The 144,179-nt window shown below is 44.6% G+C and overlaps 1 protein-coding gene across 1 annotated transcript; it reads right to left on the bottom strand.

Annotated features, from left to right (window-relative positions):
• Positions 1-29,739: 29,739 nt before the first annotated feature.
• On the bottom strand, positions 29,740-97,215 carry LOC146190301 (guanylate cyclase soluble subunit beta-1-like). Its single transcript, XM_084600745.1, has 12 exons — positions 97,146-97,215; positions 81,980-82,083; positions 78,557-78,785; positions 73,990-74,143; positions 71,835-72,014; positions 68,259-68,459; positions 56,254-56,544; positions 54,626-54,892; positions 46,901-47,047; positions 35,300-35,454; positions 33,949-34,213; positions 29,740-31,149 (listed from the first exon to the last, which is right to left on the bottom strand). The coding sequence occupies exons 1-12, from the start codon at positions 97,187-97,189 to the stop codon at positions 29,896-29,898; spliced, it is 3,291 nt and encodes a 1,096-aa protein (XP_084456871.1). The 5' UTR covers positions 97,190-97,215; the 3' UTR covers positions 29,740-29,895.
• Positions 97,216-144,179: the final 46,964 nt, after the last annotated feature.

Here is a 144,179-nt window from a genome sequence, read left to right as displayed (position 1 = left end):
CATGTCTGCATTGCAAAATGTCTTCTTCGAACACCTCCTGGCGAGGCATTTACGCATGCTGGCCAAAACAGGTCACTATCGAGATCAATGCGAAAAATATTCCCGGCAGATTAACGGTAGCTGTAGAAGACGATAGCGGGCGAACAGGATTTGTTCAGAAACTACTCACGAAGCTGTTCTTCTCTAGTATCTTTATTTTTTTTTCGAAGCTTTGTATTTGCACCTTCGCGCCTGTCTGCTGTTGAAGTATACATTATTTGCTTTCTCTCGTGGTCCAAAAAGGCATGGGGCACTAGTGCGTCCTCCAGGTAGCTCCAGTTGCAGAAGATCTGTTTGCTGATACACGTTTGGGGCCAGAATGCGAAATGCGTAAGCTCATATGAAGCAGAACAAAGCAGCCTAAACAATCCGTGAGAGAGCGTGCTTGAGCATTCTGTGGCATGTATATGGGCTGGAAAATTACTGCCATTTGTGATTAGCATGTTAAGGTTTTGTCTTTTTGACGCGAAAACATTTTTTTCCTCATACGGTGTGTCATCAGAGCGTGTCAGCGCGAGCTGTGGGCAATATGTGGGCAGAGAGCGTGTCCACATGCTACTGTCAATCATTAATTAAAAAAAAGCTGCATTAGTGCCAGCACCCGAACCACCACCTTTCTATGTGCCATTTAACTTCGCTAACCACTACTCTAAGCCGACGTTTCGTTTTAATTTTGACATTTATTCCACAAAAAATATGCTGTATTTGCATGAGCTATTTCCAGAAGCATTTTAAAACGCAACGAGAGACACATAAAAATACAGAATAAATGAGCTCTCGATAGAAGGTAATGCAGCGAACTTCATCAAGATAGAGCTCCACAGGAGCTCAAAGTTGCTGTGTTCATTGTACTGGCCTCAGTTGACCAACCATTTGATATGTGAGAAATGATAGTGCGTGGGCGTTTTCACGGAAATAAATAAAAGATAAGTCGGATAATCGAAGTAAGGTACACAGGTAAAATATAAGAGAGAAAACCAGAAAAATAAAAAATGAAAAACACAAACACTGACATCAAACACACATGAAAAATAAACACCAGGAAGAATAAAAAATAATGTAAATGCCGAATAAGAGAGTTCAAATACGTTAAGTAAAAGTAAACGTGCATACGTTCTCAGAAAGGCAAAGAAACTCAGGAGCCCATAATGACCCTAGGCATGAAACTCGCGGAGCTTTCGCATTTCCGCACTTTTGGAAACTTATGTGTACCCCTGTAAATTTTTCGATAGGCAAATGCTGAGAAGGACAAATTCTGCATGGCGAAGCAGATTCGAAACTTAATGAATGAGTTTGACAGGTGTATACCATGTTTCGTACCTCTTCGGGTCCGATGGCAATTAAAGCCATCTTTATATCAAGCTGCCACTATATCAGACGCTCATTAAGGAGAAGTACATCGCCGAGATAAACAACAAACCAACAAAACATCGTCTCACTCAGCAACGCGGCGATTGCGCGTCTAATTTGGATATTCTTCATGAAAATCGTATGCTGCATTTCAAATGCTACGTACTACGTTAGAGGCGGGTGTGAAAAATATCGCTTCCTGTGTGCACCTGCAGAAAACGAAGTTTTCCCCCAACAGCACTGAACTGCACCACTAATGAATACCGGCGTTATTTTAGTCATTAACCAAGAATGACAAAGCAAGTACGCTGGCTGCGTCACAAGCTGCAGCATAACCTCCCTTCGTAAAAGTCGTCACGATTGTTGGCATTTTATTCCTCAAAAACAGTCGGTAGATCTCTCACGTACAGAGCGAGTCAATTACTGCAACCGAAGAGACTACACCCTAGCCTTCATTGGCCAGTACGACAGCCGGCGAGGATTCGTAGCATCCATAAAAGACTGTGCCATACAACAATCATCCCGTAAGAGATGATTTTCTGTCGCTAATCTTGCTGCGGACCAATAAGTTTCTGACTGACATGGGCAAGGATATCTTGGGCATATGCTGGATAGCGGTGGTGATCACACTGTCAAGACACAGCGGAGTCTGGACATGTATACCGCGGGGACATGACACGAGGAAACGACACGAACGGAAATGCCGCTTTCTCGCTGATCATCGAAGCACGTAATAATCCTGGGGGCCACCTGCGCTTTTCGCACGCCTCCTGAACAAAAGCAAATAATCGGCGCTCCAACGGCTACAGTCAGCACGAAAGCTGAAGGCATAACGTATAGTCTGCTCTTGGGGATCTGAAGAAGGTCGACGCGAGCTTTCGCAAAGACAGTGGCATTGATGGCGTTCAGCGCGAGGCGCTATGATGACGCCTGTATATGTTTCGCTCTCTTCCTCACTCGTTGCTGCTGTTCGGTACAGTTGTGCTGAAACTTCAATAATTTCCTCAGGGCACTCGTCTAGACTTAAATATTTATAAGCATTTGTGCCTACAGCGATGCTGCGGTGTTAGGTTTCAAATGCGTGTCAATATTTCAACAACTAACATGTGAATGGTACTGAAATGGAGACCTACCGCACTGAATTAACGCAAGGAAAGACTCACCATTACCCGGCAACAAGAGAATTGCGTGCAGAAGCATTTCAGTGAAAGGAAAGCGTTAAATGAGAATCCCTAACTTTCCATTTCCAGGACGACCCCCCCCCCCCTCCCCCCCCCCACCTCCCTTCCTTACAAATATTTTTAGAAGGTCAGTCTGATTCACTAACAGGACAAATCGTCCAGTGTATAAATGTCATTACAGGAGGTTTTATATTGCAAGGAGTCGCACTGACGAAACGAAATGGCATCTAATAATGTGTGGACATGGACAACGGTTACAAATAGTATGACATTTCTGCAGTTATTTCCCAGCTCTGTCGTCAACACTACTCAGAACAGAAATATGCACTCAGAGAGCATTTTGATTATATTTATATCATAAGAGGGGCGGCGAAAAAGGAAGTGTTATGCGTCCAAGGAATATTTATCGGCAGCTGAGTGATTAACTGGGAAGGACATTTGAATCGTTAGCATTCCAAGGTAATAGACATACCACATAGACAAGGCAGATAAAGAGAGCAAGTGGAAGTGGTCATGGCTTTTGATGCTGATGCCTCATGCGACAAGTCTGCTTTGCAGGCTGCCAGTCAAGAGGCCGGCGGTGCCGATGCCGGCGACAAAGGCGGCGGCGGCGCCCAGACGGTTGCAGGAAAAATATTGTCAGGAAAGTTTTACCGTAACGAATCGCCCCCTGGTATGGTGTAGGTACGAAAGCAATGTGCCCAACGCCTGCACGTAAACTCTGCAATATAGCACACTTCCCCAGTTGTAAAGTTTCCATTGTAGTTCAGAGTGAGGAATTCAACAAAAATAAACAAAATCACAACACACGCACGTAGACACATGCGCACACATATCATCGCAAGTAGATCAGTGATTTGTAAACCAATGCATCTCTGCTGTAAGCTAATGTTAGTAGTTAAAACATACAGATCTTGCTGGATGTCGAAATATGCAAGAATGAGATGGGGTTAAATACGTACTCCGAATATTATGAGCTTCTTGGGAAGGCTGCACGTTTGCAGATTTTCATATTTTACTGCTAAACATTGTACACGTTGTAAATGCAAAAATGCAACGTTGCAAAATGCGATCATTCGAGGAATACTTGAAATTTGTTCATATTTACGGCATATGTTACTATAGAAAGCCCCGTGTGTGGGGAACAGATTGTTGATTTAGGGCGACTTTTTTTTAAAATACACGTTAGTCAAATTTTTCTTTTCGGGACAAATTTTAAACTTTTTCTCAAATGCTAAATGTGCGAAGTTCGATCCCCAATGTCTCTTGTATCTACAAGCTGTTCTCCTCACTCGGTGCTCGACTTAAACGAAATGGAGAGGTTAGCAAATAAGTTTTTAGCGCCCATCATGAATTAAAAAAATGAAGTACGCCTTGTAGCATGGGCCTCCTTGACCGAAGTCACTATATAAGGTTATTTAGGTCGGGACACTGCACAGGTGACGCGCTAGACGTAAATGAACAGACAAAGTACAGCTAGAAGCAACATGAGAGGGCACACGGGAGTGCGTAGCCTTCTCATTTCGCAAAGTGTTCCAACCAAAAGAAGACGAGAATGGGTGGCACAAGGGATATGCATGGGAAAGAGCAGTCGACCAGGTTTAGGTTGCATGTGCCTTCAGTACTGGTTCTTATAACGTGTCGACGGCAGTGCTTGGCAACGCTACCATGCTCCCTGTCATATTGCTAGCTGTACCAGCCAAGTTCCTCCGAATTGGGCCGCTGATCGCACCGTCAGCGTCGACGAAGCGGTGAAACTTCGCTGTAAGAAAGAAATACATGAACAGTGCCGTTGCGATAGCAAACAGCACATATCGCACAGCGCGTTTCTATCCCGAAAGCCATTCGTTTGGTCTGAACTATTTATCTACTGTCTTCAGCAGCGACACCGTAGTCGAAAAATTAAGCTGGCAAGGATTTTGTGCCAGAGGCGCGGTATTCAACGGTAAACTGCAGCCATAGGTAGCAAGCATTTTGTTGAAAACCACAGCAGTGGTTGTGCAACATTCTTGCTTTTGATAATGCGAATGAGAGGAAGTATTAAAACAAATAAACACCGGGGGCTTTTTAACTAGTTCTTTCATGAAGAAAACGCGACATAGCCCTTTAGCGCTTATACAGCACCATGTTCTGCCATAAACAAGTTTAAGTTAGGTTTCCCCGTCATTTCTCCCACTGTCTTTTTGGAAAAATCTTCAATGACTTCTTAGACAGGTCATTACTAAAGAAAGCTTATCACTCAAGTACCTTGAAATAACTTTTACTTACACGTCATGGTCTAAACACATTGGGTTAATCCTCGCGAAGCCTTGAGAAAGCTTGGATATCTACGTAATACATTGTCTCAGATCCCTTCATAAACAAACGTTCTCATGTGTAAATTTGTAGTTCGCACTCTTCATGAAAATGCGTCCGTGGTCTGGAGCCCGAACTTGACAAAAATAATTGAGTTGTGGCTGCCAACAGCCAAGCAGTTCGTCTCATCTTTCGGCAATATGGCCTTAATATTTCTCCCTCTTTCGCAGTTGCACCCGTAAGTTTGCCTCCTCCTTCAGAATATCGCCACACTCATTGTTTAAAGTTCGTACACTGCGATATTAATTTTGTGAGGATTTCCACTCTCATCACTCTCGTTTAGCCGAGAAATGGCGACTTGCCCTCCATAAATGCACTATGCCTTTACAATGCAATTCTACTGTACTTTCCGGTAAAAGCCCCGCTGATCAGAAACAAACATAAAAAAGACTGCTAAATGCTTGTTCGTCTTGGCGGTTTTTGTGAGAAAATAAATGGAATAACATTTTCGGTAATTCGCGCCCCACTATGACGGGAAAGGACACAGGGTTTTTAAATTTGCCCTTTGAAAGTCATCGTATTTGAAATACATTTTCCTGAATAATTGAAATTGAAAAAAAAAATCATCAAATTTTGGAGAATAGGCTTTTAGATAAAAAAGGGAAATTTTCGCGCCCCACTGCTTATTGGAGGTATAGGCAAAATAAACATTAAGACAACCAATGCGAAAATTTTGGTATAAATTGTACGCTGATTCAGAAACTATCTTTGAAAATTATGAACACGACGCCTTGTCGCGCTGGCGGCTCTAATGGCGAGTGACCACTGCATACGACTGTTCATCTCCGCAAACAAGGCCACGAGCACAACCTTTTTGGTAAATGAGTGTTGCATTGAAATCGAGTGCGAGCGAATATAGATGAGGGCAGAGAAAGAGGTTGCGCGGTCAACATATCTCTCTCGGTGTTTTCGTCTTTCTGTGCTGATGTCGGAAAGCAGGCGTCCAGTTTCATTCCAAATGCCTAACTTTGCTTTAACTCTATATTTGTATGACAGAGGACACAACACGCACTCTCGTCGGCCCTTGCTTGTTAGCATGCATAGGGGCACAAAAAAAAATTTGCCACTTGAGAAGACGGCCTTGCGACTAGTTTTATCTCGATTGCTTTTGCGCCTTTCAGTCATTGGGTTTTTTCGCCTTTGAAACCGAAGTAGACAAGACACATATTTTTTTTTTTTTGCCTCCGTAGCCGCAATGTCTCAGGCATCGTCTGGCATCCGGTACGGAGATGCCGAATGCCTCCTATAAAGAAAATATAGAAGAATCAAATTGAATTACTTTATTTTTAATTTCAAGTGAGATGCAGCTACAAGCCGAAACCTTTCAGTAAAGGAAGCCTTATTTGGTAAGTGTTTGGGGATGGGTTCAACTAACCGAAAACTTTTTCATACACCTTCATTACAATCTGCAGTGCAGACGGCGGGAAATTTCAATTTCTTTAAGAGCTGAAATGTACAGTCTTTGTCAAAAATATATATCCCAAGGGCCTGCTTCTAAGCACTGTAATGGGGTTTGCAGCGCACCTATAGAATATCACAGCGGGGGAGCGGGGGGGGGGGGGGGTACAGAAATGTCACCCTCTCCCTTCTCGAGTTCAAGTATATACCAGGAGGGCTCAGAAGAGGCCCGTTACAGGACTTTGAAGCAATTCACTTGGTTTGTATATTTTTGACAAGGACTGTACATGTGGCGCTTGCCTTTAATTGTCCACCAATCCGATTATCTGAGCACGCCAGTGGGGCTGCCGACGTACCTGCCTAGAAAACCTTTTGTTTCTTTTTGCAACGCTTGTACTGCTGTCACTAAGACCACAATGAAGGTAAACTGAAGCTGCAGCTATCAAAACTAGAAATTTTGGGGTCCATATATAACTAAATAGTTCGTAAAATTTTCACTTTTTGAAGGCTATCTGGCTCTTTTACTAATATCTCAACTCTTGAAATTAAATATTTCGCTGTTGAAATCGTTGAATTTCTGCTTTCCTGTATGAGACTTTTGTTTGTTTTTTTACGGAACCAGCTATGAATGAAAGCTCTTTTCTATTATAAGGTAATGAACATATTTGATTTATAGCTCTGGGTGAGAATGTCAGGAAGAATCGAACCACGCCTTTTCTTTGAGGCCATTTTTCTATAAATATAAGCAACATATTAAAGGTGTTGTTATACCGTCACATTGTTCGGCTTCAAGAGTCATAATTGCGGATATTGCTTCGTATTTGGAAAAGTGCAGGACCTTGGTGCTGTTTTATTTGCGCCAAACAATACTACCACTTCATGAAACGTGTAACAAGAGAAAACATTCATTACGCACCTGTGGCAGACGTGCAATACCTTACCCATAACAGTGTTTTCTTATCTTTGTAGAATGTGCCAGTGCAGCAAAATATGTCTCCAAAGATATTGGTAAACAAAAACGATCCCATGTTGCCACTGTACAGTGGTTATGAAAATTCTAGCTGTGAGCGCCACTGCAGTAAACTGTTACTCAGTATAATACGTTGTTTAGCTAGTTGGAGCATATCATGAAGAAAGGGTTAACCACATTTTGGCTCGTTATCCTTTCTTTATAAAACTGGGCCTACATACTGAATAGTGCCAGGCCATCTCACCACACATACACAGCGGCTCTATAAACGGAGCTGCACAACACAAATAGAAAATGCAGAAATCTGCCTTGAGCACAGATCGGGACTTTTCAACTTCCGCGCTTTTTCAACGTGCCATGGCGAACTTATCTTTAAACCAGACGAGGGCGTGGAGCACACTTCGCGGTTCACCTCAAGTAATGCGCGCACTCTAGCAGCGAAAACACGTTTCACAACAATGGCTAATTCATACGGCAGGTGGTTTCAGGTTACAGCCTTCTGGTTCGTTAAACAAGCACTGCGGTAGTGGTAGAGGCCTTAGGTTTCCCTGTGCTGCACAGTGCGGCCTCACGTGCACAGAATCGTAAGAGGCTTTGCGGTAACGCAATTAGTGCGTGCAGCGATGCCGAGCAGTTGCTGTCTAAACAGATGACTAAACTTCCTCGCCTCTAAGGCCTAAGCTCATTATATTAGCGCCTTCCGTTTATATCCTGATTCGTAGCACTGGGTGACGTAAAAAAACGACGAAGCTGGCCAAGACATCTTCGCCATTGAACAAGCTCTTGAAGACTGGTGCAATGTAACTGCGTATTTGCTTCCTGTCGGATTTTCAGAAATAAATGCGGCCTTTTGTTACCCGTACTTAATGGACCTACACACAACGGGGTTCAAGAGAAAACTTTCTTGTGTTTAGATCTTCATCTTTAACACCTGATCTCAATCAATTAGCTATCTCATTCCTGCTGTTTACCTCCAATATTGAACAAGTAAATTGAGATAATCAGTGTAAAGAGCGTGCATGTTTTCAAGTTTTGTAAGGCTTTCGACATAGAGGATACGCTTTCTATCCTTGAGACGACAGTCTTGGAATCTCTGTAAAACTCGCGCCGCATTAGGTCGGAACGCCGAGAGGCTCCAACTTAACAGCGCTATTTCTTGAGTTTCTGTTTTTAGTGGAGGATATTTAAGAATATTACTGGCTCATTCCAAGAAGTTTTCTATATATAAAGCATTCTCCTACCGGCAAGACGATATATTACAGTCGGACTGAAAACAGTTTCCCGAAACTATACTTCTCAGCGAACAAAGTTCATCTGGTCTCCCGTCGTGGTTCGCTCCCGCTTGTCCGGTAGGAAAAGACGAATTAATTGGCAAGACGTATGAATTTTTATTCCTTTCTACCGGTTAACTCATATTATACTGTAAGAGACAATTTCCCACTGTCAGCGGCGCAGCGTAATCACTTGAGTTGACACCTGAAAATCATTGCCAACACACACCTGTTATTTCCGGCATCGCTCAAGGAAGACGATATCTGTACTTGTTTTAACGTTACAGCCATCAAAATTGCACTCATAGGTGAACTGTGTCCTTCTTGTGATTAAAAAGCTTACCGTGTTGAACAAGGACAAGATTAATCTGTCCCAGCATCCCCAGAAACATAATAAACGGAAAAACGTAGAGCAAAAGCATTTGCTGCGGGTGACTGAGCGTTCTTCTTCGTCTTCCATGGTGCCATGGTACCACGCCGACGGCTTAAAAACTTAGCAAAGTGTAGCTTTCGCTACAAAACCGTAAGCTAATAAATTGAAAGATATGTCCTCGACTTAACTTTTTCACACCAATAGTCATAGCCAACTTCATAGGATTCATCCAAAACTAGCCCATGCGGGGGATGGGGTGGCTGGTTCTGGCCCTAAGTGCCTGGGAATGGTAGGCACCCGCCGTTTGTGGCACTCTAATGGCGGCTGTTGCGACGCGTGTCTTTCTCTTTCCCTCTTCTTCTTTTTCTTTTCTCTATTTTCTCCTTTGTCTGCACGAGGTAGTGGAAGTGGCTCAGCTAAACCTTTGGCTACAGCCAGGCCCGTGCTTTTTTCTTTCCTCTTTTTGCAGTGGCAACAACAGCAACTAGCTGACGCGTATTTTTTTAATAATAATAATGTTTATTTGCATCAAGTAGATCGCCCCCCTTCCCCCACAAGATTTTTCTCTATCTTTTCGTGATCCGTTTCATTTTTCGCATGTCGGAAGCAACTGTTCGTCTCCACGGGTCAAGGGCGTGTGCCAACAGTGACCGCTGCGCTACGAGAGGGAGGACGCGCACCTTAAAAGTGCAGAAACGTCAAGCAAAGGCCATTTAAAAAAATTGGACATGCAGCAAATTCTGCTGCGGAGCAGCGGCGGGAAAAAAGATATGCGAGTGGGAGAGCAGGAATGAGATTAGCATGGCCAGAATGTGCTTCTTGGGCACAGCCATATATTGCACGCAGTGGCTGCTAGAGCTTAGGATGAGTAATCTTTGCGATAGCGTCCTTTGGTGGCACTTTTTGCCATCTTCCCGCCGCTTTTCCTTTCTTTCGTTTTGTCTCGTGACCAGTGCTGACTGTTTCACATAAGCGGATGTCAAGCGACACTCGATGAAGATTTCGAAAGAAAGTTACATTCCCACTTCTACCGTCAAAAAAAGTGAGAGGGGGGTGGAGTGGTGAAAAGGTTGTTTGGGGACAAACATTGAATATACCTTGTTTAGCGTTAGTCCTTGAGCATGAAACTTATAATGTGGCGCGTACAAGATGTTCTGTAATGTTATTGTCTTTTTTAAGTCGTACTAGAGGGAACTATAGCCTGCGACATATCGTGAGGAATTCTGATTAAAAACATCGTTTCCCGCTCATGCTCTAAACAAAATGCTAATGGCCGTTCTCACATTCTTCGTTTCACCCTATGACCCTATACATTTCCTAAGTTTTTAACTAATGCTGTAAGTGCTTTCCTCCAATTATACAGTGGTGATCTAACGGAAACGTAGAAGTGAAAATTACTAATGAAGCAAGATATTTAATTTGCGATTTTTAACTGATAAGTGCACACCTGGTCAGAGTAATTTCACCTGAGATATAAAATAACACGTGAAAACCGCTATGACGCCAGCAGCAGGTATTTTCGGCATATTTGTTTCTTCAGCCGAAGCACTATAAAGCATTCTATCAGACATTGATACCGCGATCTCGAGAACGCATCCATCTCGGTCAGGCGAAAAACATGATCGAAGGCTAGGCGATGATTGAGCAGTACTGGCCCCGCTTTTATGAGAGAATACACAGTGCACTATAGAGGTGCATACCGCGTGTTCACTTATTATATAAGCCTTTGGCGATGCAGGCGGCGACGCGTTGCAAAATTGATCCGCATGCCACATCAATAAATTCTCTACTGAGAGCGTTGATACATAGGAATAGAATACCTTATATACGAAAGGAATTAATAGATATCTTCGTTTCCGGTCTATAGCCACCAATTAAATCCTGCCATAATCTAATTCATCTGTTGCCCAAGTAAATTTTCTTTACTAGCAGTAGAGCTCTTATTTTATTTACCGAGTTCGCTGTTGCCAGTCTGGTTCTTGAATGAAAGGGTTTGTTGGTAGACAGTATGTGAGGCTAAATATGAAACACTTCATGGCCGCATGTTGTTTTCAACCCGTGCAGTGCGATCACTTGAGCTTCGCTGAGCCTGCATTGACGCTAAGCCACCGCCGCCGTGGAAAACCCAACCTGTTTAATTTACCAGTCTCTCGAGCTGTCCTTTCTATATCGTCTTCTTCATATTTCTGATCTTCATATGTTTGCTCTTCATATGTTTTTTAATAATGCATGTATAACACAACGCCACCGCATTGCCCTCTTAAGGTGCGTTAAGCGGCCTAAATATTTATCGTGCGCTACCACTATCGCCACCGCTCCCCGATTTTACTGATCTTTTTCAGACACCTGTTAGAAGATGACAATTTAGCCTGAATCCGGAAAGCTAAACCGAAGAAAAACCATGTATGCTGCCACACCTATATTGCATTTGCACTAACCACGCTCAATCGTCCGCGGTTTTATGCTGAACTTAAATTTCTTTACATCTCTTTTAAACTCTGCCGTGATAGAAACAATTTAGTCGCTCTTTCTTTCTGCTCAAACTACACAAATGGGCCTTTTATTGTCGTAATCGAGACAAAAATGCCAATCAGTAAAAGGATTGGAGTACCTATGGTTGTAAGTTCGGGAATTCCTGAATGGTACGGGACCATAGGATCAGCGGCAAAAGCAGTCCGTGGTCGGCTAGGTGAAGCACTGAGCACAAGCCGCGGCAGCAATGCCACTGAAAAGATTCATCAGAATATTCACCTTCGTCTCTAAGCTTACCTCAGGGAGGAGAGTAGGGACACTGCAAGCTTACGGCAGAGTTCTAGTATGGGGGGTGCGACAGACAGGAGCAGTTTTGCATCCGCGCATGCAGAGATCAGGAGACAGCATCAAACATTTGATAGGTAATAAACAGCAGAGGCGCTCTGTAGGCGACAGTATGGGCCATGGTACTTGGGAGGGGATTTAGTGGACAGTTCCAGTAAATTTGGTGGAGACGAGAACCCATAATTGTATCAGCAGCAAAGTGTGTTATCCGGGGGGGGGGGGCTTTAACGAGATTTTTGGCGGGCTTGGCTTCACTTGCGAATGAGGGAGTCAGTTGGCGAATCTTCTTGGCGTTTGCTGCTTCAGGAATGTAGTCAGATGTGACAGGCTGGAAAAAAGAGATCGTATCAATTCTGGTATTATGCAGCAGAATAATGAACGTCGTAAGGAAAAGATAGTAGCCGGTAGTGGACTTCGTGTCGGCATTATAAAGTTTACATAGGGATGGAGGAGATCCAAATTTTAGGGGTAGGATAACATGCACATAGAAAGTTCTGCTAAGTTAATGCAGTTAGTCTGCGGGTGAGAGGTGTGTTGCTCTTAGTGTTCCAGGTTTTTACAAGCCAGATAAGAAGAAACGTGCTCCATCACTGAGAAGTTTAATTGTGCGCCGTGCTAAAGAACTCATGGCTGCAAAATGTCGGAGACTACCAGGTGCGACCATAAAGATTTGCTATTTGAGTATATCTGGCAATGTTCCCTCGTCACGCTTTGTTTAGCTCGTCTAATTTGTGCCAATAAATGTGTAAATTTCTAGTTTTCTGATTTTATTGCCTTAGCTAGAGGCCTCAATCTAACGAAATCCGCTATCGACAGCATTGTGAGCGAAAAGTCAAGGTCATGGCTCCACACACACAGCCTGCAGGTGGTAGTTAGTGGGTGACTAAGACAATTTGACCAAGGGACGTAACTAGGCCACGTGGTATAACAGAGTCAAGAGCAGCGGCCAAATCGGGTTTCTAATTTTAGGCGGACAGATGAGAGAGCAACCAACCTTCCAGCGCCCCTGGATATAGTCTGGCATGCTACTTCTCGGTCCCTTGGGCACATTCATACGGCTTGGTTGAAGCGAGATTTTGCATCGACATAGAGTGGTCGCTTACAACTGGTAGTTAGATAACGTGGTAGTTTAGGACTGTATGCTAATAACAATGTTTGAGATATTAGCGATATAAATTAAGGGATTCATTATTAAGCGTGCAGAACCTGCAGATTAACGAAAGAGGATTCGAAAGGGTTGCCTAAGACGGGAGCCATTGAAGCTATCAAGTAATATTCTTAAAGGCGGAGATTAGGTCCCCCGAAAATTTCCTTTCGTGGTCTATATCAGCCACATGAAAATGGCGTCCTCTGACTATTTTAATGTTCAGTAGCGGAGCTTGTTGAAGTTTTTAGTTATAAAAATTGAGTATGAAAATTTGCAGTAGAATGATGAACGTGCATGACAGTAGGTCCTTGATACGGTAGCTCATTAGACCAAAAAGATAAAATTGCCATGTCCATTCAGAATGAGAATGGTCAGAATAGCTTATCACTTGAGCCAATTGGGATTTTTTTTTTTTTTTTTTACAGGATAAAGCCTCTTCGTGAAGGATCGCCAAACTAAACTGGTAAATTTTGCATAAAGATTTAACATTTCCTTTTTTTAAGTTTTCAGGATCATCATACGTTTTTTGATATTGTAAATGTGTCCGTCCGATGGGCGCCATGAAACCCCTATAAGCAAGTTCGAGGCCACTGCGTCCATGCATGTAGATAGATTATGCGCCTCTACATATGCGATTCAGAATATTTTTCTCGGAGCCGTGAAATAAAACGACAATCTGTTCATAGGATGCATTCTGTATTCTGATCTCCGAAAAAATTAGACCCCAAAGCATGGGGAAGGAAGTGAAGGTGCCAGTTTCCGGGTGCAAAAGACACCCTGCGTATTTACTACTATCATCGTCATCTGTTTAACTGCACGCATTATATAGCACAAGCATCTGCCATATCCCCTATCTGCTTATCCGCTCACACAACTCGGTCATGTGCCAGCTGCATCCACTTGGTGCCTGCAAGCTACCCAATCTCATTCGCGTGACTTTCTGCTCCCTCTGTCATGCTTGCCCTCTCTTGAAACCCAGACAGATGCCTTTAGAGACCTTCGGTTTTCCTGCCATCACATTACATGTCATGCCTATGCTCATTCAAAGTCATTGATTTCGACTAGAATATTGCTAACTCACACTTGATCCCTGAACAACTTTGCAGGCTTAGTTTTAGCGTTCCGTCTATCGTTTTCCGTTCCAGTTCTATCCGTAGTTTTCAACTTTATTTCAACCATTTTGTAGGCCTCCGCGTTCCTGCCCCATAGGCAAATGCTGTAAAATAACTCAGCTTTTATATGAATTTCTCCTGAGAGATATTGGTACGCTTATATTTATGATCGAGAGTACTTGTCAAAATAACCATCAGAATATTGTTCTTCTAGTTATTGAAGCGAAAGCTTCACCACACCATGTAAAGCTACATTCGCCGTGCAGAGTCGGAGCCGCGCCGAGCAACAGGTGCGCCGCGCATTACGTCACAGTTGCGCCGCCGCCGCCGACTCCGCAGCCTCGCTGTGGCAACCAAAAGGCGCACCACGTGTGACGTCAGAGTTGCACCATCGTCGCTGCCGCTGCCGACCCCACAGCCTCACTGCGCGCGTTGAGCATGCGCAGTAGCAACAGATGCTGCGCACGTAACGCGAGTTTAGCCACCGCCGACTCGGCAGGCTTGCTGCGTGCGTCGAGCATGCGCAGTAGCTACAGATGACGTTAATACTCGGTAACTTATAGGCGATTTTAATTTCGATGCCTGGGCGTCACCCTTTTCATTTTATGGTGGCGCCCCGTTTAACCTAAACAAGAAAAGTCCGCACTGATTGCACTCGACGCCGCGCGCGCTGTTCATGTTGCGATAGAGCCAGTGTGCAACGCCTACTGCGCGCTGCTCCTGGAAGCTGTCCAGCATCGTGGGGCTTTTTTGTGTTTTGTTTGAGCGTGCCATCAAACCATATCCGCCCATTTTGGATGGAGGATGCTGTTGTCACCTGCAGTATAGCGGCCAGGGCGACTATGAAGAACTGCGCTCCGCTTCCGCAGGCCGAACTGAGACAAACTCAGCGATCTGATGGCCAAGAGGCCTTCCAAACAGATTTCGTAGTTTTTCCTTGCAAACATCCCAAGAAGGAATATCTGCTTCGTGTGTTTCGAACCATACGCGTGTCGTGCCAGTGAGGTAGAAGATAACATTGGACAGCATCAGCATGGCGTCCCGCCTGTTTTGCTGGCTCATAAAGCGAGAGCCATTCCTCGACCTCCACCTCATCGGTACCGCAGAATGAGCCAGGGTCCCGGGGGTGGGCCACGGCGACAGTAGGAGTTGCAGAGCTGGGTGGAGCCACGTCGGTTGTCATCGTGATGGTTCCGAGGTGACGGCCGCTGCGGAGATCCAACATGAGATCGTGCGGAACCCGCGGCCTCCACCAAGATGTTACGGAGATGTATTTTATGTAACTTGCGCTGCGATGGGCGAAACTCAGCGCAAAGTCTTCATGGGCCGTGCAGCATCCACACTCTCAGCGTCGTCTTCTAGAACACTTCGTTGTCTTCGTTTGTGAACGCACCACTTTATCAGTCACGCGTTTCCTGGTAACAATATTATGTCACACATATGATATTTCATATTAACACTTATTATAGGAATATCTTTTCAAGCTTAATGCTTTGAACAAGGAGCATCGCACATTTCACTATTGTATCTACACTGTAAATAAAAATTTATAGCAACAACGATAGTGGCCAAACACGAATGTGCTATCAAGAGTTAAAGGGTTTTTGCGAAGTGCATCAGATGTCATCAACTGGTTTATTCTAAATGCTAAATCTTGATGTGAAAGGAAAAGAAATGTGACAGATAGAAGACGAACATGGTCCACAAGTAAAAAGTCTTCCCATACCATCGAATAGGGGACCAAAGTGCCACAAAATAGAATTCCGCTGCTCTATCTTTTCTCTCACAATAATGAAGCCAAAGAAAAAGCTCCGAGCGCCGCCAGAGACCATCTCGTTTGGTCATGGTGACAGAGTGAGCGTCTTCGCTTGGGCGGAGACACGTCTCCAATCCAAAAAGATCCCCTACGTGGCCTTCCGTGACAACGGCGACGATCAGTTATTCACTGCAAGCAATAAAAAAAACGAAGGATGCAAATGGGTAAAAGTAGTTCACCACAGCGATTTCATCGAGCCCGGAGGCACATTATCCTCCAGTACTTACGACGCAACTGCACTATCTCTGAAAGAAACCACGTGATGCCTTCTAAGAAAAAGCGCCCTCGCTTTCAAGATGCCCCGTTTATTATTTTCGTTCTTGCTTTGTAACCTTCAATTTCTCTAGTATAAGAAAGTACTCTTTGCTTCTTTCTTACCTTAACTTCACCTGTGTAAATAATTTTTGTTGAAAAATACAGAAATTTTCTGTTCTGCTATGCGTTCTGTTTTTAAAATTTCTCTGATTTTACAGTTTTTTGTGTTGGCAGCCAGTTTCATCAATGAACACCATTTTTTTTTTTGGCAAAAGGCTTGCTAACTCCACCTCGCGAATATCTCTCGGCGTTGGCAATGCTCGATGGCACCTATAAACTTGGCCGCACAACAGCCATTGTCCGGCTACCGAAAAGAGACAAGTGGAAAAATGCATAATAGGTATCACTGATGCAGGGAGCCAACCAACGTACCTCAATGTGCCCCCTTAGTTACCTTCTTTCGAATAAAAATTGCTATACGCCGATCGTCGCAGAGCGCCTTTGGTTTTGTCATACCATTTCGCTTTCTTTCAGCATTTGCCTACTATTTAGGTAAAAATCAGTTTCCGAAATAGAATAGACGGCAAAAATATATCGAATTATTTGCCTTCTAATCAAGCTGTCGGCTGGAAAACAGAAAATTACTGTTTTTTTTTTTCGTGAACGTATTTCGGTCAATGAAGTATAGCAAATATTCCCTGTACAGGGACAGAAAGTTTCTCTAATAATAGCTGTAATTTCACACACATTATTTACAGTGAGCCATTTGCGACCGTGGTTTTAACAGTGACCGCGCAATGATTGGATACGCCTGCATAGGTCATTCTGAACTGGCGAAAAACTATACGTCGAACGAAACACACCACAAGAAAGAAGATGAGACACAGGCGCTTGTCTGTCAGTGCTTGTGCCTCGTCTTCTTCCCTGTGGTCTGCTTCGTTCGGTACCAGTTCAAGTATGAACCAACTATCCCAAGAAACGGTGTTATATGTCAATTTATTTTTATTCTTTCCTTAAATCCTAGAAACAGTGTTTACATTTCTCACGACATACCCCGCGCTCAGACAATTATTAACTACATTTTCTCTCCATTTGCAGAAATAGAAATGGAATACTGATATACAAGGTTTCCAAGCGTTGTCACGGGCGCTATTTTTCAGAGTACAATTTTAGCAGTGAAAGCCGAAACAAATAACGATAAGCTGATTAGTTTGTCTTGCAGCCTTTCGCCACGCTTCGTGCACCACAATATTACTGCCACTGGGGCGTAGATGTACCCTCCCTATACTGCCACAGCGCATTCATTTTAGACCCTCTATAGCACACTAAATGGCAAATTATTTTTCAGCTCAGACGACGATAGTAAGTGACGTAGCACCGAAAAAGTGGCACGCCGATGTGAACAAACGAGGTATATTCCCGATTCGAGGAAAATGGTGGGGAACTTTGATGCCCGACCCATGTTTATTTTCAGCGTTGCATAAGAGAAAAAAACCTTAAAGTAAGTGTACGCTTAAGTGACGCAAACAAACGCTTTCTTCAAAAATCACGACAAACACGCCTATCGAAATGTCTTACCTGAGACAGCCCAACGTGCTTGACTTCAATAACAGCAAAATTATTCCAAAGAGATTTCGTATCGAATATCAAGCGCAAGGCATTACATTCATTCAAATAATACGAGGAGTGTTACGTTTCTCCACCGACAAGTGGGACAGCTGACGCGGCCACCGCATAGCAACAGGCAGAACCGCGAGCGGATCGGCCATTTCGACGCCGTTCATCGGCCGCGCAACGCTTCCTCCCGCTCCCGCGGACAAGTCTCGGCGTGATCCTGCCACGCGCCAAATGTGTGTGCGTGCGTGTGTGTGCAAACGCCGGCCAAGCCTGGAGCTCGTGAGAGAGTTCGCCGCCCTCGCCCGTCTGCAGGAGGTGGAGGAGATGAGGTCGGACCACCTGCGATTGAGTCATTCCGACGTGTACAAACGTGTTTGGCTCTCCCTTTCCTGTGAGAGTTTACCCTTTCCTTGTGAACTGGAAAACCTATAAAAAGCAGCGGCCGACTCCGCTGAGATAGAGACTACTTTGACGCGCCGTTGGCACGACGCTAGACACCAGCTATGTGAGAGTGTCAGTAATCTTTCCCGGTCAGCTTCACTGCCCGTTTCTTCATGATGTTGCAGTAAAGGTTGTTTCGTTAGAAGACGCCTCGTCTTTGCTGGAACCGTTGATGCCGTCCGCAGTCCACGGAGCCTCCAGGCCAAGGCTACCGAGGGGCCGCACGTAATAACTGCTGGCAGCGGTACGCTACCCAGGCGCACGCGACCCAAACCTAACAGGAGCTTAAATAATAGAGGGAAATTTAAGCTCAGCCGTTAAGGGTATGGCTGAGCTTACAGCGGTGAGACGACGACGACCAAGCCGTGACCGTGGTTGGAGGGACGAGCCAGGCGATACCGTCGTCCAACAACTGGTGAACAGCGGAGGGACGAGGACGACCAAGCAGTGACCGTGGTCGGTGAAACAAGCCAGGCCTGACCAAGGTGCAACCTCTGGTGGGAAGAGCGGAGATGTCCGAGGCGTGACTCGTGAATCAAAGCAGCTCAGCGGAAAGTCGGGAGCAGTGCAACGAGCCCTGTGTGATGACTGGTTGCCTGCAGCGGAACGACTGCTTTGGATTCTTGGCTGTGAGGTTTGGTGAGTGCGGGACTTTCTTCTACTGAGTTTTGCCAGGCATTTGTTAAGTAGAGAACAGAGCTGTTAATGTGTTGTCGTTGTTGCTGGGTTAAGTGCAGCAAGACATTAGTGGGTAGTAGAGAAGGCAGCACTCGGAACAGCCATGGGTTTGGATTTGAAGTCGTTGCGCAAACCGAAATTGCTGGAGCTTGCGAAGGAGTTGGGTCTGGATTTGTCAGACAAACTCAGAAAACCAGAAGTGTTAAAGGCTATTCTTGCGTTGGAAGCTGAAGATTACGAGCTTTTGGAATGCCTTGAGATCATTGACGAACGTCACGAGAAAGAGGAACGTGAACGTAGAGAACGTCACGAGAAAGAGGATGCCCGCGTAAGGAAACGATGCAGCTGGAGATTTCAGCACATAGAATGAGCGTGGAAAAGCTTAAGGCTTTCAACGCCCTTCAGTGTAACGGCTCGATACCGCGAGACGGTACGCCACCGTTCCTCATCGCCGAGGATATGGCAGATTATTTGGCAGACTTCGAGAGTGTCTGTAGAAGTAAACGCTTCGAGCGAGATAGTTGGGCGCAGAAGTTGATAGCTCTTCTCTCCGCTGAAGCGTCGGAAGAAATCAAGCGCTTGGTTGGCGACCGCTTGAAAAATTACGATGAACTAAAAGAGTCATTGCTGATACGATATCAGATAACGCCTCATGATCTTCGGAAGAGGTATGAGAGCGAGAAACATTGTGACGAGTCGTACTTTGATTTGGCGTATCAGTTGAAAGCCGCTGTAAGCGAATGGCTAGATAGTGCGGAAGTTCCGGAGCAAATCGAACTTGCACCAGGGTGTGAGACACAGCTTGGGGAAACGGCTGAGCAATGTGACCGCAGTAGCGAGCCGACCGAGCCTCGAACAGAAGAGTATCCTGTTACCTTGGTCGAGTCACTAGCTGAGATTGTTAGCACAGGCTTAATCGGTGAGAAGTCCGAAGTGACGCCGTTAAGCGAGGTGAACTGCACGCCAACCCAAGTAGCTGTAGGAGATACAGTTCCATCAAATGAGAGTGGGGAACGGGCAATAACTGAACCGCCTCTCGAGTCGAAAGCAGAAGCTTGTGTAGAGCGCGACGGAGCTGGAAATGAGCTAGGAGAGGAGAAACTTTCAGTTTCCGAAATCAGCTGTGTCGTAGAGCAGGGTACGCAGCCGATCAGGGAAACTGCGCAGCCCGCGAGTTGTGATCAGCTAGGGCAGACCGACGAGGAGTGCGCGTCCGCTGTAGAGAGCGAGACTTGCGAAGGCGACAGCGTACGTCTAGAGCCGAGTCAAAATCGTTCGTGCCGCAATACCATGCTAGGTTGTATTCGCGAAAGCAACCCCAGTGAGAACGCGTACGTGGTACATATGACCCTCGCGCAATCCGAAGCGCCCCAGCTGTCGAAGGAGCTTGATCGTGCCCCGGTTAGCTCTGAGCGAGGCGACGCACTGAGTGGCGAGCCGTCAGAGCAAATGCCTAGAAGGCGGATTGACGCGACTGGCGTGAGCAGTTGTTGTTCGAACTTGTCTGAAAGTGAGTCCTGCGATGCTGGCCGCAATGCAGACGCGGCGCCGCACTTCTACGACACCCGTGCTCTACTTGCTCCGGTTACCGCTAGATCATTGACCGCTAGCTTGTCAGAGATGGCTCAGAAAGAAAGCAGAAGGCTAGTATTCCAGTGCTGCCGACGAAAAACGCGGAAGGGCAGGCGCGAGAAAGAATGCTGCCATCGTAAGGAGAGCAAACTCAAACGATTGCAGAAAGAAAGCAGAAAGCCTGTGTTCCAGTGTTGCCGCAGAAAAAAAGCGGAAAGGCAGGCGCGAGAAACAATGGAGCAAATTGAAGCTATCGCGAAAAGGAAAGCGACTATCCCAAAGGCACAAATGCGCCCGTGTCGAGAAATCGCGTGACTGGTGCGCCACACGTAAGGAGAGGGATAGGTTGTTCGGAAAAGTGAGTAATTATGCTCATGTGTTTCTTTGCACAGAAACAGGAAGGTACGGTTGTTCCGGGAAACGGACAGCCGAAGCTTTACTGAAAAGGGTGATCTCAACGGTAACGCCGATGGCTTAAGTCGGAGCCCATAACGTGAGAAGAAGCCTCAGTTTTCACTCCTTGGTGCTTTTTTTCCTGCCATAGGATTTTGAACATATTGTATTGCATTATTTTTGTTTGAAGGGACGTTTTTGAAAGCGCAATTTTCAAATTTGTGGACGCGTTCCAAGTGCTGCTAAGCTGCCCTTTAATATAGATGGGGGCATAAGAGGGAAATAGTCTGGCATGACTTAGTGAACATTGTGCCGTGCTTGCTGGCTGAACGGTTGAGTTTTTAGCGTGGTTGTGATGTTGTAGGTTGTCAGAAATCTCTTCTGAAGACAAGTTGCAGGGTGCCTTGGAAACCGGACTTGCCAAGGACTTCTTCAGGCTGACTGACTCAAGAGAAGCAGTCGGACGACCCCGGCTAGCAGCAATATCCCGATCCCTCCGGACAGCGGATGCAGTCCCCTGCCCTTCGGGATCTCCCTTCCCCGGCGGGGCAGTCTGTTACGTTTCTCCACCGACAAGTGGGACAGCTGACACGGCCACCGCATAGCAACAGGCAGAACCGCGAGCGGATCGGCCATTTCGACGCCGTTCATCGGCCGCGCAACGCTTCCTCCCGCTCCCGCGGACAAGTCTCAGCGTGATCCTGCCACGCACCAAATGTGTGTGCGTGCGTGTGTGTGCAAACGCCGGCCAAGCCTGGAGCTCGTGAGAGAGTGCGCCGCCCTCGCCCGTCTGCAGGAGGTGGAGGAGATGAGGTCGGACCACCTGCGATTGAGTCATCCCGACGTGTACGAACGTGTTTGGCTCTCCCTTTCCTGTGAGGGTTTACCCTTTCCCTGTGAACTGGAAAACCTATAAAAAGCAGCGGCCGACTCCGCTGAGATAGAGACTACTTTGACGCGCCGTTGGCACGACGCTAGACACCAGCTGTGTGAGAGTGTCAGTAATCTTTCCGGGTCAGCTTCACTGCCCGTTTCTTCATGATGTTGCAGTAAAGGTTGTTTCGTTAGAAGACGCCTCGTCTTTGCTGGAACCGTTGATGCCGTCCACGGAGCCGCCAGGCCAACGCTACCGAGGAGCCGCACGTAATAACTGCTGGCAGCGGTACGCTACCCAGGCGCACGCGACCCAAACCTAACAGGAGCTTAAATAATAGAGAGAAATTTAAGCTCAGCCGTTAAGGGTATGGCTCATAGTGTTTCACAAAAATGAACGAGGTTTGGTCTGGTTTGGTTCTATGGCTTTAAAGTCCGAAAGTGACTGAAGCTATGATAGACGCCATAGTGGAGGGATCAAAAAATTTCAACCCGTGGGAGTTCTTTGGCGTGCAATAACATCGCACAGCACATGGGTGCCTAGCTTTCCGCCTCCTTCAAAAAATGAACGCCGCGGTTAGATTCCATCCCGCATCATTGGGTCTTGCATTTCATCCCGCTCCAAGCTATCCCTTCATAACAAAGCACTTTGTGAACATGTTTGCTCTGCATTGAAGTTCGTCCATGAGAATTTTACCATTACTATTTACATTCTCTCAGAACCCGCGCAGGTTATAAGACGAGGCGATTGTAATTGCAGATGACGGCTGTGCACCATAATGGAGCATGCGCAAACTACGGACAAGTCACCACATTTGTGGCAGACGGGTCAGCATCTATTGAGGTCGAGCAAAATGTTGAAATTCAAATTAATTCCATGTTTAGTGGCGGCACAATAATCACGACAAAGAGCAGCTATCAAAAGCTGAGATTATACATTGATAACAAGCTTGCTGTTCATGCAGGTGCGCTATAAAGGAGACTCGCGGTCTCGAACGTGCTCGAGGCAGTGACGTCTTTTCTCCAAGCTTTAAATTCCGGAGAAGCCGACCAACAGGCCAGGGTAATAAAACTTGTACCTATTGTAGCAGCGGTGGGTAAGTGGTCGCACAAGGAATAGGGAGACGCTCCTCTTGCGTAAGATAGTGATGTTCACGCCATTAGGCTAGCGCTGCTCCGGACAATCTGCTTTCATTCGATCAGTGATCTCCTAATTAAAACGGTGGAACGCGAAACGCAGACAGCACTTGCTAAAATAATTTGATAGGCTCAGGTTTACAATCCAAACTTCAAAAATTTAGAATGCCCCGAACTTAATAGACAAAGCATTTTTTTTTTCAACAAGGGCTAGTAAGGTCACCTCGCATGGTTCTTCAGAAATGTACGTTCCGATCCAGCAAACTAATTGGTCCATGTACCTTCTGAGGCCGATCATAAATCATTAAGCTCGTCGAAGATGAAAAATACTTGCGGTAATTTTGCCTGAAATGATGTAGTGCTGCTGTCTAAAAGTAAAAAAATTGCTTCATATCTGAAATATTTTTGCCACGACAACCTTCTATGTGCAAAGTACCGAAGCGCACTCGTCAGCTTGACAGTCTCCTACAACCTGATATGATAGCTGGCTGAAGCATCACTAATTATCAAACAACTATATCGCATCCGCAGGGACGTTCTTTCGGCGCAAATGCACGAATGTTAGTGCTGGATAAAATGAAATGGTTCTGAGAATAGGATAATAAAAGGAAAAATATATGCCTAAGCACCACTGTATTTACACAGAAAATCTGCAATTCACAAATGTGGCAGCGGCATCTGGGTGCGCGGAAAAAACGTGTACAAAAAGACACCTATACGCACCATCGCAACTACAAAAAGGTAGCCTCATCATTTGACTGCAACGCCGAACTCCTCACGTGAAGAATATATGAAGAAAAATAGAAGATTTTCTCTTACGCCTCTCCAGCAGAGTAATCGGCCAGATGCTTCGGTCGCCGTAAATACGTTGCTACCTTCGCTGGCTCCTAAACCTCCCGTGTCACTTTTTTATATAAAAAGAGTCAACCTAATGGATCTGCATCAGAAAAAAAAAAAACACAAATAATGAGGGGCTCATGGGCGGCTTTTTTCGCGGCTTTTTACGTGAGCCCTGAACCGTAGTGCTCCGCGGCTATGTCTGAGCGTACACCGCATCTTTTCCAATGTTATGGGAAGATTTAGGAGCTGTTCTCGGTGCCATCGGCTACTAATATAAACGGGTCAAGGCAAGCCGGCTTTCTTCACGTGTATGAGGCAAAGAGATGCCGCGCACATTCCTCTTTCGATGCAAATATATGCTCTTCTTCCGTTAGCCAAATACGAGACAGGCCCGAACGGTTGCTGCCACATGGCTTTCAGAATTTCTCCTGTGAGCCCTACGAGTTCGAAAAAGCAAGTCCCGAATAATTATTTTGTTTATTATTGAGGATACTGTAAATTTATTTATTCAACCACAACGACCCCCTTTTCCTTTTCTTAATCCTCTAAGTTTTGGCCAAAGTATAATTTTTTTCTTTTATTCCTGTGGTACCTTCGCAGGACGTGGACTAATATGGGCCTTTTGTTAGAACCTTTCCCGTATGTGTTCATTTTAGCTCAAAATTTAGTATTTTCCTGTTAAGCTTTCCATTACTTTTTGAAGACTGATGTCGTAAAATTTGTGCCTGCCGCTGTGTTAAGTGCTGATTTTTTCAGCGAACTCACAGATGTGGTATTACTATAAAATAATAATCACTGTAATTTCTGTGGCGCTAAATGCGCATAGTTCTTATCCCCTGCGCCCTAAAGAAACATCTCTGCATTCCATGGCTTTGTCAGGAAATGTATATGTTGGGACTAGAGAGTGACGTTGCAGTGACGCTATTAGGCATTGAAAGCTGACTATTAGGAAACACTAGACGACCAAGAACACCTTTCATATTTGCGCCGTAAAAAAAAAAAAAAAAAATTGTAGTTACGGAGAAAACATATGCATTGACTCACATGGTTGCTATATATTAACCGTGTTGCTATATGTTAGATAGGAACCTTGCACATATAAAAACTGGACCGGCTTTTACGTAATACAATGGGAACTTATTAAATCTTAGAATGCGGATGACCCTCTCACTTGGTCGATGATCATTGCATTCCCCTTTCCTTTCTGAAATTCATTTTGGTCATTATCATCTCTGAGCGAACCCATGCCTCGCTTTTGCAGTCCGATCGTATCATGCCAGGTGAGGTAAATGATGACAGCACTAGGATAAAAAATTTGAAGCCTAGAAAGTTTCGAAGAGGGTCTTTTTTGGTCGTCGCATGTCAATTTGTGCATTCGTAAGCTTCAGAGTTTTCATCTCACATAACTTCTTTTTTATGGCTGTTCGCGTGAGCTCTCTTGCTGCAAAGCGCAAATATTTTGCGGGACTGTTCTAAGAAAGCTAATATTATAATTGCCCTAAAAAGGTAAACATTATATGCGCAAGTGTCATCTTCTAACTTTGTATGCATATAAGACAAACGCTTAGATTATGGAGGGGTACGCACTTCTGCAGCAATCTGGAGCTGTATCATTGTTTCGATCGCTACTCCAAAATCACGCCGACTGAGCTCACCCCTTAGATCGTATACAGCCGCGCACCGCGCGTTCACCCAGTTAGAGAAGTTATTTACCAAAGGAGCACGGCGCATTATGCCCGCATCAATAACCATGGTAATCGCTGTGTATCTCCAGGCTTCCGTCTGATATCCGCCGAAGGTGTGAGTCCAGGCTGTACGGTCATGGCTTCAATTTACCAGACGCAGCATGGTATTTGCGATGTCGTACTGAGTGGAGCGTGCTGCCTTCTAGAACTGGACTAACTGGATCTCCCTCCCAAACGTGCCCCGGACGAGTTCTGCGTAAACTGCGGCCAAACTGACACGCAAACAAGTGTACTGGGCGCGCGTCTCATAGCATACGCTTTTAATCTATTTAAGATACTTTTGATGCGCCTTTTCTTTTAAGGTGTAAGGTAAGCGGAGACTACGGGAATTATTTGAGCGTATTTTAGGCCGATCTATTGACCTTGCACGGTGGCTAAGCTAGAACGCGGCCTTTTACCCTCGGTGGTCTCATCCTGCACTTCGCATCTGATAACACATCTCTGCTCTTTGGTGATGCCTCTTAGACAGTAGTCTTTTCAACCTCGCCAAATAGCGTTCCCTTCTGAGGAAGCCATGACGTCACATTCGCGTTTATAATGTAAACTGATGCTTCTGGCTTACCTGTTGTCAATAGACCCCGCTCAGTTTCCGCCATCCTCCCAGGCCGATCCTTCATATACTTCTTACCAGCGTGCATTGTTCCAACGGGTCGGTGCTTTTTTATGCTTATTTGTCTGTTTTATTCAAAGCATGATTCCACTCTCTGATGACGTAAACACTATGAACAACTGATGAACCAGTCCAGATATATTAGGCGGCCGGCGTTACCGAAGGGCGATGTGGGATGCCTATACCATGCCTTTCTTAAAGAAGATGACTTCCTTAGTGCGCGTGTTACTTTCATCATTGTTTAAATCATCAGCGCAATGTTGAGTTAGGAGATTAATGTAGCAAAAGCGATATACTCCTGCCCTTCACAGTTCACAATACATGACCACAATGCTTTCAGTGGAAATAGCAGGTACCAATGTAGTAGCGGCGGCTTTATGATTATATGTAATCAATAATTTTTTTGAGTTCTTTGTTGCAGTCGCTGCGGCAACACACTCATTTTTTTTATTTGTCAGGGAGCGCGGGTGTATCTGTGGGAATCTGTTGAGGCAGCAATCTCTTGGACAGATGAGATCAAAGTTAAGTGCCTTTTTATTCAATATCTTCTTTTGCATCGTATTATTTCGAATTAACTCTGGCTGCAAGGTGGCAACAACAGAGGCCCACATTTTTCTTGGGGCTGCGAACGGATGGATGGAAAGAAAGAAAGGTAAATATATGACCGACGAATGCACCCACGCTTTAGAAGATGCTTAGAACGGTTCACTACAATGTGACCACTGCAGCTGTGACCCTACAAGCAAAATTCGGCAGCCTAGTGGCTGCCGAATTTTGCAGCCGCAGCCGTACCGCAAGTTTTCGCCGAACTTCTTTTCAAAGCTGAGAACCAGCAGGAATATATAAATCACTTTTTCATCTTTCCGCTCGAAGCATATAGACATATTCATCACGATATTGGGGAAATGCAAATAAAGAGTGGTACTTCTAGTTTGGCGTTCGTACCTAGCTAACCGTTATGAAACCCATTTTTTTTTTGTAATCATGGAGCGATTAGTATTAAACGCTAGCAGAAAACTCTTGGAAGTCATTTTCTTTAGATACACCCTACCGTACCAGCCTTCTGTCTTTCCTTGTCAGTATAGTTTTCCGGTGAAACGCGTTCAGACAGTTACAAACCTCGGTAATCATGATAATTGATTTAAATACATCTTACACGTCAAACAATCTGTGAATCTCTAGTTCAGTATGTATGGTGTACGAAGGCCAAATCAGTCGTGGTTGTAATAGCACAATGCGACGGTTTATTTGACGGTGGGGGAGGAAATGCACAAAACAGCTGAAGCATCCGTAAAGGCTTCAGTTCTGTTTCTAATTCTCTTACCTTGTGGCATTTCGCGCTCAGGAGAGACACATTAATATAAGGGATTTTGTACTGCGGAGCTTCGATATAATTTAAACCATTTCGGGTTGTTAAACTCTCCCTGAGAAAACGGACAGCAGAATGACGTCTTTTCTTCCGCCACCCTTTAATTATAGCTGCCGCGGCCGGGATCGCCCTTGTGTTCTTGGGCTCAGCAGACCAGCAGTGTAACCACTGAGCCACCGAAGCACAGTCAAGGAAAATGGTAGTTGATCGCAGACAAACAGATATAATACATCCCTAGTCCTCGAACCTTATTATTACGTTCGTTTCGACAATCGTTCATAGTAGTGATTAAAATATGTTGGCTTTGTTGTGACATAGATTCACCTAAGGAATGCGTAATTCAAAAAGCGCAATTGCGTATATAGGTTTTTTATGTTATATAATCAATGTTTGATTTTAATTTGGTTTATACTGGTTAACCTAGAGTTGCAATGCAGATAGGAGGGATGGCATTGTGGACGGCACCGGAAAATTTGACCACCTGGAGTAACGTGCGCTGACGTCTCCCAGTAGGCGCCTTTGCATTTAGCCTCCTTTAAAAAGCAGCCGTGGTATCCGGAATCGAATCCGCCTGTTCAATGCCCACAACCTCTTTGGACCGACGGAGGTTAAAAGAAATTATAATCGACTGATGAACGTTACCTTGTACACGTGCGATCATCACGTTTATACGCTGTGTTAGAATACATTCAACTGCACATATTTTCGCATTTTTCACTGCATAACCGTGCATCTACTGATTACCGGGAGGTAACCACATACGTATACAATACTTTAATGTGTCAAAACAGTGTTGTGTAAACCAGTGCATTAAGATATTTTCCACCAAAATCAAAAATTATATACTCACGGGCACATTTCTTCTCTCAAGCAGGAAATATACTTAGTTGTCCACCTCCAGGACCAGAACTACAAAAATGACAAGGCCGTTAAGCAACAAAATCCAAATCAACCTCTTTTATTATTATTTAGCCAAGATTTATTTTCATGTACGATGGTCCTCATCTTTGGCAAAGTATAGGATTTTGCAAGAGAAAAGCATAGGAATATTCTCGATGATATGTTCACTTCCACCACGCACTTGAAATGTTCTAGCCGGTGAGAAAGACACAATCCTGACACCATACGAGGACTTTCTGCGCTTGTACTGGACCCTCGCAGTCTCGACTTAGAGCTGCACAGAATGCAACATTTATGGACAAGGTAACTTCATACACAGGCATTTCACTAGTCAGAACGCGTCTTCTCAAATACTATTCTCCACAGTCACGACAAGTAATACCTTCATGAAAAACCAAGAAATTTTTCTCCTGCAAAATAAAATGTTTTAAATATATTGAGTCATAAGAAGATGCTTAGAATACAGGCCGTATATAGCTGTAGCCAACTGGCACAGATGTTCATTTTCGCGAGCGTTGCTATTTTTGCTAATCAGCCTTTTCTTTGAATACAACTTATTTATACTGATATGTAAATTTCGCATTTATGATTTTTTTTCTAATTCCCAAAGTGTGATTTGCTTATCCACAAAAAAAAAAAAAAAAAAAAAAAAACGAATGGCATATTCAGGTTAGGAAAAAAAAAAACAGCGTAATAAACGCCAATTATCTTTAAGGATGTGTCTATCGGTGTTACAGCCGCTGCGTTGGAGCCTTACGCCTGGAGTACAAATCTAATGCGGCGTTGCTATTTCGCAGTTCACCCACCATGCGGTAAGCTTCTGTTTAAAAAGCGCGCGTTTCTGCAAAAAGCATATAAAGCTATTTGATCCCGCTCTCTATATTCGATGCAGTCGCAGCTGGTGCTATAATTCCCTCTTACACGCATCCAAAGCTTGCTTTCTTTGTTCAGAAACACCACTGGCTTCAAGAACGCACATCTTTTAGGTTGGATTCTGTAGGAGATCGGATCTGTCGTGTGTGTGTCGTTTCTTGCTTTCAGAGACGTCATAAAAGCTTCTATGCAACTTTATTGGCGAGCTTGGCACTGGGCAAGTTGGAACATCTTCTCATAAAAGCGCAGCATTTATGAGAAGTTTATTGATGACTTCTGGGTTTGCACTTACTTTACTGTAGTATATTTGGAAAATATTACTTTGTTTCGAGCCCACGAAAACCTGCCACGGTGCGCATGTCTCCACACTCGGCGAGAACCAAATAGCTTTAACTCTAAACTGCATTCTACATTCACTGTGCGAGCTGGAAAAGGATGTCCCAGATTTGTACCCGGATAAAGCTTTTCAGGATATCTCCCAACTCTTTCATAATGTTCTCAAAGCATAGGATGTATCTACTAATGCGATGAGAAGAATGCAGCAATTCTTTAAATAGAAAAATCTGAGAGCTGCTGCTTACAGCGCGTATCCGGGGCTGTGACTAGCTTCGAACATCTCTAAGCTTCACGATTTGATACAAAGGATCGAGACATGAAACAAAAGGAAGCGCATCACGTGTACTGCATGTAGACCAACCTGTACACATATCTACAAACGTGCTGGAACAAGCACTAAACAAAAATAAAAGCCTTTCAAGGAGTTCTACCTCGATGAAGGGAAAATCGCGCCGCTGAAAAGGCTTCCTTTCGTCATTCGTTGCTTCAGTCTTGGAAAGTGCCAGTTAATTTGTGGGAGGTTAAACCGGCCCGCACCGGCCTGCTTGTCCTTCTCGACGGCACTCAGCTCAGCGTCCTCGAGATTCCGGAACGAGTAACAGCTCTGAGTCCTTTTTCCGGGAGGTAGCTGTAGCGTATCTTCTTTTTCCGCGCCGCCATAGTTCACCGTCATTACCTGAGAGAACATGCGCCTCATCGGACAGGCCCCCTTAGAGTCGCCGTCATCGCCGTCCGAGACAGCTAGCCTGTCTGCCGCTGCGTATTCTGGTGACTCTGGAGGGCGCAGTGGATTCCCACCTGTCATGCGACCACTGGCCGACCTGTGGTGGGATTTTTTCTCTCCCCTGCGGAGCATGCTGCGTAGTCCAGGAAAAAAACCGTGCGCCCCCTTGGCTGCCTTCACCACCATGGTAGGCACCACACACGTTTTCAAGGGGTCACGTAGATCGTTTAAGGAAAAACGAGCCAACTGCGAAAGGCCGCCGAGTGTTTCACCACCCCTGGAAGGGGTTGTTTGACGACTCTCGACTTCGTCTTCGTCTCCTCCCAGTCGAAAGGGACACCTTGGCTTGAACTTGGTTGCACTCGGTTCATCGTTTTCCAGGTTCTCGTTGTGGTCCTGGTTTTTCGAACCGAATGGGCAACATTTCAGCGCCGTGCGTTTAGCCGCCTTGCCTGACTTAGAAATATCGGAGAGAGCATTGTTTTCCTCAGGCCGTTGCGAACTAGCAGCGGTGTCATGTTGGCTACCTTCGGAGCGCTCTTCTGAGACCAAAAAAGGACCCTTGAATAAGGGGTGATCTATTTCCACGTCTTCTAGTGAAGACCCCGTCCCTGGGCCCGGCGACGTGCTTGTGGAGACGGCACCTTTGGGCACTGCCCTACGCTCTACGCAGGGCGATGCTCCTTGAGACGAAAGCGTGTCGCTACTGAGAGACGGCTCGTGACTGCTGGCGTACTCTACGTTAATAACGCACACAACATCCTCAAAAGGGTCATCCACGTCGATGCTGGAGCTGTTTTGTCGAAATGGCTCGGCGTCGTCGAAGCTCTGCAGAAATTTTATATCCGACCCGCTGTCGGGTGTCGAGTCTTGACGGCTGGTGGCCACCAGGGGAAACTCGAACACTTGGCCTCGTAGTTTCCTCTTCATTGGTGGCGTAAATTGGCCCGGGTATTCCTGTCAGAAGGAGAAATGTGTAACATTATGGTGCCTGTGAGCATAAGGTGCGTCATCAGGGGAAACCCGTCTCACAGAATAGTTCGTGAGGGTGACTTTATTTATTAATATCGCTCAGAATATAGTAACACTTTATAATTCTGTGCAGCTGTTCACGAAGTAAATAAATACGCAGCGACCGTTTCTAATGCATTAGCATCCTTATCCTACGAATTGAGTGCAGTAAAGTCGCAAACTTCGCAGTAATCATTGGGCGAGTTCTTCAAATTCTTTATTTAGGGTAACTGGATATCAAAATAAATATTGAGGAACATATTTTTCAGACGTCACCCGCAGTGGTCTCTATTTCTGAGATGCTGTATCGATAATTCCTCGTATATAAGACATGTCTTGTTAAGTAGGTTATTTTTTCAATAGGAACAACAGCTAGCCAATATACGCGATCGGTTCAAATTTAACTTTGGCGTTTCATTATACGCTGTAAAAAGGAGCGGCGTTCAGAGAACCATTCTTTCTGGTCCTTCATTCTCGCATGAACCGGTTTTGATACCAGCAAACAAGTAATTTACAATGAACAAGGGAGCTCTACTTTCCCTCTCTGCTTTAGCTCGAGTTTTGTTTATTTTTATTGCCTTAGGACTCTTACGAGAGATACTAGTTTAGGTCACTTAAGAGTGTGCTTGAATTTCACCTCAACCCCGGATTCTCCGTGCAGTGGGCACGACCACATTCTGAGAAAAGTGTTTATTCCTTGCGAGCCTTCGATGTAGGCTGAACGGAAAGTGGAGGTTCTAAGATTTTTCTAAGACAATTTGTCTAGCGTGGTGACGTAGCCAATCGCTCCGAAAAGGTTCCTCAAGTTCTTCGCTTGACAAAGAATTTTTGTTTTTCAGCATGCAATGTTTAGCGTGAAAATTAAAGGATTGAGCAATTCATTCTCTAGGAATGCTGTAGAAGCTGTACCAATAGTTCTGGTTTTATTTTTCGACAATTGATGCGTTCGCTTTAAATTATTTGTGCATTCTAGCACTGGCAAGCGCAGTTGATAATGGCGACGGGATACAGAGGCGCAAGAGTAACTCGTTCTAGGGACTGCCATGCCACAACGTTTTTTTTTTTTTTACTCAAAAGAGATTAGGCCAAGGACTTGTTCTTGAAGGATCCATATCATTTGTGGGTACCCAGTGGTAGTGGTGTTCGAACCAGCAGTTCAAGGTGCTCAGACATTCAGGTCACTGCTGTCGTCTTTTTATAAGCGTGTGCGCCAGTGACTGAATCCCATAGAAAGCGTCCATTACATAATTTAGGCCACCCATTGTGTCACAATGCTACAAACCCATTCAGTACAACAGTGTCCATTTTCCCGCCAGATAAAGAGATCTGGTTACTGAGGAAGCGACAATAGCAAAAAGACGTGTCGTCCTCCAGTAACAAGTAAGAGCACTTAACCCGTGACTATTAATACAGTGTCACTTTTCGGCACATTGTGTATTTATGGTAACCTTACCAGACATTTTTTTTTTTATCTTCTTGCCCGCAAACTTCGCCCTCGGAAAGGCGCTCGCGTTACAACCGAAGGAAAACACTAAGCGAACAGTTCTTGTTTTACCGTCATAACGATATATCGGTGAAGCCTTTCTGCGTCGGCAGTTCGCCCAGTTGCAATGTTCATAACATCATGCCAAACTACCTACACTCCTATGTATAAGACCACCGCTTTGAAAACAAAATTGCTACCAAAAATGGCTTCACTGAGCTGTAAGCTGTACGCGTCCCCTGCAGGTTGTGTCTTCATCGGAGTGCAAAGAGCCTTCTCTTGCAAACCTTTTGTTTTTGATTATTGTTTCATGTCTTTCGCCAAGACAACTTGTATTAAGCGCGTTCATAATTGCGCCCTCCACTTGACGCTTGGTGGCGGACGTCTTCCCAAAGAGCGGTATATTGAGCGAGAGGAAAGCACGACGTTGAAACAATAATTCTCTTTACCATCAGGGCCAACTTATTTGCGAATTCTTAAACTACAGCGTGGTTTGCTGTTCGGGTTGCCACTAATATGTTTATTATTCAGCCTTTCTAACATGATCTTTAATGGTTAATTGAAACCTTCAATCAGTCGGCAATAATGACTTCATTTCTGCGGTAGTGGAATTCTCAAGTTTGTATATTCTCGTTTCCATCGTGATTTCATGGCGCGTTCAGGTCAGTATCCGGTTTCTTTACCACCTTCCACTATAAAAGACAATGACACATACGATTTAAAAGCTTCATGTTTGGTTCCAGGGTGTATAGTGACGACGCGAAGACGGTCATCAAGCAAAAGACACATCGGAAAACCTGCGTGCGCTTTTTAAATGTGTTCTGCTGAGATTTTGTTTCAGGATCTTAATATTTCAATCACTTTAAACCAAAGTTTTCCAGAACATTCAGTAAAAGTAACATCTTCAGAGATAGTGCCGTCCAGATAACTGGCGCAATCATATGGCAAGAACATTAAGGCGTGTTTAAAAAACGATACTGTAAGTATCCGATTACATGTAGAAAGGTACACAATGTACCAGGGTAGCATATAGGAAGCGTATTTTCTTTCCACTGACTCTGTAAATGTAATAATGGCGTCTGTAAGCATCTCGAGCTTGAAGGGAAAAACTTCGTTTTTGCGTAGCAGAGCGCATAGTGACATGAGTGCCTTATATTCATGAGCGTTTCTTCCCTTCTTCAATAAATTCACCGAATAATAAACCTTAAAAACACTGCAGAGCTTGTTTCGAAGCCACTGAGCCAGAGCGGATTTTCACGCACCGATGTCTTGACGGTGTCGATACCGGTGAGTGGGGATCCCCCCGGCGATGGCGTGGAAGAGCTCCGAGAGCCAGTGTTCCTATCCGAGTGTACTGGTGAACCCGTGGGCGACCGGAAATGACCACCGCCGCCGTACAGCGCTGGGCCGAGAGATGCCGGGTCCGGGGCAACTGCATCGCCCGGACGCGAGACGCTGTAGCAGCGAACCGACAGCTCGGGAGAAGGCTTGGTCTCCAGGAACAGGTAGCCATCTTTCACAAGGTGCCTGGGAGCAAACAAGAAATGGGAAAGAAGGTATGGCAGAATAAATCACCTCAGTCAAGGAGATAAATATAATACAAAATCGCTTGAGCTCCAACTTTCTAAATGTATTTCATATGCGCTGTGTTTCACTAGATGAATCCTGTCTAAAGAAAAAAAGTGGTGTTTTCACCTTTATTAAGATCTGCAGCTCCAACCTAATGGAGCACAATTAGTTTAGTCTACTAATGATCAGTTGACAATGAACTCTTTCTTTTTTTAGTTATCCCCCAGTTCTTCAATATGCAGCAACAGCCAACAGTGCATTATTATACGAAGTGTGGGGCCTGCCAGCAAGACAGGAATTATTTTTGTTTTTCATAAAGAACTTCACCCAAAAGCAGTCTACGACATCAACATGCCAGTTGGCGCCAGTAAGCACGCATAAACCCAATCAGCTGATAGATGGCGATGTAATCACGGTGAATATAAGCTGTATAATAAGAAGCTGTATAGAAATGGAGAGACCGGGACTATCGCACTGCTGCTGTAAAGGTATATTTTGATAGGTGATTTAAATGTTAAAATATACAGCACATATTGTGGTAGATGGTGCATTACGAAAAACAGAATTAAAATTATTCATATGCACAGTGCTAATACAACGCAACTAAAGCTATATATTTAAGTACATTATTAGAGCTTCATAAATAGAGGTATAGTTGTCGTCAGCAGAAAGCGCCGAACATACACAATATTTGCCGAAAGTGCACACAACAATATAGAATTCCTTCTTATGCGGGAGATTGATTTGCACGGGGTTGGTGTTGCAATGGCTTGAAGGGGTGGTTAAGAGCCTCAGAAACCAAAACCTTGTAATATTGTTTTTCTCCGTATTTAGGACGCACAAAAACCAGTTGCCATGACAATTGCTTGCTAGCACAGATGCTTTTGAACAGGCCATTCTTTGGATGGCATATATTTTATTTTTTTTATTCTGTTTTGTGACCTTGCGGACATTTTCTGGGCTTGCAGCATAACAAATAATAGGCGACATAATATACATGCTATTGGAGATCTATCTGATACATTGGTATTTGATGGCGCTCACCGCTTGGTTTCCTCGCTGATGGTGACCTGCTTGGGCAGACCGTGGCTCTCCACTTTGTTGGCCAGGGTGACCGTGTGCCCGAAGAGGCAATAGCGAGGCATTTGCGTGCCGACTACTCCGGCCATGGCTGGGCCCGAATGAATACCAATGCGTATCTGTATAGGGCAACATAATAAGAGGCCATGGCGGTACGCAATCCAAAAAGAATCTAAAGAGAACAGCTAAGTTTCGCCTCATCTCAGTGAACCACCTAGACAGATCGGATGGTAAGCATTCTCGCTGTCTCGCCCCCAAGAACGGTACCGAATCTATAAATGGGGAGAGGTTATTATTGAATAGCCTACAGCTTGATTTGTTTTTTAGGGAAAAGCATTTTCAGCCTACTCGAAAATTGCTTTGGAAGACCATACACAAGGATGAGAATTTAACAGAAAATAAAGAGTATCCAAAATATATGTGCTCTATCTAGCTTATAGAAATATCATTGATTGAGACACCAGACCTTATTATACTGCAAACGCCAAAAGTGCGAGTGCTTAAAAGATATTAGAAAAATAAACTAACAATGATTAAACAAAGCTCAGGCATTTTGAATTTTTTGGATGCGTTGGACATATTGGTTAAGCTTTTCTTCAGGGAGCGAAAGCAGCAATTTAGCCTATAGTTTCGTTCTACAAAATAGTCTTAAGTTCAAGGCTTTGTATTTATTGAATGTTTCCACGCAAACTGGATGCAGCCCGTTTTCTGGAAGCAGGGATAATTGAGTTCGTAGAGTCGTAGTTACACAGAGGGCAGCTGATCTGGAGCGTTGCGTGAGCGGAATAATAAAGCGGCAATAAAGGCATCCGCTTCCGTCGAAATAATGGCACTGCTTTCCCTCTATTTTCGCCATGGGGCCGTTTTTTATCGCAGCACGTTTTCGATTCGTCCCCTGTCATTAATTTCAGCGAGACCATCGCATGCTTCAAACTCTTCATGGACAACATAGGCCAAGCTTGGCTTGAACGGGAATGACTATGGGTCAAGCGTACTTTCAAAGAATGGCGGAGATGAGAGACGTTTTATAGCACTGTCTAGCTCAAGTTATTTATATGTTTTTAGCACACCATTGTGCGCCCCCTTCTTTTTAAATGTTTATGTTTTTCTTCTCAGCACAAAGAGAGCCATTGGTAAAAAAAGAAGCTTAGTGCCATAGGACACGCTCAGAGTTTGCTGGAAGTACACAGACGAAACAATGCTCCCTTGAGCTGAATGTCTATTTTAACTTTATGAGTTCAAACTTCTGTGGTAGATTGCAGAATTTCTAGAAATGGGGGATGCAGCTCACCTCTTTGTGTCACCAGAGCTCCTAGTTAGGTCGAGTTGTCTTTCGACCTTGAAACATCAGCCCAACATGGGGCTTTTTGTCCTCAACGGGCCAGCCGAATATTTCTTTGTTTAATGAAGGAACGAGATCATGATCCTGCATTTTGAAGTTATATTGCCTACTATTAGGCGTACTTTCTTGAGAGCGGCATTACAGTTTGAAAGGCTCATTTTAGGAGATAGGTAGCGCAGATTACATCGAGTCCGCCACGAACACAGATCCTTTCCCAGTAGTTCCTGAAAATTGTAATAAACTAAAATGACCACGCACTAAAGTTTCTTGCTGAGAATTCAGTTTTCGACCATTACATTCCAATGCTATCTTTCTGCCTACTGAGTTTTCAAAACGTTAGTGACCTCGCGCGAAAAAGGTAAGAGCTGTGCAACAGCTAATCTCACATACAATGCCGCTCTCATGTGGGGCATGATTTTACAAAACCAGAGCCTTTTATACCAGTTCTCTGCTAACCTTTCCAGGTGATGCCATAACTGAATTCTGATCAACGCTCGAGTTCGTCACGCTCTAGAAGATACAATGGTAAAATAGAATATACATGGATGTCCAACGCTCAACGTCTTGATCAGAGAAAAGCAGTGCGAGCCTGTCTAATGTTCAGTTGAAGTCAGAAACCGGTCACAAATGCTCTCACCAATTTGACACAGTTAGAATGCGATTGTGCCGAGCTGCTAATCTGCTTTGAGACTGACGACGCTCCGATGACGCATTCCAGTATCTCTGGTCCGCAAGCCATCCTATTACATGACAAGGCCCCCTAATTCGGGTCCCGCAATAGGGACACTACCATCACGTATACCTCGCTACACGGGTAAAGCCACAATATTTGCTTTTAAAATTGGCTTCATCTTCCGCTATTAGAGGGAGGCCTTGGCACAAATTACGAATCTTCAAGAGGCCGCTCGGAAGAATGTCATCCAGATGCCTGCTTAGCAAACGCATATACACCTTTCTGGAAGTTCATTTGCCCTACATTAAGTCCAACGTACGTGCTCAGAAGTCTATTTATTCCCATATTCGTACACACAGACAAGTCTGCTCTAGAATAAACATTTATCATGTGTGTCCGATAGCCACTAGCTAAATCTTCTGCGAGCCCGATGAGCTCAAGCAGTACAAACAACACTAGAACATAATTAATTAGCAGTTTCATATTTTCTTATGCAGGTTCCAAGCAAAAGAAATAAATGGAGGGGGCGACAGAGGAGGTTATTTCGAGACTGAGCCAAATGGTAAAGATATCAGCTGCATTCATGCATGATCAATGTCTGCCGATTTAACGTGAACATCGCTTATTTGTCGTCCATTACGTCGTCTCTGCTCGGCGCGCACCTTGGATATACAGCCATGCTGGGCAAAAAGACCCAACCACTCGAACACATCGAAAAGATAGAATGAATTTCTCATCAAGGCGAGGATTAAATAGAGCACCATAACACAGCTGTAGACGCCAACGAAAGCTCCAGGACCGCTTCATTTCCCAACAATGGCACACATACGCACAAAACAGAGCCGCGACCATGATGCAGTGATTACAGGAAAGATTGACTATTACTGAGATGGACGCAGTTATGTTGAGTTAAATGGTTCAACTTAAAGGTCATGAACATAAATATTGCTTTTTTCTAAGCGTTCATTGCATTACGCCTATTGTTCTGTGAGGCACGTCGTCTGATTCCCCACAGAAGTGGCAACATGAGAGATCCGACCTTTCTAGCGAGCAATCAGGCAAAATGGAAGGCCGAACTGGTTTTGACGCTGACTTTTCTTCACAACGTAATATAAATCCAAGGTAACCGGAGCGGGTGGGGGCCACAACTGTGAGTGCGTCGTTGCCATGACAACCTGCTGCGCCGAGCCGCAGGTTAAAGTCACTGGAACTCTGAAAGTATTGCAGCTGTTTTCTCTTTACCGCGGTGCCACCCATTGGCCAGCTGCGATCACGTGCTCGAGCCCCGCCATAAATGGTCCGCTCGAGCAGACGACGCGCAGTCATCACAGGGCTTCGGCGGTTCGCGGGTAGCGTGTTTTACGATTAAGTTCATCCGATATTGCTCTGTGTGCATAAAACACTCATAACATGGTCGCTCTGGGTCGCCAAGGATTTCTGGGTATTGCGCCTTCGGACGTAGCAACGAAAATGAGGCAAAGCGCTGTTTACTGTTCCGAGCGGAACGTTTGATAATCAAAGAACGGTGTGCTGATGGTGGTGGGGGAAAACGTTTAATGATTCAAAAGGGGTGGAGGTGTGCATGAGCCGGACCTTTGAAGATCCGGCCCTCACAAATGCCACATTACTGTATGACTGCATCGCATTTGCACGACACATTTGTCCCAACCAAGGGTGCCCCGGTTTTGCGAGTTAAGTATTTTGTGAACTCGTCAGCTGTTACCGGAGTCACAAAGCGTTCATCCTGAGATTTACTAGTTAGTTTGACGCCTCTAGCGAATCTCCATTGCATGTTTCGCTGTAGATTTTTTGCCCGTGATAGCTAGGTTTTCAGAGACGTTTCGCGCGCTTTGTTTTTTCTGGAGGTCATTCATATTGGCTAATGAGTAAAAGTCCCGCAACAATATCTTTGCTTTTCTAATATATGTTGCCCATTTGAATGGTTTTCCCTTAAGTACAAAACAATTGCCAAAACTATACGGACCCTGAAGGGTGCCGAACCGTGAGGGTTCCGTGTTAAACTAAATAACCTTGAGTTCATTAATGTGCGCTAAAATCAGGAGCCGACATCATGGAATGGTCATGAGAGGAGGGGCAGTACACTACTTTTTGAGTAGATGGCTTGAGCGGTACAAATGAGCGTTGGGTTTCGCGGATAGCTCGCTGTGCGACAAAAGCCTTGCACACATGCTGGCAAGCATGGGTTGCGCACTGGTCTCTTCAGTCATTTTGAAATCACATCATATCTTCGCGGTTACTGGAGTCTTTCGTTAGCTTTTCGTCTTCATTCGCACAGCTTGTCTACACGGCAAGGCTTACCCAAATCAGCTCCTTGGTTTGGCGCTTTCTTTGTTACTTAGCGGCACCTTTCCCCATTTCCTCCACCCCTTGTAAGTAGTCGCGAAAAGGTTTCATTGGGCGGCCATCTAGCCGCGAATTCAGAGCGTTGGCCTCGCATTCCAGCGTTGTTGGAGCCGTATAACATGTCACTCCGACTAGCGCGCGACAAGAAGAAGGGAAGTACGACGGAAATGAGAACGGGAATGAGACAGCAAGCGCTAAGAGAATAACTTTCTATGCACATCACATTTCAGGCGAGCTCTCACATGAATGCGGCGTATATGACTGCCATAAACAGTTTGCCTGGTCTCAAAAACATGCGTGTTTGCGAGCCTTTTAGAATTACTCGTTTCGGCTGTATAAATCAGAATAACCTGCGCTGCAACAAACGAAGCGCTATAGAACAAGCTTAAGCTTGCATCTTGCGGTGCGCGCACACCCGAGGAGTGAAGTACACGATCGTGGCTGCGCAGCAGTCGTGCGACGCTTTAAATGCTTTCGTAAACCCTCGTCCCATGTAAGATTTCATTCTTTAATACTACCATTCGTTATTTTCCGCGCAAAATCAATCAACGACGCCTTTGCAGGGAATACACAACCAGCTATAGCGGAGCTTTGCTCGTCTAGCAGACGACACGTTCTGCGCGCTGGACCATTCCTGACAACAACAACCCAATGTCGCCCACGTGCGGCCCGCTAATTGCGGTACTTTCAGAGTTCCACCGCAGGTGTGCGCCGCGCGCCGCCGCCGCAGCTCCTCCCGCGTCGCAGCGCGTAACATCACGGCCGCTGCGCACCTGACTGCGCATGCGCCGTGCTCTTCCCGATGCGGAGGAAACTGGCGACGCCTGCGCTCGTTTGTGATATGCGCAATGGATGAACTGGCGGAATGCAATCGTACGTAACCACTACAGCGTCACCAATGGCTACAAAAAGCTACGTCGACGGATCCCGAATTTGTAGCCTGGTAAAGGCAGGCCGAGAACGCGAGAATGAAGAGAGGAAGGCAGATCATGTGGCTGAGACGCTCGAACGATGCGAAGTATGCCTCGCGAAACGACGACAGCAACGAGCCGCAAGCGAAATCACCGCCTCGACGTGCCACCAACGTGTCTTCGTGCAATAGCCAAAGACCCAACCGATATGTAAATAAAAAACTTTATCACGTGTAACCGTGAGAAATGAAGCTTTCGCTCCCACGCTACAAAATGCTGTTGTTGTTCCAGTGCATAAAAGCAGTTCGAAAACGTCTGTTGTTAATTTCCGACCCATTTCTCTGACTAGCGTACGTTGTAAAATATTGGAACATATAATTTACAGCGCAGTCGTGAAACACCTTGACTCTCATGATTTCTTTACGCCAGTTCAGCATGGCTTTAGAATGGGTTTTTCCTGCATCACAAGTTACTTGAGTTCAGTAATGATCTGTTCTCCTCTTTTGACCATAAATATCATATTGATTGTGTATTTCTGGATTTAAAAAAAAAAAGCCTTTGATTCTGTACCTCATGTGCCATTATTACACAAGTTTCGTTGTCTTGGTCTGCATGCCAATATCAACGACTGCCTTCATTCATATCTCCAGGACCGCATGCAACGTGTCGTAATTAATGGTTGTCACTCCGATTCCGTAAACGTCTCCTCAGGTGTGCCCCAGGGGTCTATCATTGGACCCCTTCTTTTTCTCATTTTTATTAATGATATTGTTCTTGACCTCACCTGCCAAGTTCGGCTATATGCTGACGACTGCGTGCTTTACCATGTTGTGGAAAGTTCTTCTGACGCATTAAAACTTCAGCGAGACTTAAATTTTATCCAGTACTGGTGCTAAAAATGGCAAATGTCATTGAACATTTCAAAATGAAAACTTGTCTCGTTCACTCGTAAGCGTTCCCCTCTACAGACCTGTTACTCATTAAATAACGTTCCCCTTCAAAAAGTTTCTGAATATAAGTATATCGACGTATATTTCACATCTAACCTTACGTGGACGAGACAAGTTGAGCATATTACATCGAAAGCCTGCAGAATTATTAATTTTTTAAAGCGTAATTTCAACAAAGAGCAGTCAAATGTCTAGCAGCTCCTGTATTTCGCTTACATAAGGCTTATTCTTGAATATGCATGCCCTGTTTGGGATCCCTAGTTTATTTACTTATCTGACACGCTCGAACGCGTCCAATATGATGCTGCCAGATTTGTGTCTAGCAATTACAACTTTTCATCTACTGTCACGTCTATTAAACACCATCTTGGTTGGGAATCTTTAGCTCACCGCAGAAAACATTTCAGATTGCAGATCATTTATCGCATTTATTTTGGAAAGTTCAGCAAGATCTGAGAAATAAAATGCCGGACAGATGCATATGAAACCTCGTTCTTCTGGCAGTCTGTTCCACTCATGGAACAGACTGCCAGCTGGCATCACTGAGTGCGGCACGGAAAATTTATTTCGAGCTTTTTTTATCAGATGTGTGACGTGGCGCGCAGTTTTCTTGCACACGTTTTCTTCATCACTTTGTTGTTGATTGTTTTCATCACTTTATTCGTCGCGCAGTTGCCTCATTTCCATGCATGTTTTTCATTCCGAATTATCACTTGTGTCGTGTTATTTTCATCATTTGTATGTATTTTTATTGTCCTTCTGGCCTTTCTAGCAATGTTATTTGTCATCTCCCCCCCCCCCCCCTCATGCAATAATGCCTTCGGGTGCTGCAGTACTCTCTAATAAATAAATAATAAATAAATACTTAATTAGGCTAAACAATAAGCGTTTTTGTTTTGCTACTTGCTCGACGGCATCAAGACGAATTGAGACATGACATGCCGTTCCACAGGTTATCAACAACTGAAGACCTGGTTGTTTCAGCAAGTGGGCCTTAATTGCCGGTTTCCAGCCAATGCCGCTAGGCGGTGAGCAACAATCTGAAATTGCAATATTAAAGGCTAAGCAACCGAAATTGCAGTTATAGGTTCTCTTAGCGTGTTCCCGGAAGGCCGAAAAGAAGCCTGAAGCACAGTCGCGCGATAAAGATATTATTATTGGTAACTACAGTGGTACAGCAAGTGCGTCAAGACAAGCAAGCACCGGTACCAACGGCAACACAGAATATCACTTGAGTGAACAGCTTCAAACGTAAAGTTACTCTTCGGTGGCGCTGATGGAGGAAAGAAGTCGAGGCCGAAATTTATCCTCTCGCTCGGAAGTTGGGGACAAGGCAGGAACCATCTGGCCGAACGCCAGTTTTTTCAATTGCAAAGCACGCGGGGAACTTGGAAGTATACGAAATTTTTGCATCGCTCATTTCAGAGGTACGTCATAATGAACGTTTTCGCCGGTGGGTCATAAAAATGCGGGAGCATATAGCGGTCGTATTCACCGAGACGAAACCTGCCGAAAAAAATTTCTAGAACTTAACTATTTCAGCTGTAATCTAGATGTCTGAATTCATTTTCATCATTATCTGTGCTGTAAACCCCTTTAAGAGCTATAACAAGCACGCTTACAGGCATCAAAGACCCTCGAGGATCCTTTGCCTGATCGGGTTGAGAGGGAAGTTGAGCCCCTGAGTATAGTTACAAAACAGCCGAGCCACTTGTCATAACCAACTTATGTTCAAAAGGCACAGAACAGAGCGGCCCTGTTTTCTATTGCAGCATCAATGCAATCTGCCGCCTAAAATGAATACGCTTGCCTTTCTTTTTACTCTGACGTCAACTGCTAGTACCTGGGTGCGTGATTATTCACTATTAAATGAAATATATAAAATGAACACTTTCTGGTCATGCCAGTAGGCTTGTTGCCTTCTTAAACGTCGTTTTTATTTTTCTCTTCGCTTGCGTTCTTATCACAATAAAAGGCAGTTCAGTGAAGCGAATAGATTGTGATGCAATGTTGAGAAGCATATTTCGTCGGTTTAAAAACCACCATGGTCGATTTTCAGAGCTTCAGCTTTGAGCGCTGTTTGGCAGCGATGAATCTGTGCTTCTCGCTAGTACTTAAAACAATGGTCTGTTTCATCCTTTCTTATTTCCGTATCTACCTAAAATACGCCGACAAAGGTGAGCCTGGGATGTCTTTCTTCATTGTATGCAGATTTTATTCACTGGCAGGGAAAGGGTAGACTGCCATTTAGATTCTATGAAAGCTACCTCATTGTCCTTTCTCCTTTTTTCTCTTTGCATGCTGCCTTACATCATTCTTTTGTTTTCTTCAGACTGCCGATATTTTCCAGTAGCCTGATTCCTTCCCTAGTAAGAAAGCTGTCATGCAACACTCTTGAAAGAGGTCAATTACATAGGTATCGGTAACACAGGCCACGCCGTCTAGGATCGACCGTAGTTCTTCTGCGAGGAAGTTGGCAAGAAGGGGCATCTTTCAGAGGTTTCATTTTGATGGCTTCATTCCACTTTCCTCCACATTTCCTGATCCCTAGCGCCCCAAATATTTGCGTGGCGCGTAATCTACCATTGGCCTCACGCCAAAGTGATCGACCGAAGGATGGGTGAAGGGCCTGGTTTCAACCGGTCTCCTTTTGTGAGGCCCATTTTTCAGGGCTTTCTCAGATTCAACTGTTCAGAGAAGGCGCTGCGCATTTTCTTCTTGCGTAGGGAAAAGTTTCGGACTCCGTCCCGGTCGCGCTTTTCAGCTGTCCTCATTGCCGTGGTTGTGTTCACTATGCGAGTATGTTTGGCCTGGGAATGGATCGACGCCACTTTTGCAGTCACTGTTTTCGGCGAAACCAGCTAGCCAGCGTCCTGTTTGCATACGCAATTTGGGTACGGGACGCCGGGCCACGCTGGCCAATCCCTCGGGAGTGTAAGTCGGAAAGTCTCCAAAACAGTTGGGTCCAAAAGCTGCTAGAAAGTTCTTCCTCGTTTTATTACCTTGGGTTCTCTTCACTCGGATGTTTCACCTTAAATTTTGAGGTGAAATTTGTTCGTATCATTCTCGTTTTCACAGCTGGAAGCAGATAAAAAAAGTGAGATGCGCATAAGAGACTACCCTGTACATTCGGGCTCCTGTGGGGATGTCACTATAGGCCGAGGCGTGAATAAGATAGTGAATAGAAAGATGAAAACCTGGAGTGGGTGCCTGGCTTGACAGGGCTTTCTTAGTAAAAAGCGCGGGATCAGACAACCCATTATGCTACGGCCCTCCGTGGTAAGAATCCATAGGTACCCAAAACGTGGGGCTGTAAACTAGATAGAGAAGCAAACGAATGTTCCTTGTTACGGCTGAAGCCATGATGTATAGCGCAGCCGTGAATTCCACCTAAGGCCGTGACGGAGGTGGCATGAAATGAAGGTAAAAGGCCGGAGATGGGCGATGATGGGAGAAAGAAGATATGTAGTAGAGAAGAAACTGAAATGGTTTTGTCTTAACAGAGGAATAAAACGGAGAAAAAGAACAAAACAAAACACTCTAAAACCGCGGCTTTACTCCTTAGTGCTCTTGTCTGTCGCTATCGGTGCATCATGGGGCCAAAGAGTGAGCGTATTGCTGGCACGAGCGCCGCAAAATGTTCATTCTCCTTGGACCAAGTAACCGCGTCAGTTTGCCTCTATCATCCAGGTGAGGCGCTGCAAATGGAAGTGACGAGATTTTGTCTTCAGGCGGCCGTAGAAACAAAACAACAAACCGATAACCAAGCGCCCGTGCATTTCAAAGTAGCTGATCACATCTAATCACAATGATACCTTGCGGACTACTCCTGGACGCCGCGCCTGGAAGTGAGAACATTGGCGTAGACAAGATCAATTTGTTTTAGTCACAAAGCGAGAAGCCGAGCGAACGAGAGCACCGCCGGTCACAAGGCATAGGGGGCGCATCTTCAACTTTTGGAGCTGGCGTCCCTGAAGTGTTTGTTAGGAACGACTGCACTGGAGCGATTGCGTAGGTAGCGTACCACCCACTGGCTAACGCAAAAGGTCTAAGTAGGCAGTTTCTTAGCACAGTAAATTGTTTTCCTTAATGAAGATTGCGTGCTGGCAACGCCTTATTTGCAGCGTAATATATTTCAAACTGCGCGGCTTTACCAGTTTAATTTCCGCACACCAAAATAGATTACCTACAGCTAATGGCTGCGGTAATACTAAAAGCAGAATATGTATCACGCAAGTTACGGGAAAAAATAACCTTTGTTGGCACTGTAGAGCACATCAATATTACTTGGATGAAGATTTTAAGGAGTCATTCACATTCGTGCAGAAGGCGGCAGAGCTGAGTAGAGAAATGAGTTTACGAAGTTTTTTTCTGACAGGGCACCAGTATAGTTAGCGCCGTTACACAGGCCCTACAAATTTGGTGGTGGCTTGTGAGCGAAACGGCCCGGCATGGTGATGACTTAGTCGGAATTGCTAATGGTGTTCTTTCCTCGAGCGTTCGCGCCGATGCTGGTACCATCTGGAACTTCGAACGCTTCGCCGCCGCGCTTGTGGATAAATCAGCACCGTTAAAGGAATTTTAAAAATGATCGGTTGCAATTATTTCGGGAGCCATTAGCAAGGGCCCTTTATTTTATATCCAACAATTAATATCTGTCTTCGTAGGCGCTTGAAGCTTTGTCACCATTGCGTCTAAATTAGTTTTATTGTGCGTTCAATACCAGAAAATAGTGCATGACTCACGTTTTACCATCCACCGCTCCTTAGTAATATCCACGCTTCCCAACGCTCTCTGATATATCCAGTAACAACAAGGCTTTGCGTGTAAGCCAGAAAGCAGCATTTATTAAAAGCACAAAGTCCTACTTGTTTGGGTCAAGTGGCAGCAAACGTGACTGCAGTGGTTTTACATTTCCAATGCCGCAAAGCTTAAGACAGAGGCGTGAGTTCCCATTTTCACCCATCCAATGCTTATGAAAGCATGACGAGCTGGAAACAACGAAATTATTGTCGTTCATACATGCACGTGCAGCTACGGAGAATCATCTGCCTTTCTACTCACCTGTCGTTCTTTCTCTTTTCTCCGTGGCTGGGAGAAATATCGGTGTGCGTGCACTGATCATAAGCGAACCCGTTCCATGCACTATGCATTTATGATGAAGGACACACAGTATGGTGGCATTATACTGCCTCCTACGTGTAGCATTAAAAACCAATTTCGGTCTTTGTTCTTCAAACTCCCGAAACAAACACATCTGACGTCACGTCAGTCCATTTCTTACAAATGGCTGATGTCCTCGACGTGGTCCGGAGACTACCGTACCTCAATAGTGTGTCCCTCGACGGGTGAGTGGACGGTTCTGGTCACAGCCTGCATGGCCAAGCCCATAGAGACTAGCCGATCGGCATGGTCCTCAGTGAACTCGGGCACCCCCGACACAACCAGGTACGCATCGCCGATGGTCTCCACCTGTGCAAGTCGATATGTAAGGGCACTCGTAGATCTTGCTGTAGCATTTTCTAGGCGCTCCCCTTGGTCTCCGAGTTAGGCGGGGCAGTTGGTGGGGCGCCCTAAAGCTCTGTAAAGCCGACACCTATGTACTACAAATTATGTTGGACTCTTCATTTTCAGTGATCACTTAAATAGAGAAAGCAAAATAAACAGGGCCTGAGAGGATGTCTCTGTCCGCAAGCCGCCGTTACAAGTGGATCTGTCTCCTCCAATAGGAACATTGATTACCGCTCTGAGGCCAACCTTCAGCCCTTGTTAATTTTTTTTTTCTGGTATCCAAGAATTCTACCTTGCGGCCCTTCCCTGCTTTGTTATACAACAAGTTATATGTGTTTTACGGAATCTAGTGCGACTCCCCCCCCCCTTTCTTCTCGTCTATCTTCGTCTGCGAGATACTTATGTAATGACACCTAACCTTAGCGTGAAGAGGCTCATGGTTCCTTGTTTGACAACGAGCGTTTCTTTTAGAAGACCAGAAAGTAGGTCGAGATGGTTGAGATGCATGGCTGAAGAAATCGTGAAAGAGCCACACGGACAAGGAATAGAATAGGGATAAGCACCACGGTAGCAATTTATCGCCTGTTCCCTGTCTCTTTTAAACCTATTAATCTTTTTCTTATTTCGCCATGTCGGAGAGTGCGAGATCAGGAAAAAGAGTACTTTAATATTTTAGGACAAACGTCACCTATCATTACATTTAGACTCTGTATGACAGGTCAAATGCTTTAAGTTAGCGTTTTAATGTTCGGAATGCTGACATTATTTTATGGCAAATAAAGGCTTTCAAGAACTACTCAATGATCACCATGATATTCACTGTTTCTAAATTACATATTAAGGTAGTGGCTGAACTAATTTAATCATATTGCAGTCAAGGATAGGTTCAGGCTGCTTTTAGGACGTCCTACTGAAGCATATGACGTTTTCGCACCATCATTTAGGAGATAGACAATAGTGCGAAATATTGCCAAGCTTTCTTATAGCCTGCGTAGATGGCTTTCAAATATGAGAGGAAAGAATTGGAGTAATTATAAAAACAAACCTAAATTATTAAAGGGTCCCCGAAATGCTGCTCGCGGTAACACTGTAATGAAAGAAGTCCATAGAGGTAGTTGGTCTCTGGGAGTACCCGAGTCAAATTTGAAAGCTTTGGGTGAAGCCTGCAATCTATAAAAAATCTTAAAACATGTTTGCTGGTAATTGTTCACGACCAATTAAGGCGACACCTCTCTGCGCACACCGTGAGCAAACTATCCCTACGAAGTCACTGGCGCTTGACGGGCGCTTCCATTCATTCGACGCCCCCAATTTACGCGGCTGAGATGGGGTGTGGTGGGGAGCCGTAGTGACTTGTGTAGTCGACACAGTCGTATCGAATATGAGGTTTCTAAAACTTTCCTATTTATTTGAACAAAAACAACAGAACAGATCCATTGTCCCTCAGTTTCGTGAATACTCGATCGAACGGCGTAAAAAAAAAAAAAATACACACACTTCCCCTTGGTCCCTCTTGGTCCCTCTTATCACCCCCTCTCTCAGCAATATCCGAGACCGGAGTAGAGTCCGAGGCGGGAGCACGGAAAGTATCTGTGCGCCTTCCATCCGTGCGCCGAAAGTGCGTGGCGTCTCTGTTGACAACATTCGGCCATCCTTTTCTCTTCAACCACCCGCGGTTGGAATGAGAACACTGAGGTCTCGCGTTTTCTCCGTTTTTTCTTATTCGTAGGCTGCCCGCCATCATCGCTTGTGGGGTCTGAAGACGAATCGCCACTGGCCACGGTTCCTAGTGGGTCCGCCGCCACCACACCTTCGTAGAAAAGCAAAGTCCAATGTAGCTCGGAGAAGTCTTGCCCATCCTTCATTGGGAAAGGGCCCCTGTACTTTGGACGCAACTTACGCGACTACCCCGTTGCAACTGGCTCCCTCTCGATCAACACCATGACGCCTGGTTGATAGTTCAGCACGGTGGCTCGCCGCTTGTTGAAACGCCTCTGCTTCTCGTGGTCCCGTGGCTCCAGTGCGGTGGCGTCATCAACTGGGTCTCCCTTCATTATCCATGGGCGAAAGGTGAAAAGCAAACCGAATGACGTCGCCCTCGTAGCTCCGTTTACTATATTGTTGATTCCCCATTGCGTCATCGTTAGAGTCATTTCGTTCTGCTAGACTGGCAATGGCGGGCGTTCTTATTTTATACCTCTCCACCTGCCTTTCCGTGTCTGCTTAGCGGTATGGGCGGTACGCTACCGGATTTTGCGTGGTTACCGCAATCCTCATATCAGTTGCACGTGTGAAATAGATTTCCGACAGGCACGTTGCGAAGCAGTCGCGATGCTCGTTAGTCAATGCGACGGGTGCCTCCTTTTGCGTGCCAGAATCTGATGGGCCAACTGTTACATCATCTCCCAAGATTGCCTTTATCGGCTTTCTTTCGTTGCAGCTTACGAGAATGAAGGGTTCGGAATAATCCTCTTCCATACAAAACGTTCTCCTTGCGATCTTCTGGTTTTGCGCGATGATCAGCGGAGACTGTGAGACGTTCCGTTTAGGTATGTATCGCTCACCGTGCCCTTCGCTCTTCCACTAGCGCACGCCTGGCACGTATTGACCGCTTGGTACGTGCAGCTTGCCGCGGATGAAAATGTTACCGTGAGCAGTGTTGTCGCTGCCCAGGGCAATAAACAACAGCCTCCTTCTCCCACAAGTTCGCTCAGCGCAGTGGTAGGGCCGGTAACGCTAGGTAGGCCAGAGTTCTGTCCTCATCCTCTGACTCGTCACGCTCCTTAAAAATGCGCACTGTATCGTTGTTCGCTTGAGTAAGGATTGCTCTTTTCGTCTGGTCGTTGTTTGTCGAGCCTTTCCTCGAATAGCAATCTTTTGTCTCGTGGCCTTATTTTTGCAATTTGCGCACCACGCTTTATTTTGAGGTTTTGGGCATGTTACCGAAAAATGTCCGAACTGAGAGCAATTAAAGTCAAATGGCTCGCCTTTTTCCTTGTACTTCCTTGGGGGCGAACTTTCCGATTTGTTATCACCTCCGGTGCGAGGTGGAATTTGAGCAGTTGCCGGTGCGTAGTTGCCGTCTCGGTCGGAATGTGAACGCGCAGCATCCAGTGGCTTATACAGTGTCTTCTATCTGCATGATGCCAGTTGGAATGCGCATTCGGGTCAGGTCTGCTTCATTGTGTGCGTTCGATCGTAGAGCCGTTTTACGCAATGGAACAACTCATCTGGACTTGCGTAGTCTCGACCGCTGAAGGTCCGCACCAGACGTTTGTCGTCGAGTCCAGTCATGATGTACTCGATGCATGCCGCTTCATCGATATTGCAGCGGCTTGCTTTGGTCAACTTGTCGTAGAAATAAGCTTCGATGCTTTCTTGATACTCCTTTTTACGTGGTTTTATGTCCTGGAATGTGCTTTGAAAACTGGGCGCCGAAATAAGCCCATTCCTAATTTTTGTTTTTCAGTCGGCCCAAGTTCGTTGGACATCTGTGAGACCATCATAGCACGCTTTCGCGACGCCCTGGAACTTCTTTAGGGCAAAACAAGTGGTCTGCTGGTTGCTCCAACTGTAGGCTGCAGCCAGATTGTCCACTTCGTTAAGCCACGTCTCGACTGTTGGCTGATCGTGCGAAAATGGGTCCAATATAGACGCCAGTTGTGCGCTAGCGGCGGTCAGTCGTCCATCCGCGAAGCCCGATGCACCTGCCGACGAGTGGTGTAGTGGCGATTGGGCCTATTGCATAAGCTGAGCTGCTCCCTGCAATGCCTCTCACACCGCCGTCTGGATCGCAGCCTGCATCAGCGCCTAGAAGTCGGAGGCGCTGGGAACGGGCACTGCTTTTCTGAGGCTGTCCAAGTCGTGGCTTCTTTCGTTGCAGTGTTCCTGAATACCCTTTCGACGCTGGGCTGCGTATCGTCTTCGTTTTGTATTATGTCGTGCTTGTCGAGTAAGCCGGTCGTGGTACTGCCTCATCCTCGGATCCTCCATTTGTTGTCGTCTAACTTAGCATCATCGTAGCTTTTCGGTGTCAAAGCACACTCGTTGAGGATGGTTGCTGGTTGCAATCCCACTTGTGAGAATTTTACTGCAGTCAACACTCGTTGAGGATGGTTGCTGATTGCAATCCCACTTGTGAGAATTTTACTGCAGTCAACACAGTCGTGAAACAAAAACAACTGAGGAGATTTATTGTCACTTAGCTTCGTCAACACTCTCTCGAATGGCGTACAAAACACGCACTGTCCCAAAGGGTCCGGATCGGCGGCAGCATAGTTCATTCGGTCCCTCTCATCATCCCCACCAGTTGTCCAATATCGGAGCGGCCGAGTAACTTGAGAGCGGCGCCGCAGCGGAGCAGAGCCCCCCTGTAAGATCCGAGGCAGGAGCCCAGAGAGGGTCTGCGTCACTGTCGACAACACCTGTTTTCTGCTTTTTCCTAGGGCGTCTCCGAGGGTTGAGTTGACGGGTTAGAAAAAGAGCCCCACTTTCAATCGCCTATGTGTTCGGGGCTAATGAAGGTAACATATATATTTTTCAGCTAACGAGATGATAAATGGGATATTCGTGCGCATTTCCTTGCTTTAGGAAACAGCTTTTCAAGGATGCTTTAGGATCTTATGGTCAAAATCTATGACAAAAGATGAGCCTGGACATAATATCTGATACGAAGAAAAGAACCGATTATTTCCTAAAATAAAACGGAGAGCATTCCGAGAGCAGGCAACAAGAACAGAGAGCGCAGTGAATCAGATAGGCTGAAAACATTAGAAAGTTTGCAATGACACGCCTGGGAGTAAGGGGGGGGGGGGGGGGAGGAGCTCGGCTGGAATAGAAAAGTTTGGAATACCTAGCGCGAAAAACAGGGACAACAGAAAATAAAAGACAAACACAGCGCTGTGTTCGTATGTTATTCTCTGATGTTCCAGCTGTTTGTGTTTTTGTTAGTTTTTTTTCCTAATATCGCATTCCAACTAGCCTAGTTCGATGTGCTCTTTGGAAAAGAAAAAGGCTTGCTGTAAAGATAGGCGAAATGGCTCTGTCCTGCAGTGGGCATACGTGAGCTAGACATTTAGGTGCGGAATCGATGTAAAATTATACATGAAGTTTCGAGTTCCTCATACATTGTTATGAAGGGCAAAGGTTCCAAAGCCTTCGAAACACATGTCGCTATTTTTTAAATGAATTGCTTGTGTTTATTTTTAGGCTAACTGGGGCAGAAGATAGCACTGACTGTTGATGAATTGAGAGCATGTCTGTCTAATGGAGCCAACGAGAACAGTGTCTCGTTTTTGTTAGTTGCGTATTTTTTTTTTTCTTTATACTGAAGTGAGTTTCTGCTTGAAAGAGTCCAGTCGTTTTAAGAACTGTTCGCTTGCCGGAATAAGGGCAGTACACCTCCACTGGGTAAATTACCGCAGGCAGTCCTACTGTTATTTTTCTTTATATAGGTTAATCTCGCACACAGTGGAAGGATCCCAGAAGACCGCCTCTCCGGAAATAAGTATTATCATCACCACTTTGCTTTCTTGTTCTGGTTCGGAGTTCGTATAGCCTTAATTTGGAATTTCGATAAATTTCAACATAATGCAGAGATCAGTGCACAAGTCTATGTTTTTTTTATAGAGAGACCGTAATTAATTAATTATTATTTTTTATTTATATATTTATTGATTCACCCTTATGACAGCGGATATGCATCAGCACTGCTTTTTGAGATTCACAAGTCGTGGTTATTTCTGTTTATGTCAGTCAGTGAACTCGAGGCTGACCGCTCCCTTAAGCCACTTTAGATTATGAGCTTAGATTTGATTATGAGACGTACAAATAGCTGCTTGCGTCAGACATTACCTCGATATGACAGCTTGTCATTCACTGTAGTTCTCACTGCAGAGCATGAATAAGAAACTTTCAAGCTTCTTTGATCAAGCTGTTGAGAAGAACGTCAGCCATTACCCAGAAACATTACAATGCGAAATTACTTTGAATACAGAAGACATAAAAGTTAGTTCTCACATTTAGTCTGAATAAACCAGCTCGTTTTAAAGTCAGCACAGTGCTCGTCCAAACACCAGGTGCGAATCTTTTCTGTGCTCTTGTATGTTTGCGACTATTTTCTCCGGCCATCGGGATTAAGTTTTTATCTTATTCCCACATGGCAGCAGTGTGTTTCGCAAAGCTCTAATCTGCAGAACTACAGCTGAGACACCTCTGCTCGTTTCCTGAAAATCTTTAACTCTCTTTGAAACATCCGATCGCGCAACTATGACTGATATCACCCCCATGTTCTTCAAGCTGTTTGAGAATTTATATAACGCTGCCCACCTAGGTTACCTCTCCGTATATGTTCATATAACCTTCACAGAGCAGGTAATTTTTCTACCCTATATTTATCAAGTCAGTTTTTCACTTACTCAAAGAAATCGGTACTATCTATTCTCTCTGTTATGCCTTTTTTTTTTTTTGTCTGGTGCTACCCGTTTCTCTTTGCATGAGGATCTCCCAGCGATCCGTGAATTCTAATTATCTTTTATTTAGGAACACAATAGGCTCCAGTCTTCGTCAGTTTCATGAATGTGTAAACAAAATTTATTTTCATGCGGCTGTTTAACTGTTTTGTTTGGGCATTTTCTTGCTGTTACGAAACTGTTTCTCCCAATAAATTCAATCCTTTTTCAAGACTATACCTGTTGCGCGCCTGTCCGCCTCTCATAACTGCTATTTCCGCTGCAGTTGAAAAACAAATATGGCTTCACGGCAGTCAGTGAGCATTTGTGTTTCAGCGCCATGCAGAAAATTCAATAAAAAAGAATAAAATTGTAACGAACCATTGTTAGGTATATTTAGTGATCACATTAACAGAAATATTTTCGCGTAGCAGTTTAAGGGATTCCCTCAAACTGAGAGGGCGTTATCTGCGTCAGAAACAAAATATTTTCAGGCATGGTAGGCTTGAAAACACTGTCTCAAATCATTTCATAAAATATTGGTTCATAAAGCTGGTTTGTAAAGACAATAAAGTAGTTTTTGTACTGTTTCTCTGCAGGTGCTCTCAGGAATGCCATTCGTTATAAAAGGTTTTGAATACGCAGAATACTTGGTTCGATTAAGCAGCTACACACAGATTTCTAAGCATTTCATCCGCAGAGGCAATCGCTGAAGTCTTAAAACAAGCTTCAATTAAGGTAGTGACGAGTTGCTCCTGTCTGCAAATTCATTTGTAGGTTGCACTATTAGGCGACTGCGCTCGCAACTACCTTCATATTTTAGGCTCATTGCAAGTCTCAGTACGTCACGTTTTACTTCTATTCTGAGCAGGACTGCGCCGAAACGCAGGCCAATGCAAGCAATTGGAGAAACTATGGCCCTATCGACGACACAAACGCTGTTTCTGCTTGCCCAGTCGTTTTGTAACTCCCAGCATATATATAAAAACAAGCCAAACTACTTAACCGTCAAATCCCGCTTTTGGGCACCAGGTTGCACCTTATAGAGGCATGCTTTAAAATTAAGTGAACCAAGTGGTGTTGTGCTGACCTTGTAAACGCCGTGTAGCCCAGTGAGCGAGTCGAACTGGACGTAGAGGCGGTTCAGCAGGCGAACTATGTCCATGGGTTGAACGCTTTCGTTACCACACAATGCTGTGAAGCCTACGATATCTGAGAACAGGCATGACACCAGCTCGAACTTCTCTGCTTCCACGGGAAGGTCTAGGCACAGGTTGCGAGCCACTTTGGCCGGGAAGATGGAACACAAAAGATCCTCCGTGCGACGCTTGTCTTCACGAAGCTTCGAGTCCAGGATCTGCGTTGCCATTCACGGCACCCTTTTTAGATTGGTAGTCTGTCAAAGCATCATGTCACTAAAGACGGTTAGAGCTGTATGTGAGCCCCACTTTAGCGGAAATGGTTTTCGTTCCCGGGGCTACAACACGTATACAGGCATTAAAATCAATTTATGCTTGACGAAATCTTTAGCAAGCCTACTGACCAGGTTTATAACGTTTTTTTTTTTAGCTCTCTAGTTTGCTGTTCACTATCCGACTGCGTTTCGATGGATGCAAAACGAAGAGGCATCCGGGTCCTACCCAATTTTCGTGCACCTTAAAAATTATCAGATGGTCCAAATTACTCCGTAACTATCCACTACGGCTCCCATTTCTCGCTTTCTCCTTCCATTCCCACATCCCACATTCCCACAAAGTGTGTGACGGACACAGCGCTTTCCCTTTCTTGCAGACTAATTTATTATCATTATTCTGCCGCGGTGATGCAACGGTTAAGACGCTAAACTTTGGTACCCAAGAATGAGGAATCGGGATCATGACTGCGGCAGCCGCTTTCTGACGGAGGCGAAAAGCAAGGTGCCTGTGTGCTGTGCGATGTCAGTGCATGTTAAAGAACCCAAGATGTTCGAAATTTTCTGAGCCCTCATCTGTGGCGCCTCTCATAGCCTGAGCCGCTTGGGACGTTTAACCTCTTAAACTAAAACCAAACCTTACTGTTTAGGGCTTACGTTACACGTATCGTCCGTTAAAGAACAGTAATGGTTTCCGTAGTACTATACGACAATTATTAAATTGATTTCACTCTCCCCTTTTTATTTAGTCACTGTATCCGAGCGCTTTTCCTTGTTTTAGGAGCCAAACGCGCAAGAGCAGCCAGTATGGACTCAATGATTAATTGCAACTGATAACAATACGCTTTGGTACCCTAACAACTTTCTACATTCGTAACGACGACTGCCTTGCACCGACTACCTTAACACCTTAGCAAAGGGCTGTGCCCTCGTTGTATATGATCGTGCTGTACGGAAGCTTCAAATATGCTATGGGGGACACTTAAGGTAACCACCCGACATATAAAGCCCGCTTTTAACGAAGCCGTATGAACGTGCCTGCGTGGCCTAGGGGTAACGTGAATAGATCCTGACAGGCTGATTCCGATATCACCCTCCGATATGAAAGAAAAAGCCCGAATTTGCAGCTCCTACCAAACGTAACATTACGCAACCCTACGTCCTGTCAGTGCGCGGTCATTTCAGCTGCGAGCGCCATGCATGCACTTTTTCGCTCACAATAACGACACCGGCTTTTTTGATGAACGGCGGCTTTAAGGCTATGGCGTTAGAACAAAGCTATTGGGAAGGAGTGCTGATGGAGAGACCTTGAGATGGTTGGAAGCCTCGTCCAGTTTCTCGACGAGCTCCCGCTCCCTTCGACGCTGATGCGAAATGAGTATGAGGTCTCGTACGGGGTCGTGCAACGCCAGGTCGCTGAAGAAAAGTCCGACCCGGTGCATGTCCTCCAAGCTCTTGACCCTCGGCGAGCACAAGAATAGCAGGCAGTCGGCCTCCGGCAGCGACACCATCTGCCCTTTTAGCCGCAGCACGCCGTCAGGGGGCGGCTCCACGGTGCTGTTTAAACGGCGCAATAGTTTGCGTCGGCTACTCGCTGGCTGCGCACAAAGAGAGAAGGAGAAGCACCCTTATACATCGAACTGCTTGGCATCCGACTGCTAAAGGCACACTAAGAGGCTTAGAAGAGGTAAGGGCTTAGAACGTTGAGAAAAACGATCATGGCTTGTGTGTCTGTCTTGTCTGTGTGTATGTCTTCCAGTCTCTTCGTGTGTCTAGAGCTGTTTTAAAATAAGAACGTGGCTTGTTCGTTCTTTGGAACGTAAATTTAGCCTTCTTTATTGGCCTTCCTACAGAGCTTATCTCTGCTTTCCTGTCGCCCTCGTCTGGTTTCTATTCTTGTAGGGTAAAGAGATATCTACGTCCTCTGCATCTGACGAAAACGATTTTGACAACCAAGCTCTAGGACACAATTTCTTCTGAAAATCACCCGAATATTTGCCGCCCCTTTGGTGACTGACCAAAATTCAATACTCTCGTAACGTGCGTCACTTATTGAACCTCTGCACCTTAATTACGCCGACAGAATGCATGGACGTGAGAGTAATCACCTTTGATTAAGGAACATGAAAATCGCCATACGCCAGCAACAAAAAAAGGAGATTTGCCGTTTAAATATGTAGAGTTCTGTATTTGCAATCTGGGGTCAGAATGCAATAACATGCAAATTTGAAGTCCCTTCAACCTAACTCTCATTTTCCACTGCGGCTGCTGGCCGCATACACTGAGCCTGCGAAGTTGCTGATACTTCATCTTCAGAGTCATACTTCCATGGTAACCCTTTCCGCCTGCAGAAACTTTCCACGACAGTGGAGAAATAGTCATAATAAGGATATGATTGAGCTCAGCGACTCCTCGTTAACTTTTCTTCGCAGTGAGAGGAAAGCTACGAGAGCAGAGCATGTGTAAATGTCTCCCTGCGCCGCGCAGTTTGATCGGCCGGCCTCTGCGGAATTAAGGTCTCAATGCAGTTTCGGTTTTCTTTCCGTGGCCACCAAAAGGCGCTTGCGACGGCCTAGTTGTCGTAATTTAAGATATCTTTTTTTTTTACTAAGGCTCACGCGGGCTTTGTAGCCGTAGCTACTGACGACGAGGTAAATAAAAAACAATAAAGCACAAAATGGTCCCGAAGCGCTCTTCGATTCACGGCCCACAGTGGTTAAAAAGAAAGAAACAACATAGACCCACACATACATCTACCATCCAGGCGCTGAGCGAAAGTGAAAGTGATCGCAGCGTACGTGGGATGATGCACCTCGACAGTTTTCATTGCGATCACTTGGCATGACAAAGTCGACAGCGCCAGACACTCAGCTTACGTATGACCGCATTACTTCGTTTACTACGCGTCTGCCACTCCAGATACATGCGAACTGCTGCCTACACTACACTGCGCTATTCATTATATGTCTTAGGGTAGAGCGAGAGAAAGAGGGGGCTACACAGTATGAAAGAGCATTGAACAAATATTGAAGAGGGGCCTCAGTTCGCGAGCAGAGCCAACGTTTCAACGAGTGGCGGCCCAGACGAAGACACTTCCACTAGTTGAATCTCTGGCTCATCTTGCGAACTCAGATTTTCACTCAACCCTTGTTCAGTGCTCTTATCATTCTAAAGTTGTTTAATAATACTCTCCTATTTCATCCTTGCGTTCTCATATCATGCATGCAGTAACATCTCCCAAAATATGTGCTAAAAATTGAAGTTGCTTCGGCCGTTGTCGCATTTCCTGAATCGTCCGGCGGTATACTGTCGCCACCACACGACCATGTCGCTTCTCTCCAGAAGTTACGCTTCAGGATCGCAAACCTGATATCATTTAGGATCCTCTGCAACTTAGGGAATCATGTTCGATATATCCATCAAGGTAGACGATTCAGCAACTTGCTAAGTATTCATTTTGAGAAAATGAAAACAGCTACAAATATGGACACAAGGGAGGACACAGCTCTATTCATGCATGTCCCTGCCTGGGCATTTACTATGTCGTTCCTAGTTTTGCTGCAGTCGGCAAATCGTCACGCATATGATACGGAAACACTTTACAAATCATAGCAGCGAGAGAGCAGGTGTCGTACCTTTGAAGCCACGTCTTCCCGTTTTTCATTTATCTTTAACAGAGGCTCAGATGACGACTTCACCGTACTGTGCTTTGGAGATTTCAGGCCACGCGAGAGACGGCACCCTCATTTACTCCGGTGAGCTCGCTAACGTTGCGGCACGGGAATCAAATTTAAAGCTGCCGCCGACAGCTTCCTTACGCCAGAGCACATATTTAACACCATCTCCTTTGCTTGCTTTGAAAACCATCGGTTCTTCAATATCAGTTCACCTTTGGCGAAGGCAGAGGTATGATTTCGGAAGGACACGATGGGCAGCAAAGAGCAGACGCCCTCTTCTTTTAGAGTAATGAATGCTTAAAGACGCGAGATGGACGTGAACCCAGAAAGCCCGAAAAATAAAAGCGCTTCACAGACGCGTTTCATGCTGTAATAATTGCAGTTAATTTAGGAGTGTGGTCAAAATAACAAGCTTTATGATTTTCGTATGTTTTCAGGCGCAGCTACAAATGTTAACCAGGTACCATTCCAAACTGATTCCCGGAATTGTGTGGATACATCTGCACGTAACCAAGCGCGTTGCTAACATGGGTCCAGATGAACACCATGCTTGGCCATATCACGTAACTAGCGCAACTGCCTCCTGCCAATTGCCTCTGCACATGCCTGTTCGGAAATATTACGTCGTCGCATGACACGTACACCTTTTGGACTAATGCTGGGTGGTGGTGGTGGTGGTGGCAAACATTTACTTAGTCTTGTACAAGAAGGTGCTTACCCTATTGGCTTAGGTCTTCACATATCTAGGAGGAGATCCTATCCCGGAACCCCAATGGCGTCTAAAGCCGCACGAGCCATGGCGACCAAGGTCCGCTGAGACTGTAGATCATGAAAGCTGAGCAGCGCCGAAGCGGCGCTGCTTCTTAGAAGTCATTCTTAGAAGGTAGGAAAATGAGGGATTGGAAACGGTGGGGATTGGATCTACAGGCCCAGACTATGGGGAAAATATCTGAGAAGGTCACTCCACACAGGTTGTAGCCTCCATCAAAGTCTGTATTGAATGTTTGAAGCCGGCCAGGTATAGCATTGTATTTGTAGAAATTTTAAGAAAAAGCCTGCCTTTCGTCCTCTCTCTGTAGACACTTACAGGGTTCCGGAAAGCGGCAGTGGCTGTCCTTATAATATATCCTAATTTATTTTAATGTGATCAGAAATTGGGTGGGGTCAGAGTAGACTTCCCAATAAAGTTTCAGCGCCCGCGGAGAGAGCTCGCGGGTCGCCTGAATGGCTAACGCATTGCCCAGGAGTCTCTAATGGACGGGAGCCCAGATGAGATAAAAATTTGGAGGGTCGCTTGACTGACAACAATTTTGTAGGATGCGCTTGGCGAGAGGAGGTCTCCAACCCAACTCATAATTTCTACAGGCCCCCTTGCAGTCGGTAATGATGTGTTTCCCTTGTGAGAGGAAGAGGGCAATCGCAATCGTGATTTCCTGCTCGTGTTGTAGGCGTGGAACGTGAGTCCTGCCACTCTGTTGGTGTTGTGGACCACTGCCGCAGCGAACCTTCTCCCCTGTTAGGGACCGGCAATGTTGCGACCATAATGTCGCTCCTTGCTTCCGCAAGCGCCTGGTGACTACCATTATTGTCAGAGTGTGACATGTTGCGGGGAACGAGTCACCCTGAGGGCGCGTCTGCTAGGTTCTGGCGTTCGCACAGTTCCTAAACGAAGGTGGTGCATTGGATGAGTAGTAGGTCAAGAATCCGGCGACCGGATGGCGTTTGTGATAGGCGCGTGTATTGGCAGAAAAGATGGGCCTCTCGGAGTTCCGGATAAGTATTGTCGCGTCTTTTCATGATGTCGCAACGTGACGAGTGAGGAAGCCCGATTTCTGATCCAGTGTAGCTTCTACGCGATTACATATTAATCCACTTTTAGATCTATCGCAATGCTTAAATCAAATCCTTTGCATGTCGAGCGGAGCAATTCACCTTCAGCAAAACTCAAGGGCATATCTTCAAACTAAAACTAAAGTAACATCAGCTTTGACCCATGACTTTGACCTTTTAGTTTGAGTGACAGCATCTAGAGAAATGCCCCTCCATACCCGCGCGATTCATGACGTCATGACAACGCACGATCACTTGTGCAATAAGGCTGCTAAGCCTCGGCCTCGACCATCATTGATCAGACGCCGGGTACGTCAGATAGTAAAGCTCGGAATGTTGCTAAACATGAGCTTCGCCAACTAATCGCAGAATGGGATAACGAGCGAATAAATTTAGTCGAGGTTATGACACTGTGAGGCAATGACAGCGAATGAATGCTAATAGATAGTAAACGTCTAGATCAAAGAGCAGAACGACTTGTAGCTAACCGCAGCGTACCCATGAACAATAGTACGTTGCAGAAGCCATCGTTCAAACCTTCGCCGTAACATGAACGAAAACCCTGTAATGCAAACACGGGGGCCAGTTGGTTGATCATTCTGTGGAATACTGCGCTACTTGATATACAGAGACAAATGGAAGACGACACGTGTCGTCTTCCATTTGTCTCTGTATATCAAGTAGCGCAGTATTCCACAGAAGGAAAACCCTATAGCATAACCCCAAAGTGTTACCCTCTGACCGAGCTTAGGCCTGTCCCAGTTAAACCAATGCCACTTTTTATTTCATTATTTTTCCTAGTGTAGTGTGGTAATCTTCATCGATATAACCACTGACATGCGTCGCGTGCTGCCGCTCTCAAGGACGAAGAAGTTGTTCGCTGCCTTGCTCTTTCGCCACGCCTGACGCTTCGCTGCGAGTCTCCCCTGAGCGGCTGGAATCATCTGGGTTCACCGAATAAACACACCCCTACAATTGGTGCAGGTGCTGCTGGGTACGTTCCCGTCCACCCTGGAACTAAGAAGCCGCACGTTACCCTCTGCTTCCAGCATGCCGGACGACACTGCCACGACATCGTCGCCCCTCCCAACCACCGTGCTGTGTTCTGGAGCTCTACGGCAGCGTGATCCGTGCTTCTTCAGTGGCACAGCCGACCAGGACGTCGACGATTGGTTGGCGGCATATGAGCGCGTCAGTAGCTACAACAGATGGGACGACGCTATCAAGCTAAGCAATGTAATCTTTTATCTGACTGACGTGGCGAACCTCTGGTTTCGCAACCATGAGGCAGACCTGCCATCTTGGTCTGCATTTAAAAAGAATTTTGCAGAAGTGTTCGGCCGCCCTGCAGTTCGCAAGCTCCGGGCAGAACAACGCTTGCGTGAGCGCACTCAGCAAGTCGATGAGTCGTTCACTAGTTATATAGAGGACATCGTGGACCTATGCAAGCGTGTCGATCCGCTAATGACTGAAGCGGATAAGATCGAGAACATCATGAAAGGCATCTCTGACGACGCGTGCCAAATGCTCTGGGTAAAAAATCCTGCCACGGTGAGTGACGTGATCAAGCTTTGCCAGAGCTACGACGTGCTTCGTAAGAAGCGCGCTTCTACCCGGCGGTCCGGTGTTAGAGACGACGCCATCTCTACACTTGCGCTGGGCGGTTCTACCCCATCAGAGGACAGCCCTTTACTTCAGCAAATCAAAGCCTTCGTTCGAGAAGAGGTCGCCCGCCAGCTATCGCTGGTCCCTCAGTTACAGGATAGTGGCCGCCTTGTTCCTGACATGGCTCCGTCTTTGGCCCCTACCATACGGCGTGCCGTTCAAGATCACATCGCTGACGTCCTTCCTCCCAGCTCCATGCTCCCGCCCAGCCCTGTGCTGCCGCCCAGCCCCGTGCCAGCGCAAGTAACGGCACCACTGACTTACGCCCAAGTTGCGGCCAGGCCGCTCATGCCATCAGCATCTCTTTCCTACCAGGCCGCTCCTTCCAACCTTCCTTCGCCTTTGCCTGGGTCTGCATTCCATGTCCCTATTCCAAGGGTACGCCAACGCCCTACGAACCCTTGGCGTACCGCGGACAACCGACCAATCTGCTACTCTTGCGGGCTGCCGGGCCATGTCGCACGCCTTTGCCGCCAACGCCTTCCACCTTCTCGACCTGAACTATGGAACTACTCCTACAATACAGACCAGCCCTCGCCGAGAAATCCGCCCAGTTCCGAATTTGTATCTCGTGACAATCAAACGTACACAACTCGCCGATCACCTTCCCCTCGTCGCCGTTCCCCGTCCCCACTCCGACGTTCTACCGGCACCGTTGAGGGAAACTAACAGTCGCAGTTCCCGGGGCAAGAACTGCGCTTGGTTCGAACTCTTCAAGTCCTCGGTGTTCTCCCACTAACGTAATTCAAGTGTTTGTCGACGGCGTCGCAGTACTCGCTCTAGTCGACACGGGCGCTGCCGTATCAGTCATCAGTGAAGCTCTTTGCCGTCGTCTTCGTAAGGTGACCACCGCACTTTCCGACTTTTCGCTTCGCACCGCCTCATCACAGCGCATTCATCCCTCAGCGGCGTGCACGGCCCGTGTTCTCATCGAAGACGTCTTATACACCATCGAGTTTATTGTACTGTCTCGCTGCTCACACGACATCATCCTGGGCTACGATTTCCTTTCCACTCATCATGCCGTTATTGACTGCGCCCGCGCGGAAGTTTCCTTTTTACCTCTTTGTGATACCGTCTTGTGTGACGTCCCTACCCGGCCTGCAAAACTCCTCGTCGCCAGTGACACAGACATTCCTCCATTTTCTGCTGCCCTCGTTCCACTCTCCTGTGAAAGCGTTATTAGTTCGACTGTCTTCTTCACACCTTCCGACGCCGCTTCACGCCATCCCTGCCTCCTGCTTCCATTTGCGGTCCTCAAGTTCGAAGATGGCCTTAGTGCAATGTACGTCTCAAATCCATTTTCGTGCCCGTCCGTCCTGCTACGCGGCGAGTGTCTCGGTCGTATTGAAGAACTTGATCCCGCGCTTGTAAATACTCTTCCTGCAACGCCTACTTCATTAGACGTTAATGTGCTCAGCTCTTGCGATACAGCGACCGCTTCGACACCACCCGATGTTCTTCAACAAGCTATTGACGCAGATCTCCCAACCGCACAACGCGATCAACTCGCTGCTCTTCTACAGAACTTCACTTCTGCCTTCGACCTTCCTCACACTGCTCTGGGTCGCACGTCTGTCGTTACGCACGCAATCGACACTGGTACAAACGCACCTTTACGACAGCGTCCTTATCGCGTGTCGGCCTCTGAGCGCCAAGTCATTGCTGACAACGTGGACGACATGCTTCGCCGGGGCGTCATACAGCCATCTAACAGTCCATGGGCTTCTCCGGTTGTTTTGGTCACCAAGAAAGATGGTTCCATCCGGTTTTGCGTCGATTACCGTAGGCTTAACAAAATCACGCGCAAAGATGTCTATCCTTTGCCGCGAATCGACGACGCCTTGGACTGTTTACAGGGAGCCGAGTATTTCTCCTCTTTGGATTTGCGCTCCGGCTACTGGCAGGTACCGATGGCTGATAATGACCGCTCGAAAACTGCCTTTATAACACCGGATGGATTATACGAGTTCAACGTTATGCCCTTTGGCCTCTGCAATGCCCCGGCTACTTTCGAGCGCCTGATGGACACTGTTCTTCGTGGACTCAAGTGGCAGACCTGTCTTTGTTATCTGGACGACATCGTAGTTTTTTCTGCCGACTTTTCTTCTCACCTTCTCCGCCTAAAGGATGTCCTCACGTGTCTCGCCGGCGCTGGGCTTCAGTTGAATTTGAAGAAGTGCCACTTTGCCGCTCGAAAACTCACAATTTTAGGCCACGTAGTTTCTAAGGACGGCATTCTTCCCGACCCCACCAAACTTCGCGCAGTTGCAGAGTTCCCGAAGCCAACCTCCCTGAAGCAGCTTCGGAGCTTTATCGGCCTCTGCTCCTACTTTCGACGTTTCATCTTGAACTTCGCCTCTATCATCGCTCCTCTGACCCAGCTCCTTGCCGGCAGCTCCGACCTTTCCGCCTGGACTCCAGCCTGCGATAAAGCCTTCGACACTTTACGCCGCCTTTTGGTTTCGCCGCCCATTCTACGCCACTTTGATCCGGCTGCGCCTACGGAGATCCACACTGATGCCAGCGGTATTGGGCTTGGTGCCGTCCTTACCCAACGTAAGCCTGGTTACAGCGAGTATGTTGTGGCATACGCCAGCCGAACATTGACAAAGGCAGAATCTAATTATTCAGTCACAGAAAGGGAATGTTTGGCCATTATTTGGGCTATCGGAAAATTTCGTCCTTATGTGTATGGTCGACCGTTTTACGTTGTGACCGATCACCACGCTTTGTGCTGGCTTGCCTCTCTGAAAGACCCATCCGGTCGCCTTGCTCGCTGGGCTCTTCGTCTCCAGGAGTTTGACATTCATGTCATTTATCGATCAGGCCTGAAGCATACGGACGCGGATGCTCTTTCCCGCTCGCCATTGCCTAGAGATAATTCGTCTGACCACGTCTGTGCCTATGATTTGTCGACTCTTACAACTATCGACATGGCTACCGAGCAGCGGAATGACCCCTGGATCAATGCACTTTTGAATTTTCTCTCAAGTCCTACTCCCGGTCATTCATCCAAAGCGCTCGTCCGCCAAGCCCACCACTTCTCCATTCGTGACGGTCTTCTCTATCGCCGCAATTATTTGCTTGATGGACGGAAGTGGCTTCTAGTCATCCCGCGTCATCTCCGCGCCGACATTTGTGCTGCGTACCATGGTGACCCACAATGTGCTCACGGTGGCGTATTGAAAACCTACACGCGCCTACGTCTGCGATTTTACTGGCGTGGAATGTAGCGCTTCGTAAGACATTTCGTGCGCGCTTGCGAATCTTGTCAACGCCGAAAAACTCCTCAGAAGTCCTCTGTTTCGTTGCAGCCGTTACCCTGCCCTGCTCGTCCGTTTGACCGCGTTGGCATAGATCTCTATGGCCCTCTTCCGACTACTCCTGCTGGAAACCGGTGGATTATTGTGGCAGTAGACCATCTGACTCGCTACACTGAAACATCACCGTTACCCTCTGCCTCTGCAAGAGACGTTGCTTTGTTCATTCTCAACAACTTGATTCTTCGCCACGGGACTCCGAAGGAACTGCTCAGTGACCGCGGACGCGTTTTCTTGTGCGACGCTCTCGAGGCCCTACTGAAAGAATGTCGCATCATTCATCGCACCGCTACTTCTTACCACCCTCAGACGAATGGCCTGACAGAACGCTTCAACCGTACTCTGAGTGACATGCTGGCCATGTACGTCAACGACGCTCATTCCAACTGGGACCACGTTCTTCCCTTCGTAACCTACGCGTACAACACTGCGATACAGACCACCACTGGATTCTCTCCCTTTTTTCTTCTTTACGGGCGCGAGCCAACCTGCACAATGGACGCGCTTTTTCCCTACCGCCCTGATGTTTCTGAATCGACGCCACTCTCGGACGCCGCCCAGTATGCAGAAGAATGCCGTCAGCTCGCTCGTTCACTCACAAAGGAAAATCAGTGGCAACAAAAACACCATCGTGACACTGGTGAGGCGCCTTCATATGCGCCCAACTCCCTGGTGTGGCTCTGGGTTCCTGCCACAACCGCCGGCCTGTCAAAGAAGCTTCTTGCTCGGTATCACGGTCCATACCGAGTCCTTCAAAAAACATCTCCTGTGAACTACGTAGTTGAGCCCGTTATGCCATCTGCGGACTTGCGTCGCCGTGGACGCGAAATAGTTCATGTGGACCGAATCAAGCCCTACTACGATCCGTCTGTCCTTTCGGCACCATGAGTCGCCAGGATGGCTCCTTCTCTGCCCGGGGGGAAACTGTAGTGTGGTAATCTTCATCGATATAACCACTGACATGCGTCGCGTGCTGCCGCTCTCAAGGACGAAGAAGTTGTTCGCTGCCTTGCTCTTTCGCCACGCCTGACGCTTCGCTGCGAGTCTCCCCTGAGCGGCTGGAATCATCTGGGTTCACCGAATAAACACACCCCTACACTAGCAATAATCCTTGAATTCTCATTGGCTATCTTTTATGCTCTTGCGTAGAGAAGCAAGAATCATTGCATTCATTAAAGGTGGGCGCAAGGCTAACCATTCTACAGTTGCCCGTCTTTTTTCCTTAATATCTGCATCAAGCTCGTAGTTCTTTTTATTATTGGGTTTTTTTTTCTTTTTTTTTAAGTCAAAGTCAAAGTTTATTTCCCATCTAAAACTACAGATGGAGGAATCGTAGAACAAAGCTGCCCTTGGGCAGCTTGACGAGTCTACAATCCTAATTATTGGCAGGGAGGCAACACAAGAGTTTATACAGTTTTAAAATCAAGCTCATCAAGAAACACCAGAAAATACACGAAACAGCAATATGTATACATAATGAAACTTAAACCATGTTATTCAAAAACAAATTATGTAGTTCACGACGTGGAAAAGAAAACAAATCGAGGTTAATGTGGATATACCTATTTAGAAGAGATGGAAGAGTGTACTGAAGGCATTCCTTACCAAGATTTAATCGAGCTGTTGGCACTGTCCATTCTTCGCCACGTCTTGCTGGATAGACTGATTCTTTTTTCCTTAGCTCTGCTAAATTCTCCAGATTCGTTACATTATTCCTGATTTCTGTTTTAAAAGTAACACTGAGGCGATATTTATAAAGATTATGTGCTTTAATAACTCTGGAATGACAAAAGAGAGCTGCACTTGGATGTCGGAACGGTAAATTATATGTATTTCGGAGATATCTTTTTTGCATTAAATGAATACGTTCAAGGTTAGTGAATGTTGTAGTGCCCCACACTAACTGGCAATAGTTTAAATGCGAGTTGAATATTGAATTGTATACCAGCATCTTAGTTTTTGTGGGAAGTATGTATTTTAGACGGCCTATAATACCAGTGATTTGAGCTATTTTTTTCAAGATATGATTAACATAATAATCCCACGACATACTGGCAGAAAATATAACCCCGAGGCATTTAAACTGCTCAACTATTTCTACAGCCCGCGAGTTTAATATAATATTATCGTGCGGTGGGATAACTTTGTTTTTCGGCCTAAATATGACAGCTTTAATACCATCACGTATTAATACCATCACTACTACTTGTCTACCTAAATCACATCCAAGCTTTGAAGCTTATATTATTATTAGTGTAACTTGTCCACTCGTGTGTTCTCCGTGTACAACGATATCGCTTGCATTCCCGACCATCAATAACGAGGGTAGAGGAACGTTTGCTTTTTAGCAAGCGACCACCGCTCTATCTACCTTACGTATCATCACCGTCGCTCGCTCCCTTCACCCGTCGTCACAACACAGAAGTTGCCATTCGCAGGTTTATCCTGCCCCTACAATCTAGGGCGTTCCCATCTCGACATCCGATGGGTGCCACAATTTTTAGACTCTCGCTCGTAGTCCATAAACGTAGAAGCTCGAAACTTCGTCCCCTTTAGAAAACAATCTTGGTAGTACGACAGCATTATATTACTAAGATTGAACCTGCGACATTAAGAACATTAACTTTAGGTCTCCGTATTGTGGTTAAATGAAATGTAATATTAGGCGGCGTTGATCACAGTCTTGGAGGCATGAAGGAAGAAAGATAGTATGGCTATGTTTGTGTATAATGTGTAGCTCACTGGTAATGCTAAGACATCTGCTTATATTACGCCTTAGGCACCGCAGCCGACAGATTCGCGGCATTCGCTGCTCACCGAGGGGGCAGGCTTTGGTTGGGGAAACTTGCGGTCTCTCTCGAGCACGCCGTCCTTGGCTGTCACCACGTAGACTTGGTTGAGGAAGCCTAGGATGCTCTCGAAGGTACACTCGATCACTGGCCGGCATATGGTGAACATGTCGGTGAACCGAAGGGGCTGTCCGCGCTGCCACATGGATCGGGTTAACCGAACCAGGCCCTGCATTACGCAACTGGCACTCATTTTACGCGCGTAACAGGGCGATATTTCGCTTTGTTTGCTCCGTTGCGTTCAAAGTGTTAGCGGCCTGGTTTTGCATCCTATGAAAAGACGCCAAACATAAAGAAGCCTGGTGCACTGGCCTTGCTCACTCATGCTCAGAAGTTTAGTTTTGTACTTTTTGCAGATATTGAGAGTAAAAATCTACGAGACAGTGACTATGATACCCGAAGTCAACTGTATTGATTTCTTGAAGTTATCTTACACACTTGTTACGGAGTCCGTATATTGAGTGTCCTCCAGGGCATGACATGGTTTTAACGTCATTATATTCAATGCATTCGATACATCTGGACTGAAGCTTCTTTAATGCTACCGCATTTTTTTGTGCACGCAAGTTGTGTGTGGTCTGCATTACATCCTGAAAGCAAGAGTTTTTCATTCCTTCACTCATATCTACTGCTCCAGCATAACCAATGCGGATAAGCTGAAGAACTAAGAGGAGGCCGAAACGCTTTCGATTCCTTATCTTCGCTGTTGTCATGGTAAAAGTGTTCGTTGCTAATGACGAATACAGTCGCTGTCTTTACGCAGGGGCGACGTTAGTCTTGCAATGATAGGCTTTCGAAAATAGAAAGTGTTTTTACTTCGCTTACATCCACAGAGAACTGAACGACTGGGTGCCAGCGAAAGCAATATTTGTAAAGTGTGCTGCAGTCACTGGTGAACCGTAGCACTACTGTCCTCAGCAACATCCATATTAAGCGAATCAATAACTTCCGAGACAAAGCTCTGCGAGAACCTGGAACAGTCGGCCACAACTTGGAAGTGGCTGCGCAGAGCTGCAAGCATTCCGGTTAAATAGACTACCATTTCTTGTCTCATTGTAGTAAGGCCACCTGCTGGCGTTTTGATCTTAAGAAAATAACAATACATAGCTTTGCCCATCATGAACATCATCAAAATTTCATAATATGTCTTGCCGAGCAGCTTAATATGTATACTCTAGGCTTCGCCAGTAAGACTTCATGCCTTTAGACAGAAGCAAAGTAGTGCTCACGGACGCCCGCCACACATTTGGCGAGTTTTTTAATCTACAAATACGAGAAAATATTTGCTTCCGACGGAACGTCCCGGTAAAAATTGCGTAATTGTAAAAGAAGACCTACAGTAAAACAGCGAAACGTTTTACAGAAATTCATAGAACACTTCAGTTTATGATTTTACTGTACTTTATAGAATCTGCATTTTGGGAAACGTAGCGCGAAGAAGACAAGGACAAAATGAGGGATGTCTACTTTCGCTACGTTTCCTAAAATGCAAATGCACCAACTCGCCCAATTCAGCATTCTAGTGCTTTATAGAATCCTTCGCTGTCTATGAACCGAGGAAACATCTATTATTTTCCTTTTTGGCGTTATGCAGATATGCCACAGCTTTTGCAACGGCAACACCAAGAGTCGTTTGTACAACAATATATGAGCCAATGAGAACCTATTTTAGCCATTGCAATTAGTATAAAGGCCCACAAATGAGCTGCTAAAATGCCAAAATAACCGGCACAATGTCCAAAGCTAGCAATTTTAATTATACATCTAACTACAAAGAACAGGATATTTCTTTTTCTTTTCCCTACACTTTTCCCTATAGATGAAGCTATGTGATGTTAAGAAGATAGTGAGAGACCGGAAAGCGTGGCGTGACATGGTCCATAGGGTCACGAAGAGTCGGACACGACTGAACGCCTGAACTGAACTGAATACTGATTATTAGAAAATCTGGAACCACTTCAGTTTGTAACACTGAAAGGACTAATAGCAGACAAACTCCAAAATTTGTTTCATACGAATGAAACAATGTACTCGCGACCATTTAATGTTGCTCAGAGAACCCGCAACCCCATCATTCTGTTTTATTTATTTATTTATGTTTCATACGAATGAAACAATACACTCGGGACCATTTAATGTTGCTCAGAGAACCCGCAACCCCATCATTCTGTTAGTCAGCCTTTTGACTACAATAAGCCTACACGCTATATTTCAAGTCAATAGCCTATTTTCTTCGAAACTGGAGGAAATAGGTATCTCGGCGAATGCATAACGGTTACATACAGGGAAATTGTGAGATGTGGGCCGGAATTTTTGGCATCCTTCCTGCGTTTCCAACGTCGCTTCTGACAGGCAAACGTGATTTCGCCCTGTGCCGGACTGAGCGTTGCTTTCTTTTCTCCGCGAAGGGCTCCGCCATGTGTGACGGTACTGGAATGAACTGTGTTATCCTTGGCGCTTCCGATCTCTTAAGCCCCCAGCTTCAGTCTACTTTCTGCTCGAATTCCGCAAACTCAACATGACCTCTCAAGATGTGACAAAGCCTCAGACTCAGTGCCTATCACTCACACATCCCGTCCTTTATTTTCTTTATGTACATTCTGTAATTGTTTCTATAATTTCTCACAGTGTGCTTCACCGATCCTCTTTAAGCATGCCATTCTTCAAGTCACTGCTACATTCTCAAACACCATAGGCAATTTACCAAATCATTCAAATTTCATATTTGGCTTCAAAACCACGTGCCATTTCTGCCATTTCAAGGAACATAAGAAGCGGAACAGTATATTATTCGTGAAATAAACAGCTGACAGCGACTACAGCTGTTGCCATTCCTTCGTAATGCTATAAATGCTTATGGGGAGAAACAATGAAAAGAAAAAATACAGAAGTAATTCAAAGAAGCATATTAATCAAACAAAAATGTAATTATTAAAACATTTCAGATGAAAAATGAGGGAGGCTGGCTTAAACCTGATGCAAGAGGCCTCTGACACGGCGACGATGGTTGCACAAGAAATAATATCCAATGTCTTGCATACTGTTTTGTTTTATCGCTACGTTAGCACGCTCGTCAACAAAAATCGACTCGATACTTCTAGACTGAAAAGGGAAATATTTACAAATGCTTTCAAGGGTCAAAAATAAATTCACTAAATTAAAGAGATAATAGCATTTACAAAACTTTCCTGTATTTGCTTATCACTAAGTTAAACGGGCCGCTGCCACAAAACCGAAGTTAGTTTTTTTATGTTAGAGTTTTAATCTTATTTTAATCATAATCTGAGCAGTTTTCAGCGTGTATATTTGTAGTTGGGATACCGCGACTTTTCCGTTGGTGCGGAAAACTGAGAGGGTAATCATATATAAAAAAAGGTAAAAGCCTTCTGTTAGTGTTCCTGCTGTTCGCACGACGGGAGAAAGACCCTTCGACTCTCTTAAACAAATGACTTTCGGTGTCTTGTGCAAGCCTTTAGATTCAGACACTTCGTCCTAGTTTTATCAGAACGTGTCCATTGGGATAAAAAATGACAGCAGCACGTACCTTTCCCGCTTGATGAATAACGAAATCTCGATCGAAGATGACGTGGAAAGGAAACGCTGTGCAGAAGGTCTTGGTGTCTACGGGCAAGTCGTGCGGGCTTTGGCTGAGGTGGTCGGTGATGTGGGCCGATGTAAAGGATGATCTCTTTTGCATCAGACCCGGTATTTCTATGGGGGCAAGCTGGATGAAGTAGAAAAAGCGCAATACTCAGAAATGCATACGCATGAAACCGGAGCTTTCTTATATCGTTATCCGCATTTCCTTCACCACGTAAGAAACAAGAAGGAGATTCGTAAAAGCAGCGTAGGAAACAGATTTGATGAGGGTAATGCAAGCAATTCCATGTTTATTTCCTGAGGGAGACTATTGCGATACTCTAGCACGTGTAGTGTTCTCGTTCTGTATATAAACAAATACGTGGCTTGTTAAATAAGCAATACCCTGTCGGCGACAAAACGAAAAGTAATCAATGGCAAGAAAAGGTTCTGAAAATTCCTTTTATTTGTGAAACAACGGTAGAGATTTTACTACACTGATGCGTAAATATCTTATTGACTTCACATATGTTCTGGGCGCAGCAAATTAATCATTTTTCACTTTCGTCCCATGCGCGCTTCAAGTCGTTAATACAGACATACATTGCCAACAGTGAAACGTTTTCGCGACAGCAGAAATAAAAGTTTGGTAAAATAAACTACAAACGTTTCGCTGTAACAACCGTTGATATATTGAAGTCGAAGTGCATCGTAAGATGTGCGAAAAAAATGCGTTCATATGCGACTTCCAGTCAAGTGTATGTTCACAATTTCCTGATTTGGCACATGTAAATGACTGTGATGTCTTCCGGGACGCTGTGGCGAAAGAACATCCTTAAAAATTGTAAAGAAAAAATTTGCCACCGAAATACCAACTACCAGAAAGTAAGCACAAAAAACATATAAACCTCACTCCTAGAGAAGCGGAAAATTCTTCGTGCGTAAAAGATGGACAAAATGATTGAGGAAAGCACAGACCAAAAGCTTCTCAGAGCCGCCAACATACAGATGCGTTCTTTTTTCTTTTTTTTTTTTTTTTTTTTTTTTTACCAAGCTACAAAGGTTGTTTCATACGGAACTGTTGGGTTAGACTAACAACTATATTATTCGTACTTTGCCCAAATATTACGAACGAAGCCACATTTAAATACTCTAAATATATTTTGACGTTATTCAACATTTTTGAAACTACTGGCATGTTGTACTTGCACTTTAAATTTATAACGCTTATTTTGTAATAAATATGCAGGAACTCTAAGAATGAGTCTTTCCATAATAAAGATATGCCTAAGGAGGAATGTTTTAGTGTGAATATGCTACTTGTGTCATTTTAATATTTGTTCCCTGAAAGCGTGAACTAGTATTGCTAGTACCCTGTTAGCCTGTGGGGATGCAGCTGTGCATATTGCCAACTTGTATATGAAGAGCAATTGTTTTTTCCTAGCTCTCATCTACGTCATAACGCAAGAGCCACGCATCACCGAAAACCAAGTGTTGCCGTCCGCGCCGTTAATATGTGCGCTTCGTTCATAGCCAAGTGACCCATTTCCTGAAAAGTGAGCTAGAAATAATCAGGAAAAGTCCACATGAAGCCAAAATAGGCGATAACTATAGGAAAACCTTTTTTATTGCTTTTATAGCAAGAAAAGTGGCCCCAGGCAGCCATCTGCGTTAAATCAAATTACCTACTAGGAACATCACTTTTGCACTGCTATGTTTTGTAAAAGGTGTCATGCATTGAGGCGGAGTTCCTGGGATGTACATCTAATATGACAAATCAGAAATATCTCTCTAACGATTATTGACAATGCCTTGTCCCTTCCTCCATCGTGTTTTTGCTGGCGCGCTGCTTTTTCCTAAAGTGCTGGTCGTTTTATATTGATGGTGACTGCACAGTAATGGGTTGCTCTTTCAGAAAGAATACATCAATAAAAAAATATTTTCTAAAATAAATCTTAAATTGCTTGTAGCTCTTCTTTTTAAACGTGTCCTTCGCTACAATTAAGAGGCTTTTCAGCATAATCTCTGGCTCCAGAAGAACCTTCTAATCACACTTAAGCGTAGTAAGAGGTTTTTATCACCAAAATTCATAATTGTAGGTTGTACCCACGCTCGAGTACCTGGAGCACATTCTCGGACACCTCCATGATGACGGTGACGCGGTCCCCGCGGTCCGTGACTTTACACGTGTTCACGTTGACTTCAGTGTCGAAAAACTCCCGCGCCACGGCCTTCACCAGACCTTTGACGATCGGATGCAGGCCTTTGCGCTCGCTGAATTTAAAACAGAAAAAAAAAGAGAAACGATAACAGCTATTAGGCACCCCTCATATGCAGAGGCAGTTTCATTTTCAGTATAAACTAGGTTTGTTTATAAAGATGCTAGCATAAGAGGAAGGAGAGAGCGAATAAAGAAGAAAAGGAACGTTAATCTCGCTATGAAACGAGCACTGCGGAGCCCCTCGAAAGCACATTTTTAGAGCGAAGCTCTCATTTGTTTAAAGCCGTTCTTCAAAAATTCCAGCAACTTAAGGGCCAAGTACGTCCCTCAAAAATAAAACGCTACAAAAACATCTGAATAAAGCCTTAGGAATTGTTCGAGTGTACAGCGCAATATGCAAACTGAAATACACTAATAATAAAATAGTTTTCGGGATTAAGCACAATGCGCGAACGGTAGGGGACGTGTTTCAGTAGCAACTAGAGAAGACGGGGGCTCGGTAGTTTGCTGCAGCACCCGAAATTCAACCACAACGGAGGCGGAAGAGGTGGCCATCGCGCTAGCTCTAACACAACAACAGGTCAAAATTATAGTTACAGACTCGAAATCAGCGATTAGAAACTTTGACGCGGGCTGCATTTCGGCCATAGCAGCAATAGTGTTGGCCAGTGGTTCACCACCGGCAGAGCAGGTCGCGCTCATTTGGACACCGGCGCACCAGAGGTTGAGGGGGAACGAGAAAGCGCACGTACTGGCCCGAGGATTAGCTACATTCCGGGATCCCAGTGACGATTTATGCGCAACCCCGTACCCCTTGCGCGATGAGGAGCCCCTGCAGTTCGACTATGACCTTAACACCTACCAAGATATCCTAAATCATTACAAATTACGCAGATCAGTACTACCAAAAGCGTGTAAGCAACTCACCAAAAGCGAGGAGGTTATGTGGCGTAAGCTACAGACTGGAGTATTCCCGAACCCCCAGCTTTACAGCAAGTGGCACCCGGAAATTTTTAGCCCCAGGTGCAAACGTTGCGATGGCATAGCGGACATGATCCATATGATATGGACGTGTCCTAGATTTGGAGAACCTGACCGAACAGATGAGTCCTGGGAGGCACTACTTCTCAAGCAGGACGAAAAAGGGCAACGAGAAGTCATCCGTCTTGCCCTGGCCGCTGCTAAGATCCAAGGGATCCAGGTCGACGGCTGAGGGGGAGGACATGGTTGGGACAGAGCTTCGCCTCGGATCGTCACCAACCTTTTGACGGGTGCAATAAATGTTATTTCTCTCTCTCTCTTTCGGGATTAAAATCGCTTACAGTAGAGGGCCTAATACTTCGATTGGGTCCGTCGCACTATCTGTGCTACGTGGAATAAGTTAACCTGGATATCGGCGCGGCGTATTTCCGTTTGCTCAATAGTAGGGTCCCGCAACTTCTTCCTCCTCACTAGTTTTCTCTCAGCGAGTTAAGCAGTGATTGTTGCTGAGAGGTGTCTCTGAACACAACCTAAAGATAACATACACTCACTGAAGACAGGAGTTGATTACGATGAAGGTAACTGCATAGTGTAACCGCTGTCATACTGTCACCTCCTGGCAGTGTTCACGGCTGCTTGTGCGGCTATTAAGAATTAAAAAAAACATCACATTGTGCAACCTAAGGGAAACACACCCCAGGAAAGAGGTTAATAATGTATGTGAATGTCTTTGAAAAATTTTAAAAAATTGCACTCAGAGGATTTGAATACATCTTTTGCTTTTCAGATAAGTAGTGTTAATCCATTGCGCCACAGAAGCTTTTTGTTTTCTTCTTTGCTGCCATTTCTCTACAAATTTAAAAGAACACACAAAAAGCATTCACATGCCACATACCAACAAATTGGCGCTTTGTTACGTTAAAATTTTCTAAGCATTGCCAACCGTTCCAGCCGTGGAACCCACTCTGGTGTGCATGACTGCATTTTCATTTCCTCCAAGAACCTCGCTACACACTCTCAAAAATACATGCTCGCAGGCAAGCGCTATGCCTAAACTTAATTGCGCCTCAGAAACGACGGCAATTGCGGGCTTTAAAAGCGCTCTTATTTGTTTTGATTCAACATAATAAAAATGGCGCGACGCACGCAACTGGCATGATCAGCGGATTACTACAAGCAATTTTATTGCTAGCAAACTGTTTTATTGCGCATGCATTTTCCAGTATTGTACTGCATTGTATACTCAACAAAGCATATGGCGTTTTTCGCTTAGATTTTGTTGTGCTTTATATTTTAGCGACGCACCCGGCACTTTGGTTGCCGCTGTTCTCAGGGAATGGTCATAGTATGTCTCTCGCACACCCCTTCGGTGGTTGAGCAGACGCGTCGCCGTTGGCGCAAGCTGCCGGTATAACCGAGCGAACGAGATTCACGAGAGAAAGAGAATTTCTCAGAAGAACAGAAAGAAGAGCTACTAGCTCTGCGCTGATCGCCAATGGCTGTTCTTTCTATTCTTCTGAGAAGCTCTTTTTAGATGTTGACAAAAGAGTGCTTTGTAATTGCGTATGCATACATACAAACACCTCTCAATGTTTAAGCCGAGAGCCTTTAAAGTCTCGTCGTTGTTGACAGAAGGTTGTCAGCAGAAGGTTGTCAGCAGAGGTGTCACACTTTCGAGAGCGAGAGTTAAAATTAAATTAATAAGTCTTGTCTCCACCGGGAATCGAACCTCCATCCCTTGGACCACCAGCCCAGCGCTTTACAAACTGCGACACGCCCCGCATCGTGATAGGCTCTTCATAATTCCCCTTGTCTACCATGAGGACAATAGCCTGATTCCGCAGCTGACAGATACTGCGCCTTCCTTTTCCTCTAAACGAATTGTAGAACGCCGGTGAACTTTGATGCGTTCAATGAAATGCTGGTTGTGTTCGACACGGGCGCGCGATGTACCGTCACGACAGGTCATGACGTCAGCAGGCGACTCATGCATATACGAAGCTGACCCTGCCGGGCGTCGAATCCAGGCTGCGCCTTTCATTTGCCGCTTCCTCGAACGCCGCACCACACAGCAAACAGAAGCAGACCCATATGTCTAGGAGGCGTTAATACAGCAGGCATCGGCGGCGTTTGAAATTGATTTGCAGGATAGAAAAGGCGCAGTATTTGTCACAATTTTCCGCGGACACATGTACCATGCCGTAAAGGAAGGCAGGAAGGTGGGAGTGAAGGAATAGAGGGATATAAAGGCCATAGTGAAGGGCTACGATCCATCGCACTATACTAATGGCTTTCGCCTTATCACATTTTAGTGGTCCCAATAATAATAATAATAATAATAATAATAATAATAATAATAATAATAATAATAATAATAATAATAATAATAATAATAATAATAATAATAATAATAATAATAATAATAATAATAATAATAATAATAATAATAATAATAATAATAATAATTGTTTTCTTTCCGCCGGCGTGACGCAGTGGTTACGGCGCTCGACTACTGTTCCCAAGGGCGCGGAATCGAATCCCGGCCTCGGCGGCAGCTTTTCGGTGGAGGCGAAAAGCAAGGCTCCCGTGTGCTGGGCGATGTCAGTGCACGTTAAAGAATTCCAGGTGGTCGAAAATACCGGAGTCCTCCACTACGGCGTCTCTCAAAGCCTGAGTTGCTTTGGGACGTTAAACTCCACAAACCAACCAATAATAATTGGTTCATTGGAAGGGAAAGGCACAGTATCTGTCGCACTTGCTCTGTGGACACCTGAACCGCGCCGTAAGGGAAGGGAGGAAGGTGGGAGCGAAAGTGGTAAGAGAGAAAGGGGAGCCGTAGTGGAGGGCTACGGAGTAATTTCAACCACCTGGGGATCATTAACGTGCGCTGACATCGCACAGCACACGGACGCCACTGCTTTTCGCCTCCATCGAAACGGAGCCGCCGTGGTCGCGATGGAACCTTAGTGGTCCAAAGTGCCCTCTAGAATTTTTTTTGCTTTCATTATCCCAACAACGCTGAGGAAGCTACGCTCAAATGTCGCGTTAAGAAGTGCCGTAATCATTGTTCTATTGTCTCTTTTGTTTACAAACATTGGAGCGGATGTGCTGAGTAACACATAACCTATGATGTCTCCTCATTTTATTCTCATGCATCATCTCTAAACACGTTTTTTTTTTTTTTTTTACATTTCAAAAATGCAAACTGGTTAAGATCAAGATGGGACACCTCTAGTTCCGATTCCATATGACGTTAAGAATTAAACGGAAAGGATTGTTGAGTATTAGCTCAGCACATTTACTTAACAAGCGGCTTGCGTAATAAAAGAAAATTTCAAAAAGTGTTTTGCTGCGTTCGGTTTCTTTTCCAAAGATATCTTCTTTCTGCTTCCTGCCACTTAAATCCGTTCCAGCCAAATAGCTAACTATGGGTTCACTAGATGACAAAGAATTCAGCATTACTGTCATTAACAATTGCCGTTTACCTGCAGTAGTGGAGGTGTAGGCTCCCCATTGGTCCCGGCGAGACTCGGAAGGAAGGCGCGCTCATGCCCGGGTACGTGGATGCTAGGTGATCGTGCAGGTTGTCAAGGTTTGTCAGGAAGTCGGTCAAGTTGGAGCCCAATACGCGTAGAATGTGGTCGTAGCCGTGTTGCTGGCAGAAGTAGAGGAAGTGACAACCCAGCGCTTCCAGGCACGCGTCCGGTGTCATCTCTGTGAGGGCGCCAAGTGCGACAAGCTTGCCATTTTCATACTGGAGAATATCTATTACGGCTACACATACGCAATATCAAGGAAAAAATGCATGCATTGGCTTCATGCCTGTATGACTGAATATTCCATAGGCTACCATTAAATTCGTTTTTTACGTTATTAAGAAACTTAAATACGAGCGCCTTGCGGTCATATACTATAAAGGTGCATTCGTCGTTATCTATTTTGGGGTCATTTCTTTGGCTGGCATTGTCTACTGCGATTCGATGATTAACACTTTAAACTAGAAAGGCGGATATATCCTCCACCAGGCAACAAACTAGACAAAAGTCAGGAAGTAATCTGGCGTCGGCTCCAGACGCGTACCTTCTTCAGCCCATCTAAATTAGCGCACATGTATCCAGCACAATAAAATCCAAATTGTAAACACTGCGGCAAAATAGCCGGGTACGATCATATATTATGGAGCTGCAAAAAAGCGCCGCCACCAGCGGACCTGCTACCAGTCCCTTCTTTAGAGCGGTGGGAGGCTATACTGGCCCGCTCAGACCCGTTAACGCAAGTTCGGGCTACTGAGTGGGCTCAAAAGGTCGCCGAGAGCAACGGACTGTCTGAGGTCGCCGAGAGCAACGGAGCGCCCACAAATCGCTCATTGCTGACAATAAATGTTTTCCAATCCAATCCAATAGCCGCGCGTATCGAGCGTCTATGGGAGGCGGCCGGACAAGTGCGTTATTGGCTTAATAACCCCACCATTAATGGCCCGTACATGTAGCGAGTGCCGAATACTAACGCCCCTGTAGACCCTCTACCTTGAGATTTCTGTAAGAGGCCACTTCCTGTCTTCTGATGGTGCCGTTACACTTGACGACATGTGAAATGAAAGAGGAAACAGACTCTTATTATAGTGGCCTTGATTGTCGCACGATACCGCAGAGTTCCCGTATAAGTTTTAAATTGTATTATTGCGTAAGCAATACTACGCCAGGTTTCGGCCCATAGCTTAACCCCGGCTGGTAGCCACGTTTGACCTTTAGAGCGACCGCAGATGGGACCCCTGTTCAAGCCTTCGAGTATACCCGGTTGGTTTCCACACCGCGCAGAAGCAGAAGAATTTACGTCAGCTTTGCTTACGCAACATACCGGGTTTAACTAAAGTTAAACCCTAGCTAATTTTTATTGCGAAAGCAATACTACTCTAGGTTTCGCACCTTCAACGTAGCGCGGCCGGTAGCCACCTATTACCCATGTGACGCCGTGACGTCACACCCCATGTGACACTAGGATGAGAGCTGGGCTACCAACTGAAGCAGTCGGCAGGAGCTGCCAACTTGGGTCTCTCGTTTCACATGGGACCGATATGTCAGAATCAGCCTGCTAGGACCCTGGCATTCACGTTACCCCTATAGGCCACTAAGGCACGTTCATACGGCTTGGATAAAGCGGGGTTTTATATGTGGCTGAGGAAGAGGAAAAAGAGAAGAAGAACGCTCGGTCACCCGCAGCTAATGCTTTCGCTCAATGTTTGGTTAAGCGGCGTTGAACCCTTGTAACGTTTTTTACAAAATACAATAAGAGCCTCTGTGATACCCCCAAATGCACAGGTTGCAATAGTTTCTATTGTCGCTCTATACTTTGCGCTAATATCGTCTATAGACTGAGCAGGTGGTTGTATTCATCGCAGCATTTACTCGTTCTGCTCAGAAGCGCACGTATGCATCCTTTTAGCAACTGCCTCATGCACAGCTTAACGGCTTCAAGTTTTCCTTATCGTAGACTAACAACTCGTCGATTCTAAACTGCACAAAAAAAAAAAAAAAAACGGGAAGAATTTCGGAAAATATAAGATTTTCACACAAAACGTCTGCTTCTAAGCCCGCATTAACAAGTTAGGGTTTGCGTCGCGAGTGACTGCCGATTAGCGTCTTCAAGAAAACATTATAACAAAAAAAGATTTAGCAAGTAGTTATTCGCATCCGTCAGAAAACCGCAATCGAATAAATCTTCAAACCAATTATTGGGACCTAATTAAATAGGCGGATAACGCCAGTGAATGATATGATTTGGGGCACAGAAATTTTAGACAGCTGAACTACTGACATCAAAGCGTTACACACACACAACAAAAAAATGAAAACGCAAGACCTTCAATAATAGCTGCGGACATTGAGGAGCCCATATTTATAACTAGGTGAAGTACAGTTTTCTCGAACGCAACTTTTCATTTTACATCAGCTGCAAAGCATTTCAACTGTTGCGAAAGCTTCCACGAATGTGGTCAGTGCTTCCAACGCTGAGCAATATTGAATTATTTCAAGTTTCTCGTACACCCGCATTGAGCAGTTAGGACCTCCATTGAAAATAATCGGGAGCGTTTTTGACAGCCAAGTGCATAAATCCTCAAGTATTCTGAGGAGCAATCGGGCTCATATATAGGCAACAAGTATTCGCTAGGAGCGAGGGTGATCGCCTAGCAAGCCAGCGCCACCCTGCAAGCAGCGAAGAGAGTGCTGCCGGATCGCTCCGGCCAAGGGGGATAAACTCCTTTGCTCCGGCCAGGGGGGATAAACTCCTTTGCTCCGGCCAAGGGGGATAAACTCCTTTGCTCCGGCGCAGCCGGCGTAGCAGACTGAGTATACATAGCGCGAAACCGAAGACATCGCAAAGGACGGCGAGCTAAAAATTGGGTCATCCAGCTGCCACTTACGCCTTTGGAGTTTTAATTCTCACTTTGTTTTTATTTTTCAGATAGAATTAAAATGGGGTGCGCACTTTTTTGAGCAGGACGCGTATACGACGTACGTGAAGGAGGGCATGTCTGGCTTCTCTGGAAACGCAATTATGCGACTCCGACTATCAACGCGTAGCCATACTTTCTCTCAATAAACCCCTGGAACAATTCTGCTTGCACTCCTGGCTGCTTTAGGGGGAGTGCTTTCGCGTGGCGAGTACAGCCAGTACCGTAACGCGTGTCAGTTGTTGTTATCGCATGGCGACGATTGTTGATGTTATTGTATGGATACGATTGGACTGAAGAGTTCCTGAATTAAGCGAAGAACTAACTGCGAGCCAATGTAATGCAATAAAATTGCTTGAAAACTGGAAGAAATTTTATTTTTAAGAGAACGACTCTCGCAAATACATACGAAAGCACGCAAACAAGAAGACCAACAGACAAACAAAATCTCGCTCACCGAGCACTTCGGAGGCCGACTGCACCAGCTTGAACGTGACATCGTCCGCGTACACTCGATGCATGAGGAACGATCCACCGTGCATCCGTATCTTACTCTTCCGCCTGCACAATCGCACCAGAGAACCACAAGGTCACGGAATCGACCCACTTGTCCCGGCGTCGTCTCACGCGTTAATTTTAACGGCTTTCTCAGTGACGTGAAGAAAAAAAAAAGTGTTGACAATATAGAACACGCTAAAAAAATCACCAACAAGCTGAAAAGAACTTTCTTCGTTGAAAAATATCGCATTCAGGTTCGACCAGAAATTCAATCTACGCTAGTGTTTTCAGCACGAGTGCGATCAGAGGTACTCCCGGATCGGCCCCGAGCGCAGCATCTCCATCGATTCACTGCAACGTGCCAGCCAAACTTGCCACGTTGAACACGCTGAAGCAAGTAAGAATTATTCGCAAGGAAACTTTCGCGGCAACGAAAGATTCCTTCAATTTAAGGAGCCTGTTTTCCTTTTCCTACTTCGGGCAACTGCGCTCCTTGCACTGAGTGCAAATGAGCGCTGGCACTGTTCGTTCGTGGGTTTTCATTCTGTACCGTTTCCGCTTTTCGTTTGCACACTTGCCTCGCAAAGAGGTCTGATTAACTTGTCGTCTCGGATAGGTCACGTCTCTCCGTCTTCTGATCAGATTTGGAGGCGCTAATTTAAATCCCTGCCAAGCGCTGCCCTTATCAGCGACAATTTTCGCCTTTTCTCACGGTGCCGTGTGAGAGGTGGCGCAATATCTGTACAAGGAAAGTCAAGCATTGCATGTAAAATTTAATTTTCCGGAAAGAACGGCACGTTTCTTTGCAATCAAAGGGAGGCCTTTCGCTTATGCTCAATTGACACTACACTGAATGAAAGTGATGATCATCTCAAGCACTGCACAGAGATCACACGGCACAAGCCTGCATTCGTCTGAGACTCATCGTATTTTTTTTTTTTTTTTTTGTGATGCAGATCTTCAGTTTTTTTAACAGCCGAGTGGGTCCAAATGTTTTTTTTTTCTTCCGCACTCTTTCTTGCCGTTAGCGCTGGAGCAACTTCTCTGGGGGAAATTTGTTGCGGCTACGTAAATTTTTTCTCGTCTTGGCGCTTTTTGCAGACGTACAACGCGCTTGCTCTACTATCATGATTGCTAAGGAAAACTGGCATGTATAAAATCTTTCATCACGTCAGCATATGACTTTGTCAGTACCAACTCAGCTAAATTATTTACCTGCATACGTAAATGCAGGTAACGCACAATTACCCTCTAAATCTGTTTAGATTCTACCACGTCAACCACGCGCCTACGAAGTTCAAATGAATTGGCGCAAAGTTCCTTCGCTGCGTAGCATAAGTCTCAAGTAAAGGTAAGACGAATCATGGGCATGCCAGTTCAGTTGCCTGGTCAATCGCTTGCGCCATGACTTAAATAAGAAGGCGAGCGAGGCAAATAAAAATACGAAAGGGAACAATACTAAGGTTGCGTCATCAATCGAAGAAACTGAGAAGCTGGAGGGGCATGTAATGATGAGCGCGCTTGAAATTAGGAGAGACGAAAATAAAAACTAAGATAAAAAGTGACAAAGTTGGTAAAAGCGAAATTACTTTCTCTAACCTCCACCTTTTGAAAGCACATGAAAAAAAAAATAAAAAAATTTCACAAACTAGGAGCCCCAAAAACAAGAAAAGGTGGCCCAGCTTTTAAAGAGTCTTTGGAACCAGCTTATACCTTTATGTTTAAATGTAAGACACAACTTGCAGACAATCTTAGCTGGCCATTCCAGCAGTTATCAAAATTCCAACAAATTCGACTTTGTGCCGGCCTTTGTGTTCTATCTCGCGGACATATCGCCATTCCGCGCAATTGTTTGTTTTTTTTTTTGAAAGTTGTGCGCTAGTAGAACAATTGGCACATTCCCAAGTTGTCAGAGGGAGTGCAGGCGCCATGCATTATGCAGGGGATATATAGTTATTATTCTAGGATCCATCTGTCATCGACGGTGATGGCAAGAAATGGGGCCGACTTAGACGACAGAGAGACATCGCTACAACATCGAAAACGATCGCTCTGTGTGGTCGGAAAGCCACATGTGACACATTTGCGGTCATACTACATATTCGATCCGTCCTCCTAAAGGGTAGCGTTTGTGTGTGTGTGTTTTTTTTTTTACTTTGCGACATTGAAAGAGATTCCCTCCCATCGCGATCCAGCAGAGTGCTAACAGTCTTCGTTGGTGCAAGTTGTACGTGCTCCAAACTGCTTTTAGAGTTAAAACATATATATATATATATATATATATATATATATATATATATATATATATATATATATATATATATATATATATATATATATATATATATGGCAACTTAAAGGCCCGGGACGGAATAAAATCTGAAGTCCCTTTTGTTTATGCGCTGTCGGCGTTATGACCATGATATGGCCAGACTCTGAATGGTGGCCGGATTGTGGGACCTCATAGGACTGCACGAAATAGCCGAGCTGGCAGGAGTACCAAACCGAGGCTCTTGTGAGAGGAGGGTGGGATGGGAATCGAGCCCGGAACCCTTAGATTCCGAGTCAAGCCAGCTAAGCATGGAATGCCAAACCGTACGGTGTGGCTGATGCGAAGCTTTACATTCATGCCACGTCGTCTTTCATAAAATGTGATAACGTGCGACTACTGACTATGCCCCAGATAATATAGCCACAAATTAAAGGGTTAGTGAATAAGTTAGAATAAAAGTGCATATACGGGAAAAAGGACCCGCAAAGGAAGCCACAGACAAAAGCCCTTAACCAAGACCAGTCGTACGCTTAACGAGGAGCTTAAGTGTTCCCCAATTTTGATCTCTTAGTTTATCAGGTGTTACTCTGCACTGCCATGAAGTATTGACACCGCGCACACATGCTCAGCACGCAAGTGCTTGGGGACGTCCTTCTTCACAAGATCGACTAGAGATATTGCTTTCGCCCCTGTTTCGTACACTAATTTGTAATGTCCGAAAAATAACGCTCGTCTGCAGCGGAGGTTCTGTTGTTAGGGCGGTAGCCAACTGAGCCGGGACATCCGGATTCAATCCTGACCACAGTCGCCGCGTTTCAATTATAGCTAATTGGAATTCGGCCATGTACTTTGTTATGCCAGCACGCTTTGAAAATCCCCAGTTGGCCGAATTTAATCATTAACCGTCACTGCGGCTTCCATTAAAGCTTTAGACACTTCGGAACGTTAAGTGCCATAAACTCTTAATCCAAAACACAAATGTCTTCGGACATTTTTTTCTAGGTCAGCTCACCATTGCCCTAAACTTGAATTCAGGCGACTACGTTCCTCCCCTTTCCCATGCGCACAAATAAAGATAACCGTTTCACTTACCAAAAGCCAAGAGTAAACGATTATGAGCAAAGTTATCGGCTGTATCGGCGTTGTTAACCGGCATCACCAGGAGGACATATCATATTCTTTCACTTTTGTTTCACTGAGGCCTTCCCTGCGCTCAAAAAATCAGGCGATGCCTAAATGTCCCTAATGTCTACGTGATCACTTTGCCGTGTGAACTTGATGAACTGCGCCTTATTAATTCTCTAAATTTTTGTCAGTGATAGCAGTGCGAAGTAGCCGAGATATACAAGCAGTAGTGCTAAACAGAAAGGCTTGCTTAGTTTTAATGTGTGGTGGTTGCAGTACATTCTAAGGTATGACGTGGTTGCATAAGGTCTCTTCTTTTAAAGCAAAAATCGCAGAAGCAGTTGGGTTTACTCCACGAATTCCTTTATTTAAACAGAGGCATCCTTACCCCTTCCGTTACACGACCCCCCCCCCCCCCCCCCCCCCCCCATGCCTTCCTTCCTTTCCACCGTGGCGCCTTCGGTGCATTCGAATGTGGAACGAACGTAGCAACAATCATCACACTGAAACTGCCGGCGAAGTGTCGTCGCAAGCTTGAAGCCGACAAACGAAGATAAATATTTACATACGATGATGAGTTTCACCAGCGCTTACAATACTTGAAAAACTTTTGCCCGCGGCACGACGTTTAAGTATCTAGAAGCAGTTACCTGGTGCCGTATTTAATATAATCAAGAGATCACTTGTGCTCCGTGGAAAACCTAGTTGTAGGCTTTCTTGCTCTGTTAGTCTAAATAACTTTAACTAAACTGGAATAATTGACAGTCAAGCACATTATATTTGAATTTTCCGATCTTTGATCGCTTTATACAACTACGAATAGGGCATTATATTGCCCTCCGATTTAGGCATGTCCTTAAGGATTATTCTCGAAAGCTTCTTCGCGTGTAGTTATTTAAAGGTTTTGACCTGGACCTACATGAATACTGGTCATAGCACTTAAACCATAATATCGTTGAAGAAAACAAATTGACGAGTCCTGGGTTTAATTATATTCTACTCATGACGCTTGCCTTATGAAAATATGACTGTTGCCTTCAAATTATTATTTCTAACGAACAGCATCATGGGGCTATTTTTCTTCTTCACAACGTAATTTGCGATTCCTCAGGATTCATTGTAGTGCACGTTCAGAGACGAACACTGAGAGACAAAAGCACTGAGAAATGGCATTGAACTATCATCTGCCTATATTAGTATCAACACAACAGTATATATCTAAAAACAAGACATGCGCAGCACGAAAATTATGAAACCATACCATCTAGCCCACCTTCAAGTTCCTGAACATATTTGCGGTATAGATTCCGTCGATACTGATGCCAGCTAGTAAACAAACAAGCAGTTGTGAAAAAAAAAGACGATAAAGAAGAAGCCTAATATCTAGTTCGTGCAGAGCTCGAAGGCCTATATGTCGACTCGCCTAAAAGGAACACAAATGTGCGCGACTTCGTAGCTACCATGCCTGCATAAAATGGCACCAAAGAAGCGGAATATAAGACAATATAGGACCAGGAGACCCGTTGCAGAGGTCGTCTGTGCTGGCAGGAGATCACACCGCAATAAAATCTCGGTAGTGCAATGAGAACTAGAATGATGTCGGTCATGCGGGTAATCTGCGGCAGCAGCCTCTTTGAGGAAGTCGATGTAGAGAGCAGAGGGGACAGTGTAGGCTGCCTTGTCCTCCCTACATGATTCAAACCTAGCTTCTCCTCTGCGCCCGCATATTGAGTTAGCCTAGAGACGCATATTGAATATGGCAATGCCCACGGGGAGAAGAGTGCGCGTCCTTGTCCGGCTCTGGGGACTTCATATCAACTGATGCCCCGGGCGGAGGATGCTGTTCACCTCCGTTCTCCTCGTGCGCCGCTCTTGACTTTCTCGTTGGTTTCCTGCTTTCAGCCACTTTACCGGCACCGCCTAACTATACTCCCTTGATGCAGCTTTTGGATCCCCTGCACTATTAAGTACAGACAGCGGGCTTTGGCAGTAAGCCAGCAGTGCGGTGCCTGGAAGTCCTCTGACTCTATCAGAAATAATTACAATGAGATTACGTATCGCCCAATACGTAATCAGCGGTGTACAATAAACAAATCGTAGAGAAGTTTAAATACCTTTATGTTGTGATGAAGTAGAATTGCCATTTTCAGATTATGCATTGTTTCTAAGTGGGTATCTTGATTATTTTCTAAACATTTGTAGTCATTTTAGGCCTGACCAGTAACAATATTTAGTGCTGTTCAACAGAATTGGGGGTTCAACAGTGCTAAGAAGTAGAAGCAAATAGCTAGTACTGCTATTTGCTTCTATAGTACTATAGTACTATAGTACTATAGTGCTATAGTACTTCTACTATAGCTAACAAGTTATTATTTTTTTATTTAAACTATGTTCTGCTGCAATCTATAGTCTGTTTGCAGTCTACGGAATGAAGCGGGTGTGGAGGGCCTCTTGACTATCGCATTGAACGGTCTCTGCTCAGTAGTGGAGAATAGTCTACCCGGTTTTCGGCACGAAGGACCGTGTTTCGACCCCCTTGTCTTTCTTTAGCGAAAATGCTTTTTATTCTTCAGAGGCGTTTTGTAATGCTTTTTTGCTGAGGGACTCAACCGATGAAGCAACGAGGCAGCCAGACCTACAGGTTTTTAAACATTCTCAGGCATGTTTAGTAGGACGTGAGAGCGATTAATTTGTAATTTCAGTCAAATCACGCAGCGTTTTCATATGCCGGCTTCGTGAATTGTAATTGAGTTTATTATACAGCTGTACAACTTCCAGCGGTTCATGCTTGGCTGGTGTCCTAAATACTGTATGGTTGTTACATTCAAGCAGCTCTCGAAGCAGCCATTCTCGCACCTGCGCCATTCCTCTTTCTTTTCCAGGACAAAAATCTATTAAAAATAAATTTTGAATAAAACCCCTTTAAGCATGCCTGCAATTTGCTTCAGCGGGAATGAGCACTTGTTTGGTCAAGTCTGCACAGTTTTATCAAGTCGAAGCACAGGAAAGTCGCATCTAGGCCCAGTGGTTCGAAAACACAGAGAGAGACATAAAAGGGTAACAGATACAAGAAGAAAGAATCAGCCCGGTTTTGTTTTGCATAACGCTCTTCTGTTCGTCATGGTAACCGCGTAGAGTTAGCCAAATCAGCAAACGCATCAGCGCTGCTACATAAACAAGACGCCATTCCGGCTTTCGCTTGCTTGCGGCAGCACTTTATTGTGTGCGTAAAACGGGTTTCGGAACGGCTTATGAAAGCGTCATTTGCTTTACGCGACGCAGTGCAGAGCCGGCCAGCCTAGTTGGCCAGCCGGGAAAAATAGGGATCGTCTCTTATTCCTTATACCCACCTATTTCTCGGCTGCCAATGTGGCACTCATCAACCCCGGTCTGCTGTGCCTCGGTATTCAGCTAAGATTCTTATACGTCGCGCTTTTTGGGGGGATATAAGAGACTATCGAAGAGGGACCGTTTATCTGCTCGTCATTGGTTTTTGCGGGTTAATTACAGATCGATTTCCACGAGTATTTTTATATATTTAAGTTTTATTATTTTTTTCTGCAACCCATGCTACTGAACTTTAATCTGGCATGCTCAGAGATTTCAAATTCTTCAAATGCACCGGTGCTTAGTTCAGAAAAGTCAAAACCGCGTCAGGAAGACGGGACGAAAAGGGGCACGAACGCTCACACACAGACCGCTGTTTTGAAACTTAGAAAGATATGAACAGACTAGATCAAATTTTTGTCTCTCTTGAGCAGCAGTGGCACTCGTATACTGCGTCCTATTTCGCACCTGACAAATATTTCGCAGATATGGCCTTTCAGCGCCCACATTACGTTGTATTGTTTATGCATTTAACGAACCTGAAAGGCATGAAAATGACACAAATCATTTAATTCAAATTCTTGCCCTCATTATCCATATTTTAAAATTACCAAATAAGGCATCAATCGAATGTCCAAAAATGTATTTTATTGGTGATAATTGTAGTATTAGCAACCATTTTATAAAACTAGAATACACAGGCCGACAAAGAAATTGTCCTCTATTCCAAACGTCTTACATGTTCATGTGGGCACCTCGAATTTCCCTCATTCTCAATTTTTCTTACCATGACGAGATACATAGTAGTAACGTTCCTACTTTTGCATTATTGTTCCCGCAATCGTTACTCGGCTTCGTCATTTTGTTTATTATGGAAGAGGCAACCAATTTTCTCCGCAATAATCGTGGCTGCTCGCAAGTGTTTTTGCTAAATGCCAGAGCATATTATGTGTTGTAAACATCTTTTTATTGAAGCTTAAATTTTAAAATAAAGCATGGCTGAGACTGGCAGTCATTATTATCTTTGTGAACCACCGAGAGCTCTCGCTGTAGGCGCCACCTAGCTAGGCTCATGATCACCCAGTCAGCTGTTATCAGATTAGATGAAAGTGCGGCCGTCTCTAGATTAACATTCCAGTCGGCTACATCACGAGAAGGATTCAGATGTAATTCTCCGCATTTCTTTAACTGAATTCCATTTACTATGCTGCTGACACATTTTTCTATTCTGCTACCTCGTGTATACCGATTCTGCTGTATAGATGACAAGGCATCTTCATTTCGCACATTGTTATAAAAATAGCTATTGCCGCTTTCAAGTAGTGATTTCCTAGGCGGCAGTGCTTTCATTTACACTGTTATTCTGCTTTTTCTAGGGTAATTGGGGCTCCTCGAAACCAGCGCCACCTGCAGCTCCCTTATTTCAGCGGTTGTCACCCGCACGCAATTAAATCAGCACGTAACAAAGCCATATGAACGATTTTATTGATAGCACAATTATATACGGATAACGGTCACTGGTGCCCCCTTACAGCACAATACACTACCTTACTGAATGTTTCTACAAGCCTGTCCAAAATATACGGTTTAATCAGAAAAAAACATTATCTGATTTTTTTTAACTACACATTTTTGCACAAATATATTTAAAAATTTTGATTCATTCAATCCCGCAGGTCATGAGTCGGCATCCAAAAATGTTGTTGGTTTTTTTGTGTACATTTAACCCGTCGTTTGGAGTACAAATGGTTGTAATTCTAAACCACATATGAAATACTCCCATGCACTTACTTCACTTTCTTAACTATTGGTGTCTACATATGTATGCCCATAGTGAACTCCTTATTTCCTTTCCCATGTATTCTCAATAGCTTAACATTGGCCTTGATTCTGGCAGTCTTAGTGTTATAGTCAGCTCAGAAGGTTCTCGCGCAAAGGCCGTTCTCACGGTAATAGACGGAATTTGACATGTGTGTTTAGGTGATGATGGCGCTCATGAAACCTCTGAGGGTTAGGTTGCACTAAACATAAATGAATACGAAACAAAGAAACCGAACATCCGCCGTCATAGCTCAGTCAGTAGATCACCGTACGCGACGTACAGAAGTTACGGTTGAGGATTCCACTGCTGAGATGTGTTTCTGTTTGCCTTACTTTTGGTTTGTGTTCATTTCAAGTAAGGATTATTCACAGTACAAAGTCTCCATTTTACAACACCGCAAGTGCAAGCATAAAAAAAGAAAACATTCGCTTATTATTTTTCTTCGGTTATATTGCAGCTTTCCTTAACATATGTGCAAAATTACAAAATACATTTTAAACCAGCCAAAGGACGAGACACAGGGAAGTAGAGAACAGGACAAGGCTGGACTAACAACTTATGGTTTATTGAAGGAAAGAAGACGACGAAGACTCGCTCTTAAAAGCGCGCGCACAACTAAACCGGTGAAATGGTAGGAAATTGAGAAGAAGAAGAAGAAGACGAAGAAGAAAATTCAAAGTCAAGGCCTAACTAACGACTTTTTTAATAGAGCGAGTTCCTTACAATGAAGGCTAACCGGTGCCTTAGCCGCACACTTGTCCTCAGCCTTAGCATTGTAAAACGCCTCAGCCAACTTTCTACAGAATTGTTTGCCATTGCTGTAAACTACACCCGTATCACTAAAATCAGGTGTACAAAGAGACGGGTCATCCTCCGATTTACACTCCCGGGATTGGACATGTAGCGCCAGATTAGTATTTGCCTTCTCTCCTAGAGAATTAAAATGCTCCGTCAGGCGCACATTTAGACATCTGCCTGTCTGCCCGTAGTAGCACCGGCCACAATTGAGTGGAATGCGATAAACTACATTCTTTCTGCAGGTGGTGAACCTTTTCTTATGTGTCACTGTGCAACGAAAACTATCACGAGCTACATTGTCGAACCCCTTTCTAACTCTGAAGCACAAGCCTCCTATCTTGTAGTTTACAGTAGTGTAGGGTGTAGTTTACAGCAATGGTAAACATTCTGTCGAAAGTTGGTTGAGGCGTTTTACATTGCTAAGGCTGAGGACAAGTGTGTGGCTAAGACATCGGTTAGCCTTCATTGTAAGAAAATTGGTCTGTTAGAAAAGACATTAGTTAGGCCTTGACTGAATTTTCGTCTTCTTCTTCTCAATTTCCTGCAATTTCACCGGTTGGGTTGTGCGCGCGCTTTTCAGAAGGTGCCTTCGTTGTCTTCTTTCCTTCAAAAAACGCTCAGTTGTTAGTCCATCCTTGTCCTGTTCTCCTCTTCCCTGTGTCTCGTCCTTTGGCTGGTTTAAAATAAACCGTTACCAACTCGACCAGTCGTCAACCTTGTTGTACAAAGTACACTTCAAGCTAAAATAGAAGCGTTGACTTATGTGAAGGGCATTGAGTAGAGCAAAACAATGAAGACAATTATTGATGCTAAAGATGTGTGAACAGTATTATCGAATAAGCTGCAAAATAGTTTAGCATATCTTTTTTTTTTTTAAATAATTGTTTAGTTTCAAAGGCCTCATCATGCAGTAACTTTGCCGCTTTTGCAGCCTTCTCTGTGTTTTTGTTATTTTTTGGCTCCTTTTCAATAAAACGGCGCTCAGCATGGTAACACCAGAAAGTGTTTAATAAAGATAGTTTATGTATTACTGTTTTTAATCTAAAAACTAGCGTAACCATTCATTCAACACGTCCTCTCAGGAACGAGCTATATTTTAGAGTTTTAGGGTTTTTTTCTCAATAAACACTCACTTCTGTTAACGCTTTAACAATAAATCAAGGATACCGCATTTTTTTAAATTGACATAAAGAACTCCGGTCCTGTTTCTGCCACAAGTTAACACTTTGTTGACGTGAGCTGACATCAACTCCAAGCTAACTTGCAGGACCAATAAAACTCTGACTATTATAAAGCAGTACCACCCCAAAAGACGTGACTATTTAGCTTTTGCCTTGCTCCGTACTTTGCGTCTACAATGATGTACATCAAAATAATATTCGTTGGTAATAACCCTTCGCAATTTCCAGTTATTGTGGGAAATATTAAGCTGTTTATAAGTACTGAGACTACTGGCATGCAGGGGACATTGCTCATGGTTTTTTCTGTCTTTTAGTTTCCTTAACAAAACTCGAAATTGGGCTAGCTTGACTAAAGATAAAGCGCACAGGAAACAGACACAAGAGAAGCAGACACAGGACACGCGCTTCCTTTGTAGTTTCCTTGGTTTAAAATGTCATAATGGACGTTCATTCCTACCATTTATTATGTTCGGTGGCCTGCAAGGGTCAGTGAACCAAATGGTATACACGCCATTCACACCCAGCCTAGCGGGCGGCCTAGGCTATTATTTGAAGCGACGTCGTGGTCCGCTTCGATCAGTGAGGTAGTATGCACGTCACCTAAGCCGCCGGACCAGACCAACGACGTCGAAGTTAGGTACACGCGTTGTTTGAAGAATTTGAAGATATCGACTCATACCGAGTATTTTTCAAGCTCGGCCCTTTGTTTTTTGAAGCAGGAGTTTTTATGGCACCTCTTCTTATCTACATATTCACTGCTACAGAACAATTTGATGTCACGAAATCTATAGCGAAAGTACGGCCTATCAAAACCCTGCTTTGCGGTAATATGCATCTTGTATCGAACAGAAACGGCGTGAGCGTAATATATATTCTCTATTTTACTCAATGACCTTCGTTTTCTCCCTTCGCCGCTTTTGAGGGACTTGATAAGAGGATGGGCGCGTGAGAAAATGACCCTACAATTTTCTTTTTGGAATCGAGCACCTTCCCTTCCCTCCCCCCCCCCACCCCCCTTTTTTTTTTCTTTTCATTCCGTCTACTGCAGTCATTGATTTTCGAATTGTAGCGAGAAAAAGCAAAATTTATGGAGGCGTATGCCATTAAAAAAAAACAGTACATTTTGTCTTCTTGGCGGCTTCATTCTTCAAATCACTCGGCTCTTTTCAAGCGTCCTATTTTCGCAAAGAGCTCTGCTTGCACAGTGGTAGTGCGGCAATGTTCACGTACTCGTTGTTCGTTTGGTTGTGTTGCTTTCACATGTTTTTCTAGAAGTGCATCCGCAGTGTCAGTCCTTAGAGCACCCAAAATTACGTTGCTAGTTTCTGATGGTTTTCCAAGAGACGCCCTGCAGTGATGCGACACTGCTGTTGGAGTGAAGTATGGAAACAATTTAAGTACTCAACTAATGGAAAGCTAAAGCATTTATATCGAAACTATAGGTTGATTCACTAAAAAAGTGAGATATAACGTTCATGAACACACATAGTCATTTGACATTTATTGCTAAAGATGTGATATGCATTGCATTCGGAGCATTTTAAAGTTTCCTTCATTTTTTTATTCACTTTCCCCCTTCGTAGTTTAAAGATGAAATAAAAAAATGGGCATTTTTTCTAGTCTAAGCTACAGAAGATAGCAAATGAGGGCGGCAGAATTTCTTATTGAAAGTTTCTGCTTCCCTAAAGCAATTGTGCTGTGTATTGAGGCGTATCGATTGCTCAACCATTCACATGTACGGTGCATCCAAAGAGAAGCGAGGCCAACATCAAGTGCATATCGTCAGCAAACGTTCTTGGAACGAAAACAAATGTGAACTTGCAAGTCTTAACCATTTTTTGACTAGCCGTGGTGGCGCAGTAGTTAGGCCGCTAGACTGCTTTGCACAAGGATGCGCGCTTTAGAATCCCAGCCTCTGCGGCCGCCTTTCGATGGAGTCAGAAAGCAAGGCACCCGTATGCTGTGCGACATGAGCACACGTTTAAAAACCCCGGGGAGTAGAAATTTCCGGAGCCCTTCACTGCGGAGTGTCTCGTAGCCTGAGCTCCTTTGGGACGTAAAACCAAAGATAATAGTTTTGGTTTGGTAAGTTTGCTTCACCTCATACGTAGGAAAGTAATAATTTTATGCATCACAACAGAGTGCATATTGTTCATTTTTCTTGGATAAACATCAGGGTACAAAATATCAAATTAAAGAAGCTTAATATAGCAATGCAATTCCCGCTTCATATTTGAAATAAAGTACCCTGAAACACTCGGTAGCGACACTCGATGCTCAAGAGCATCTCCATGGCAGCATTTTCGCTGCGCTCACAAAAAAACGGCCTCTTTTGTCGCCTACAGTCGTATAATGCTTGGTGCACCTCAGGGCCAATGTAAAATGGTTGACGGCTTATTCTGCACTTTTGTCGCCTAACGCCTCCTTTTGCACAAAGAAAGAACATCTATATGCTCGTTATTTGTGCAAAATACTATATGCCTTTTTCTTGACTGATCTCACATTGCCTACTTCTTCCCTGTAACTACTATCGGCGTCTGCATTGCACATGCATTTATGTCCCAGTAAAAATAGTCAGAAGCGGCCATTTTACTCCGAATGTCAGAACTCAGTGGCTCCTTTCTTTTTCTCCAATTTCATTAGCTATTTACATTTTCTTCTCTCTCCCATGCGTGTTGTTTCTGCTGACCTGTGTTTGTTCTTTGGCGGCTTCTACGCTTTCGTCTTTTCAGTCCACAACCCTCCATCCAGATCTATACTATACTTTAGCGAGCTGTCCGTCTTTCAGTGAAATCGCGGGAAATATCACTCGGCGCTGCTTCTGAAATGCCGCAGATGCCAAGCACTGCTCTTCCTTGCGCTACCATTTTGTCCAAGGTTTTCTTAGCAAGAGATAGCATCGTCCAGCATGTCAGTAGTAACTGTTTGTGACACTCCTAGTTATGCTTGCCTTTCAAGTTGGGTTCCCCGCCGCTTCTGCTTCCTGTCTCCTTTTCTACCGTTACTGTCGGCCCGCTCCTCCTTACCCCACAGTCCCGAGCCCATTCTACTCACTCTGTTTTCATCATTGTTGACAGGCACTCCCCTCTATTTTCTTTATAAATATTTTATTGGGAAGCACTTTCTGCAGTGCAACATCTTGGCATTGTAATCGCGGGAAAAGCCTTGAGCCCTCCCGTACTGACTACGTGATTCGGAAAGCAACGCGTCTTTCGGTGGAGACATCCCGGCAGGGACGGGCTGTGAGAAGCAAATGGAAGGGAGGAGGGCATACATATTTGGCCGGAGGCCGCAGAACTGAGATTCGGGCAAAAGCAAGACTTCCGTGATACCGAGCTGACGCAAGAAACACTAACAGGCTGCGGTTGACCATTATGTTCGTCTTGGCCACTCCCTCCACTGTGCGTTTCGGCCTCCTATCCACTGCGTCCATTTGTCCTTCAGCTCTATACCAGACCTGAAGCGTTTCCTGGGCTGGCGTTTGTGGTATATCTCCATCTTCGTTGGGTGCGCATGCTGTTTCGCGATATACTTTCGATGCCAAACAAGATTCGCTAGGCGCGTTTGTTATCTTTTTTTATCTTCTTTGCGGTTCGTTTTTAACTGTTTGCATTTTTCTGCAGTCTAGGTATGCCCAGATGCGCACTTAATTATGGTTTTGTGTTGTTATACCGTGCTGCGCTACCTCAAAATGGCGAAAGATAGATGAGTGGGAACATTGATGTAAAGCGGAAAGTTTGCGGGTAATCTTTAATAAGAAACAGAGGTGGCCTGAAGGTCTACTCACTTGGTGCACTATTCACTTGGGCCTTATCACTTCCCTACCCCTCGTAGTAGGGCCAGGAGGCTTACATTTTTGGCTTAAAGACCTGCCTCATGTGCAAGAACGAAAAGAAAGTAAAAAATAATCGAACACATATTAAGACATGCTTGAACCTTTCCTCCTGTCTGCGTTGGCGGAAGTCATTCGTATAACCCGCTTTGGTTCGGCTGGTGTGCTTCCTTGACGCACGAAGCCTCCTTTACGTTCCCCAAGCGCCTCCAAGGGAAGGTTCACTAATCTGCTGTTCAGCTCACTTCCTGAATTATCTTTCCTTGTAAACACGTTATATTGTTCTCCCCACGAAGGACATTGATTCTTACCGGCTGATCATTCGCTCTAAGCTTCAGCAGATGATTACCTTTACGTTCGTATTTCCCAAAATGAGACTATGCTACAGCTTTATCGACCGTGTCGCCAACGGAAAAATGTCCAACTTTTCCGGGTTGAGATTGCTGCTAAATTTCCATCTTGAAAAATGAGGTGCAATCATTTTTTTTTCCGCGTGTCCTAAACCAAAGTGGAAGTGCAGCCTCTCCTTTTTTATTTCTTGAACCAAGACGCGATGTGTTTCACAACAAAGTGCACAAACCAATAACGCTGGACATCAACAGGTAACATGAAGTGGATGTGGGGTTATTCCTAATAATGAAACAAGTAAACCTTATTATCCTGGCTCTGCCCGCAGTTAAGCTAACACATCAGGGATTCAATTAGCAACGAGTTGCAATATTTCTGTTAATTAAACAGCATCCTTTAAAATTGCGATAGCGTACTCACAGAATTTTCTCCCATGCGTCCAGCCCGTGCTTTGTACGCACCATATCCTCAAGGGCGCAGTGAACGAATCCATACTGAAAAGAAAAAAAAAAGAAAATGCAAATAGCACATTTTAGAAGATTTCTTTGGTGCTATTTGGGGGGAAACAGGAAGTCATTCAATAGGTTTCGAGCTGAGCGCTGAGAGAGGAGTCAAAGATCTCTGAAGAGAGAAAATTTACTGCAAATGATGTCACATCAGGAAAATGATATTATTGAAAGGCACCATCTAAAGCGAGGCATATTGTAGAAGTGTGCCAGCAGCATAATTGGTTTAAAAACTGTACTTCTATTGCAATCGTATATTTCTGAATTGGTTTCACAATAATTTAGTCCAGCTTTGTGACCAGATCACCTGCATAGAGCGCTCATCAGTGTTATTTGCCAAGTGATTTACCCGGCATTTCTTTCAAGCTGTTCACCAATGTCAAAAGGAAATTTTACGGAACTCGAGATCAAAACAAGCATCCGCATTTGTCTCAAACCAAATTTTATCATTCAATACGAAAACGTTTGCGAAACGTTTCGGACTTGAACAACTTTATCGAACAGCGGAATGGCCTCCCATGCAAATGTGACACTTAAGCACGCGTTTTGTGATCGAGGTCAGCCGCGAACTTTCCATGCGCACAGATTTGTTTTCCCCGTTCACATAGCAACGACCACAAGCTGTGGCCGCACACGTAGGAGTCTCTACCACGCCAGGGTCGATCAGTTGCCAGATGGGCTCTTGGGGCCGCGATCATAAACTTACGCCAGGATGGCCGCAGGCAATAATTGAGCTTTGAGTGTTCAGGCTCACTCAGGACCACTGCCACTACTCGGCACACAAACCTTGGTATGTTAAAAGTAACCATCAGCTTCGTAGGTGGTTGAATAAGCCTCCGCACACTTTCAAGTGACTGCATCAGTCTACGGCTGTGGCTTAAATTAGGCCGCCAGATGCAGTATCAAGGGTAAAAACAATGAAGTTGTGGCAATTTTAATACGATAGATAAAGTGAACTCACGATTACATGGCAATGAAGTTTTATTTTTCTCAACTTTGCGACGACCGCTTCATACTTAGTCGGTTAGATAAGTGAAATACGTGAAAGAGCAAGCAAAAGAAATAGGTCAGCGAGATCAAATAAAAAATGAAACAAGACTAGATGTTTTTCTTTGCCCCACTTAATTACAGTTATTATTCATCGAAAGCCAAAGTCAGCATTGTGTGAGTTCTCCCGGAGGAAGATAATTTGATAAGAGCGTAAAGTAACGCGCAAAAGTAGCCACAGTTCAGTGCTCCGCTGAGAACCCGGACAGAACCAAGGTTGAGTCGGGATTATTACTATGGTCTCCCACATATTGTGTCTTAATCAAAGGTCGGAGACAAGCTCGAAATCAAACATGACCATCACCCCTTTGTACTGCTGCTGTGTTTATTCTGTGGAATCTAAGTTTCTTGTATCATCCAGGATTTCAGCGAGTGAAATAAATGCTTTTTACGAAAACTTTCCTTGCAGCAGCATAAGAAACCATTCAATCCTGCATCCCTAAGAGGTATTGATGAAATGAGCAAATATAGGGGGTGGGGCTCCCTAACCTCATCAACTTTGCAAGAGTGGAAAGCGGAAGGTCATCGCTCTATGCCATTCAGCTATGCACGGCTGTCATCGTCCTTGATCTTCAATACGGCTGAAGCATTTCCAAGGAGCGTTATGTCCTTTCTCTCCTTTCGCTCAATCTACAACCGAAACAGCAGACACTGCAGTGAGCGCGTCCCTCTCCTAATTATGAGAAGTGTGTGTGGCTGTCAGCAAAAGTGTTTCGAAACGACGTTGGCCCGGGACTCGTTTGACCGAAATATTCCTCTTCTAACGGCAGAGGCAGAAGAGACGGCTTGCAAAGTGCATCAGACAGCCTGCGCTCAAGGTCTGGAATATATTAGCGGATCAGAAATTCCTGCTTGTCGCAATCATAAAATCTGCTCTTTTTCGCTCCTCTGCCTCTGGAACGTACTCTGAATACCTGTGAATTTTCAAAGTTAACTGCAAACGTTATCCACCAGTCCACAAGCTATTAGAGTCATGAGCTAGATGTTTCGGCACGGATATTAACCTTGACGTTTGACTGTTATTATGGTACAATATAATGAGTAGCAGATTTGCTTCATATTTCTTTATAAAATACGTTTGAAGCCCGAAGCATAACTTAAATTTCATACCGGAAATGTTAGTGTCTTCTCCAAAACACAGGCAAAATTTCAATGATCAATACAGAGGTGTTTCTTTAGCGTTAAACGTGGGCACCCCATAAAGCTTAAACTAGCGGAAATACCCCACATTAAGCGTAGAAAACAGGCCAAAGGGAAAATTGAAATTTGTTTTTATAAATTTTGCCGGCAGTTTCAAGAACAGTACTTTTCTTTGCAGAAACAAATAACTACATTGACCCAGCACGTAGTTACCTAGACTTGAGAGTGTTACCGAAACGCAAGCTTGAAATAAAAAGATTAAATATTGGCATTTCTGCGTGACACTCTGTTTGGTGATAGCAGGCTGCATTTGTTTGTTTTTCACAAAATGGAGTCGTCTTTGCAGCATCGTTGGAACCTGATAGATGTTGTTCGCACAGCGGTGGTCGATATGTTGCCATCCAAGAATAACGAACATGCATATGGCATGGTAGTTAGACGATCTCTTGGCCACTCGATTATTTGTCGCCAAGTATGTCATATGACGCCTTCAGTCAAGTGGCTAACCAAGAGAGTTCTACTTAAGTTGAGGACAACCCAGAGGGCTATGGAACGAAAAATGGTAGGGGTAACATTAAGAGATAGAAAGCGTGCAGAGTGGGTCAGAGAAATAACTCAAGTTACCGACATTCTAGTGGAAATTAAGAAGAAGAAATGGACATGGGCAGGACATGTAGTGCGAAGAGAGGATAACCGATGGTCGCTGAGGGTAACAAACTGGATTCCAAGGGAAGGAAAGCGTAGCAGGGGGCGGCAGAAAGTTAGGTGGGCGGATGAGATTAAGAAGTTCGCAGGGGTGAAGTGGATGCAGCTAGCACAGAACCGGGTTAAGTGGAGAAATATGGGAGAGGCCTTCGCCCTGCAGTGGGTATAGTCAGGCTGGTGATGATGATGATTATGATGATGATGATGATGATGATGATGATGATGTCATGTGACATGGCTGAATTTGAACGGGGAAGGAGTTGGCGGTAAATGCACGCTGAACTCGTGACTTTACTCTACGGTCTCCTTTCAGACTTCTACGCTACGCAGGCATGTCCGTACGGATTGTTTTAAGCAGAGGTTTATATCTACTTCCCCTGGCCTCACAAAATATGGCAGCTAACGACTGCAAACAAATGAGTATATATAATATAACAGGGGTGTAAATTACAAATAATTAGTGGTTGAATGACTAGGAGTGTACAACGTAAGCGGGCAAATGAAGAGCCGCAGATAGTCTGCTAAACATTCGGTTAGTCCGGATGCCGTACCTCGGAGGACTAGCATTCTTCTATTTGGAGTACCACTAAGCGAAGCAGTCTTGGAGACAAAGACTGGGCGTTTTATTCGTGAACCAATATTAGTTCCCTTTAAGTTCTCTTGAGATCTCTTGATGTCTTCAGTATAGACGGGATGATTAAACAGGTAATTTGTTTATGTATTTGCCCTACTGTAGGAAAAAAAAACGCGCTGTGCACTATATTAAAACAGTTCTCACCGCAAACAAGACAAACGAAGAAGTTAATTGTACGGCAGTTCATGCGGAACTAGCTCTTAAAGAATTGGTGTTCACTTGCGGGCTCCCCACGAACTCTACACTTGCACGGAAATCAGTGATTGGGCATCCAACTTTAGAGTCTTTATCCCTTTATTTCGCACAGTGTCATTAGACAGAGAACAATTCCATCTCTTAGCTGCCTACGCACGTTTTTGTCCGTTGTTCCTTTCAATTCTGTTTTACATAAAACAACATAATTATCACATACAAAACGAGAATAAGGCACGTAGTCGTCAGTATTATCATCATCATCATAATCAGCCTGACTATACCCACTGCAGGGCGAAGGCCTCTCCCATATTTCTCCACTTAACTCGGTTCGGTGCTAGCTGCATCCACTTGACCCCTGCGAACTTCTTAAACTCATCCGCCCACCTAACTTTCTGCCGCCCCCTGCTACGCTTTCCTTCCCTTGGAATCCAGTTTGTTACCCTCAGCGACCATCGGGTATCCTCTCTTCGCACTACATGTCCTGCCCATGTCCATTTCTTCTTCTTAATTTCCACTAGAATGTCGGTAACTTGAGTGATTTCTCTGACCCACTCTGCACGCTTTCTATCTCTTAATGTTACCCCTACCATTTTTCGTTCCATAGCCCTCTGGGTTGTCCTCAACTTAAGTAGTATTATAGAATGAGTTATAGTCAGTATTATAGAATTATAGTCGTATTATAGAATGAGTTATTTTCACTCTTACTGAACTTTGAAGAAAAACGCAGTTTCAAGCTCGCAGTATAACTTGAGCAAGCAGCGGAAAGAGTGAATACAAGTAGAGAGCGCTGATAGCTGCGCCGCACTTATTCAAGAAATTGCAGAGTCCATTCATCGCCATGCTTTACTGTAGCGAGGACCACACAGTCTCCTGAGAGCCAGAATGACTCGTGCCTGGGTGTACGTATTGTGTCGCATGCTACTGCACGCAGGATATAACGGTATCTCGTTGGTCAGGGAAAATTTCCTCACAGAAGAAAAAGTAGGCAATGTGAGTGTTCGACTCTGATGAGCATTCATTTCATAGGAACTTAGACGCGGCTGCCGCATGATCCACGCCGAGAACCTGATACTAGCTGTGCCCTGCTACATTACCTCAAAGCTGTCAGCATCACCGCTGAAACACACGAGCTCTCACTAAGCTTATCAGCTATAGTTTCTGCCCCATCCCCCCCCCCCTCAAAAAAAAAAAGAAAGCGACGTGGTCAGCGCCTCCAAAAAGCGGATTTTGCGTCTTCGCATTGTTTGTTGCTTATCCGGAGATAATAGCAGAATCGCCCCTACACCTAGAAAGTCATCTGGGACACATGATATGCGGCATAAATCACTTTCCTGTCTTATAAAGAGGCCGTTTATACTGTCTACTGCAAAGATGGCGCATCTGAGTTGCCCACAATAAATGAATCGGGATGAACTCATGGCGATGCTATCATTGACCTATATAGCTATACAACTTATAGCTCTTAGCTCAGGCTGCTGTAAACTAGGCATACGCCAGATTTTTCTATGGACATGGCAGAATGTGCCAATGAGAACCGCAATGTCCTCAAAGGAAAAATGAAAAGCAGGTCTATACCAGAACACGGCAGTTAGAAGGATGAGGTTAAGCACCCGTGTGAGCGTAATTTGCCTCCAGCTACTTTAGAAATAGACAATTAAGACACAAACATCCTGCTACAGATAACTACTATAAGATCAGCACAGGATTAAAAGAACACAAGCGGCATTTCGTTTTGGATTTGGGCGTCCGTTATAAATACCCAGAAGGATTCATTCATCGGCTCTCAGTGCTCATAAAATCAAACCCAACTTGATCACAGACCCCAAAATTCGGAATCTTTGGTAAAAGTTTTCTTGTTTCACATGAGGAAAATGAAAAATAATCCAGCTTTTCTACGCGAGCAATCCCTAGCCCGCGATTTGGTGCATTTCTCTTAGAACGCAGAGAACTGGAACTAAGTCACGTCCAATCGGGGTTGGTGCAAAAAGAAAACAGTTGCATCATATTCTTCCGAATTATTTTTTGTCACTTCGGTGGGACGCGATTATTTTGTACAAAAAATATTTGATTCTTAATGATAAAAAAAGTGGGGGAAAACGGCAAACATTGCGTGCGCATTATTGAAAACACAAGTTTCATGGTTCAGAAAGCAATGAGTACGAGTTTGCGTATAAAGTCACAGCCTTCTTTTATTTCGTCAAAGAAACAATCCTTGGAACTATGTTAGCCCAATATCAACTTTTTGTTCAGGAGAGCAAAAATTTTTGTCAGTGAACTTGCGCTCCTAAATCCCACCTGCTTTCTTTTTCCTCTTCAGTAGCTCTCTACAAGAACTTGAAAGCTAGCCTGGCTTTAAACCACCGGATAACTTGGTGTCCTACTAAAATGACTTTCACTTCCTGTTTTCTTATGAAGCGGCACCTTTCGGGCCCTGAAGGATATTGACGTTATAGAAAGTGCGTGACACGTGCCGAGGTTTGTTTACGGTGTAAAATAGCTGTATGAAAGACATGTAAAAGAACACCTAGAAAACCTTTCTTGGAAAGCGCTATCGCCTTACTGCGTATAGATCACGTTCTGAGAACTTGGGCAGAGCATCATTAGAGGGTGCTACGGATGCTTAGGCATGGGAGTTCCATAAAACTTGAAGTCGACTCTCAAGACTCTAGCATCGTTCTTGGTCTGAAAACTTCCGTCCATCGGCTTCACCCCTTCTCTTCAAAATGGAGGGACAGCAGAAGAAAAGTAGCGAACGTTCAAAACATAAAAAACGCTAAAAGAAAAAATTCAGATCAGCTAGCGGCACTTCTACCCTCCAGCTTCTTTCAGAAAACTCACGTTCTTACTTTGGGAGATTTGGTATCCGCAGTGCCTCTTTACCTGGAAGGCAGACAAAGCCTACAAAGCCGCGCCCACGCCGGAAGTGCGTCGGAGATTTCTGCTGCTACAGTTAGAGGCAAAGAAAGGAAAACGTGGAGCGAAAACGTGCCGTAAGCCACGCTCCATTGCTTCCACTGCAGGGAGCGAGTGAAAAGCCCTCTTGAATGCGCAAGCTAACAAAAGCCCTTAGCGGCATTTCCATGTCACGCCTTACATCCTGTTTCGTGTCGAGAAAACACGGGCAGAGGCAGACATCGAGTGTACTTGGTTCCTGAAAGCGCGTGCAGAGGCGATGAGGAAGATAGGCGCACCATGACCCTTTGGCAGTACATTTATTTTTCGCTGACTAGCGGACGTAGCTATGACACAGAGGACTATGCTTTTGTATGGAATCGTTACACAACTACTCTGCCTAACTTCCTGGGTTTTCTTAACTTCTCTTGAAGGCATGAAGGTCACGACATCGCGTTTTTCTCCTTTATATGCTTATTGGGGCGCGATCTCCCGTGCTGTAGTGTGCTCGTTTGTGTGTGTGCGCATATATGTTGGGACTCTCGTGGCGAAGTTTCCGAAGACAGCATGTATTGATACCGGTGGTCTCTAACCTCTAAACGAAAAAGAAATAAACACTGGTCATATTTACTTTGGATGTCCAGATCACCTCAACTTTTGGTGCAATGTGCACGATTTTATTGACCCTGTGCAATGAACAATCCCTTCGGTCGGCGTGTAACCTGATACTTGAAGGTAGGGTGCCTCGGCCTCCAGCGCCGCTAGGCTGCATTAGGAGCAGTGCGGTGACTGCCTGTATGGCAGAAAAAAACTCTTCTATCGCTCGGAATGTCGTTAACTTGCTACTTTGCAATGACAGGGTGCTGGCAGGAATGCAAAAGCGAATTGAAGCCATATACATTAAGGTGTTCTATATTTCAATTCAAGATGTTCGGCCGAGAAATACGGCGCCTTGTTAGCTGCCATACCTTTGGGGAGACAAAAACAGCATAGGCATTTGCGATTGGTTGCATTCAATACCCGAACAGCGAATACTTTCTGAAAATCGGGATGTCTTAATTCCAGATACAGAAAAGCCAGTATATAAGAAACGGCTTAAAATTAAGAAAAACATTTTGGCAATGACGCCGCGACCACAGCGTTTTTTTCTTTTGAGTTGGCAGCAGCACATATGAGATTAGGTGCTTTGACGAATGAGTCGGGACGACTGGAGCAAATTTTTAGATGATACTAGGAAAACACCCTTTGTTAAGTGCGACTTCTCTTTGACAGTGCAATCTTGCGTACGCTACCTTTTAGATTTCCTTTTATGGTAAATCTCGACATCAACCACTGCTGACATTGTGGAATCGATTTGCTACATTTTTGGGGAAACCCCTCATACATGGTGTGTATTCACGGACTCAAAGCCTCCATTACAAATTTTGGAGAGTTTGCTACACCCCACATGTCTACCTTTTGGTACTAAACATCCCCGAGCTCCTTACATCTCTCAGTGTCTAGTGCCTCAGGATAACATTTCAATGGATCCTTTCAAACTGGGGGCTCGATGGTACTAAGCATCACCGAGCTCCTTACATCTGTCAGTGTCCAGTGCCTCAGGATAACATATCAATGGATCCCTTGAAACTGCGAGCTCGGTGGAAATCAGCAGGAAAATGATAAAGCAAAAACACCCTCAGAAGTGCCTCCAAACAGTTCCGCCTATTTCAAGAGCGGATGCAACCTGTTTGCTTGCGAACTGTACGAGGAGCGTGAAAGTGGCTTGCTGTGCCAAGCCAGATGTCTGAAACATCTGTCTCTGAAGATTAAATCGAACAATGTCATTTTCTGTTCCGCGTGGAAGTCCGAGCCATCACGCATGCTTGCTTCATTGATAGCTTTTAAAAGTGGCTTTCACGCGCAGATACGTGCATTTAATGGACAGGCGGACTTATCATGAGGGAGTGCTTGCTCATTGGCATCCACCAAAGCCCAGTCATCAGAATAAGCTGTACTACTTTCCCAGAAATATCGTAATTAAGAAATATTTTGTTGTGGTTCGGGGCTAAAACCCTGGACCACCGCCGTTCAGTGATAGCCACACTAACACCTGAGCTAACCAGGAAGGCAAGCAGATGATAAGGCGAGCGCGTGTCGATCATTAAGTTTAAAAGAAAATGTGTTAGTCTAAAGTTTAGGGTAATCCTCCAAGGTACAGTAGAATTTGTAATAAGGGTATGATTACTCATTAGAATTCACCTAAGCGCAGCCATACGAATATAAAAGAAAACAAGAGAAGGTGCACTCCGGAATGTGCCGTGAAAAATGGGTAGTGTTCGGGGCTGCTGCAAAACAACAGGAGCGGACGTTGCTGACAGGGCATCGTAGACTCCGAGCATTCCGTCCGAGTTCGAGTGGGGGCCAGTAGCAGCCGGTGTTCAGGTGGCAATCGTTGCAGTCAATGACTGTTTCGGTGTGTTGTAGACAAGTCCTGAGGAGTGTCACGTTCAGGAACTTTTGTCACGGGTTGTAGTGGGTGCCCCCAGCATGAGCAGCAGAACCTCCACCAGATGTAACGTGGTGAAGACAAGGTTAAAATCAGCAACCGGTGGAACTGGTGACGCACTTAACTCGTTATTGGGCTGACTGCGAATGCCAAAGACTAAAGAAACGCGGAGGCGTCGAAAGCAGCAATCGTCTTCGTCGGTCGTCAATCTAGGAATGCCCGATGTATTCGGCAGTGCTAAATTTAAATTCGGCAAAGAAGCATCTAGATAAACACGCAAAATATGGCCGAACAACCTTCAACTTTGTGGAAACTGAAGCATGCGAATAAAATTGTACGAAATATATTAATCGGCGCATCCTGCACGATAAATAAAAAATCTCGGGTGGCACTGAGCATGAACAAGATTCCGTGCGTTACAATCACGGGGGATGTCCGCGTGCTGGCGGCAGTTTAAAGCAACAAGAAGTAAACTTTCTCTGGTTGCGGCAATATATTATTGTGGTGTCCGGTGTATGTGCACGAAGAGATAATGCGACCTACTCTCTTGAATTGTTTAGACAACTGGCCTTTCACGGAGGATTTATTACTAGGCTCTTAGCGAGACAAAAGGAAAGATATACAGGCAATACGGGATGTCTGCCGTTTCTAGAACGACGCGGGGCTGGACTCACGCTTGTGCGACAACTTACTGTGCTTGTGTACTTGTTTCATATCTCTTTTTACCACGTCGTCAAGTATCACATTCTTTTTTTTTTCTCCTCATCCCCTTCCCCTGTGCAGAGTTGTTGGCCAGATATTCACCTTTTCTGCTGATATCCATGTCTCTACATTCAATAAACGCATATCTGTGTATTTATCGTGCCTATTTCCGAATCCCGTGGTTAACTGTCAGAAGATCTGGTCCGCTTTCTCGCCATTCAACGCTTTTGCATTTTTCAGCTTTCGTTTGTGAAGTTGCTGCAAGAGGCATTCGGGTATGTTTCGTCACATGCTGCCTTGGTACACTACAGCAAGCCGCACAAATTATAGACAGAAAAGAATCGAACATCAGCTACTGCATAATCGGAACATAATATGATCCTCAGATATCCATTCCCATTCTTTTACAGCCACCAAACACTGCCTTGTACAAATATGCTCTATTTCAGTTTTATTTTCACATATCTTATTTGTGTCTTGTCGTGCAATTCGTAACGTCATATCGTATTCTTTATTTTTTTTTGCGAGGCAAGTTGTGATAGCGGAAAGTGCCTGCCATAGACAAAAAAAGGAATATACACTCACTGAAGGCAGCAAATGATTATGGTCAAGGTAATTGCATTGTCATACGTCACCTAGGGGCTCTGTTCACGACAGGTGTTCCGGCTATTAAGAACCAAAACGTCACATAATGCAACCTAAAGGGGAGCACACCCCAGAAAAGTTGTAACTTAATTTAACATTGTGAATTAAACACAAATTTCCAGAAAAAAATGCATTGCAGGATTTGAACAGTTGTTTTAGTGACGCCAGTGCTAAAATGAGTAGTGGGAATCCATTACGGCAGAAAAATTGTTTTATTGCATGGGAAAACTTCCGTAAAAAAATAAATACTTCACTTACTCAAACTTCTTCATGTCTCAAGAAACGACGGTAACACCGGCCTTTAAATGCGCTTTTTTTTTCTGACAATGCTTCTACTATTTGTCCCAAGGTGACGCTGCTCAGAGGACCCTATCATCAGCACCGTTGAGAGAACGGAATCACGCGCCAGAGCGTCGTCTGCTCAAGTGCTCCTACAGGATATGGTTTGGCAATACTCGACCGGGTAGCATGATAGCATGATAGCACATTGATGTAATGCAGGGACTAACAAAGATGAGCTCTTTGTTCCGCCTGGCTTCAAAGCTAATTGGGGGGCAGTTTTTCATTTCGTGGGCCCTCGCTGCTGTCAAAAATAAAATCAGCCTCAGGCGCTGAAAGCGAGGTCATGGGAATGCAGCTAATATCTCTACTGCGCTAAAAATGTGAGGCACTCACCAGTTTGCTCACCTCCCATTTCATAGGCAGCATTGCCGAAATCTATCCGGCCAGTTGGTACATAACTGTGTGTGCTCGTGATCTCTGTTCTTTGTCCAGTTTGTTTTCGCTTTGTTTTCGTTGAAGTCGTAAGCGGTTTCATGATGTGCTAGCATGAGTAATATGGGGTCGGGAAATTTCCTTAGTTTAAGAGGAGCTTCAAGAATTTCAAGAGGAGCTTCAAGAAGAAGATGCTATGATCGGCTAGGGGGAAGAATTTAAATATGTATATGATTTTTCAATCTAAATATCAGAACAGCAAAAGCCAGAAAGGTGCTCTCGGTAACACAAGCCAACGGGGGAGAAGACAAGGAAGCTATACTTCGCACAGAAACCAAAACGGTCGTGAAAAGTTCATTACGTAGTACCAAATGTAATGAGATGGCAAAAGAAACAGTCTAAATTCATTTAATAGGAAAACTTATCCTCGCTGTCAACAAAGTGAAAAATCTCGAGAGTCCGCTTTGGGGCCCCGCGCAATATATGAGGCATTTATTTATTTTATTTATTTATTTATTTATTTATTTATTTATTTATTTATTTATTTATTTATTTATTTATTTATTTATTTATTTATTTATTTATTTATTTATTTATTTATTTATTTATTTATTTATTTATTTTAAAGAAATGCGTTTTGGTGTGCATAACCGGAAGCAGCCACACCATGCCAGTCTGTATTTATTCAAAGCAAAGTGATTTTCTGGCTGACTGGCCGCACAAAAAGCTCATGTCGCAAACAGCGGTAAATGACTACCCTGGAGCTGCACCGCCAGATTCATAAAACTTTATTACAGTGAAATGAAAGCTTTAACTTTCCTATAGAAATACGGGAAGCCCCATCTCGCTCATTGATGGGCTAATGAACCTTTCTTTGCATATAGCAGGTATGTTTCTGCTTAGATCTTGCTCTTAATCGTTCTGCTTGTGGCATATTGTATTTATTTACCTACGTTTCCACAAAAAAGCGGCTGTCCTCTGGCATTGCAACCGGCTTTTGTTCCTGTTAGGAGCTCTTGAAGGAGCCCCTAGGGCTGCCTCGTGCCATGTATGGGAGGCAGGGTTTGCCCCTCCTCCCCATTTGTTTTTCAATAAACGTTTCCCCACTACCACCAAACACATAGCACAGGTACAGCACGTGCGCTCACTACCACACTGAATACAAAGTGGTGAAAAGGGCAGCAGTGAATGGCAGAAGGAAAGGAGAAAAAAATGCAGCCCGTGCTAGGCAACGGAGGTTTATTGACATCTTTATATAACGAGTTTTTCACAACTGAATGCCACTCTGACAGCATTGTTAGTTATGAGAGCTGTCCTGTAAAAAAAATGAAGCGAGCTTGGTGGAGCGAACAAGGTATTCACTGCATTCGCAACCGAGGACGTTTGGCAGAATCAGTTTTGCCAGAATTAGCAGAGTTGAACGGAATATTTTACCGGCTTCCACAATAGCCTTGAGTACAGTAATGGCTGACTTCTGTAGAGCACGCATTGAATACACTATTACCAGGTTTACAACAGTAAACACTATTAGCGCGAGAGCATTAATTGCCGCATGGCGCAGAAAACAACGGCGTCGGCTTTTTCGGGGTTGCAACGCGAAGTCAGCTGGAAGCGAAGAAACACGAAGTCGTGTCCACCCACAGTCAAACTCCGCTCGTTCAGTTTGCAAAGTGAGCATGCGACCAGTCAGCCAGAAAGCCGCCTTGCATCTGAATGAAGGAAGTCAGGCATAGCTTAGACGCATCGTCTTACGACTGGTGTTAGACCTTCATTAGAAATAAACTATCTGTGGAAGTAATAATTGAGCTAGTTGCAAAGTATATTTTCGCTGATGTTCTACACTGCTTACTTGCGAAATTAGCTCCGGCAAGGGTCGTTCTCTCAAAAATCTCGAGATTATAAGGCCTTGCCGCCAGAGATGATACGCGAGCGGTTTGAAGTATGTGATGTATCTTTAATCGGGCCACAGAATCTCGTCTGTCTCCATCCGTAAGGGAGCTGACCACCACTACATAACCATCATCATCAGTAGCAGCTTCATTGTATGCAGACAAGCCAAATAGACGCTCTTCCTAAACGCGTGTGTGATCAATTCGGCGCCGTCTACCAGTGCAAGGCGCTCGTTTATTCGTCCTCTTCTGCAAATGCGGAGGGTGCATCTACGTCCTTTCCTACTCGGCGTTGGGGTCGCTCATTTAAGGCTGAATTCGAGAATGTAGAGACAAAAACTAGGCGTGCAGAGGCGATGAAGGATATGCAGCACGATGACACCGAGATGCGGGAAAGAGGCTGACGCAATGTTCCAGAAGTGAGGAGCCGAGGACCCGCAGTGTCGTGCGAGGCAGGCAGAGGCGATGAGCAGTGTTGTGCCATGAAAACCACTTCATTTTGAAGCTCAAGGACAGTAGAAGCTCATGGGGAGACGATCACGCTATCACGTTCAACACTTTAAGGCGAAGGTTAAGCGTCCTGCCATTTTTTACCTCGAGACTTGAAAACCCGTAATTGTGTTCTAAAACTTCGGTGCATTCTGCTTCACAATAAACTCTCATGTACACCCCTACATTGTTTGCGTGGCCAGTTCATTGAGAACAGTCTCTTTCCTGGAAATGCTAATAAGGCCTTTTGAGGTTTTTTTTTTTTTTTTTTTTTTTTTTTTTTTGTTTGTTTAAGCGAATTACGGCAGCGCGCGCCAAACGCAGGGTTCAAACGAAAAGAACTTCACAGGTGCAAATTTATTTACTGTCACCATTTCAATAGAAAATAAATTATAAAGAATGATCCTTAACGTTCACAATGGATTCTTTACTTTACAAACTGGTGTTTATAAGTTCAAGGGTAAAAGCGCGCACATACCAACCCCGCATTCCAATACGGATCAGTGACCTTTTAAGTGATCATTAAGCAATTTTGAAGTGCCCTGTGGCCGCCGTGGTCAACATCACTGGATATAGTGTGGTCAAAAAGTTCTTAAAGAGATTAGTTAATCTCCTGAAAGATGGCAGTGCACAAACCGTACTGCGAAACTAAATAAAACCTCACCCGTCGTGTAGTACAGCGTACAAATTGTTTTCTTCCATATACATTGAATCGTTGAGACATGCAACAGTGTTTTTGTCGAAAACGAAGAATAAGAAATGCTTCTGGTGGGGTAATAACACCACTTTGATAATAACTGTAGATTTGCGGTACCATATAAAACATTCTTCGCCACAAAACCACACAACGACCATGCTGTTGAGAGGCTTGACAATTTCAGAGTCTTAGAAGCGATTTCCAGAGTTCATTGTTCCTCTCACGTGATCATAAATATATATAACATTACTGGTGCGGCTACGAATATAGTTTTCTTCTTTTTAACGCAGTCTACTGGCCAGAATCATAATCACACACAACAAGAACACCATCATGATGTTCCCAGAGATATTTGCTTATTTGGTAGCCTTGCAGGAGTTTAAGCTATGCAATTGCCATACCTGGAGCTTCAAAAAGCTAGAGTATCAATTTGAGATACCTTCTCTATAGACGAGAAATACTTCTCGTGCTTTTTGGCAAAACAGGCATATAATGCAGGCGCCCTGACTTGAAAAGCATGAGGTTCTGGTAAATATGGCATTTCGCTTAGAAGTGCATCATTTAACCTTTGGCCCTTTTCGGCTAAGTGTTAGAAACTAAATCGACCGGAAAATATTTAAATTTGTTTTTCATAATTTATTCCTCCTGCTTCAACTTTAACGTCAGCCTAGTTAGCGAGAGTCTTTTATTTATTAATGCATTCACTCTGTTCCCAACACTGCACGAATTGCAGAAAGTTACTAGCGTTGGGCTCAAGTCTTACTTTAGAAACATCCTTCTCTAAGGACCGAAACTTGAACTTTTTTTTTCTCAGTCGAGATGAGAGGATGCTCGAGTTCGGGTGGAATAAAAGCATCTGATCGTAAAAGCTGAAGTGAAGCTGCAAGGACCATAAAATTCGTTCATTCCGCTGCCACGCTCGGTTCTTCAGTCGCATTTAACATGAGGCAGGAAAAAAGTACTCCGTATTTTCTCCAGCTTCTTCCTGTTTTGCCACAGCAGAGCACCTACGCGCTACCAAGTGCTAGAAGCATTAGGCAAACGCTCGTGTGTTCCTTGATGCAGACCGAGTGGAGCTTATTTTTCCTGTTGAGTGTCGTACGTGGGGACACACAGTAAAGGACAAACTCTCAGGTGTTCTATCTTCTAGGACGTAATAAGAAACGAATAAGAAGAATTCTCTTTATCCTCTCGAGCTGAAAAAAAAAAAAAAACGAAATTTTTTGAAGACTTCCTACTAAGATAATTTTATAATAGTAAAGAAGTGTGAAAAGCGACCAGCAAAGCTAATAATGCTTCAATATGAATAAACGAATGTCAAATGGAAAATCTCGTCAACCTTAGGGCAGTCTCAACATGTGCCGTTTATGATGTGATCCGATCCTTTTTTGCTGGCGTATCTTTCCATTTGATGAGCGTGCATGTTGGTTTCATATTATAGATGATTACCTTTTAGAGGCACTAATAGGTTTTGTATATTTGTATACCGTTGGCCGTCTTTTATGTCCCTACCCATTTGTTCTCGAACTCTCTAACACACTACATCAATAACCGCAAACCTTTCGTACAGGCCAATTGTGCAGCTGAGTGGAAGAGTTTATTGATTTTTTGATGCGATCACAAAGAAATTAAAAGGCGGCGAAAATTAACGGCGAAAAGAAATCATTACGGCATTTCTTGCTGTTGTTACGCTCCTTCATCATGTGGAGAAGCCCTTTGTTGGAAGAGCGATTGCAGCACAAATGCCTTATTTTGGACAGTTCGATCTTGCTTTTATTTAGCCAGACCAGACTTGTGCACACCCACGAAAGCTTTCTCCAACAAGCATTATGCCGTTTTGCTTTTATTCCAGCTCTTCCCTTTTTTATCGTGTTCTATTCCGTTCTAATCACTTCCTTTTTTTTTCATGTATATACAGGTCCAAAAAAGGCTTTCTGCCACCCCTCCCCCCTCTCCCGCACCCCTTCGCGACTCTAACCCTTTTCCCACCAATTCTTGACCGATCCCCTTCGGTTGGCATGTGCCGTCAGTTCTAAGATGCACAGCGGTAACAAGGGCGAAGAAACCATGAAACATAATGGGTCCTGGTGTTTCCTAGGGCATCAAATTTGTCGGTGTTTATCATTTCGGCAAAAGTATTTATATTCTCCTGTCTTTTTTCGCTATCAAGTTTGAACGGCACAAGCTGATGCAGGCTGTTTCGAGCTTTATTTGCGAATTATCGACACCACCTCCTCTTAGATGCTGCCTTCTTCAGGAAGAAGATATTTCCGCTAAAACCCTTAGCAGAACACCATTCGCACGCGATTTATGCAATGCCGAAAAGAGAAAAACCGCATGTTAGGAAAAATTCTTAAATGCGTTAGTGACATTCGCAAAGTGACGACAGCAAATGCGATGTTGTGCCGTGCAACTCGCGGTGTCATCATTGCTCGTCCGCGGCGCTTTTTTTTTTCTTTCATTTTTCCAAGCGACAAAAATGCTCTCAAGCAATTGAATAATCTCCGTGCTCATTTGTTCACACGCCGTATGAGCTTTTCATGGCACGGCTAGGGAAGCGAGCCTATGCAAAACTCAAACCATGAGGCGTACATCTCATTTGTTGTAGTAAGGACTAGAAAACGCCTCCGGAATAATAAAAAATAATAATAATTGGTTCACAGGAAGGGAAAGGCGCAGTATCTGTCACACTTGCAGCTGTGGACACCTGAACCACGCCGTAAGGGAAGAGAGGAAGGTGGGAGTGAAAGTGGATAGAGAGAAACCTCCGGAAAGTCAATCACAAAAATACAAAAAGCTGAATTTACACAGCAACAACACGACAGAGTTAGATGACGAAAACATGCGCAATAATGCTCATTCCAAAATGTCAGCGTCACGCCATACTACAATACGTTGTAGCAGGGTTTTGTCTCAAATGAGGTAACCAATCCAAGCGCAACGAAAATAGCGGGTATACTTTTGGCGCACATTTCGCTCCCTATTTTGTTCAAGTCCATATTCCCTATTATAGCCGCACACGAAATTTCTTTCGTTTTCTGGTGATTCTAGCAATGATTAAACGCCTCCTTGTAATTCAGATCCGATAACGTTCGCCCATACATGCGTGCAGCAGTGCAAGGTGTAAGCCCGATCCTTCCGTCCTGGGTCCTCAGCCCCGAACCATCAGTGCTTCCGCTGTAATCACCCTCCACTTTGCTCGAGAGCACCGCGGTAGGCGGAAGAAAACGAACAGCAAAGTTCCAAGCCGCTCACGTACGATCAGCGATTCGATAAGGCCACTTTTACCGATGTCTTCCCTGTGCGAAAAAAAACCAACAGAGCCACTTGGAAAATTTCTTCGCCCTCCTAGGATCGTAACTGCTGTCCTTCTAGAGGAAATTGAATGTCGGGGTTTATTTTTAGACTCGCCCGCTGTGCGCGCAGAGCACCGAGTTCTAGACAATGCCGCCCTTACCCACAGTCGTGTTTACACGGCGCCTTGGGCGCAAAGGAACTTCTATTTGCCGCTCATCCATGATGTGATCAGAACCCAGAGCATGGCGCTTCATTGGTCCATTCCAGCTCTTGTTGCAGGTGAGAGTCACGTCTTACATCGGAATCCGAGAGTCCACATTACGAAGAAAAGCAAATGCAAGAATAGAATGCAACGAGTATCATTAAAAACTCCAGTGAGAAAACATTGTTACCCTTTGAGAGGGAAGGTAATGAGAAAAAGAATTGCATGTGGCCTTTTCTCCCACAGCGGCTTGATGAGAGGAATATGCTACGCACGTTCCGCCGAGAAGATTTTATTTCCCAGAAAAAAAAAAAAAAAAAAAAAAGTCGCGAGTCTCTCAGGCACCGCCTTGAATGGCGTAACGCCACACCGCTCATGGCTCCCAACTGTGGTTCCCTTTCGGATCCCCATTCTCATTCATGCACTTTGCTACTCGCTCAGTCACTAGTCCTTAGAATTGATTGTCTATTATCTCAAACTTACTTATTAATTAGCGCGCAGTTGTATACTTGCACGTTGTGTGAAACCCAGCCGGTCATTGGTATGAAGCCTCACTTTAGCCTATCCTACACTAACGGGCCTGCAAGGCCTGGGCCCAGCGTATCTGACTCGGGACCCAGCGGCCCCAGCGGGGTGAACGACCGTGTCAGCCTCAGAGAGTGGCATGATTCAGTGAATAGCAAAGTGCGTGAATGAGAACACAAAGAAGAAAGCGAAGCCACAGACGGCAACCATTAACGTAGTGGCATCATGCTCTTAAACGTGGAGCTTAAGGAATGCGCAAATTATTCGCGGTTACATTAAGCCCCGTTATAAATTCCGGCGATGCATTCTTTTATGTGGCAGATATGCACCGGAAAGACACGGGGCACACTACTCAGAGTGTACTCAATACAATACATCGCAAAGCCCAAAATGCAGCTTACACCATATACGGGCCATTGAAGCGTGCCAACAGTTGCGCTGCGCTTTCGGTAGATCTAAAGGTACATCAAAAGACGAACTCTACAGGATTTTAAGAGGTAGCTGAATGTACCGTCTCACAGGCCACTTGAAAACATACATATGAAAACCTCAGTGTAGTCTACGTTCTTGGCAAACAGCCAGATACTTAGCTGAGAAGTTCGGGAAATTAGGGTTTCTTCCGGTGAAAAATACAAAGCATTCTTTTTTAATGCCCAAATTTGCCCTTCGGCATAAGAATTTAAATGTATTGATACAGGCCTGTGGCCCCAATGAATACCAACAGCTCTTGGTAACGTGGGCCATGTGTCCATACCCTTATATCAGGTGTGGTAGGATGGTAAGAGTGGCTTCAAAGGTGTGCCTTGCGAGCCACGCGAAGACCAGGACAAGTTGTTAAGAAGTGGTCTAGTGTGGCCTCCATAGCTGGGGCTGGGCAGAAACGGCAGTTCAGGAGTGCAGTCTAAGTGGTGCAGGAAGATTTTACCGAAGGCGTTAACGCAACACCCACGCGGATTCTCCTCAGCGCCACTTCCTCACGACGAGTTAAACCGCCGGGAAGGATTGATCCACACGGTGGAATAAAGCTTTCTACAACAAAGATATTCTCAAGCCTTTACAAATGGACGACTAATGCGGCGTGCATACACTATATATTTCCCGAGGCTCTACTCTTTGACCAAAACAGAACTGGAAATGCAGCAGCAATAAAAATATATCTTGGTTTACAAGCAAAATTTTTAAAATGCAAGGTTTGTTGGTGTTTTGAGTACCTCATAGGAGTGCGATTGAAATCCATGAAGGCTGCAAGAAAAGCGATTGTAGCAGCCTCCTAGGAATGTCATTAACGGGTGCGTTTCAGCGGCCTACAATATCAGCTGGGAAGACCAGATGCGCTGAACAGTGTAAGGGTACTCATGTTATAATAAGTGGTTCTCCAGTCAAAAGCGGCGCAATATGCACAGGAAAACGATTAGCGAGTACCACAACCACAGCACAGCTAATGAAAGTAGGCTATTTTGATTAAAGTAACTAAGCAGTAACTCCAGCGACTCCTCTCTTCTCATCAGATGACCAAAGCACAGCTACTTTGGTCATCTGATGAGAAGAGAGGAGTCGCTGGAGGAAGATTTGATGTTGGAAAAGGTTGAGGGTCGCCGCAGAAGGGGTAGGCAGCGAACGCGATGGTTAGATGGCATCCTCGAGGCGCTGCAGATGAAGTTATGTGATGTTAGGAAGATAGTGAGAGACCGGAAAGCGTGGTGTGACATGGTCCATAGGGTCACGAAGAGTCGGACACGACTGAACGACTGAACTGTATTGAACTGAACTAAGCAGTGTTTCTAAAGTCGTAATTCACCCCCTGCAGATAGATGCACTAGAGAATTGTGGTCACTGGGCTTGTGGATACGGCCAGAAGTATCGTTTCTTACTTCCCCGCACCTTGAAAACTGAGCACGCTTTTAATGCAATGTAAGATTATATAAATGTTACCATCGGGATTGTATGCCACAATGTGAACTAGCTATCGGCCAAAGGAGGAATTACACCGACCATTGGCATAATTATAAATGTCTTCGGGAAACAAAATGGCTTCTTTAGTTTTAGCGCACGCAGGCTCCGTAGCGTTACCGAAAAGACCTTCATGAGACGGAAGGCATGATCTGTAAAATAATGTTCGTAATCTATGCAAATCATGTACAACCGCACTGGGCAGCTCCAGTGCGTTTTAAAAAACTAAACAAAACTCTAGAATAAGGTAGAAAAAACTGCTTTGCTCCTTGCAAGCACTTTGCGTCACGACACTCTATTCAATACAACATGGGTGTAAGCAACATAACTCACTGGGTTTTTTGCTTTTAGCAGCGTTTGCCTAATACCCACTTCTAATTCGCTTTAGGCACTTCAAAGGCTCAGGATGTCGTTGTACTCCCACTTAATAAAAGGTCACGTTTTTCGGAAACGCGTTCGTGAATGCACTCCTTTCGAGAAGCACCGAATTCAAACGGCGGCTCTGCCGGACCATATGTTGCAAGTAGAAATCCTTCTAGTTGTACGACGTAAACTGGCAAATATAACGTGCGTAGTGCGTCTACTGGATGTCACCGTTACCACATTCCTTTCTCGCTGTGGTGTGTTATAAAAGCGTCATCGCTAGCGCTACAGTTTCGGCCAACGCTGTTACAAAGTCCAGTCCGCACTAGTCACACAGTCGTTTCCACGTACTTGGGGACGAGCAGACTTTGTCTTGTGATGTCAAATTAGAAAAAAAAAAGATACAATAGATTAAGGATAGCCAAGCGTAAATTTTACGTATGAAAGTTAAAAAAGCTTATAGGTTTGTTTCATCTATTTGGCTTAGTTAGTCATAGTCAAGCTTATTTATGCTTAAGAAGGCGTCAATAAGCCAGGTTGGGTTTAGACACATTGTTTATTTCCAAAGCTTTTCTTTACACAGGTTGAGTTGGAAACATATTTGACACATACTGCGCACGATGCACGCTAGACAATGTGAAAGACCACCCGACATAGAAAGACCACCCCGAATCGGTGAATTCTATTGTGCTAGGGTAAACGTGGTTTCGCACTGAAACATTTTTCTCCATAGCAGACATACTTTACGCCTTATTTTTATTTTACGCAGCTATTCCTAGGGACGTAGAAAGAATAAATACTGCGTAAGAACGCCCATTTTCCCCCTTTTAATCCGTTGCTGGTTCATGCTGGTCTCCTTACCCTGCAGCATTACAGTGCAAGAGTTCTGTTATTCTAGCCATTTTTAACAAAATTTAAATTATGAGCATATTTCGAAAAGATGTTGAGCATAAGCTTGTAGCAAGTTTTGCCGCACTTGTCTAGCATATTCTTCGCTCACATCCGAGGAAAATTGCGTTCCTTAACGATCACTGCTCAAGACAGTAGACGGACGAACGAGGCGCACCAAATGAGCCCTTCTGCCGACGCTACCTGGCCGGAGACATCTTTTCTCCGGGCTCTAATTATGCGTACACCAGTTCACCGCATTACGCGTGTGCTTCAGCTTCCCGCGCGGCAACGTGCAAAACGGCGCTGCCTGGTTGCATTTAGTCTTCGCGTTCTATTTGCAACAGGATACGAAAAGAAATTGTCTTAACTGGTTGTTTTGAACAACCTGCGTTTTAAGAAGGACTGATGCATAATTTTTAATAATGGTAAAAAGTGGGACATTACTGCTCAATTTTTCATCAAGATCGGAGTATGGGTGGTATATCCGGCGAAGATAACATAACCTTGTGATTAAGGTTGCAGTTACAAAAAGCTAATTTTGTAGCACAGTAATGTATATTGCGCAAAAAGACGAGACGAAGAGGAGAAGTGGACAACGACGGCGCTTCCACTTCTCCTCTTCGTCTCGTCTTTTTGCGCAATATACATTACTGTCCATCATGGTTCACCAACTCGCCCAATCAGCCGTTCTTCTACAGTTCATTTCTTGTATATGGGCTTCTATTTTGTGTCGAAACATCGATTTGTCTAACCCAGCAATACTGTCTCCCATCATCGCCGTGTGTATCTGCCGAGCCCGCACTGCGTCGTGGCATTGCCGATACGATACCTGCCCTCCGGATGTGCAAGCACTTTGTGGCTGGTTACGACCTTCTACGGGGCACAACAGAAGAATTTGCAGAATTCTCAGGAGTGAATGGTGGCGGCAGGCGAGGCTGTTCAAGGACGTACTTCGGACTAAGTGCCTGGTTCTGCGCCGTCGTTGTCCACTTCTCCTCTTCGTCTCGTCTTTTTGCGCAATATACATTACTGTCCATCATGGTTCACCAACTCGCCCAATCAGCCGTTCTTCTACAGTTCATTTCTTGTACATGGGCTTCTATTTTGTGTCGAAACATCGATTTGTCTAACCCAGCAATACTGTCTCCCATCATCGCCGTGTGTATCTGCCGAGCCCGCACTGCGTCGTGGCATTGCCGATACGATACCTGCCCTCCGGATGTGCAAGCACTTTGTGGCTGGTTACGACCTTCTACGGGGCACAACAGAAGAATTTGCAGAATTCTCAGGAGTGAATGGTGGCGGCAGGCGAGGCTGTTCAAGGACGTACTTCGGACTAAGTGCCTGGTTCTGCGCCGTCGTTGTCCACTTCTCCTCTTCGTCTCGTCTTTTTGCGCAATATACATTACTGTCCATCATGGTTCACCAACTCGCCCAATCAGCCGTTCTTCTACAGTTCATTTTTTGTAGCACACACAGAATGGCAAACTTCGAGGAAGAGCATGTGCGTGAGGTGAATATTTAATACCCTGCCGTGTAGCAAACAGTGCGAAAAATTAATATAAGAAATAAAAGAGCATAAATCCTTGTTTGCCATCCGGACACGCCCAAAATATAAGGGTAAATGAATGCAGCCTATCCCCGGATGCAGGCAAAAAAAAAAAACAACAAAAAAACATGTTATAGTTTTATTATTCACAATTTGGGTTTTTGAAACAAAAAGCGAAGTGGTACGCAGTTGTATCAGCTTGCGTTAGGATCACACCTCTAATTTATATTTTCAGCATCGATGGAACACATGCTTTTTATGGTATACTTCTGACTGTAACTAGTCTCATAAGGTTCACGTTTTTGCATTTTAGCTTGAAACAATTGTGAGAAAGATCCGAGAATATCAATAAGTTATGAATACTCGCATGAATACTCGCAATAAGTTATGAATACTTTTGGCCAGTCATAACTGCAATTTGCTTCCCCCAGAGGAAGCGTTTTTGAAACAAGGTCTGCCGATAGCTTTTTTTTTCCCCAGCCACACCATAATTTCTGTCATCTGCAGCCGACGAAGTTTATGTATCCCGCTTTCTGCACACCGACGCTACCACTATGGCTGTGTATAGTCTTCGTCGTGAGAGGAATGCCTACAAGTACGTTTATCAGTAAGGTCTCTCTAGAAGCCCCGAAAAGACCAAACGTTTAACGCAACTGTGCAAGTACACGCATTCTGAGGAAAGCTCAATGTAGGCACCTGAGGTCGCCATGTTCTTGAAGCAGTAACGGCTTTGTCTGTGCCAGTGTCTTCAGTGCCGTCATGAAACCACATGTCATTGCCGAGAACCTTCTTCGCCGAAAATGTGTTCCGAAGTGAGGCCGAGAAAGCAGGTCACTTTCGCTGACCAGTACGTTAGACCGCGGACGCATTATCGTTAGGCAGTTGCTTCATGTGCTATTCACGCACGCTGTTCTTATTGTGCCCTTGACACGTATTTCTTGCTGCGCTACGGATGCCATTATCTTCATTGTCTCCACGCCTTCTGACAAAGTTGCATTTAGAACCACATTGGGGGGTATCCATTTTGGATGTGCGCTGTACTCGGACACATGTCCTTCAAATGGCGGCTGAGCAATACGATGCTGGTGTGTAACGCGCGAGTTTACCAACGCGCGGCTATCCTGCCCTAGTGATAGCTTTCTTAAAGGAAGCCGCACCACAGTGAAGCATACATGTTTCTGAAGATCTTGCGTCAGCTCTTTTGGGTTAGCAAGATATTGTCTGACGCAGATCATAGCCGTTCTCAACAGTGAGAGTCACCGGAATGCAAGGTCGTGGTTCCGAAGACCAAAGTAATGTTAAAGGAGAGGAAGCGGGCGCCACTGCGAGATATTGTGCCCCCCCCCCCCACCCCCCTCTTTAGCGATGCTAAATCGCCTGTTCTTTCTTTAAATACAATTTATAGACCATTCCATCCGCCATCCGTAGAAAGCATGCTGGCACTGCATCTCAATTTAACTTTGTCATACCATGAAGAAGATTCCTGTATAGAATCGATTATATCCCTTTTTTATTTTTTTACGCTTGCTTCAATTGCGTCTCACAAATATGACCAAGCATCTCAACATTTTCCGGACAACGACACCTATAACTCCAAGCTATCTTTCTTTCTATATGACAATTCTTGCGTTGTGTACTGCGGCGGGAAGAGAACTTACGTACTGTGTTGGATGCTTAAAAAGGGGTATCATGCGATCTTAAACTTCTCCCTTGAAGTTTAGTGGTGATCCTTCTAGATGATAAGACAAAGGCGTGTCAAGGGTGAATGGGTTCGAATGCGTTCTCATCGCCTATATCTAGCGTTTTTGACTTGCATTCTTTTTGTGCATCAATTTGACTTGCACTGACGAGAGTGTGCGAAGGTTGAGAAAAAAAATGTAACGGCAATGCAAATAGAGATGGCTGCATGCGAATGACATGGTGCGATTCTTTCTCAGGTAGGCGTTATAAGAAGATCATATTTTCCTGTTCGTAAATGTTCTAATCGTGCGCAGAATACACCTATGCAGGCGCTGTGCCATTCATGCTTCGCAGCCATGCTTTGGTTAGATAAATCAGCGGGCGTTTGAGAAAATCGATGCGTCACCGCGAGGTACGCATTTTTTGCTCACGCAACTTTCGCCTTTTCCATCTTTGTCAACGATAATGCTTTTTCTTCCCTGCTCTTCTTGTTTTAGTAAAGTAGGCAAGGACTGGGTTAGTGTTTTTTGTGCGTATCCACTGGGCCCAGTCACGCGATCGGAAACCCCACCATTGTTCGTGATTCGCTTTTTATGCTCTGCTCGCGGGTAGAGTCGTGCTTGGATAATATAAAGAAAGAAGATGGAGTTGGTGGTAGGCCAATACATTTTCTATCTCTTGGCACTAACGAGGAAAAAAGGAAGAGCTTCATTTCCGGAGCCAGGCACCGTCTATACAAAAGGCCACACAACTCAGACGTGTACGGAGTGAGGCCCGAAATATCTGACATCTGCAGCTTCCAAAACATGGCAGTGATTACCGTCAATGCTTCCAGCATTCCTTACCTAAAAATATCTAAATGCTTCAGGACCTTCAGAACAAAGAACGGTCGCGAAAGTTCAACAAAATTGAATATTATATGTACATAAGCGTGTCTTCAGCTTTAAATATATGCATATACGCAAACTTAAGCAACTAAATTGTAAAATTACAAGACTTTACAGAAAAGTACAGGACATGAATATTTACAGGACTACGCTTAACTCTGCTTAAGAGCGGAAATTGCGAGAACCACTATGACTGTTTTCACTGAGTGCTTCGCGGTCAGCCATAATACCATGATCATCACTATACTATCACCATTATGAACGCAATTAGCAGTAATTGCCATCATCATTATTATCATTATAGTCAGCGTCATTCTCATAGGTACTATTATCATTATTATTATCTCTAACTACATCGTAATTATCATCGCTGCTATCATCTTCACGCTGGGACTAAATCTTTGCTTGTCGGAAGTGGAGTGTAACGTGACAACAAGAGCGACATAAAGCTACGTCATAGGTACGTGGGACTGCCAGGCGAGACCCCATCTCCTCCTTTCACGACATACGCCATCACTGCCACCACGGTCGACTTGTAGACCCCCCGAACAACCGCAAATATTCTCGTTATCGCGAGATTCTGCGGAGTCAGTTTCGGCGAGACACATTTTCCACTCTTGCCTTCTGCCACCTCATCCACACAGCTGCCCATTCCTTCTCAACTTGTAATGTCTGTCTGAGCAGAGTCAATCTACGCCATCTAATGTGGGGCTGTCTTTGCCACCCCCTCCCCCCCTAAAAAAATCCTTAAATATTCACTAAAAGGATTGCGGGGGGCTGCCCAGTGCAACCCGATGCCTGATCTTCAGGGGAAGATTCTGGACTGGATCCAGAATGTAGAGTATACCCCGTGGGTAGGGGTATGTTGGCTTTTAGTGCTTGTGGGCATCAAAGTAGCCAGTGAGAGATTCTGGCATAGGGCTAATTTTATAAGCAGTTGGGGCATGAATGTATAGCCCAGTGACAGTACAGATAAGCCTTGAAGTTTGCGTAGGATACGAATTGACCAGTTGGAGGTTTGGGGGAGCGATCTAATAGCACATCTTGTCGAAAGCTCTCATACTGTATGTTGACATGTTTCCGATGATTAATACTTCCAGTGGGTATGGTGAGGGAATTTTAAATGACCAATGTGAAGTTTCGAGGACGAGCTTATCTTTGAGCTGGTTACATGCAATCTGAGCGTGAACTTGAAGAAATCTAGGAAGACAGCTGGAGTCAGTGAGACTTCAGCCTGTGCTCCCCACAGCCCTTCGCTTGTATGAATGGCTCTGGTAGCTGCCTGCGAATGTTAGCAGACGATGTATCCGCGTATAGCTTAGGAGCGATTTTCCGGTAAACATAAACATAAGCTCATCAAGTGGTTCTGCCGCCGTTGTTGTCGTGTGCTTGTAAGACTGTATTGGTACTTGGTGTTTTGTGGGTTTGTAGCAGCAATTGTCTAATGGGCGGTTAATCAGATGCATCTTTACACATGCCCATGGTGTATGGTAGTTGATCACTACATACTACACCAAATACATAGGAATAAATAACTGATGGCGACTGGTAATAATGGGTAATGACTGATATATAAAGAATCACGTTATTGTGCTGTCTATATATCTCGAGTCATGATAATGAAAAGCAGAAGATTGTGGAGGTAATTATCAGCAAGTATTACCGCTGCTGTAAGGATAATGACGTTATCCCATGACGAACCATGACGTCACCATGACAGCGTACTACCACGGTTGCATTTTATTTTCGCTGCCGTTCGGAGCTTCTTGACTTGCACGCTGCAGCTGTATTTTGGAGCTCTCTTGCCGCATTGCAGTTGGCATTGAACGTTTTCATTAATTGTCAATAATGGCATTCGAAGCGTGCAGAGCTTGAGAGGTCGTGAAACATCGTTCTTGGTACTTTTGCTGAGGTTTGGCCCCATGGTGTATATCCGCTAGCCTTCTAAATGCCGGGAGGCTTTGCCATCAATCTGACAGCTCGTTCACTCGACAGCATGCATTCAAGGCGCAAATCGTGGATGCTATTCCTGTCAAGGCAGGTTCGAAGTGTCAAACTCTCATGCAATGAAATTTCAGAGCGCGTTCAGTGTACCCGAGAGGCCAACTACATCCACCACAGTGTTAATAAATTCACAATAAGGATGTATAACAGCTTCTAGTTGTACACACAAATGCATGTGGCCGGACAAATGCGGTTATATCACCATGTGCGGATTGTGTGAGCCCCAATTTTGGTAATGAGAGCTGTCAATTTCCTCCATAATATTACAAATAAGGTCTGCTGCAGGGCTGCTCTTGCCAAACACATATTAGGGTTGCAGAGTTTTTAATGGTTGGCCTCTTTCTTTTTATTCCTTTCATTTCTGCTTGTGACCACAGATTTAGAACCTCCATGTGGTTGAAAATTATTCCAGGGACCTCAAGTCTTCGGTGTGCCTCCCATAGCCCCCATCTATCGAATGTTGAGCCTTACATATCATTAAACTGTTTTTCATTTATTACCCTGTAAACGAATACCTTTTGCGTCGGCGTTTTTACGCATTTGATTTCGATCTTGGGATATAAAATAAGGTACACCACGCGATAAAGACATTGAGTGCCCCATTTTTCTTATCAAAAGTCATTCCCAGCAGCCCCCTCACTTGGAAAGGTGTCGTCGCCCTCGCCAGATCGATGTCACACGTCTTGCTACGACCTCCCGAGATCAATAAAACAAGGAATAAAGGACGCAGAAATTATGGCACGCCCGTGAGACTCCCTTGCTTCATTTAGTTTGACCATCGAGTCCATAGGGCGTCAACGTTCCATTAGCAGATTGCCAAAAGCTTTCGGCAAGATCACTCATTATTTCCGCACATGTACATCTCACGTGCCGCTACCTTCTTATTGCCTGTGACGTCTGGGACGGGTAGGCTATGGAGTCATTCGCCCTGTGCTCATTCCATTTCGCATTGACCGTATGTCACAACGACAAATTCATTATGCAGTTATAATAAGTCAGAAATTAACGAAGTTTGATTTATCTTAAAGATAAACCGATTTCGGCAGCCTTTTTACCTTCCACGATTAGGATTCAGCCCTCCTCTGGTGAACGTTCATACATTATCAGTGCAAGCTCTTTCGAGCACACGCTAAAGGAGCTATGATAAAATTATATATCCACCTTATAGATGCGGAGAAGCTTGGTAATCATATTTTTTACTAATCAAGAAGCTAATAAGTCGGTATATTATTATCTCTCACTAAGTGTACTTGTTTTACGTAACGTAATATTTTTTTGTTTTCTTATGCTAAAGGGTCACTGGTCTTTTCTTGGTGTCTCCGAGCGCCTGATGTCTCACAAATGGGAACACATTTTAGCCCGGCTTATTGTTTGCCTTTTCTGTTCGCATTAAGCGGGAAAAAAAAAAAGCCTCTGTGTCTGAACCTTCTTAGGCAGAGGATCGAGAGCTTGAATCCACGATATTTATTCGGCTAAGGGCCTTTGTACAATTCAAGTTCGGTTGTCATTTTCATCTTCGTTTCCATAATACCAAAGCTAATAAACACGTAAAAACTACATGAAAATTTATAAGTTCAAAGGAAGGATTGCATTTAAAGCGTGAATCTGGGTCTCGCCCACTTCTCCTAATTTTATTCTTACGTCCGAAAGGCTTAGGTAGCTTCCGAAAGTGATGTACGTTTTTAAAACCTGGGGACTGACATAACCCCCCCCCCCCTTCCAAGAAACAGAAATATGTCGTCTAGGTTGACATTGACCAGCGCACTGGGGTTATAAGCAGCTATCCTAGAGAGGGCAATATGCCTATTTGCAGGAGAGCTTTCTGCGCACAGGAATTAAACTATGTTGAAAAGCAAAGCCTAGAAGTGAACTGAGAGATAGGTATCTCTAACATGCGTACTATTTTTAGTACAGCTTACATAGGCACGAGGCCAAGAGAAAACGAAGAATAGAGACACGGTGCTGGAATCGGCCCTTCTCCTCCTCTTGGATTTGTGTCATTGCGCTGTATCATAAAGAAAATTGACACGCAGCTCACCTACTTGTTCATGGTATCTAACATGTAGTCCACTCAAGGCCTCGTGCCAACCTTTTATTTCGGCCCTCGGTTACAGTGTAATCTAGACAGAGGCATGACGCTGACCACCCGGTCATCCTCTAGTGTGATGGAAAGAAAGACCGATGAAGAGAAACATGGTATAACGGCCACATATTTAGTGCGCTTAGTTCGAGTACGTCGTAACGAATCCCAGTGCATCGCTACACATTTCTCTAGTGAGGCTAAAACATCTAGCCCAGATAATAAGTCTCACCTAGATTGCAGGAATATGAATAAACTGAAAATGAAGCTTAATCATTAATATTGTCACGCCACTGACGACGAGGAAGGATTGTGCTGGTCTGGGAGAAGAAGAGGAAAAAGCGTTGGTGCCTGGGGGCTAGTAGGCTTCACCTTACTTTAGCATATAATAGCCACAGAGCTCCCACTGCCTCAACTTCCTAGGCTGATTACTAGTTCAGGCTAGGCAAGTGTAGGATGTGTCGCTTGAAGTTAACGTTCACAACCCCACCATCTCATAAGGTGCTGGAAAGAAAGACCAGGACAGCAAAACGAGGTAAAAGGTAAGCTCATATAACTGAGATATTAAGGCTGGAGTGTAATATAGGAGCATCATGCGTACAAAAAGAAATTTTTAGCATTAACATTTATGATAGCTTACTGTAGCTTCTCCCTGTAGCCGCATCAGCTTCCAAGGTTCGTGTGAACTAGGGAACATCCATACAATGCTTGATGTAAGTTTTTACTGCCTGGGCGTATGGTAGGGAAGTGCTCACCGTACGCGTGTTGCCTTGCTTGTGTGTCACCGCATTTTTCGGCCTCTTCCACTACTGGCGTCAAGAAACTAGGTTACGACGCCAACAGAGTCATTGCCTTCTCTTCCCTGTCAGCCCGCGCGTCTGTAGTTGGTCCACTAATAAGCAGCGAAAACCGCGGCTACAAAATGCGTCGTTATTGGTGACCCCGCAAAGTTACTACTGGGGCGGTAATAAGGCTGACAATTTTCGGATATAGGAACCCCGATCTGCCTTCCGCACACAAGTTTCAGTTAAGGAAATATAGTTTAAACAGAAAACATTTTGATGGTATGATGATATACGCAGGATATTTTTAACTCCGTTAGACGACACGGTGTCAAGAATACTTGGTGCCCTTCTCTGACTGCTGGTAGGCTCCTGATGGTCCTTGCAGTTTGCCCATTGAGTGCATATGGCTGCTGAAACCCGCCCTCGTTGATCGAGATATATCGCTAGATGTGTAATGCGCAACCAGCAGGAATGAGCATTTCAGACGCTAAGTCTCAATTATTGCAGTGCCAGTGATTTGGAGTGTAATCACTTATTGCGACACGAATTTCGACAACATTGAAAACACCTTGTTATCACTAGGCACTCGATTTGTTTTCATGTGAATATTATAAGAACTTGGGTTCAAAGTTTGGGCGACATGTTCCGATGGGGTCACATTTAAAATATACAAGCATCCCTTTGATGATAAAAACAGGAATGTTCAAAATTAACCCTGAGCCGCCTACTGCAATGCCCCTCATTGAGGAAGTGCTATTTCGGAAAGTTAAAGCCAACATGCTTTACAAACCACGTTTATTCGTATTCGGCTAGTTGAAGCTAATTACATTTTAGTCCATTTACTTTCAGTTTCTACAAACTAAGAGGAATGAGGGTTACACAGAGTAGGATGGAGGTGGACGTATTTCAACACGTATTTACACGACGTATTTCAACGCGACCCCTCCAGATTGAACTTGCGGTTCATCCACAGTCACTGCTGGGACATTCTCCAACGCCGGGTACATATTCCGCGGCACACAACTCTGCGGGATGGGGTGCGACGTAGCGGTGATTCGCACCGCCCGGTGCTTGCGACAGCACAGTTATGGACGGGTGACCAGTGCGTTGTTGTTTTTGGACCGCAGAGCGCTTCTTCTACTCTGATGCACGACGCTTTATGGCTTTGCTACTGGTTTCATGTTTTTCTTGCTTCCCACAAATTTGATTTTACCTCAACGGTACGAAATAAACATTCGCATCATTCGAACAGCTTTTCCATCACAGAGTTAGTTTGCTATATGCCAGGACTCATTTATTTCTACCCAAGTCTTCTCTAAGCAGAAAATGCAACTGTAGACTCGCTGTTAGCCTTTAAAATCGTGGCTATTTGGCGCGGTTTGCTAATGCCTCCGCAAATCAGAAGCGTAGTGAAGAAAGGGCACAGTGAATGGGACGCCCGAATATTAGCTCTTTTCACTCTTTTTGTTTCTCCACGTAGTTTATTTTTCTTCAAACAAGTACTTGTGTGCTTTGTAGCATTTTTTACAGTTTTGTAGAAGAATTATATTTGTAGCTATTGTAGTATATTAGAAGAGCATCCTCATCAAATTATATATCTTGTAATCAAAGCTTTAGGTTTTCGAACTGCTGGTAGTACCGTCCGCACGCATCTATAAGGATGATGCACTGGTTTAATTTTCTGCCTGTATGAAACCGCATTGATTCATCGCCGTCTCATGCGGGGAACCCATATGCGTCTCCCAATGTTTTTTTTTTGTTTGTTTGTTTTTTTAAGTACCAAACAGCCAAAACCACGTTGAAATGCTCTGATACGCTGACGCTTCAATAAAGCGGTGATCCATGGAAACGGTCTCGATGTCTTATTTACATCTTGCGGCCTTTCCTTCATACTCTCGGTTGATAAAATAAATATTTTGCCCTGTTTAGTACAGATGTGTTCACCACTGGCAACCTTAACCTATAAACCCGGCTTTGGTGGCATCACAGTTTCTTCAATATTTTGACGAATATTATTTTTCATTCAGTAACAAATAATATTTAAAGTTTGACTCCACAGTGTTTAGAGAACCATTGCTTGTTCTCTAAAACACTCGCCACTCATACCTAAATCACAATCTACAAAGAACGCTAGCGCCACTCTCTATGAGTGATAGTATTGGCTGCTCAAGAATTTGGAACTACAACGAAAAGCGAGATAGCAAGTTCTAAAGCCGCTAAAGAAACGCTGGTCGTATCTTGCTCCCCACAAAGGCAGCAACTAGAGGGCCATAGTCGCCATCCTTCAATTATTCTACATTTGGTATCTGCTCTCTCATTTTTCATTCATGTTAAGGCATACGTGAATCGTTTTCACGCTATTGACGTGGTCTCTTCTTACCGACAGCTAGTCGAAACCATTGGCACTTACCTCACTGAAGTACGCGATCGTGCGGAGGAGAAAGCACCGTTTCCGCTTCTATGCCACGTTTACGGCTGGCGCCAGCTAACACAGGCTCAGGGCCCCGAAATGTATCGAGGTTGAACTCAACCTTCGCCGCAACGTAATAAAACAAAATGAAGGAGAAAGCAAAATAAGAGAATTGAAGCAAGCCGACTTATGTCGGCGTGTTGGTAAATGCAAGTTTACCATTCAACGTAGCTCTGAAAATCTGAGCACCAGGAACTGCAGACATCTCGTCGTTTGACTCACTTTTCCTATTTCCTTCCTTTAGTTTTTTTCTTTTAATTTTTGTATTATTTTGGGCAGAAACCGCAATTATTGAAGGTGGTTTCTTCATGTCCTGCATCTATATATACATCCATAATGGTCACAAATCTTTGTGGACTTCCTGAGCTGGTCAATCAAGTTAGAAGACACTATTGTTTTTCAGCGTCAGAAAAAAATACTTGACAGTGTACTAGGCAAGAGGTCTCTTCGTGATGCGCTGTTTACTTTCTCCACAAAGGAGTGAAGTCCTTGGTTGCTTTAATATGAATAGTAGGACCCAGTCAGTCTCTAGTAGTGTTTGGTGAATTTGGTGAAGATGGCGTGACTTTTGTTCTACACTGAACGTGCGCCAATCAGTAGCCAAAACTTGGAGGATAGTTCGTGGTATGCGCACGCCCCTCCAACAGCTTTACCCTTTAACAGCATTATCTCTGCATGAACGAAAATCTATTAAAGAAGTCTCAGAAGAATACTGCAGATGACTGTCCGCAGGGTCAGTGACTTCCACACATTCCACAGATGGTCTGTCAAACATCCCCCCGGCGGCAGTGTCAGCGATGAACCTACCTTTCACTATTCAGGAGTTAACAACACTATTTACAAGAACGGCAAATTTTTATGAGCACACCACATGGTCAAACTGCCTTTTATGCAGTGAAGAGGGGCGTACCGAAGGAAGCTGTGCTCAGCCCTCTCCTGTTCAATATTGCCCTTATACATATAACAAGAAACCTTCCCCGTGGAGTACGCATTACATTTTTTGCAGATTATATTTGCATCTGGAGTACATCACGTTCGTGTTATACAACGCAGCAACGATTTCAGAGAGCGTTAACGCACATCTCAATGTACCTGGCTCCCCAGGGTCTTCGGCTCTCACCAGAAAAGAGTGTTGCTATGGCATTTACAAGGAAAAGAATGACTCGATACCCGCTCCTTCTGGGTGGACGGTCACTGTCCTATGTACGATAACACCGGTTCCTAGGGGTTATAATTGACAGTAACCTCTCTTGGGCCCCACAGATTAAAAAACTCTGACATGATCACTACAGCATCCCAGGTTTTCAGAGTCATGGCGGGAACACGATGGGGCAGCAACTGCCGATCGATGGTTCTGCTTGAAAAGACCTACGTTGAAAAAGCGCTACGCTACTATTTACCGGTACTTCAAAGATTATCTCCAACAAGCAAGAAGATTCTTGAGGCTGCACGGAACAACTGCTTGCGGATATGCCTTGGACTCCCAAAGGGATCCTCTGCATCAGGAACACTTGCAGAAGCAGGATGCCTCCCGCTAGATGTGATTGCTGCCTAGGAAACTATGCGCACCCATCTCCGACATGTTCTCCAAGGAAAGAAGCATTTCTTGCATCGTGTCCACCAAACTCACAGCAACTCTGGCATTGGTCAAGCAGTACAGTTTCTGCCCCACCCTACTATTATTCAGCCACGTAATTCACTACCAGTCTCTTTTCCTCCATGGACGCTATCGTCTTTAAAGGTGAATATGTCTGTACCTGGCGTGGATGCGAAAAGCCGTATGCCACAGGCAGCACTTCTGCAAGCCGCTCTCGCCTACATAGTCAAGGATATATACGCAGCACACCCACATATTCACCGACGGTTCAACTGCTCAAGAGACTTCATCCTGTGGCCTTTATGTACCCTCAGCAAACAATGTCCTGTCTTACCGGCTGCAGCGGAAGACATCATAAACGACAGCTGAGCTCCATGGCATTAAAGAAGCTCTCTCCTATATCCTGCGCCAAACTCCCGAAAGATGAGTTATCTTCAATGATTCCAAAGCATCTCTGCAAATCCTGAATAACCTGCTGAAGAAAAACAATCATCATCCTGTTTCCCTTGACATCGGGTATCTTCATCATTTGGCTATTGCCGCAGGCCACTGCATAACATTTCAGTGGATACCGGCTCACTGTGGCATTAAAGCCAATGAAAAAGCAGATGAAGCGGCTCGCAAAGGGCACCAACATCAAATAAATATTAAGACCTTCTTCACGAAATCTGATGCATCCCAACTAGCTAAAAGATTTGCTTTCGAAACAAAGTATCGACTTTGGAGCTTGCCGACGCATCACTACCAATTTCTATATTCTATTGACCCCCCATCTAAAATCAAGACTTCCTCCGAAATATCCTCGCCAACTAGAAACTCTTTACCACCGACTTCGTCTAAACTGTGCATACACAAATGGATTGCACTACCGTTTCGGTGAAATGAACAGCCCGTATTGTGACAACTGTGGCTCGATTGAAACTGTGGAACATATCCTACTTGAGTGCACTGCTTACGCTGACGAGCGTGCAAACTATGAACACAGCATAAAGAAGCTCTCCCCACTGCCTTTAACAATGAACAATGTTTTAAGTCCCTTAGCTTGCCCTAAGCAACAGAGACTCGCGATGAACTTTTTATTTACATATTTGAAAGACATTGGACTCCTTGACAAACTCTAAATTCACCTCGCATGTTTCCCTCAGGCATTTTGCAAGCTGTGAACTCTATGAACACATTTGTCGGATCATGCATTTCATCAGTTGATTTTATATCATTACTCCACGAAGCACCTCAACACGTATTTAATGACCGTGTTTTATCTCCCTCTTCAATTCTATTATTTCCCTCACCATTCTTTTTTCAATCTTTCCCTCCCGCATTCCCTTACCCACGCAGAGTAGCATGCCAGCGAAATCTAAATGCCGGCAAAATTCTCTGTTTTTTCCATTAAACAATGTCTCTCTCTCTCTCTCTCTCTCTCTCTCTCTCTCTCTCTCTCTCTCAACACAAGACTTGTGCAGTGGTTTAGTAGGCGGAGAAAATCAGGGCGTTAGTTTGTAACCCTCCTTTACGAGCTGTTCATTTTCGCCTTTAGACTGGATTACGCTGCAGCTAATACCTTTGAAACAGGGACATTAAGTGGTTGTAGAAATTGATGCAGTGCTGCGCAGATAACAAAATGTGAATAAGCTGGAATAGAAAATAAAATGCAGACATGTCTCGTTCAAAACAAATCATGCTTCGTCAGTGTATGATTCGCATAGTCATCATCCGTAAAGCGCCGGCCATGACTATGGAGCCTTGACTTCGTACAAGCCCTTGACCAATAAGGGTTCGGTCATATCCCCTACCAACTACCTCATGCCAAGGGTATCCCCATGATTCTTCGCAGACATGGTGACTATTACAGCACCGACACCGGATTTTTCGTTAACAGAAGCTTTAATAGGATAGTAAACGTTTATATTTCACTCGGGCTGGTGAGGTAAATAAGTTTTTGTTATTCTACCGACTTAGTTTACCTTACCCTTTGCAGCTGGAAGCAAGTTGCCAACTTCCCAAGGACGCGGGATCGAATCCCGGCCTCGGCGGCAGCTTTTCGGTGGAGGCGAAAAGCAAGGCGTCCGTGTGCTGTGCGATGTCAGTGCACGTTAAAGAACCCCAGGTGGTCGAAATTTCCGGAGTCCTCCACTACGGCGTCTCTCATAGCCTGAGTTGCTTTGGGACGTTAAACCCCACAAACCAACCAACCAACCAACTTTGTTCGGAGATGCAAAGCTATGCAAGTACAAATGTGAAACCTCTACCTAAATTCTAGCTGATTTGCACGCTTTCTCCTACCCGACCGGCTAGACGAACGCCCTATTTGCGTTATGTTATGCATGTGTCATATAAAGCGGCGCTCTACAAAGACTGAATACAATCGGTAAAGAATAATCATCATGTTGAATCTGATCAGCAATTTGGCTTATTGTTTATTACTGAACCGGCAACATTTTCGTAGGACATTGGTATCACATTCAACAGGTAAAGGTTTCGATCTCCAGTGCCGTCGGATATCCGCCGTTTTCTAAACTTGAAAACGATATCGCCCTAATCGGTGTTGGGCGTTTCTTCCATGCGATGCTTGGAAAAAGATGTGCTGGCCCAAACCGCAAAGAAGTCTAATTGTTGACTCTTAACTGTAAAAAAAAAAAAAAAAAAAAAACGATAAGGGAGGTACAATCAGAAATGTACATTACGCGCCAGAACTTCAGCGACTCTTTGCTAGGATAAATATTAGGAAACGCACGCTTAAAAATGCGCAGTAAGCCGGTATGAAGGCAGTGCTGCATTGAAGTGGGCGTTACTACAAACCATAGCAAAGAGCAATGTAGCAGCTGATTCCAAGCGCATTTCCTCCTTACATACATTTTCTTCTTGGTTCAGCTGACCTTTAAAGCCTCGGAATGCAGTTTATGTGATGTCGAACTAGGAGCATTGAAAGATTCCAGAATTGAACAGCGTTCATAAGTGAGCGTACGTAAAAGACAACTATGTCTCGCCTTTGCCTAAACCCGTAAACTCGGTCTGGATGTCCTTATTACGTGCCCAGACTACCGACCAAGTAACCTGGGTCAGTGGAGGCGGTGACGGTGGCAGAGAACCGCGTGCCGATTCCCGCGGGAGGAAAGAAGCTACTGCCTCGTGCCCCATTCCAAGACAGCCCCGTCTCACCAAGAGGAATGTTGCATTACCAAAGGCTGAAAGCGCGGCCGGACAATGAGGAGAAGATAAGGCGCCTGAGGTGGAACCACTACGGCAGCTTTACAGCGCCAACGCTGCTTTACTAAAATGAGGGTCTCGAACTGCGTCGTGTTGCCGACTTCTGACATCTCTTGGTAACGGCCGGCTGGATGTTTCCAGCTTGATTGTCTCCTGCCTCTCTGTGCTTACTTAGCTGGCTGGGCACATTTGCATGCTTGTGCTCGGAGTGCTTCCATATTACAGGGCTGAAAGGGCCTCGCGTGCCTCGGAGCATTTTTTTTTTTCTTAGTCATGTTCGTGCCAGTGGAATATGCCTCTCACGCCGAGACACACTGCAGCAGTCTAGTGCGCGTTTCCCTTTGTGCGCTCCCATTTGATTTGAGTGCCGCAACGGTACCTGTCGCAATAAACCGGATCTGGTGGAATAAACTCACGAAAAGGCATTTGCACATAACAGAGGAGAAAGTCGAATAGAATAGCTGCCATTATCCAACGGTCTAACCACGACCGCGAAACGAGAAAAGGGTTTTTTTTTTCTTTGGTACTGTGCATAAAGGCTAGGGGTACAATTTTGAGTTTTTTTTTTTATCACTTTAGTGTGGCCAATTCATGGTGGCCAACATAAACATATATATGGTGAGCGATTATTCGAAGAAATCATAGGAGCATTGGTGACATTTCGGCAGTAGAACGTAAAATTCCGCAAAGGGTTTTTCTTGGAATAATAACACATGTCCCTTTAAAAAGGCTGGTATTTCCTGGCTGTTTCAAATGAGTTCTTTTAGCTACATGTTTGGAGATAATTTCATTTTGCAGCTGCAGTAAATTGGAAGGTAAATAGAAAAGTGAACTGATTGATTGATTGATTGATTGATTGATTGATTGATTGATTGATTGATTGATTGATTGATTGATTGATTGATTGATTGATTGACAGACGACCGAACGTTTCGATGGATGAATGGCAGTAGAAAAGTGAGTTCTACGGAAGAATCGATTCTACATCGATACCCCGGACTGCACACTGTATGAGCATAATCTATATAATAATGGGTGTTTGTACAACTTCGTTGTGTTGCTTAGTCTGGCTATATAGTGCCTATTAGTTTCAATAGATTATGAAGCCCTCGTCCTGGCTTTTACCCTTTAGATTCAGCGTGATATTTTTAATGTTTAGCTGACGGAGGTGTGAGAGTGTACACTATACATTTTGCGTAAAAAAGAAAAGTTCGCTGAAATTAAGCAATATTTTACAGTATTTTCTTTATTGCAAGGAATGATAAATTTAATTAGGATAAATACTTTTCTCCTAGTAATCACCGCCAGCTCCATATATCAAAATATCGGTTGCAGCAATCTTTGGTCCTTTTTATCACAGCACTTCCTAAGGGTTTTATTATCTAAATGTAACCCTAATAACCAGCTTGCAAATATACAGTCTCTCAACAGGAGAAGTTTGGGTGAAGCATTCTATCGAGAGCGAAATCTAATTTTTCACAGCATTGTTCCTTCTTTTATACTCCGATCTCAAACATTACAATATCGCTCTGGCGTGGTTGTGTTGGCCAGGTACAGAGAGACTAGATCTTATTTCAAACTTCGCGCTCGACATAGCTGCTTATTTCTGCGCTAGATTCACGGCTAGAACACTGATCTTACCTCCTCTTTAGGCCTTCTTTATTTATATGTCTAGAAAATAAAGACGGCTTGAAATTGAAATGCATGAATGGCATACCACCAGTCGGTCGACAAGGACAGTGGCATGCTGCTTGCGAATACATGGCGGTATTATTGCTTACACGGAGAGCCGTTCTAATAAAAGTTTTGTTGAAGTTCCCAACGGAATGCCAATGTAACTTCGAGTGCTATACGCTAATACATGACAAATCAAAACAACTGAAACGTGTTACGTTCTTGGCGTCATTTATTTTTGGCTGGAAAACGAACGAGGCACACAGCGTTTTTTTTTTCTTCTACTATTTGAAGTCCTACCTCACTTTTTGTTTAGTTTTTGAGTTACATTTTGCTTTCGAAAAATGTAGGCAGCGAAGCGCGTTCTACGAGGCAAAGGAATGTGTAAAATAATCCAGCACAGAACTCGGACAGCGTAACTTGTAACGAATCGATTCCTATGCAGGAGGCGAAGGCGGGCAAACTGGCTTGCCTCAGAAACCACTCACGAAATTGTTCTGCAGGGTTTTTCATCTTTTTTTTTGTCTTGTTCGTCTGAATATATATATTTTTTTGCATATATCTTTTTTTCTTTGTCCGGATGCTTTAGGAACGTGCAGCGACCGTGTGGTTTCTCGAAATCAGGTCCAGTGGCACGAAACCTTCTTGCCCGAAGAATTGCTCGGTTACAATGCCCATATCAAGAAAAAAGTATAATCCTAGATATCGTCATTGGGGAACGTTTATAGCCCGTACGATGTGTACGTACACCGTGTTACCTTTTAATTTTTTTATTTTTATTTTATCATGTGTGAAATAGACTTGTTTTGGTTCGTGTCCCTGAATTTTACAGCAAGGACAAGACCCTTCACGTGATAGAGCTAAAAAATGACACGAATAATAACTAACACTAGTTGATAACCTTTCGCAATTCTATAAATATGAGAAACCTTCCATTTAGAAGTCGATGGCTGTCACTATCGGAATCGTGCGGGTTGTTTAAATATTTTTATTCGGCGATGTCGTTGTACATTTCGAATTTCAAGTACAAGCTTCTGAAGGCACATTCCTGCGTTATATGCGTTTCAAAAGTAGGCAAAACGTGAATATTCGACTTCAAGTAGACTTCTTCAACATTAAGTAGAAGAGGGTGTTTGTATTTTACGCATAATAAATATAAAAATTGCCTGATCTTTCTAATCAGTGGCCTTCAATTTCAAAATCTAATCTTGCTCCTTAAAGTTAAAAATGATTTTTTATGCGCATTTTAGTTTACTATGCCTGTTTTATTGAGTACTGTATCATGCATAATGGTTGCCTTGCTATACATTTCTCCTGCAAAAACCGCAGTAACATGGCTCCTAGAGATATGGAAGAAGTTCTGAAGATAAATAAATATCACCATGTATATTTGTTACACAGCCAAATGAAAAAGGAAGTCTCCCGAAGTGTCCCTTTCTGCGTGCAGAATTCGAATTCCCTGTTTCAGGCATGAACTCTGTATGAAACTAAGACCACAAAAATGCAGCATCATAGCCTTAGAGGGCACTCTAGGTACGCCTTAGACTGTGATAAATTATGTTGCCAGGTAAATGTGATTCCACAACTTTGTCGTTTGTAATATCAAGCTGCTAAATACATTAGCGTTCAATGACGAAGCGCTATCTCATCTTATAACATATTTTTTTCCTTACATGCAAATGTCGTACTTCCGCATCTTTTACGGTGATTGAATATCCGATACATTGCCTTTTCACCCTCGCCTAACATTACTCGAAGACAGTGAATATATGGCCCCCGAGTAAAAGAGAGTAAACACGAAATCAAAAATAGATCGGCTCCATAAGGGAAGCGGCAGTTAAGCAAGCGATTGCCAAATTCAAATTTCTCAACTATGGCGATGAATATCAAAGCAGATTTGATATTGTTTCCCTTATAATGCTGTACATAAGACAGCCCCATCGCTAAATCATTCCCGACAGCGACGATTGAGATTATAGACAAGCGGTACAGCACTATTCGGTGCGGGCAGCGCAACTTTGAAGCGGCATATAGGCGAGTTATCAATTCGCAAATTAGGTACTCGCGTAGCTATTGAAGTTCAAAATACATAAACAACTGCGCATGTTTTGTCATTTATTTTTTCCTCTTTTGATTTAGCTCTTCAATAAGCGGCTCGAGAGGTGTGCTAATTTTTTCCCGTTTGATGGCTAATTTGAAGTTGACTAAGATTGCGAGCGCAGTTTGTTTTTCTTTAAGACTCTCAAACTCGTTCCTTCCGCAATAAATACCAACAAATATCCAGCCGCCATTTCTTGATGTTGCAAAGACTGCACAGCAATCGCTGCACTGCGCTGGGCTCCTCGAACGACTTTATTCAAGGAGTTAAGTTCTCAGCCTGGTGGCTGTTTTTGTTTCTTACGCTGTGCTACAAATCCTTAAGTAAACAGGGTGTGCTAATGGGGTCTCTTTTTCACTTTCTCGCTGACGCTCCTTAAGAGCTCTCAGTTCAACGGATTGTTTAGAGAACATCCGTTGCATAGCCTGGCTCCCTTAATTGCGTTGCTACAAAGCTTCCTCTCTTATGTGCACCTGAGCTCGAACTTCCCTTCCAACAACACGCTGTGGCGTCTACCACGAGCAGAAAGTTTTTCAAAGATCTCGACTCCTGTACGTCAAAGTGCACCAGGAGACTGTAACCTTCGGCGACTTATGTGCGTAGGTCGAGGGAAGACTGCAAGCGAAGTCTATACCCTTCTTTTGTGGAAAGTGAAGCGATCAATATGAACTATGAAATGTACGTGTGCGTAAAGGTCAGGGTAGGTATTTACGGGGAATACCGGCCTCAACCAAATGCATTGCGGAAATGGGTTTATAAAGCAACTCTCTGTTGTGAGATGCCCCGACTTGTTTTGGTCGGCACGCAGTTTACTGTGAGGCTACAATTATGCGTCTTGCTGAAAGGTGTCAGGCTTATATAAATTGTGGCACTTTGAAAAAGGAGATTTTGTTTTCTTCTGGTCATGCGCAGTGTAAACGTTACCAAGTATCTGCTCTAATGAATATTATGGAGTAGACACTTGGAAAGTTGAAGTAGTATGCACAGTTTACACGCAAAGATGATTCTTTGTCGAGAAAAACGGCATTTTGCTAGTGTGTGACCTCGAATCAAGGAACAATGAGGGAATTCTCTGTGTCCAAAAATGTTTTGTGTTTTTTTTTTCTGCCGCTTTGTGTCCGGCAGGCGCCTCCTGCGACATTATCACAAGTGTATAGCTAGCAATGTATTTCGTTGACAATGATAACAGAAGTGCGACGAATCATTAGCTAAAAGGCGTAACGAACCGCAGAAAAAGGAACTATACACAGCTGTTCATTCCGCAATTTTTTACAGTGTCTGTGCAAAAGAGTAATATTGAGCTGACAGTGGTATGTTCGCTTTGCCGTGTTATACATTGATATGTCCCTTAGCTTCGGAAGTTTATGCAGATGTCATTCTGATAGTTTTCTTGTCAATTAGAGGGACTCTGTCGGTTCCTCTGGGTTTTCAGACTTCATCGAACCATTTACTTGATTATTTTGTCCTGAGCGCTCACCTGTTCAGGGACGGTAGAGAGGTTTATAATGTGCAGCTTCAATTGAATGAAAGCCACGTTCAGGCTTGGTTAAAAGGGTTTAGTCTAAATGCTTTTCGTTCCCGCTGCTTAAAAGAGCCATCGAAGTAACAAAAAGGCCACAACACCTTGAAATGCTTAGAAATGGATCTTATTGCTGTAGAAAAGCTTGCTTTTAGGTTATGGCGGAAACGGCCCGCGAAGGGTAGCATGCAAGGAACATTCATTCTAATAATAATTGAACACGGCAGAAGGAGGTTTTTTTGTTGCCTTAAAATTAATCCCGGCTTCGACTAGTGCGTTCCATTTGTTCGTGACTTAAGAGCTGGATGGATTTGATTTCGTTCGCTCAGTTTCTTAGTGCTTTTTGTGGAGGCAAGGTAGCCGATTGAAGAGCTGATTTCAATGCTACCACTCCTGTCTGTCAGATGATTGCCTTTGGCGTTGCGCACTCCCTCACACTGCACTACGCTCCAGCTTCATTTTTATCTCTTTCCTTTTCATCGATCATTTTACAATAGCCGTTATCTCATTACATTCTACTGCAGTAGGTTGAAGTGGCTGGCGTGCACCATTTATACGAAATCAATGGTTACTCGAAACTGTGGTGTCCTGAGCCCGTGTAAACATCCTGAAAAGTACGGCGGCCACCCCATCGTTTAAAGCGAAGGAAAAATCGCAAGTATCTACCTTCACACTCTGCTGTATACATTATCTTTTCCTACAGGCCATCCCAGGTGCTCAATACCCACCAATGTACGCCTCGTTTTGTTTTTTCACATTTGTTTTTGCGAGTTGGGATGTGCTCTTCGGCTCCAGCCACCATAAGCGAGCGCCGACTAAGGGTGTCGCGCAGACGGGGGAGAAGACATCGCCTCGTGATTGCGGAGCCGTGGCGCGGAGGCCCATTAACGAAATGGTATTCTGCAGTTCCCGCTGCGTCGGGCAGCAAAGAAGGAAAAAGGCAAGCGGGAAAAAGGGAACAAGAGCGACGCGGTAGGGACGTGATTCCTCGGCGGAGCAATGCATTGTGGTCTGTGGCTGCTGGCGCTGCAAATGAGTTGCCGACGCGTTAGCGCCGTTGGCCGACGCTGTTCCTTTCGGCCTTTATATTTTGCACCTCTTCTCTTTCATTGTGCCTCGTAACTAAATGTGGCAATATGACCAACGGTACTCGATCAAGCCACTTATAGGGAGGACATTTTTACTCAATTCGACGACCAGGTTATTTCTACGACTTTTAAAATCCTTCGTTCATGTTTAACGTGAATAAGCTATGTAACATATCATACTTATCCTGTGGGCGTCAAAATCAACGGTGTATAATAAAACAAACATTTTTTCAGAAAAATTGTGCAAATGGCTATATCATTCTTACTCCCGAGCACATCTTATTTTGTCGTTCTCAGTGTGCATTGTCAGTACAGTTGGACACCATTTTTTGTGAAGTTATAGTTTTACACTGTGACCTCCTCAATGACCGTTTTTCAAAAACACCGCATTCAGTTGTGCTGGACCAAAATTATAGTCTAGTGCATGAATTCTAGTAGTTTAAACCTACACATAGCGCAGCAAAGCGAGGGAAATTTATTCTTTCAAAGTCTGCCTCATTTGGATGATTTTGTGCCGGGGGACAAGTTGAATTGCAACAAAGGAGCACAATACTTGCATCAAAGTATAAGACCAGAAACAAATGAGATTTCTAGATGAACTGCGATAGCAAGCCTGAAATCTGTAGCGTGCAGCCTATATACGAATATCTTTTGAGCGTTTTGGGCAATCAATAACAGTAACAGAGGGAAATAAGGTCTCCCATAACCACCATCACTCTGCGAATATACAGCGTTCCTGGCCACGAGTATTTCAAAGTACGCCGCACAAATCAGGTCGTGACCCGTAGCACCCATGTTCATGCATATTTGCATCGAGCCGCGAATGTATAGAAGGGGAGAGAAAGCTATCAGACAATGGTCACGTACTCCAGGCAACGTGTCCGTCCGGGTCAGGCCAAGGACGTGATGTCGGGCCGGGCGGCGAGCGAGTGGCACAGGCCCCGCTTTTATTGGAGGCCGTGCCGTGTATTGTGAACGAGCATATTGTGCTGTGTATTCATATCTATAAGCCGACCCATGGCGTGCTTCTTTGCATTTTGTAATATATTGCTCGCATGAAACGAACAAGGTCATAGACAATAGATCTTGAAAGCATTGTAAATAACAGAAGATTGCTTCAAAAACAAAATCATGAATCGTACAACCTTTAGTAGGGTAGCAGCCTCGCATATAAGTCTTAACTGTAGCAAAGCTGGCTTTTGAGGATGTTGTGGAATGTGAATTTCATTATTTCGTAATATTTTATTTGCCATCCATGTAAATATTACATGTAATATTTCCGTTACACGCAAACTGCATAAATGAGCCATTACATTTTGTTAAGCAGGCAAAAAAATATCGGACAAAAGAAAAACGTTCTTACTCTAGGGTACCTAAGAGACCATTATTAGAAATTAACATTGTACTGAATAGAGCAAAATCAAAAACATTTATGTAATGTTTTGCATCACAAAATATTCAAAGTCTACTTCGATGAACAGAACAGAATTCTTTAACAACAAGATGTTTATGGAATAATGTAAAAAGATAGAAATTCAATCAGTGGCACAGAAAAATTACAAAATGAAAGGCGCCATAGCAACCCTCGAATAAAAATATTACATAATACCTGCTGTATGCAGTAGCCACATGCAGTGGCTATGCTGATGAGCTTTGCTGCACTTTTGCATGTTTAGTATGCTGCATGCTCAGCAATATCGGCACAATATCCGTGCACCAACTCGTCCAGAAAAGTTTTAGTTATTATCCACACGCCCGTCTTTTTAGCTTTCTTAGGGACTGCGTAGTTTACTCAGGCAGCAGAGGGGGTATGCGACATTCCATTCAACTGGTTTTCTATATTTTTCTGAAACACTAATTTTCTCTTTAACTGTGTTTCAAAAATTGCCATTTCAAACGGGCTTTCAGCAGTGGGTGGCTACTCATAGCGCGCCCGGTTTATTACACACCACTCCCTACGCTTAGCCTTGCGCGGGTGAGTTACGATGTTTGTTCCTTCGGTGTTGAAAAAGCTCCGTGGCTGTACTTGTGTACTTAATAGCCAGATATGAAAGGGAGGAAAAACATTAGCATTGTATTTTATGCCACGTGTAAGCAAACCTACTGCAGGAACGCGCACGTGCTGACCCGGGATATTCTTACGTTGTAAGGGAAATCTTCACGTATGCTAATCGAAGTGATACTTCATTTTTTCAGCGTAGAAATAAATCTGGGACAGTTTTTAGCACCGGGAATGTAGGCAAAAACACGTGCTCGAAAATTAAGTATCACGCATGGTCAACATTCTGGACAGGTATACAGCAAGTAGCGAGAAAGTGTCACGGAAGGCACACAATAAGTGGAGGCTGGCCATTCTACGGTGCCCTGAGGCAAATGAAGACACAGGCAATGCAATGAACGGAGACGCTAGCGCTTACGCGAGCATAGTAGACGTCTAACGTAAAATGTAAACCTACTGGTGACTAAACGCACGCTATCCATGGGTATACACTGACGTCTCCTCGAACAGCAAACGTGCTCCATGCTTTCCGAAATGCGATCCCACATCGTGTGCCCTCAAGCCAATACACCAAACTTTGTGAAAGTACGGCAGGTACTGCGTGTTGTTCCTAGTAAAACAACTTTATTTGTGGTGTTTTGCCAATATACCTTCGCAGCGTCTTTATTATATTTAGGAGTTTAAGTCCTTCCACAGAAGAGCGGGAGAGGGGGCAGGCGCTGAGCTAAAATTGTCACTATGTCTAGCTTGAACTCATATCAAGCACAAAAAAAGAAAATGATGTTTTTTTACTTTGTTTACTCCCCGCTTTGCGCTCTTGGCAAGTCATAGAGAGCAATTTGGCCG

The sequence above is a fragment of the Amblyomma maculatum genome, chromosome 4 (genome assembly GCF_055883805.1).
Source record: "Amblyomma maculatum isolate TAMU_Amacu chromosome 4, ASM5588380v1, whole genome shotgun sequence".
Classification (NCBI taxonomy): Eukaryota; Metazoa; Arthropoda; class Arachnida; order Ixodida; family Ixodidae; genus Amblyomma; species Amblyomma maculatum.
This window is presented reverse-complemented; position numbering and strand designations above follow the sequence as displayed.

Coding starts and splice junctions, on each gene's coding strand:
- LOC146190301 (XM_084600745.1), bottom strand. CDS start 97,189: ATGGTGCGTACAAAGCACGGGCTGGACGCATGGGAGAAAATTCT. Junction 78,786..81,979: donor GTCGGCCTCCGAAGTGCTCG/GTGAGCGAGATT, acceptor GCGCCCTCACAG/AGATGACACCGGACGCGTGC. Junction 72,015..73,989: donor TGTCCGAGAATGTGCTCCAG/GTACTCGAGCGT, acceptor TACTTCATCCAG/CTTGCCCCCATAGAAATACC.